General features: G+C 47.9%; 1 protein-coding gene across 1 annotated transcript; it reads right to left on the bottom strand.

The window, feature by feature from the left end:
* Window positions 1-49478: 49478 nt before the first annotated feature.
* On the bottom strand, window positions 49479-120180 carry LOC146869164 (uncharacterized). Its single transcript, XM_085653424.1, has 4 exons — window positions 120021-120180; window positions 112115-112417; window positions 93461-93511; window positions 49479-50181 (listed from the first exon to the last, which is right to left on the bottom strand). Exons 1-4 carry the CDS (start codon window positions 120097-120099, stop codon window positions 49949-49951), a joined length of 666 nt encoding a protein of 221 aa, XP_085509550.1. The 5' UTR covers window positions 120100-120180; the 3' UTR covers window positions 49479-49948.
* Window positions 120181-144179: the final 23999 nt, after the last annotated feature.

The raw sequence follows: 144179 nt of genomic DNA, 5'->3' as shown, positions 1-144179 counted from the left end.
AACCACTAGAAAACACTGCAGTTGGGCAATCATTTTGTACAAAACTGTGGACTCTTATTGGATAAATGGGTAGGTAATGTTCCTTTCTGGCCCAGCCACTCATACAGTTACTGACAAACCCACACAGCAACTCACTCACCCGTTGAACCACTCTCACATCCACTTACCCACAGAGCCACTCACATACCCACTCACACACTCACAAAACCACTCTCATACCCACTCACATACCCATACAGCCACTCACACACCCACACAACCACACACACACCCACTCTGAGAACCATACAGTCATTCACACCCCTACATAACCACTCACACACCCACTCGCCAACCCATACAGCCACTCACACACCTACTTACAGACCCATACAGCCCCTCAAACACCCACTCACAGACCCATACAGCCACTTTCACACCCACTCATAGACCCATACAGCCACTCACACACTCACACAGCTACTCACACAGCAATTCACAGACCCATACAGCCACTCAAACACTCACTGAACCACAAAACCACTCACACATCCACTCATACACCCATACAGACTCACACACCTACTCCTAGAGGCATAAAGCCACTCAGACATGCACTCACACACCTACTCACACACCCATACAGCTATTCACACACCCACTTACAGACCCATACAGCCACTCACACACCCACCCACAAACCCATACAGCCACTCACACACCCACTCACAGACCCATATAGTCCCTCATACACCCAGTCACAGACCTCAACAGCCACTCACACACCCACTCACTGACCCATACAGCCACTCACATACCCATCCACAAAAAATCACTCACACACCCACTCACTGACCTATAGAGCCAGTCACACACTCACTCTCAATGGTTACAGGTTACAGTTAGGAAATACAATTTTTTTAAAAACCTTAAAAAACAAAGGGTACGGGGACGTTAAGGTTAATAAATACCATTAAAAAACACATGTTTTAAAAATGGGGGGTAGGTGGGTTGGGGTTCCCCCAATTAAAAAAAAAGTAACATATATATATATTACCTACTGGCGGTCGCCAGTAGGTAGTTATAGTTTCCATAGGAAGAGTATTTTTTGGCGTCGTTGATGAATCTTCATGAAATTTTCCAAACTAATTCTTTGTTCATATCAGCTCCTATGTTAAAAGTTTGGCGGTGATTCGTCAAGGGGGGGCGAGAAAAAAAGGGGGTCCCAAAACGTGTTTTCTCCATGTTAATTTCCATAGGAAACTTTAGACAAGGCTACAGGTCGAACGGGTGAACAGAATTACCCAAAATTTGGCAGGGAGAAGGGTCTTGGTCTAGAAAGCACACTTTTGTTCATTTGGTGTAAATCCGTTCAGATGTTTTTGAGAAATATTGAAATTTACAGATATCGATACTTGGGGATTCTGCCATCTGATTGGCTGAGGCGTTACGAGCACAAGCTTGCTGCTTATTGGCTGCGAGCGGTTGCAACTAGGAAGTGTTGGCCGCCATTTTGTGATTCTGTTGAAGCGAGTAAGGGAAAAATGGGCAAAAAAAGTAGGAAAGAGGAGGATAGGAGCACTGTAACCTCTGTGGGGTGTTTAGGGTGTGCTATAGAGGGGGTGCGAAGCGAACTACTCATACCTACCGGTCTGAAAGTGCTAGGTACAGAAATTAAGTGAGGTATTGCCTAGAGCCTGATTCTGCTAAGGTGAGCTGCTGCGGGAGTCGGGGATGAAAGCGTGAGCCTAAACTGTTTGTCTTATGGTGTGAAGTCATGTGCCCTGGCTGCTGCAGCACACCTGTGGAAGTAGTGTCAGAATGTGTTTATACCTACTAGGACACACTACTGACTCCTATTGGTTTGAAAGTCCTGGGGTACGGAAAATATGTGAGGGATTGTCTAGAGTCTCATGGTGCTATACTGAGGTGCTGCCGGAGTTGGGGATGAAAGCGTGAGTCCAAACTGTGTGTCATATGCGTTGAAGTTATCTGCTCTGGCTGCTGTGCCACATCTGTCAAGTAGTGTCAGCATGTAGTTATACCTACTCGGAGGAACTTTTGTTTCGAACATTGTAACTTGTGTATGGTGCTTAGGGGGTGTTATACAGGGAGTGTGAAGGTAAATTTTCACGTATCAAATCAATACGGTATTTGTACAGCGCCAACTACTCACCCCTATGGGTCTGAAGGCCCTCAAAGCCAGCGTAGAAATTATGTGAGCTATTAAGTGAGCTATTGCCCAGAGTCACATGGTGCTGAGCTGAGGTGTCCAAAGGTGTCCTTCATAAGCATTTCCAAACCTACCCCAGTCAATGTGCCTAGGTTATTTCCACCACAATGCATAATCATGAGGTCAGGGTGTAGAAGATGCAAAGAGGTTTTAACCAAAGGTAGCAATTGGGGCCACTTCAATCTCCTCTGTGTAAACCATTTAATGTCCACATTTTGTAAACCTAGGTCTAAGTCAATACGTCTGTGTTCTGCATACCTCTTGCACCTGAAAATATAGCTATGTCCTACGATCCACACTAGCATTTTGAAGGTATGGCTGGAAGGTATGGAAAGATGTCTGTAGCTCATGCAGTTCCTTGGTAGAATAAGAGATATGTTTAAAGATGGGGGAAGTACTTTTTTTTGCCATACAAAACGATACGTGATTGGGATATGAAAATCATTCTTTTTTAAAAGTAGGGTGCACATTCGTTTTGTGGAAAAGCATCTTTGTGATTGGTTAAGAAAAAGCAGTTTCAACGGGGAGTACATATCATAGGATAAAATTTGCTCAACTGAACCACAGCTGCTACTTGCATTTGGAAGGCACTGTTCGAACTTAAAACAATCGTGAACTTTTAACCTGCACGTGCCGTTAGATGTTCGAGAAAATGTTGCAAAAAAATATCGTTAAGTTTAAAAAAATTGATGAATTGTTAACCTGCACGTGTTACAGAATGTTCTAGAAAGTGTTGATAGAATACGTTGCACTTCTGACTTCTATGTGTTGTTGAATATTAAAAAAACGGTGTATATGGAAAATTAAAAAGAAACCAATAGAGAGAAGTTTTGAAACCTAAAAGAATCAAGGAACTATTCTAATTGGTTCGTTATATGTGTTTATGTGTGCAGCAACAAAATTATAGACAGAACAGCACCAGGAAGAGGAAGAAGCAGGGAGTGGGGGGACGGAGGAGATGGGCAGAATGGCACACATGCACAATTAAGTACAGCACAACTACAGACAAACCATGGCCAAAATGAAACACACCAACAAGGAGCACAAGTCACACAACCCGCCAACATCACACCACTGAACGAGCATAGAAGTGAAAACCAAGCTGCATTAATACAGCACGTGGCACATGGGCGAGTTCACTGTGTGTTACGTTGCCAAACAACTGCTCCTCCCTGCTCCTCCCTCCTACAAGCCCCCACACTTTTCTACAGTGCGCTGTTGTATCTCATGCACTCGTACGGCACACCATTGTAATGCCTATTTGCACATGTCCTGCTACATTCCAACTACACCATCACAGTGCCATTTGGAGGTGGTGCATGCCACTTTACAACATCGACTGCTGCGGCCCTTGTGGCAGGCCACACCAGAACACAGAGACACGCTTACCGCACTTCCTCTACACGGACATGTCCGAGACACCCCGTTCCCCTTGCCGGATAGGCACACCTCTGCGCTGACCTGTGTACTTCGGACAAGCACACGCCGGTTGTGCATGCAGGAGGATGCGTGCAAAGCTACATGTCCAGGCTCACTGCCAACGCTGAGGTGACAGCACACTGTGATGTTGCAGGGCTTGTGCCTATCATGCTAAGACAATGACCACAGGGACACACTTGCTCAGATGCGGGTTTGGGGGGCGTTGGCGGTCCTGGAGTTGTTGCATGAGTCTTGTGGCCCTCATGGGTATCCCTGTATCATGCTCATTGACTCTATGGCACCTGTGGTCGTTCTGGTGTGGCTCTTGGCTGTGTTCCCTTTCATGCTGCAGGGAGTCGTCCTGCTTAACAGCAGCAGAAAGTAGGTGTAAAATCCCTAGTGCTAACGTGGCTTCTCGCCGGAATTTGTTTCACATTGCAGTTGGTGTGAAAGTTGTGATGTGATTTTTTTCGTGTGCAGAACAATATACGAACTGAGCAGTGTATCTCGTCAAGATCCAGCACCTGACACAGTATTCCCAATCAACATAAATACAATGAGAGTTCTTAATTGATTTTGTGTGTACACTGTAAGTGCAGCCACTACCTCAGTGCAATTCAATACAGGATTTTAGTATTTAGAATACATCACAAAAGTGCATCTCGTGTCTTTTTGTACGGGAACGGCTAATCTGCATTTCATTATCTGAACTTTAATGGAAGTAAAGTTGAGATAAATCTAACACACTATTCAGAAGTTGGTGCAAACTGCAGACATCACCAGTATTCCCACGATAAGTGCCCCAAAATATAGCACCATGGTGGACACCATCAAATAACAGTAATAAGAACAAGAAAGAGTCACACAGCAGTGAAGAGAGCAACCAAAAACGTTATACATTTTTTTTTTCAAACTTTATTTTTTTATAAATATATGTGTAAACGATAAAAGCAAAACTATTTTCAAACTTTATTTTTTCTTAACATATATATATGAATGATAAACTAATAAACAAAATTTAACAAAAATAATAGAAAACAACAAGGCGGAACACTCCTGTGGGGACCATGGATGTCGACGACAGAGCCTGGAAAACAAAACACAAATTAAGGACGTGTGTAATGGGCATATCAAAGGAGAGAGACACACAGAAACAGATAAGGGAAAAAAAACAGAGAGAGAAGGAAAGAAAGGGAGTGAGAAAGGGAGAAGGAAGAGAGAGAGTTAGAGAGATAGAAGGAAAAGAAGGAAGCGAGAGAGAGAGAGAGAGAGAGAGAGAGAGAGAGAGAGAGAGAGAGAGAGGGAGAGAGAGAGAGAGAGAGACACAGACACTGCCGTCTCTGCGCATCCATGAGCAAATAATTACCTGGTGCCACCGGAGTGTGCAGCAGTGGACACTCCACGTGCCCGTCAAAACTCCACGCATCCCAGATATTTCGCTGAGTCCTGAGTAATAAATAGCAGAGACCACATCAGCTTCTCCACGGATCTCACAGATGTTGCTGAGTCCTGAGTCATGAATGGCAGAGACCACATCATCTTCTCCACGTCCCGGCAGATCTCACACATGTCGCTGAGTCCTGAGTCATCAATGGTGGAGACCACATAAGCTTCTCCGCGGCCCGGCAGATCTCACACATGTCGCTGAGTCCTGAGTCATCATTGGCGGAGACCACATCAGCTTTTGGGATCGCTAAGCCTGTGGAACTCAAGTGCGTGCCACGTGGTGGTAGGCCCCTGATGGCCATATGAGCTTCGGGTGGTACTAAGCCTGTGCATCTGAAGTCCGCACCAAGGGGGTGGTAGGCCCCTGACGGCTATACAGATCAGGGTGCGACTAACCTTCTGCGCAACTTTTCAAAGACTCTTTATGGCTGAGACACGTGGAGCATCCGCCATCTAGTCAGCACCGGCAATAAAGGATGTGACGTTGTCGATCTATTATATTTGCGTGGTCACATGGCCAGTGATGCATGTGCCGGATGGGTGTGGTGTGTGTGCAAACCTGCCCTGAGGGAGTGTCCGTGAGATGTTGAGAACTAGACCACTGACCTGCACACCAACAGCGAGTACGCCTGCGACAGGTAGCTATGTGGGGCCAACGTCGGAACGTAATCGCAGTGGCGTGGCGTACGACAGAACAGGGCAGGGATAGCTAGAATGACGCGGATGGCTCATAGAACTGCGTCTGTGAGTCGAGCGGACGGGCCGCAGCTGGCCCTCTGCGAGCCTGGGTGCAAACAGTTTATAACTCACACTACATAAGCATTGAAAAACTATTTTGTGATTCAGTCCGTCAGCTGGCATTTGTCCGAGGCATTTGTAAAAACATATCGGAGTTCTTTCTGTGATAGATACCCCTTTGACGCTGCCTCTCCCAACATCAGCAGGTAACGCACCCTCTTCCCACATTACCATCATACCCCCAACAACCTTCTTGGGCCTTGAAGTGTCCCTGTGCGGTTAGACAAAGAAGAATCTTAGTCATGTATAGATTTACATATAAAAAAATTATTTTGTGTTAAAAAGGGTTAGTGGGACTACATGTCGCTGGCCTTGCATATCGAAATATGCCTCATTGATCGAAGTGAGTGTGGTGCTGTGGTCGCTGCCACGGACTTGGGGTGACTGCCATTCAGGACTCAGGACACAGTTACACATGTGGGATCGGTTTGTGTTGGACAGAGCTATTGGCACCACGTGTCGCTGCCGTTGCATATGGAAATATGCCTCACTGATCAAAGGGAGTCTGGTGTTGTGGTTGTCACACGGAGTTGGGGTCACTGCCATTCAGGACTCAGGACACAGTTCCACATGTGGGATTGTTCGGCTGGTGTTGAACAGGGTTAGTGGCACCACGTGTCGCCTCCGTTGCATATGGAAATATGCCTCACTGATCGAAGGGAGTCTGGTGCTGTGGTTGTCTCACGGAGTTGGGGTCACTACCATTCAGGACTTAGGACACAGTTCCACATGTGCGATCGGCTTGTGTTGAAGACGGTTAGTGGCACTATTTGTCGCTGGTCTTCCACAGTGTAGGCCAGAGGTAGCGGTGAGCAAGGGCCCACAGCCACATGCATAAGTTGGTGGCCCCACCGGCCTGCGTAGTGCAGGTTGAGTGGCACCACGTGTCGCCGGCCTTCCATATGGAAATACCCTTCACTGATCGAAGGGAGTCTGGTGCTGTGGTCGCTGCCATTCAGGACTCAGGACACAGTTACACATGTGGGATCGGCTTGTGTTGAACAGGGTTAGTTGGCACCACGTGTCGCCGGTCTTCCACAGGGTAGGTCGGGGGCAGCGGTCAGCAAAGGCCCACAGGCAGGTGACGTTGACTTGAGCTGCACAGATTGGGAGCATTTGGTCTTCTTAACCCATTATAGTCTCTTACACAATTTGCGTTGCTACTAATCTTGAATTGTGAACCGTGTAATCCCAGTGTAGGGCGGAAGCAGCGGTCAGGATGGGCGCACAGCTACGTGGCGATGATTTATGGTGCAATGAGTTAGTAGCACCTGAAGCACACAGCGTGTGTGCACCGTGCGATGATGCGTGGTCTGGGCGGGCCACACTGGGAGCAACGTGTCTTGCGAACTGGACTGCAACATCTGCAATCGCCACTGCATCTGAATTGTGAGCGCTGCTGTCCGCAGTGTAGATCGAAGGCAGTAGTCAGTACAGACATAAGTCTGCTGTGCTGTGCCGCTGGGTTCGCAGGGGGCATGTGTCGAGGAGGCCTGCAGTTATGGCGGCAGCCACGTGCCAGGGTGAGGGCTGCCGCTGTGACCGACTCGTTGGTCTTCCCTCATGTGAACCATGCCTAGGGCCTGGCCTATTTATTCATACTCCTACGCTGGAGTGGCGTACGTTGGAGCAGCCCACTCTGCTTCCGCTTCCAGGGGTAGATAACACTGTTACATGACCGAGATCTTCCCCACTGCCTGAGGGAACATGGTTGCATCCACTGTGCACTACACTACAAGTATCAATAGTATATCCCCACATGGAGAGGTTTGTGCTTTGTATAGTGAGGTCTGTGCAGCACATCAGCGTTACACTTGGCATTGTGTGCTTTATTGTTGATGGGTGACTTGCCTCCTTCATATATAGTTGGTTAGCACATATCCCAACATTCAGCTATTGTGTGGCTGAGGGGCATGGCATTTTGGGAAGGTTCGTTGTCCTGTTTTGCGCTGTCTCGGTGGTAGTAGGGGGTGTGTGCGGGGGTAGATTCTGGTGGTGGTGCTGGATGTTGTGGTCTTGTTGCGTGTCGGACCTGCATGATCAGTAGCTCTATCACGTGTTGGTCTTTAGATGTGGCTGTGAGTTGGGTCCAATTCACGGAGTAGATAGTCGACCTCCTTACACCAGTTAAAGGTTGATGTTAATTTGTTACTGCTAACTTGGCTTATCGCCTGCTTTTTAGATCACATTGCAGATTTGGCTGGTCGTTGAAAATATGGGGAAGTGGTGTTTTCGTGTTTTTTTGCACGGGAACGCCTACTTTGCATTTCATTAGCGTTAGTTGTGGCTCTCGTTTGTGGCAATTTTGTTGGCGTAAAATATCGATAGAAGAGTGGTGAGATTTGCAGTTTTCACCAAGTTGAGAATGGGTTGATAATTAAAAAACACAGAAAAAAGATAGGTTTAATGAACATTATAATTAGAAATTAGCATTTAAAAAACCTTAGAAATTCACTGAAATAACCATAGGTTCAGGTACGTTATAGTGAGAAATTAGCATTTAAAAAACCTTTGAAATTCACTGAAAAAACCATAGGTTTCAGGGATATTATAGTTAGTTAGACATTTCACTCATAGAAAACCATAGAAATTCCCCTGTTATAGTTAGTTGAGCTAACTATAACTCGCGCCCCCGCAATGCACTGCTGATGACGTCACATATTACTTCATTCATGACATGGTCAGTGACATCACTGATGACATCTCAAATGACATCTCAAAATAGTTTGCTTTGGGGGTTCAGAGCAAAATGTTTGAAGACCTCTGTTGTAATGACTAATTGGCCAATGCCGTAGTGTGTGATAGTGACTGTAGTTTCCAGCTTTTGCTTAATTGTGGATCTACAATTATGGAGCCTGAATCGTAAAGCTGATGTGACTGGCTTGTGTGAGGAGTCTCAAGATGTTTAATTATAATAGGAGTGTTGCTGTTATCTGTGCCTGTTTTGAGTGGAACTGATGTTTGGACTTAGTCAATAAAATAGTTTGTATTCTCTATTGATTGGGGTTGTCTAGAGAAGTGCGAGTTGAGTGAGTAAAGGAGGCTGGGGATATCGGGGTACTGTAACGTGCAAGTGAGTGGACAACATCAGCCTTGGAGAGACTAGGTAGGAATCTCTTAGGAAAAGGCATATGATTGCTCCTTGGTACTGAGCGCCAGGGATTATGTGATCTCAGCTGGAGAAGTGAAGAGTCTAAGCAGAGCCATATTATCAAGAAGGGCGATAACATTATCACCACTTTAGCGGCAGGAAATTGCTACTAAAGCGGCGATAAGTGGCTTGATAATATGCCCTTGAGAATTCCAATAGAAGCTCAGGTTCTGGTGTGAAGGACATCAAACCTGGGCTTCTACTGGAACTCTCAAGGGCATATTATCAAGCCCCTTATCGCCACTTTTACAGCAGTTTCCTGCCGCTAAAGCGGCGATAATGTTATTGCCGTTCTTGATAATATGGCCCAAAGAGAGAAGAAAGGCTAAAGTTTAGGTGGGATATAGTAGCATTTAGCTCTGAGAAGTGTGAGTTGAGGAGATCAAGTGTGGGTTCTATGAGATTTGGAGTTCTAGAGTAAAACTTGCTATGGTATTCACCTCAAGCTTTTATCATTGAAGATGGTTGATAGGTGCTGGACCTGCGTCCTCAGCTAGGGATTGGATTAACTCATTAGTATATTGGGAATGGTTATGGTGTTTATTGGTGACGTGGTGCTGTGTTTGTGACATCAAGTGGGATTAGTCATTGATGTGTGTATGGATTGATACATTATAGGTGAGCCTTTAGTATGCTTGTGGAGATCTCCGTGCATGTCTCGTAGGGGTAAGGAGGAGCGCAAGCTCAATCAATCAGTCAACCAATCAGGGGTTCGTGAAGCACGGCTACTCAACCACGAGGGTCTCAAAGTGCAGAGAGGGGATACAGATCCATCTGAGCACTGGGTTCATTCGAAGAGACAGGTCTTGAGGTCCAGCCTGAAATGGGACAGCAATGGGGATTGCCTGAAGTGGGGGGGGGGGGATGGTGTTCCTGGTCTTGGTGGCGAGGTAGAAGAAGGATCTTCCATCGGGTCTGGTCTTGCAGATCCGTGAGACAGTGGCCAGTGACAGTTGGGCAGAGCGAAGGGGTCTGTTTGGTGCGTGAAATGAGAGGCAGCGGTTCAGGTATTCTGGTCCAGTGTTGTGGAGGGCCTTGTATGCGTGGGTAAGGAGCTTGAAGGTTATTCTTCTGCTGACTGGGAGCCAGTGGAGTTCACACAGGTGTTCTGTGATGTGACTCTGGCTGGGAATGTTTAGAACCAGTCTGGCTGCTAAATTTAGGACGTTTTGGAGCTTCTGGAGGAGTTTCTAGGTGATGCTGGTGTAGAGTGCGTTGCCGTAGTCGAGTCTGCTGGTGATGAGGGTGTGGGTGACCATCTTCCTGGATTCGGTGGAGATCCATCTGAAGTTCTTTTGGAGCAGGTGGAGAGTGTTGAAGCATGATGAGGCAGCGTTGATCTGGGGGTTCATTGTGAGCAAGGAGTCCAGTATGATGCCGAGGTTTCGTGCATAGTCCAGGGAAGTGGGGTGTGATTCCAGTGCAGCGGGCCACCAAGAGTCGTTCCAAGCGGAGGGGGTGTTATATGGCCCTTAGGGACATTGTTGACATTGCTAAGTTAGCATGAGCTTTGCTGCCATACAGCTGCTTTTGCGCATGTTACTACATGACTTTGTTTTGGCAAGACTCTGTTTGTGCCTTTCACATGAGAACGGGCTGCTTTTCGCGTTCTCTACTTTTCCTAGAGTTTAGTCTAAACACGGTGTGCAAGGTTGATAAATAATGCCCCTTCTTATTCAGTTCTGGTCAGTCCCTAGCACCTAGACATAACATGCTAAACAGAGGTGCAATGCTGAAGACCCGTGCTTTGATTTTGCGGGGTCGCATGTTGTTTTAACACACTTGGAGAAAGCCGTCCCATGGAGAAGAGCTCTGCTGCTCCTATGATGTAAACCTTACATCCAGGCTTTAAGGTATGGGGTCTGCTGTCAAAGGCCAGAGATCTTCCTTTATATAAATAAACTTTTTCCAGTCCAGGGGAGGGTGGTTAGGCCTTAAAGTCCTTTTTCCACTGTCTTTATATAATGACTTCCCCCTTTGTCCTCTATGTTATGTTATGTTATGTTATGTTATGTTATTTTAATTTGTAAAGCGCGCAGCTATTCGAAAGTGTCCCGGCGCTGTATAGCGCTGGGGAACCCATCCTGGCTTTCCCTGTGAGACGGTCCCTACTGGGTATCTCCAAGGTGAAGACGGGCATCCCCGGCGCTGATGGGGCCGTCGGTGGAGATTAAGCAAGCTATTGCCCAGAGTTGCTGAGTGGGATCAATGGTTAGAGTGGGCACCGAGGCGAGAATTATCGAGTCCGCTGACCTTGTCCCAAGACCCTATCTATGGAATTGTAACAATGCTAACTGTGTTCAGTTTATGCATTTTGCTGCTGGTAGTGGCTCGTATACTGTATTGTAGAGCGCAATAGTTAAAATAAACATTTTGAACTACTTCAATGACTCTGCCAATTCTTATAGTGGACAAGTACAAGTGAGTATGTCTTGCGTCCGCGATTCCTGAGAGAGTCGGGAGTGTTGAGTTCTGGGTTGTCTGATCATTTGTAGCTTCGTGATATTTGGAGGAGAACGAATGAGACACTGTAGCTAGTCGGTTTTGGGATTTTGGGTACTGATATGGTAGGTTGGTACACCCCTATACACTGAGGTCCTGTTTTCCTGCGCATAGTTCTGTGTATGTGCAGAATCCGTGCAACAGGGGTGGATCCCAGGATGAGGACTTCTGTCTTAACTGAGTTGAGCTTGATGCATCTGTCTCTCAATCAGGTGGCGACGGCTTTCATTCCTCCATGGAAGTTGTTCTTGGCAACTGTGGGTTCATTGGTAAAGGAGAGGATAAGCTGGGTGTCGTCGGCGTAGGAGATGATGTTGAGTTTGTGGTTCCTGACAATGGCTGCGAGTCGGACCATGTAGATGTTGAAGAGGGTGGGGCTCAGAGAGGAGCCCTGGGGCTCTCGGCAGCTGATCTCTGTAGGCTCTGAGAGGTACGATGGTAGTCTGACCTGCTTTGTTCGGCCGATGAGGAAGGAGAGGATCGACTCAAGGGCTTTGTCGCAGATGCCGGCACCGTGGAGTCTTGCGCTTAGGGTATAGTGTGAGATGGTGTTGAAGACCGCCAAGACGTCCAGGAGGATGAGGGCCGGGGTTTTGCCCTGGTCGAGTAGGGAGCGGATATTGGCGGTGGCAGCGAGGAGGGCAGTCTCTGTGCTGTGGTTGCTTCGGAACTCAGATTGGGAGATGTCCAGGATGTGGTTGGCTTCAATGAAATCAGCAAGCTGGGCGTTGATGGCTTTTTCGATGACTGGGAAGGGGAGCAGAGAGAGGGGCAATTGTGTCCGTGGAAGGCTTCTTCAGCATCTCGGCATGTTTCCAGTCATCGAGGAAGGTGGTGGTCTCGATTAACCCTGGGCAGGAACTCTGCTCCACTAGCGGAGCTTGCGGATTTTCTCATACTACGCGTTCTGCGGAAAACACGAAGTTCATGCCTCTACAGCGGAGCGGAGTTCAGCCTACGACCCTCCCGCCTCCAGTCCTACACAACATACGTCTGAAGTAGGGGATTCTGCAGGAACATGGCGAGGAGAAGGAGGGCAGCCCGCGATAAAGGTAAGTGAATTTTATTAACCTTAATTTTCATTTTTATTTTATAAAATATTTATTTAGGGGGGTGGAGGAGCGGAGTTTTTGCCCAACTCTGGAGCTCCGCATAGAGCACCTCCGCCTGCTCCGCCCGGGGTTAGTCTTGATGGAGCAGTTGATGGTGCAGCTTAGCTTGGGTGCAATGGCTGAGGTAGTTCTGAGGAAGATGTGATGCAGTCAGGGATCTGATGGGGCTCTGGAGTGGATGCTCTTCATGGTCTTTAGGGTGTTGTCTGTGGTGAGCGGGGTCCAGTTGAGCAGAATCTGCTGGGGGGCAGTAGTGTTTGGTTGCGGTGACGTGGGGGTAGTGGGGTGGTCTTGGGCGTTACGGCTGTCGTAGATGTAGGAAAGTGGGTTTCTGTTGCAGTAACCCACCCACCCACTTTTTGCCAGACTACTGATGCACTTTGACTTTATGTGCCCTGGGTCCCAGCCAATCAGGTTCCCAGGGCCTGTGATCTTTCCCCAAAACTAACACAATTGGCATCTCTAGCCACAGGTCAGCCCCTGGTAAATGGTACCACAGGTACCCAGGGCACTGTGACCAGGGAAGGCCTCTAAGGGCTGCAGCACTTATTGTGCCACCCTTAGAGGCCCTGTGCCCTGACACACACACACTGCCTTTGCAGGCTGCGTGTTTTGGTGCAGAACAAAGTGCAGAGTCGACATGGCACACATCCCTGTGTGCCATGCCTACAACCCACTGCCCTGGCCTAGATCAGCCACCCCTCCAGCTGGGTGCACTATACCAGTTGTGAGGGTACAGATGCATGAGGCCTGTACCCCTACAGTGTCTAAGTCCATTCTTAGACATTGTAAGTGCAGCGCTGCCATTAGGAGTATACGGTACTGGGAGCTTGTCATTACGAACTCCACTGCACCATAATGGTTACACTGAAAACTGAGAAGTTTGGTATCAAACGTCTCAGCACATTAAACCCACACTGATGCCAGTGTGGGATTTAATGTAAAATGCACACAGAGGGCATCTTAGAGATGCCCCCTGAAAAACGACCAGCCTCTGGTGGGTTCCCTGACAGGTACACACCAGCCTGCCGCCACGAAACAAGTTTTTGGACCCCTAGGGTGGGAGCCTTTGCTCCCTGAGCCCAGAAACAAAGCCTTTCCTGGGCAGAGGTGTTCACACCTCCCCCAGGTCAGGAAGAGCCATTTGTGGCAGGGGAGATTCAAAGGCCCTGGCAGCCTTTGTAATGTGACCCCCAGCCTCTCCTGCTATCAGGAGCAGGCCTCCTTCCTGTCTCCCCTCGTTTTCGGCGGAAGACAGGCAGGAAAATCTATCCAGCCCGGAAGGTGTCCCCACCTCTGCCAACTCCACCCCTCAGGTGGGGGAGGCAAGGTGGAGCCCACTCTTCAGTGCCCGCCATCTCGCAGATGGCAGGGACTCCCCAATCAGGATTAGGGCTTGTGCTCACTCCCCCACATGGGGTGAGCACACCCAGGGTGTAGTCACCCTAAGGTCAGTAGCTACTGACTTCAAGACCCCTAAATACAGTATTTAGGGGCAGTCCTGAACCAAGAAGGGAGATTCCCGCAACCTACGAAGAAAAAGGACGAAAGAAGACGCCCAGCAGAGGAGACTGCAGAGAACAACTGACTTGGCACCAGCCCTACCGCCCGTCTGCAGTTTTCAGAGATCCTGCACCAAAAATTGTCTTGTCCTGCAGCCAGCGACCTCCAGAACCCCTGGGAGGACTGACTGCCTTCAACAATGACTTCTGTGAACAGCAGCCCTGTTCAAAAGAAACTCAGAAAACAGACTTTAAGCCTGCTGAGGACAAAGAAACCCGACGCCTGGAACTACCACTGCACCTCTCGCCTACTGCCCGAGTTTGAGTGGCCCACCGGTCCCAGCGAGGTCCCCCAGCGCTCCAGAGTCCGAGTCCACCGTGGGTTGACCCCTGCAGGACTCCCCGACGTCGACTGCAGCCTCTGCACGGAGACACCCCAACCGCGAGTGGCCCAGTAAGGTGAAATCCGACTCAAAAGACACCCCTGCATCCAGCTGCCCTGCGCCTTGAAGAAAAGAACCTGAGGTGCACCTACGTTCCTGTGCCCTCAAACTTACCTGCCCAGCTGTTGGTTCCTCCTGGAAGTCTTCCTGAACCAAGCCTGCAGCTAAAAACCAAAACCGAAAATCCCCATTGAAAACAACGGGCACCTGACGCCAAAACAACCCCCTGCACCCAGCTGCCCCTGCGCCGCTGCGGGTGCACTTTGTGTGCTAAACCGGATCCCTCTTTGCCCTGAGCCTAACACCAGGAGCTTGGCTCCCACAAACAAGTGGCCTGCTTGTCAGCAGCCACCAACCGGGCCTCAGCACTCTGCACCTGGCCGCGCTAGTGCCGCTGAGGGTGTAACGAGAGTGCATCTTTGACCCTGGGGAACCCCTGAGTCTATCCCCAGAACCTCAACTCCCCCTACCAAATACTTACCTCAAAACTGATAACCACAGTTTTCTCCATAGGATAACATTGACTGTTTTTCTTGGAAAAGTTTCTGTGTGGAGTTTGAAAACCCAAAGAAATTCTTTAAAATTGTACCAATTAACAAAAACTAATATACTTACCAGTTTGCAGGAGATATCCCAGTGTAGTATCCAGGTATACTACACTGTGTAAGAAAAGTAATCTCAAAAGTAACTTACCTGTAAACGCTATTTTCCTCCATAGGATAACATTGACAGTTTTTCTTGGAAGTTTCTAAGTATGGAGTTTGAAAACCTAAAGAAATTCTTTAAAATTGCACGATTTAACCAAAACGATTTTACTTACCTGTTTACAGGAAATGTCCCAGTGTAGTATCCAGGTATACTACACTGTGTAAGAAAAGTAATCCAAAAAGTAACTTACCTGGTATTTTACTGAAAACCCCATTCAAGTCTATGTTCTGTATTTACAAAGCATTGCATTTCTCTGAAACAATACTGTAAGTCAAATCAAAGTACATTTACATTTGCAATCCAAACTGTGTTACAATCTGTACCTCTACTGCAAAGAACGTATAGCTTACCTGTGCCAGACTTGCTTGGTTCTAGGAAATAAAATAACTAAAAGAATATTTTTATACAAAAACAATTGGTCTAGAGTTCAGTTCTTGAGTGTGTGAATTCATTTGCTGATTGAGTGTGTACAACAAATGCTTAACACTGTCCTCTGATACTGCCTTACTGCTCGACCACACCACCACAAATAGAGAGTGAGGTGCTGTCTAACGTTACCTCTGCCTAACTTTGGGGTTCCCCTGGACTCTGTGCACACTATACCTCACGTTGGTATAGTATATACAGAGCCAGCTTACTACAGTAGATCTGCTGGATCTTGTGTTGGCAGAAGGTGCCGAATTTGTTGCAGAGTTCTTGGGAGGGTGGGACATCTGTGGTCTCGCTGTTGGGCTTGGCGAACTCCTTGACGATGACGATTAGTTCTTTGCTGTTGTGTGCGCTGGAGTTGATTCTGTCTTGGAGGGCCCCTTTCTTTGTAGTTTTGATGAGGTGGTGGTGTGCGGTGGTGGCTGCTTTGACGGCGGCATGGGCTTCTGGGGTTCTGTTGATCCTCCATCCCTTCTCGAGCCATCTACAAGTGCTTCTGGACTCTTGGAGGGAGGGAGTGAACCACCTTGCTTTCTTGAGGTGTTGTTTCCGGGGGATGGGAGCCAGGGTGTTGGAGCAGTTTTCAATCCATTGGTGGAGGTTGCATGCTGCAGTGTTCGTATCTGTGGATCTCGGTGGCAGGGTTCTGCTGAGGAAGGTGGTGAAATGTTCCAGCTTCTGCGGGGAAGCGGTGGGCATGGTGGTGTACAGTTGGTTTTGTGAAGGAGAAGTGAATGCAGTGGTGGTTGGTCCAGAGGAGTTTGCTGGTGTGGCTGACGGTGATGCTGTCGCTGGCGGTAAAGATGGGGTCAAGCATGTGATCTGCTGTGTGCGAGGTAACTAGCTGCTTGAGTCCTACGCTGGCAAGGTTCTGTAGGAGGGATGAGGTGTTCTGGTCATTGCGGTTGTCCAGGTGGAAGTTGAGGTCGCGAAGTAGGGTGTAGTCGGTGGATGCAAGGGCCTGGGGTGTGATGAAGTCAATGATGGCGTCGGTGAAGGAAGCCTGGGGGATGTGTGGTCTGTAGACGAGGGTGTCACGGAGGGTGGTGTTCGGGTTGGTCTGGATCTGGAAGTCAATGTGCTCCATGTAGGTCGTTGGGTTGTCTGAGTGGGTGTTCTGGCGAAGGGTGTTTTTGTCAATGATGGCGATGTCCCCCCTGGTCAGATGCACGGTCCTTGCAGATGATCTTGTAGCCATCGGGGATGGTGGTGGCGATGTCTGGCGATGAACTGGGGTTGGTCCCGGTTTCCGTCAGAAAGGCGATGTCGGGTGAGGCAGAGTCGAGGAGGTCCCAGATCTCTGTGGCATGTCTGTGGAGGGAGAGAATGTTGAGGAGGATGCAGCTGAGGTGGTTGGGTGTGGTGGGTGTCAGTCAGGTCAGTGGAGGAGCTCGAGTGCTAAGGTGGGTGAGAGTGCAGCGGCAGTGGTGGCAGGAAAAGGGGCAGTGGGTGTCGTGGAGAGTGCTGGAGTCATAGCGGTGGTGGGTCCGAAGACCAGGGTCTGTGGCGCTGGGTGGGGTCCAGGTGTGGATGGGCGTTGATGGGCTTGCCTTTAATGTGCCTTTGGGATGCCTGCTGCGTGGCCGCACTGCGGCTGCCATTAAGTAGTGTGAGGGGGAGGGCTGGACAGCTGGGAGGCGGGGAACGGGAAACGCTGCACCGGAAGTGAGCGGGCCATGGAGGGTCCACAGCAGTATGAAAAGGGGGACGAGAAGTGAAAGCAAAAAAGAAAGAGAGAAAAAGTGGCAAAACCAAAATAGCAGTCAAAAAGGTGGAAAGTATGGAGAAGGGAAGAAGTGGCTGAAAACTCAGGGACAAAGGGCAGAAACAGCAGCAGAGCAGAGAACCTCTACCACTGGACCACCAGGGATGACACACAGGCGGGAGCCTGCGGGTGAAGGAGGACCTCGAACTCACTACCCAGCAAGGGTCAGTGGGTCTGCAGTGCAGCAACTACTTGGTGGAGCTGTGTGGGAGGGGAGCTGCATGGGAGGGGAGCAGTTCACTGACCAGGTCATGTTGAAAGGCATCATATGGTAGGATGTTGTTTCATCAGTGGCGTTGCAAGAGGTATACTCTAAGGGGATCCTCAAACAAGATGGGGAGGGGTGCTAGTTGGTATAAGTAGGTGTCGTATCATGAAACGGTGAGTCTAATGTTAGAACAGAGGAATTGCAGTGGGAGTCACTGAATGGTTGGTCCAGGTGAGTTCCGTGGCATGGTTGTATTTGACTCTGTTGCTGGTTATGAAAGTCAAATCCAGTGTGTGTCCTGCTCTGTGTGTGTGCTCAGCGACCAGCTGGGTTGGGTCGATGTTGCCCATGCGTTCCAGGAGGTTGGGGGAGTTTGTGTCTGTGGGGTCGTCCAGGTAAAAATTGAGGTCTCTGAGGAAGATGTAGTGCTCGGACTTAATAGCTAGTGGGTTTATGAAGTTGGTGATGGCGTCACAGAAGCTGGTGCACGGTCCTAGGGATCTGTAGGCGAGGGTGCCTCTGATGGTCGTCCTGTCATCCGAGTGAAGTTCGAAACTGAGATGTTTCATGATTGTGTATGGTCATCTTCGGTGGTGGCACAGCGGTAGTTTCTTTGTGGATGATGGTGATGCCTCCACTATGTTTGTTGGTGCGGGCTCTGTGTGTCATCTTGTAGCCATTAGGTGTTGTGGTGGTGATGTCAGGTGCATAGGATGGGTTGAGCCAGGTATCTGTGATGAAAATAGCATCAGGGCGAGGGTGGAGATGGTGTTCCAGATTTTGGTGGCGTGTTTGCAGAGGGATCGGACGTTGAGCAGGAGGCAGAGGATTGGGAGTTGCGGTTGGCGAAGTGGGAGTGGCGTGGGTTTCGGTGAAGGTGGGTGTTTCTGAATTGCAGAAGAGGCAGCTTGGCAGGTGAACGGTCCTACTGTTCATCGAGGAGATGCGAGGCAGCAGTTGGTGCGGCATTCAGTGTAACGGGCTCGGAGCTCAGCAGAGGAGTATCTGTGGGTGCCCAAAGGGTCAGAGTTCCTGTCACAGGGTGTGGTCCAGGCGAGGGCGGACACAAACGGGCTTGCCTTTGGTGCTGCGGCCTCCATTAGGTAGGTGTGACGACTTGTCAGGGACAGGCGGGACTCGGGTGTTTTGTAACTGAGGTTTTATTGTTATATAACTCTTTCTTAAACATTTGGCCAGTCTTTCTCTTTCCTTGGGCGCCGTTTCCGTTGTTCTGCTCCTGATGTGGTCCCCCTCCGGACTGTTTCTCTGTCCTCTTGGGCTTTTGGGTCTCTGAAGGTATGCGGAAGGATTCTCCCCGGGAAGGTTCGGCCCCAGAAGAAAGGAAACAAACAAAGGGTTGTGTCAGGTTACCGTTCAGAGCTATGTCTCCCTAAGACCAGGACCGGTTGTGAGGAAACCCCTAAGGGGTGGAGAATGGCGTTTAACTCGTGCAAGCAACAATTGTGTGAACTGTAAAATCAAAAATAAGGTATGAAACATACCAGATCAGTGGAGCCCTCTATATACCAGCACCTAAGCTGCTATCCCTTCTGTATACAGGTCCCTATGTACTTGCTAGGGTTAAGTGTGCACACTGAATCGCACCCACTGATACAATGCCAGTCCAAGCGGACCTTACAATTTTAGACCAAAAGCACAGGTGCACCACACTTTGAGAAAATGGGGAAGATAATAATATAATTCATTCCCAACGTCAATATTATTTGGAAAAAGTCATTTTTTATTCACAACATTCATAATTGTTCTCTTTTTTTTATATTAAAACAACGGAGTATAAATACAGTCTGTTCTTGACAATACAGCCGACGCGTTTCGTCCTTGAAACGGACTTCTTCAGGGCATATAATGAGGTGCACTAGACCTTAAATCTTAATCTGCAATAGAAGGAGCAGTGACAGTCCCAGGGTGACCGTGGTTGGAATCCCCGAATTCTTATTTGTATCGAAACTGTATATGGGAATAAAATTCTTATGCGGTCGCCATAGAGTTTAAAAGGAGGATGATCATATTACATCCTTCCAAATTCCTTCAAGTATATTCTTGGTTTGTGCGAAAAAGTACAGTCTTCACAGTCCAAATACGGCTGTGACGGGCTCCCGACGGTCTCGATAATAACGGCTGACGGGGAACAGGAACCCACTACTCGATCCCATACCTGTCCTAGCCACGCTCCTCCCCAGGGAACGTGGCGGGGCGCTTCGCGGGATCCTGGGCCTCCTGGCCGTCTGGTGTCTGGTTCTCCTCGTCCTCGTCCGTTCTCCTCGCGATCTCTTCTCTCCGCTCCTCCTCTGCCTCCACTCGCCTCTCCTCTCGTCACCGCTGCTCCTCCCGTAATCGCTGTCCATCCACTGTTGATTCTCGTTTCCTTTTGACTTCCCCTGCGCCGTGACGTCACTCAGGGGTGTTTCCGAGGTCTCGTCGGGAATCCAGTTAAAGGGCTCCACTCCTTCCGGGTATATTCGCCTCGTATGTTCTGGTGATGGGAGCCACTCTCCCTACTGTGGGGGGACAAGAGGGGGTGAAAAGGGTACGTGTATCCACCATTCCTTAACGTCTTTGAGCTCCGCTGATCCCGCTCTGTCACAGTAGGTCCTGCGAGGAGGGCGGGAAATGAGAGGGCGAACGGGGCAGGAAAGAACAGGCAGGGAGAAACGATGTGGCTCGTAACCGCGGAGAGTTGATTAGCACAAACTGCTAAAACAGGCAGAGTAACAGCAGCAAGGAAACTGTAGGCCAAATAAACTAAGGTGAATGGAACTAATGGCAACAAAAGTTAATAAAGTAAACAAAAGTAAAAAGTGACAGTGACAGGAGCTAGCGGCAAGCGGCAGCTTCTGCGCTGATTCTACTTCGAGCACCTTTGAAACAAGCATTGGCAATTCCACATGTCTGGCTGTAATGTGTAAGACTTATAGTCACAAGAATTCATAAATGCGCGGGACGTGGCTAGCAGCCGCGGAAGATGGCCACAGTCTGAGAGAGCTGTGCTAGCCTAGAGTGAAATAGCCCCATACATCCGTCATAATCCTGGTTTAATGCGCCCGTTCTGAGCGGTGAGTGGCTGGGGAGGCGCCGGAGCCCGAATTTCACCGAGATCCGGGTGCAGATCGGTAGAGGTGGAGCCGTGAACCGAGCGACTGAGGGAAGCGAGTGCAGGCAAGATGGCGGCCCTCCGGAGTTCGTAGGGGGCATCGTCGCTGTGACTCCAGCATTGCGCAGCAGGAGAGGCGACCGACTGCACCCCGGCAGTGTGGAGGTGCCGAAGCGGCTGCATCCGGGGGCGAAGACACCGGTGTCGGCAGAGTGAGAGCGGCAGACCTTGGAGTGGGTGCGGCGGATCGTGAGGCATCCAAGCGGCTCCCCAGGGTCAGCGTGGAAGTGGCTGAACGGAGTAGTAGTTCCTAGGCTCGTACCGGCAGTCGGAGCCGCCCGCCGGGCGAAGTGAGGGCCTACACCACGAGCCTGCAGCAGCTAAGTGATTTGGAGGCACAAAGGAAGAGTGACCCCCCCACAGATTGGTGTTTGGAGCGCGGCCCCTGGGGCAGCAAGAACCTGGTCCCCGGGGGTGCGTTGAGACTGGTGGGGTGTTGGCTGGACAGTGAAGCGAGCGGAACGTTGGGTCGACGACCGTCCGAAGGCGAAGGAGAGCCTCCGCTTACACCGCTGGAGAAGCTGGTACTTTTCATTCACTCCTCCCCGTGCAGACTGGTGAGCAGAGTGTTACCCTGGGGGCTGTGAGTCCTGGGCCCCAGAGGGTGTGAGCAGGCTGTAAGGGCCGGCCTGCGTAGAGAGTGGAGAGTGGGGACAATCACTACCTGACGGCAGTGGTGGGTTTCGGCTTGGTGCAGTGGCATTGAAAGAGACCTCCTGGAGAACGGGCCGCACCTAGATTGACCCCTGCCCACACCAGCGGAGAGACACAGGCGTGACACGCCCTCTCCCTTTATGGACCCGGATATAGAGGACCTGGCAGTTGCCGGTAGACAGTGGCCACATTCTTCTACAGACCCAGTTATGGGTCGCACCAAGGGACCGGGGCCCGGCCAGGCTAACCACATTAATAAAAACACGGTTGCCATGGGGTGGGACGATGGAGCGATCGGAAGGGACTCCCATGATGAAGGGGGTGAACATGGCCCGGACCCGACCCTGAAAGACATTATGAGGGCGATCTGCGAGTTGAAAGGCACGCTAGAGCCGACACTGGACTCCGTTACTGAAGAGGTAAACCTCTTGCGGGAGGATTTCCGCAAGATGTCCGATAAGGTAGCCTCAGCGGACATTGGGGGATTCCAAGCCAAAACGAAACGCCTGGAGGAACAGGTGTTGACCCTCACAAACAATCAGGCAGGCATATACACCCGACTCGAAGATCAGGAAGGTAGGGCCCAGCACAACAACATCCGAGTGGTGGGGGTGCGGGAAGGGATGGAGGGGCCAGCGGTTGACCTCTTTCTGGAAGACTTAATTTTGAACCACCTCAAGCCAAACGTCTGCCGCAATTTTTCTCCATAGAGCGGGCTCATAGAGCGGTGGGGGATAAGCCCAGACCGGGTTCCCCTCCGCGCACCATTATCGCCTGCATCCTAAACTTCAGGGATCGCGACGCCATTTTGCAGGTAGTGCGGATGCATGGAGACCTCAGGCAAGAGAATGCTACGATCCGGTTTTTCCGAGACTTCACGCTATATGTGCAACGCCAGCAGTGCTCCTTCGACGGGGTGAAAGGAGCCCTTCGGGAGCAGGGCGTGAAATACATGATGCTCTTTCCGGCCCAACTCAAAATCCTCGTCAATGGAAAGGCATATTTCTTTGAAAGGCCGGAGGAAGCGAGCGACTGACTGGAGGACTGGCGCACCGTGAGCCGCAAAGGAGGATATAGGCGACTGGCGACGGACCGAGACGGAGAGGAGCCGGGCCCGGAGGCTGGCAGCTCCTCCAGCGGATAGCTACGACAACAATGGACAGAGGAGTAATCATTGAGACACTCGTCAGCGGGTTTCGACTGATGTGTGGCTCTATGTAGGGAGGGTGGCGGTTACATATGGAAGGGGCGACTTTAACCATGTAACCCGAACACTGGGGATCGCGCCTTGAACTCTTACTGATAGGACACCAACTTTGTGTATATATGTCATTTGTTTGACTTGGTGGGGTGGAGGCATCGCGGAGAGAGGCCTAGATCCGTAGGGTTAATGGGACGCAGTTATGGGGCTGAAAATTCCAGTCAGCAATCAGATATCTCTTCACGTTGGAGGCTAGACAACGATACCTTACGAATGGGTTTCTGGGTTTTTCATGGGCGACAGGTACTCTGCAAGTTAGGGAGGTGGGAGGTTGGCGACTTACCTAGCAGCGATGCAGAGAGGGGGAGTTGGGATTGTTGTTTGTTTTTGTTTGCAGGGGAAGTTACACTCAAGACCTATACATTCAGCAGAAAATGTGGGTTGTCACGGAGATTGATGTGGGGGAAGAAGGTTGCCCCATAGTCAATAGTCAGATTCAACGCTAATAGGTGACCCAGCTACTATAAAGGTTTGGTCTTAGAATGTGAACGGACTGGGCAATAAGATTAAGCGCATGATAGTGATGCAGTATCTAAAGGGGCATTCCCCAGATGTTGTTCTCATTCAGGAATCGCACCTGAGGGGAAGCAGATGTAAAGCCGTAGATCGGTTTGGATATACCTGCGGAGTACATTCCAGGTTCACATCCGGGGCCAGGGGGGTGGGCATCCTCATACTCAAGGCACTGCCCTTGGTGATCACGGACACATGGACAGACCCAGTGGGGTGTTTTGCAGCAGCAGCTGGCAAGTGGGAGGGCTGCCTGTTGGTGTTCGGCTCATGCTATATACCGCCGGTGCTTCACTCGGCGATCCTCCCGCAGCTGAGTGCGCTCATAGCGGGCCTACCTGCAGGAATTCTGCTCATTGGGGGAGATACAAATGCAGTAATGAACCCGGAAATGGACAGGTCTGGCCCCCGAAGGGGCACACAGGGAGAACTTTATGAGGGCACTGGGTATGGTTGATCTGTGGCGGGCGCACAACCCTTCATTAAGGCACTACACTTTCTACTTGGCTAGGCATGGGTCCTTCTCTAGACTTGACTATTTATTCACGCACACTGATAGAGTGGGGGACCTCTCAAATGTCTACAACATGGCGAGGGGAATCTCTGATCATGCACCGGTGTGTGCCACGCTCAACGGCCCGGTCATTGATAGGGCAGCCTTCCTGAGTATAGATCCGTGGTGACTGAGAGATCCGCTATTGACTGACAAGATCCGGGAGGGCTCTGAGCACTATTTTAAAGACAATAAGGGGACGGTACAATCACATATCACACTCTTGAGGCATACAAGACGGTGTTGAGGGGGCAGGCGCAGGCGCTAATTGGGGCACAGAAAAAGGAAGAGACCCTGCAATGTAGACAACTCGAACAAGAGATTAGACAAATGGAGGGCGAGGCTGAGACGTCATTCGCGGATGCGCGACATAGGTCAATGTTGAAACAGCGGGACCTTCAGGTCCTAGCATAAGGAGAGGCGCAGGCATATGCGCTAGCCACCCAGCATCGTCTGTACGATGTGGGTGATAAGGCCCTCAAACTCCTAGCGTGGCTGGAAAGGCGAGACAGAGATAGGTCCTGGGTAGTAGGTATCCGAGACGCGGGGGGAGTACTATATTCCAGCAGCTCTAACATCGCAGAGGCCTTCGCCGTGCACTTTGAGCACGTTTACGCCCCGGTGAGTACGAGGTCGAGAGCGGACTGTGAGGAATTCCTTGGGGCTTTCAACATGCCAACGGTGCCCCCGGAAGCTTATGACACTCTGGAGGCGGACCTCACGGTAGAAGAGTTGGGCAAAGCATTGAATTCGCTTAAGCCGGGGAAGGCGTCAGGGCCTAATGGGCTTCTGGTCGAAATTTTTAAAAGCAGGCAACAATCATACTCCCCCCGCTCTTAGAGATGCTGCGGGAGGCGCGAGAGGGGGGTCATCTCCCGGCGGACCTAATGGCATCTACGATAGTGGTGATTTACAAAGAGGGTAAACCGACAGATCAGTGCAGCTCCTATAGGCCTATCTCCCTCATCAACGTGGAGGCTAAGGTCCTGGCAAAGGCATTGGCAGACAGGGTGCTATCGGTAATTAAAGACATGGTGCACGTGGATTAGTCAGGGTTCATGCCCGGTTGAAGCACTAGACACAGCCTGTGACTGCTTTATGGGGTGTTGCACATGACCGAGGGTAATGTATCTCAGCAGACGGCCCTAATGTCACTGGACGCGTCAATGGCCGTTGACAGTATTGAATGGCCATACTTGTTTATGGTCCTTCGGTGGCTGGGCTTTGGCCCTTCCTTTTGTAATTGGGTCAGACTCCTATACGAGGGGCAGACGGCACGTGTGAGAGTGAATGGCGCCTTGTCGAGGTCCTTTCGGCTTCGGAGGGGCACGAGGCAGGGGTGTCCTCTCTCCCCGCTCCTGTTTGCCCTGGCATTGGAGCCCCTGGCTCATTGGGTCAGGAGTGATCCTGAGATTTGGGGACTGCGGGCGCCAGAAGACTGGAAAGAGCATATTTACTTATACGCTGACGACATAGTGCTGTATCTGGCACGGCCGTATTACTCCATAGCGCGAGTCCTTCATATTTTTGAGTTGTTTGGTAGCTATTCGGGGTATAATATCAATTGGTCTAAGACGGTGATCTTTCCTCTTTCGGGAACCCCACCCCCAGGGTTACGCGGTGTTGCGCAGCCCCAGTGGTGGTGGATGGTTCAAATATTTGGGGATATACATCACCATAGATCAGAAAGAATTTCTGGCGAGGAATCTGGGGCCACAGATGAGTCGTCTGGCTGCTGATGTTAGCCATTGACGATCGCTTCCACTCTCAGTTATGGGACGGGCGGCCCTGTATAAGATGTTGATGCTACCTAGGCTTCTATATGTATTGCAGAGCACTCCCTTCCGGATACCACCGATGATTTTCAAGTGGATAACACAGGAGGTGCGGTCTCTGCTATGGGCGGGGGGGTCGCCGAGAACTGCTCTACAGAAGCTCCATAGAGGCGTCTTTGATGGAGGGATTGCAGTTCCGGATGTCAGGCTATACTATTGGGCTTCCCAAATGCAGGTGATTAACGATTGGGTCTAGGTGGGGATGGAAGAGCCGGCCTACAGAGTGGATAGGGCATCAATGCCACAGGGTAATTATGAATCCCTCTTGTATTCCTGGCGGATGTGCCTGGACTGGCCGGAACTAGGGGTGGGCGGAATTCGCGATATTATCTATCGCAAATTATCGCGAGAATGTTCAAAATTATCGCCAACACGCAAAAAATATCGCGAGGATGCGGAAGTTTTTTTCCCGCATGTTCGCGGTATTTTTTGCGTGATCGCGGGCGCCAACTTACCCATGCGGTTGCTTGTGGGCGCGGCCATCTTGTTTTCACTTGTCCCGCCCTCTCGCGATGCTTACTTCCTGTTCCGGGTCGCGGAATGCATGTTCGCGCTCGTTCGCGTTTGATATTTCTTGTTCGCGACCGCTTTTACTTGATCGCGTTGGTTTTTGCTTGTTCGGGGACGCGAACTTGCACACGTGGTCGCAATGGGCGCGGCCATCTTGTTTTTCACTCTATTGCATGGTTGTGGGACCTGATTTTCAATCCTCCCCAAATCTTTTCAATCCTTTGTTTATTGCCACTTTTTTGGAATCTTTCTTACTTATTATTTCTCTAACTATTTTTCTGCCTCTATATTTTTGGTTTTTGTCTACTTATTTTGTTGTTTTTTAGCTAATTTTTCTCTTCCTATTGCCTGCTTTTTATTTCCTTTACTCCTTTATTTATTTTACCTTTTCTTTCCCGCCTTTCCCCAGAACCATGTCCAAGAGTAGGGCTGCTCGGCGGCGCAGCCAGAGCCGCGACCGCCTTCCTTGCGGGAGGCGGCGCCCACTAGGGGTGCAGGCACGGGCCTTATTTGGGGAGGTGGAGTTGGCTGCACTCATTTTCTTTGTGCAGCGCCACCTCCCCTTAACCCTGGCAGCAGGTGGCAGCCCTGGGTCTGGATACGGCCTCTGGGAGCGTCGGCAGCGATGGGGGAAGGTGCGCCGGGCTGTGTCGCGCATCTCTGGGGTCCGGCGCACCCAGGCGTAGCTGACGCACCGGTGGTCCGACATCTTGGACCGTGAGCAGGACCTGCTGGACCTGCTAGGAGTGGAGGTCCCGGGGCTTGGTGAGTACCTATTTAATTATTACAACTTTGTGTCTGTTCTTCTGCTCTGTGTTATATATTGCAAATATCTTTTTTTTTTCTTCCAACCAGCTAGAATGTTGCTGCTTACATTCCAGGTTATGACGTTTAAAAGTCTTCTGTGATTATGATTATGACATAGGTGCTGTTCTGCGCTACTCCTAATCTTACTTGTTTGCAACTTTGCGTTTGCTTAGCGTGATTCTTTACGAGTTTTAGACAAATTAAGTTACGTAATGCTACAGTGACTATACTCCACTCCTTACTTTGTGCTGTCACTAATAGATAGGGGCGGATTACTTAGGTTTAGGTACTTTGTATGAGCTTCTAATTTGTTAGTGGTATGCGTGATGCCCCCTCAGTTAGGGGACGTGCTGCTAGTACGGCAGTCTTTATTAGAAGTTTAGAACCTTTTCTAGTTTGTTAAATGAGTGGTGGTAATTGGCTTAGCAGCACTAGAAGAACATCAGCATCAATCAATCAACCCAAAATTTGGTGTATACAAAAAATGTAGTCATGTGTCCTCCATGATTTGGGCCATATGCATTGTTGAGGAATAAAGTGGAAATGCATACTTAATGTACAATTGGCATGCCTGTAATAGGTGGGCTAGGTTCGTCGTACTTAGGCTTAGTTGTAAGTAACTTAGTATTCTGGAATCAGAATGGAAGACTGGATTAGTGACACTGTTGATAAATAAATAGTAACTTAAGTAGTCGATCTGCGAATCCCCCGATATTACTTGTTGACCAGAAGAGATTGGTCAATTTAGTTATTGCAATTGTTGTTTACAAAAGTGTTTTTTGAATGTTGTTGATAAATATTGCATTTGTTTGACAGTTGATTGACACCACCCATCAATGTTTGTCTCTTTCTTATATCTTTCCTGTTCATCAGCACCCAGGGGCAGGCAGGCAGGGAGTGGGGATTCGTCGGCACAACAACACCATCAGGAGGAGGACACCACCACTGAGGGCTCCTCTGCTGGCCCCAGTAAGTCTTCTTGTTTTTAATAATATTTCTTATTCCATAGCTTTTACTGGCCCTTATTTTTCACAAACTATTGTTTGTTTCCAAATGCTATTTTTTACCAACAATTAGCCTTCGATCTGTACGGTTTCAAAAATCTTATCCCTGCCTCAGCTATGATGGCTCTCTCAGTACTATCACTACTAATACTATCAGTCTGTCTGCTCTGTACTGCAGTAGCTAGTCTTGCCCAGTTTGCCAGTGCCACTCTTTATGTGAAAGGTTGTTGTAAATGTAATCTAAAACTCATATTCACCAGTAGCTAGAGCCATTGACTCCAATCCTTTGGGTCGTCGTCCTGTACTACTTCTACTCCTATTGAGCTTCAGTCTTTGTTAATCTTCATACTTTAAAAATTCACAGCAACCAAAGCCCAACCAGATTTATTACTATTTGGATATGATAGCCTATAGGACATACTACTACTGTTGTAGGAATCTTGCACAAACACAGACATTTGCACCACAAAATAGGATGTCAGTGATGGTAGGTTGGACCTTCCTCACACACCTCAATCAGAAATTCAGCACCCACCACAATTCCACAGCTCGACTACAGTACTGTCTTGTAATAACTATTAGGTCTCCGAACCCTCCCCCAAAGATACCCAAGAAGTAGACATTCAAACCCAGAACATAACACACCCAACCTCTCAGTCGTGGAAGCAATGCACATTGCACAACCTTACTTTAATTTGCTCACTCGTGTAAGTTAGTCCACTCCACACCAAATACCACCAAGTCTATGTAACTTCAAAATGTTTATTTCAAATTGAGAACAAAGCTCTGTACATTGTTTTATTATAAAATGCAGCACCAACCGGAATATCATTAACATTAAAACAATCTAAATTGTTACACTTATACAGTTGCAAATTAAATCATAACTGAACAGTGGTGGAAGTCGAAGGCAGCACCACCATCCCCTAGGAATGTTGTTTATATAAATTTATAAATTAAGATGTGAGTGAAGGGACCCCTCACCTTAGAATAACCTACTGGTAGTTGTTGCATCAATCAGAAGCTCTGGTTCGTAGAAGGGAATCTTCCGTCTGTAATGCGAAAAATGAAACGGTGTGCGTTAGTATATTGGAACTTTCAAGCATTTCTCAGCCGTGCCAAAAAGTGTAGCATTTATGGATAATCAATATGGACTAACAGTACACCAGTACTTCCTAAAAAAGTGGTTGGTTAAAAATTTAGTTGACCGCTTGTACGCAGCGCGTAGACTAGACAGTAGCAGTGTGTGAGGCAGGTCATGTGGGCTCAAAGGTGTCTCTCTTATACAAGAAGCTGCAAGGTAACGTCACATGTGCAAAAATAAAAGACACAAAGGTTAAATGGTAGCATGGCTAGGGCTAATTAAGCAAAGGCTACAAAGCTCGTATACAATTATTAGTGTCTACTCTACTACTACCTGATCAGTGATTTGTACTAGTGATGTATGTTAGTATTAATTAACTCATTTTTCAACCTTGCTACTGATCAATAGGGGGAGGTGGATACGATGCCTAATAAATGTGTAATGTTTTCTAGGCGCAATACCGACCACCATTGCCGGGGCCAGCTCAGGCGACGCGGAGGGCGAAGATGCGGCAGTTGCTGCGGAAAGCGACGGAGGGGGAGTGGCAGCACCAGTGGCGGGCGGTGGTAAGTTTGATTCATAATCCTTAACTATTGTTGAACTGGACAGTATACTCACTGCAAGGGTGTACTGTATGTATACTGTACAGTTGCGACTTAAGGCCCCATTAGGAGGATGGCGGGTGTATTCACTGCCCCCGCCCGGCCGGCGGTATTCATTGCCGACACTGCAGGGGCAAACCTCCCGCCATCCCTGTAGAAAATATTCAGACCCCCCACATGTCGACCAGGCCGAACAGGGTTCAATATGGCGGTAGTGTCTCTGAACACACCGCCAGCCATATATATGCATTTTGGAATGCCTTTGCGTGGCGGCATTGCCGTCCGCCACGGAAAGGCATGCAGACATTGCAGAGTATGCTTGGGAGCCCCCATGGAGGGTACTACCTACCTATGCTATGGTACCCCCCTGCCTTTCAAAGCAAAACGTGACAGGCTCCGTGAGTGGCCCGTCATGTTGTGCTTGGAAAAGCAGCACAACATGTATTGTTAGCATTGCTTTCGGCAACGCCAACCAGAATGTAAAAAAAACAGGATGCGCCCGCAACTGTGCCGGGCGCATCATCCTAATTAATTGTCCCCACGGGACCACCACCCTTGTTAGCAATTAGCATGGCCGGCGGAAAAAGTCCGCCCGCCACCCGATGTCGTAAGTAAGTATGAGTTGTTGGGGATGTTTGAAGAGTGAACTAGAAGACTAGAATCCCTTTAATTAATTAATTTGCATAGGAGCGGGAGTACTATTGAGTAACCAATGGCCTCATCTATCTGATTTCAACTCCGCTTTGAAAGTTTCATGGAGAAGAGCACCAGGTGCACTTTTCAACTAAAAAGTTAAAGATTTAAAATGTTATGTACTACTGTGCTTTATAGTGCTACTCTAACATGCCGCTATGTGTATAAATAATGTACTTCTCTTACTGTTTCATTAAGAGTATATTTTACAATAGTCTTGTTTTTTTCTTTTTCATACACAGCTACTCCCAAAAAAATAGACCGCAAGGAGTTGGCTGCCAAGGCACGGCGCCGTAAGCTGGAGGCAGTCCAGCGGGAGTACCAGCGGCTGGTGGTCTTGGTCGAGGAGGAGGAAGAGACTGCAGCTGCTATTGAGGCCTCCTCCAGTGGCCTGGGCCCCAGCCACCGCCCTCCAGCGGTACGGCGCCACCGTCTGGCGGCTGCCCGCCGCCACCGTCCCCTTTCCGTCGCCCCCCCCACTGCGGCTGCAACTGCCGCGCACTCCGCCGCCGCGTTGCCCGTTTAGAGGGCCAGGTGCGTGTCCTCATGGAGTCCCGCCCCACACATTAGTCCCTGCCTTGCTCTGCCCCTTTTTTAATTGTTTGGGTGGGTGGGTGGGAAGTTAAAAATTGTTTGGGCGTTGGACTTTTTCTCAAATGGACATTGGTTGGGGTTAGGGAGGGGGGTGGGTCAGCTTGTGGGTTTAGTTTATTTTTGTTAGGGGAAATTAAAGATATATTTTTCGATGTTACATGTAATGTTGTTAATGTTTTGTAGGTGGGGTAACTGTTTTACATCGCATTGTTTCCTTGCTGGTGCTTGGCCGCCCATAGCCTGGGTTTGATTTAAATAATTGGCAGATTGTAATAAGACAGAAACAGATAGATGCGACACACCTCACTCATTGACTTCTGCTTCTAGTACTTTCGGTCTGTCCTCTAGTCTATGCATTCTTTATCTGGACTGGTGTGTAAAAATGAAATCATTGACAACATGCACATTATTAATTCTGCCTCCCCCAAACTTGTCTCTTACTGGTGCTTGATGTTTATGTCCAACTGTGGCACAGCACTGGCTGCATGGTGAAGATGGTTTCCTTTTTCATACATGCCATGATTAGGGGGGTGGTGGTGGTAGCAGCATAGTAGTAGTAGTAGTAGACACTGGCAGGGTGGCAGCATTTGCAAAAAAAGAAGGAGACAGTCAATCGCCTTTGAGAGATTGTTAGTAGTAGTTGAAGGAAGTACAGTACAGAACTTACCGAGCAACAATAATATGCTAAAATATTTGACAAAAAAACAGAATGTTGGTTAGGAGGATAGATTACTAGACAGAGTTACAAACTATAGTTGTGTCGAGTCACTTGACTAGGCCTACAGCCTAACAGTTAGTGCTGTATATGAGGAATGAAAAGAAACAAATCCAATCAATGCCGGCAATTCATGCTGAGGTATATGTTCCTTTGTTTAAAAAAATAACCTCTGAAATATCCTACTCATGGCCATGGGTGGCCAAGCAGAAGAAGATCATCGCTCTGCCTTGAAGTTGAAGTAGTGTTGCTTTCACCACATCCGCCCCAGCAAGTGTGTGATTAAGTATTGGTGTACCTTTAATTTAGTTACACCTCGACAATAAGTCACACAGCCCGGGGGAAGAGGGTTAGGGTTTGTTGAATGGATGGGAAGGGGGTTTTTGGGAAAGGTTTGACATAGAAAAACAGTATGCATACACATAGACAAACAAACGACAATCATTGAAGACTACCATATCCATATGTTAAGGGAGAAAAAGGCAATGCATGCATGATGAGACCCGTATTACATACACTTCTAGTTCTTGTTCTGTTGTTCCGGCCGTAATACTTTAACAGATAGCAAATAGAAATTTTTAATATTGGTAGGGAAGAATCGTAAACACAGAGCAAACCTAATGATGATTGATAATAACAACTCCAAGAACACACTGTTGTAAAGATTGTATACAAGATAATAATCAAATTATTTAAAAGAAGATAAGTGGATACTGTTACTGTCTTATCCTGGTCAAAAATGTGGACTGGATTTTTGCATCTCGGCATTACTCTTGCTCCTCTCGTCCATCAATCTTGGGTGTGTCGCCTCGCCACTGCCCGGCTGGAAAAAGAAGGTGATTGATTGGTAAGGTAATTAATATGCATTGTAATGTTTTACAAAGTTTCTGCCAAGGCCTGGCCTGTAATTGTAGATTGAAAACCAAAGTGGATATTGAGAAAGAAAGTTAAAACAAATGCACAAGTGATGGTGTAGTGCAACAAGAACACTTTCCGAGTTGGCATCTATGCATCATCTGTACTCTAGTCTGTTTCCAGCATTGACCTTCAAAAGTAACAGGAGAGAGCAGGCCCACAGTGCTTAGCATTTAGCACATCCTACGTTAACACTTAAAATTCATTTTTGTTCTCTCAAAGAGTGGGACAAATGCAAAGCACATTATCCATTCCAAACATAGCATTTTACAGTTTCAGTTAGTAAAATCAATGCACTGCAGTCATCACACCGCTACACTCTATTCAACTTCTACACAGACATTTGGGTCTGCTGTGGTTGTTGTTGTCGACGTGTTTACCTTTTGGCTTTTCCGTGTTATGCCACTCATGAAACGTCCTCCTGACTTAATCATCACCATCTCTGATACTTTTACTGACTGACTGTGAAGATCGGCCTGCAGTATAAGTAAAAAATTTATGACACAAGAGTAGAAATTTAAATATTACTGACTTGAGTTACTCTTTATTGTGTACAGAAAGATAGATTTTACTAGTACAACGCAAACACAAAGACCAATAGCTTAGAGTCAGATGTCCAATGCATGCCATTAATTGTCATCTTTACCTGTTCCTTCTCATCTGAAGATAACGGGCCGTCTATTTCGCCATCATCATGGACGGTGCTGTTGTGTCAATCATACTCATTGCGCAGATTGAGTGAGTCCCCTTCCTGTATTGAATTAAAAGCAATGGGTCACCAAGCTGCAGGAGAAGTACCAATTTCTTATTAAAGTTGATTAGTGGCAGTGCACAATTACCTAAATTCATTCCCAACAAACACAACAAAATCTAAATCATTAAGTGTGCGACTCTGCGTCCAATGCATGGCATCAATCATTACCTGTTCCATCTTATTTTCAGTTACTGGCCAGTCTCTCTCGGCTCTGAAAGGAGGATAGCTATAGTAGTCATCTGATTCATGGTCCACTTCTTTTGGAAGGACTAGGAAACTTTGAATTGGTTGTGTTACCATCATCCAATCATCATTCATGAGGGAAATGGAATTGAGCAGGAGATTCAGTATGATGGAGCGGAGGAGCTGTATTCGGAGGACTGTACTGTCAAATAGCAGACACCTGAAACTTGTATATTAAATTAGAAAAGTAGAAGACGTTGGTAATGGATTTGTGGTGATTCACAAGTTTATAACCGGAACGACAGACACATAAACAAAGGGGGAAAAAAGGGAGGAACACAGTAAGTGCGAGCCTAATTGTCAGGGAAGTATAGCTCGTCCTCAAACTCTGGGGGTTCAGCCAGTAGTAGGTAATCATCTGACACAATACTTCCGTCACCTGAGCCGCTGTCCTCATCTTCCTCCGTTGATTCCTGTATTGTGTAATTCGGTGGTATGAAGTACTGATTCATTTTGATCATTGTTAACCTCTCCACGTTTTTTGGAGATAGACTGGTCCTTCTCAATGTTACAATGGAACCAGCAGCACTGAAAACACGTTCGGAAGAGACACTTGCGACAGGGCAAGCCAGATAGCTTATCGCCAGCCTGCTGAGCTGTGGCCATTCAGACCTTTTCCTATACCAATACTGCAATGGGTTTTGATCAGCGTACACCTCTGTTGGGTCGTCCAGATAGGCCTGGACCATCTGCTCAATGTTCACGGTTGCTGCTGGTAAGCTTTTGTGCTGTTTTTTCTGTGCATCAGCACTGTGCTTACAAAGGCCCATCTTTACATACCAATCCTGTAATGATAATGATTGTACTCGGCCTAATGATCCAGTTATTGTTTCTGTAGTCGATAGTGATGGTGAGTGTTGTGATTGTGAGCCAACCGCACTGCCCTCAGCCGACGAAGTTGCACTTGATTCTGCATGGCCTGCTTCTGTATCAGTACTTGTAGTGGGTTGATCTTGCGGGCTTTTAATTAGCAGCCATTCGTTTTCCAACTTACTGGCTGCTTCAGCTATACAACTTTTGTAGCGGGCAACATCATGGTCGGAAAAAGCAAGGAATGCCTTCAGTAGTCCCAATTTTGCACGTGGATCCAGAATTGTGGCACAAATGTAATGTTCTTGTGACAAAATTTTATTTTGTAACCTTACATTTTCAGTTAAGCGCCGGGATAAGCTCTCCACCAAGTCATGGGCTTGCCTTCTGTCCTCTACACCTTTGTATGATTCAGACACATTATTCAGCTCATACTCTAGCATTTGCAATAATGGGATAGCTTGGCCCATTGTACAGTCCTCCTTGCTGACTTCACGTGTGAAGACCTCAAAAGGAGAAAGCATCTCAGTCAGGCATTTAATTAGGCTCCATTGCTCCATGTCAAGGTTCATGCCTTTAACAGTAGCACTAGCATCCCCTCTTCTTTTCCATACATATTCATGGAGTGACATGTGCTGTTCGTTCAGACGATCAAGCATGTAATACGTTGAGTTCCAATGTGTTGCCACCTCCTGGATGAGTGCCTTGACTGGCATCCTTTTTTCACGTTGGATGATCCTCAGCTGCTTCCGAGCTTTAAAAGAATGGCTGAAATGAGTGCATATTCTTCGGCAGATGGCCAGTAAATTGCTGACTATGGGTTCTTTTTTCAGAAAGTCTTGAACTATAATGTTTATGCAGTGCGCCAAACACGGAACCCTGAAATAGGAACCAAGTTCCATGGCCTTAAGTACATTACTGCCATTGTCTGTGGCAACAAAACCAATACGAAGCCCTCTGGGCCGCAGCCATTCCAAAACCTTAGTGCGAAACTCGTGTAAAATGTTTTCAGCCGTATGAGATTTCTCCATGGCGAACATGGCTACAGTTGCATGTTTCCGAGTACCTTCAAAAATCGCAGCTGTGTCAACAACACCTCGTGCAGATAGTTTATCTTTAACCCCCTCAAAAGAGATCCAGTGTGCAGTGATGCACATGTAATCTGTGGCTTGGCAACTGGTCCACATGTCTGTTGTCAGGTGGATATTGTGCACAGCACTCTTCTGCAAAGCTTGTCCAACCAATTCCAGCACATCATGATGTAGTGCCGGAACAGCAATTCTTGCGAAATAGGACCGAATGGGAACTTTCCATTTAGGGCAGATGGCAGACACAAATTCAAGGAAACCCACCCCTTCCACAAATGAAAAAGGAAGAAGGTCCAGCGCTAACATTTTAGCCAGCTTCGCGTTGTACAATCGTGCCGTTGGGTGGTTGCGTTGGAACTGCCCCTCCAACCTAAACATGCTCTCAATGGTAGGCTGACTTACTTTCCTTAGTGGTGCTGTTAGTGTTGTCATTAACCCACTATGGCTCAACAACACAGATTGTCTCATTGAGGTACTCGCCAGTCGCCTTGGTGTCTCACCCAGACTCTGAGTATGGCTCTTACTGCGGTGCCACTCTGATGTTACTGAGGAGGATGTGGGCGTTACCACTGCACTACTGGGGACAGGGCTACAAATACCTCCCTCTTCTTCACCTGCCACCGCAATAATATCGCTCTCTGATTCATCCCGAACAACTTCAATGGGTTGAGTTTTTCTACTTTCTTTTAACTTAAGTAGGTGGTCCTCCCACACGATAGTGTGGTGTATTCTGAGATGACTTGATTGTCCTGCGGTACCATAGTTTGTACCAAGCTTACCACGCCGAACACCTTGCCGACAAATTGAGCATATAGCAACGTTCTCCTCCTTGGTGCTAACAGAAAAGAAGTCCCAAACTGGGGAGGAAAACTTTCTGGCACTGCTGTATGTGCTACTTTCAATACCAGATGAACTGGAGACTGTGCTTGAAATGAGACCCTGTGCACCTAGACTGTGACTTTTACTACCACTACCTACTGAGATGGTTGAGCTGGATGAAGGTCCCTGCCGGGCCTTGGAAAATATGTCAGCTGGAGGTAGTGGTGGTGTAACCTGTGTTGGTGATATCCGTGCTACATCACGCTCAGTAGCAGCCTTTCTGGATAGGGTGAGAATGTTGGTCTCCAATCCCTTTGGGGCGGGAGTAATGTGCGTGATGACTGGCTCGTCTTCATCAACATCATCATCACCCCCCTCTTCTACATCTACCTCCATAACTCTAAGTTTTTCTGGGACCTTCCTTTTCAGAAGCATTGTCTTGTGGCGTATATCACTCTCAGACCGAGCTGGTGGGACCCAAGTGTCATCACGATCATCAGAAGCGGGACTTGAAGAAGAAGATGATGGACTAAGCCTCCTTTTCCTTGCTGGTGGTCTGGAAGACAATAGATCTTCTGAAACAGTGGTTGGACTTTGCTCCACTTTGTCTGCAGGAAGCTCGATTTCCTGAAATGCCCCTACGTCAGGAGCAACAACTACTATGGTGGGCTGTTGCGGCGGCTGCTGCTGTTCTTGTTGCGGCGGCTGCTGCTGTTCTTGTTGCGGCGGCTGCTGCTGTTCTTGTTGCGGCGGCTGCTGCTGTTCTTGTTGCGGCGGCTGCACACTGATCTGCTGAGTTTGCCCCTGCGTTGAACTGGATTGTGTACTACTTTGCGGTAATGACATTTCTTCAACATCGCTGCTCGTTAGTAGACTGGCTACCTCTGCGACACTAAAGCCCTTGGGCCTAGGTTGGTGGGGTTGGACCGCTGTGCTGCTCCCAGCTTGGTTCCCGGACAACGCTTTGGTGCCAAAAAAAACATTTGCCGGCACACCACCAGTCGTGGTTAATGGCACTTCCTTTTTCTGTTCCTTCTTCTCACCGGCAACTTTCTTGGTACTGGACCTGGTACCTTTCTTTGGGGCCATCTTCTTCGGATGTCAGGCAGGATGCAGATGCACAACAAGTTCTGGTCACACGTGGACGACGTGATGCGCAGCAGGACTTCTGTCTGGCTGGCAGTACAACAGGTAGCCGGATGATGCTGATGACACCTCCTACTCTGTCTTTTGTGCACCTAAAAGCAAATAAGACAGGAGAAGAACATCAGTGAAATGTTGCATTTGTTGTTGTGGTGGTTCAGTTACTTAGTACTGTACTAGTGCAAACAAAAGATAGTCTAGCCATTTGTGACTTTTTTTTTTAACTAGAGCTATGTTATACTACTGTGTACAGCCACACACTACACTCTCAGGAAGGATAGGAAAGTTAATAATAACCACCAAAATAAAAATGTAATGAAAGTGGGGTGGACCATTAAATTATTTGAGCATCTCAGCATCCATGGAGCTGCTGCTGGCAAAAGGGGAGGATGGATGGAAGCAGTAAGCCAAATAGCCAATAGGAAAACCATGCAGGCCTATGGCAAAAGCAGGACACTAATAACTCACAGTCCAAACACCAAAAAAGGCCACCACCCACATGGACACTCAAAAAACACAAACAAGCCGGGGGCCTCGGAAACACCAGGAGCTGACAAAAGGCCTATAAAAGCCAGGTAAAGGATGCATGCTAAAGCACACTGCTCTGCCTTTTTAATGCAACAAAATGGAAATACGAACATTCACAGGCCCCAAAAAGGTCTGCAGGGTTCATGCATTGCACACCAAACACATACAACAAAAGCATGTCTTTAAGACAACCAACATCACAAAGGCCAACCCCAAAAAACACACTTGCCCAACTCAATCCAATGCCATCCATGCCCTAAATGATGTCTAATTCAACAGATCACACAGAAAACACTTGATTAATAAAGCTGTGGCTACCTGCTCTGATCCTAGTGGATGAAAAAGCAGGCCTGTTGGCAGACAAGGCCAGGCAAGCTTGCAGGCCTAGGCCTCAAAATGGCCACCAGCCACATGGCCAGGCCCAACAACATCACAAAGGCCACCCCCAAAAAACACACTTGCCCAACTGAATCCAATGCCATCCATGCCCTAAATGATGTCTAAATTCAACAGATCAGACAGAAAACACTTGATTAACAAAGCTGTGGCTACCTGCTCTGATCCTAGGGGATGAAAAAGCAGGCCTGTTGGCAGACAAGGCCAGGCAAGCTTGCAGGCCTAGGCCTCAAAATGGCCACCAGCCACATGGCCAGGCCCAACAACATCACAAAGGCCACCCCCAAAAAACACACTTGCCCAACTGAATCCAATGCCATCCATGCCCTAAATGATGTCTAAATTCAACAGATCACACAGAAAACACTTGATTAATAAAGCTGTGGCTACCTGCTCTGATCCTAGGTGATGAAAAAGCAGGCCTGTTGGCAGACAAGGCCAGGCAAGCCTAAGAACACACATTTTGGGCAAGTGGAGAAGCCGGGATTTATCTCATGTTTTCTGGTTTCACTCGGTGCTATTCAGCCACTAGATGTGCATGCCTCGCTACCCCTACAGCCAACCACCACCCTACTGGCATCAATGCCGCCCTCTGTCACATCAAGGACCAAACGTTTTGGCCCCTGGGAAAAGGTTTGTGAGTGCCCACGGTTTAAGCCGAAGAAACTAAGCTACTCCCAGAGAAGCAAGGTGTTTGTCACTGAAACTCTGCGTCTTTTTTTAAAGGGGACATTGGGAGTAACTCACCACCAAGCTTTCGCCATCCTATTTGCGGGGTTGGACTGGGACAGGAAATGGGCAACAAAAGAAAAGTGTCCCCCACTAGTAAATCAGTTCCATAAAGAAAGAGGCCGGTATTTTTGAATGGGAGCACTGGTGAACTTGTAAAGGCACACTGTATCTGTGTTTGCAAGGTACGGGAGCCTGTATGCATTTCTGCTGCAGACAATGTTTGTGGTAATATAAGGGGAATCGACTGTAAAAACTGTGCCACCAGACCAAAAAACAGGCCCACAAACTGCTAAAAAGAACCAGGCCATACACTTGTTAATATGCAAAAAGTTGATGCTAATATGGAAAACGATACATTCATTTATGAGAACAAAATTGCGTCTTTATTAATGGCATCGCCAGTTGTGAACTGCACATCAATCCAGACTCGCAAATACGTAGCCAGGGAAGCGCTGATACCTAGGCCTGAGGTCACTGATTGACAGGTCACAGCTGCGGTAGCACGCAGCCGGCAGACAAACGCTTGAACAGAAAACCTTAGATCAATCCCACAGATAGGCTCAGTGACATTACAATGGTCAAGGGAGATTGGCCCAAAAAAGCGCACATGGCCAGAGCGGGTACCCACGCTCATAAAACACCATAAAGTCAGATGTCACGAGTTAGGAACACATAGCCAATCAGGACACAGCACATGCAGTGATCACGCGCTCCCCAAGCTGGACATCTGGACACGTTACCCACTGATCACCTTGCGTCCAGGAAAGGTCGAGACACTCCTGTATATTCCCTTCGAAAATTGATTTATGACTCCAAAGGCAGCAACTTGCATTCCTCACCATATATGGATCATCGGAAACCTTTCTCATCTACGATGAACTGTATAAAAGAAGGCCACAGACCGGCTGTAAGTTGAGACTGTCCTCAGACCCTCTCCGGGCTGCTACGTTTAATTAAACTGTTCCTGTTTTGCCAAATGCCTCTCGTCTCTTCTTTATTCAAGGTATTTCATGTTCAAGTAACACACTGAAGTGTTAGACCAGTCCTTCTGACGCTGCCAGATTGGCATGTATGCCAGTCCTAAATCACAAGGGAGGGACAGAGGGCAGTTCAAAGTCCAGCACACACGCCCCCTAAAGTATAGCTATACACAACGGGTGTGCAGTATCTGTAAAAGGAAGGTTGGGCGTGCCTGAGGATCAAGATGGGGCAGTATCTGATTCTTCAGGAGCAAGAGTCCTCACACTGCTTCATCATAGGGCAGCGATTCGTTGGGCCGGCGCTGAAATACCCATCGGGCCCCGCAGGGGGGCTCTTTGCCGGAGTTCTTTTAAACTGCTGTAGTGAAGTATGAGGGTGGCGGTGAGGGTGCAGTGAATCAGCAGAGTGGTGAAATTAACAATAACTCGCAGGGAATTGAAGTCAAGCTTTAATGTGTGAGACACCGGGTTATGTTTAAAAACAACTACAAGCTAAGGTGGAGAGATTGGACCACACATGAGCTTTAGGCACAAGTATTGGTCAAGTGTTTGGTCAACATGTTCCTTGCCGCTGAAGTAAAAAATGATCAGGGCAATTCGTCAGGACCGTGAAGTGTGAAGCAACTAACCAACTAAACTACTCAGTGGGTGGGCAGTCAGATTGCAAAAGGTTCTGTTTCAGTGCTAGACAAGGGGCGAAGGTACTACCCCTGGATGTCCCTGTGTCTGATGGTACAATTGTTCTTTGGATTGCAAAAGGTTCTGTTTCAGTGCTAGACACGGGGCGAAGGTGCTACCCCTGGATGTCCCTGTGTCTGATGGTACAATTGTTCTTTGTATTGGAAAAGGTTCTGTTTCAATTCTAGACTTGCACATTCTAGAATTGAGCTGATAGGGGTCGGTAATGTCCATGTTTCAGATTTCAAGATCCGCTCTTCCACCTCCTAGTGTGGCGTCTTGAGGTATGTTGGTATAAAGGACTTCTACATCGAATGTGACAAGTAGATCTATCCTGGCCCCTGTCTCATTGATCTCATTAATCAGTTTTAGGGCATCCTTCGTATCTTTTAGAAAGGATGGAGTCTTCTGGACAAGGGGTAGTAAAAAGTGATCACAAAAGATTGATGGTGGCTCAAGTAGGGACCCTATTCCTGATACAATGGGTCTCCCCGGTAGTGGGGTAGTACCTTTGTGTATCTTCGGGAGGGTGTAGAAGTAAGGGATCTTGGGGTTGGTATTGATCAAGATGTCCGCCTCGTTTTTGGTCAGCCATCCTTGTGCTGTGGCAGAGTGGACCATGGATTTAATGGTGGTAGTTAGTCTAGGGGAAGGGTCCTGTGTTATGGGTGTGTAGTAACATCAGTCAGACAGTTGTCTCTGACATTCAGTGTAATAGTCCACAGTATCCATAATGACGATAGCCCCTCCCTTGAGATCCTGATGTTCGAATAGGCAGTTCTCCGAGAAGTCAATGCACTTCCAACAGACTGATATTTTCACAATATGTCACGACTGGAAGAGCAGGCAACACGTGCACTAGCCAATGACATCACCAGAACTATAAAATCAGCACACCAGGGAGGGGCCTACTGCACAAGCACAGACGTAGGCGCTAGTCTAGAAACTATCCCACACCCTGACTGTCAGAGCAGCCCCTCTAGCGCTGCCCTGGAGGCCGACTGTTGAGATTACGCAAACATGGTAAAAAAAGAAAAATGGAAGCAAAACCAAAGGAAATGATGGACGGAGTGTTGAACATTGCAAGCACTCACCCCCAGTCAACTGATCTGGGTTTAATCCATCACCGTTCTTTAGCCCACTCTGCCACCCCAGTTCAGACATGGCCATATGCAAATCAGTCTGACCTTGTGCCTCATGGGAACAGTCCAGCCCGAACTGCCAAGCCATGCCTTCCCTGGACCGGAAACAAGCTTCTTAGGACCGGTTTCTGGCATTTCAACCGTCTTCAGCCAGGCTTGCTTGAATCCAGTGGCAAAGTGAGCAAGGGACTCACGTCTGAGCATACCCTGCCAACTTATGGCGACCAAAGCAAAACCAAAGGAAATGATGGACGGAGTGTTGAACATTGCAAGCACTCACCCCCAGTCAACTGATCTGGGTTTAATCCACCACCGTTCTTTAGCCCACTCTGCCACCCCAGTTCAGACATGGCCATATGCAAATCAGTCTGACCCTGTGCCTCATGGGAACAGTCCAGCCCGAACTGCCAAGCCATGTCTTCCCTGGACCGGAAACAAGCTTCCTAGGACCGGTTTCTGGCATTTCAGCCGTCTTCAGCCAGGTCAGAAAAATGTCAAGTTAGAAAGGATGAGGTGACTTATCCGGGACATACAATAAGTGCTAAAGGTATAACTCAGAAGAAAAGCACTGTGACTGCAATCAAAAAGGCGATTAGACCACATACCAAGGATGAATTAAAATCGTTCTTGGATCTAGCAGAATATTGTGCTAAATTTGTAAAGGGATTCACGGAAATTGTGGAGCCATTAAGGAAATTGTTAAAAAAAAAAGGAGTTGAATTTGCGTGGAGTCCCGCATGTGAAGATGCGTTGTTGCTTATAAAAATGTGTATTATTCACGCTCCAACACTAGGACATTTTGATGTGATGGCAAAGACATATATCACAACGGATGCTAGCAAAGTGGGAATTGGTGCGGTGCTCACACAAGTTAAAGATGGCGTTGAAAGTTGGTTTTGCCTCTAGGAGACTGCAAGGAGCGGAATCTACATATTCTGTAATTGAAAGAGAAGCTTTGGCGCGTTGTTGGGGAATCAATAGGTTCAGGTTTTACGTGTGGGGAATTCCTTTCAAATTAAGAAGGGATCACAAACCATTGACATTCATTTTTAAAGGTGGTAGAGGATTGGAGGAAATGTTGCACCGCGCATCTCTAGGTGGTTGCGATCAGTAATGGATTATAACTTTGAGGTAGAGTTTGTGAGAGGTAGTAAACATGTGGTTGCTGATTTTTTATCAAGATGACCTGAAAATGATGAGGATGGAATTGCAGAAGATGCCAGAATTGGAATGTTTACTAGTGGAGAGATGGCTATAAGCGCTGAGGAGTTGATGGCTGCGAGGGAAGCTATCGGAATGGATGAAGAAGAAGAGAAGGTTGTACATGGTTGGAGTGAAAGTTGTGAAGTGAATGATGAATTACGTGAGTATTTTAAAGTCAAGGAAGAGTTAAGTATAATTGATGGAAAGTTAATGAGAAGAAATCCGCTTGTGCCTCCTAAAGGTATTTGCTCTAGAATTCTCAATATTGTCCATGAGGGTCATTTGGGACGTGGTATCGTGAAAAGGAAAGTCAGGCAATCATACTGATGGCCTGACATAGATCGGGATGTTGAGGAAAAGGTGAAGATTTGCTCGATATGTACCAATAGTGATAAAACCAAAGTAGTTCGGGAGCCTCCTTTGGATATCATGACTTTTCCAGAGAGGCTCTGGGAAAAGTTAGCCATCGATTTTTTAGGACCTGTATCTAAGTTAGGATCGAACAGCAGATTAATTTTAATCTTAGTAGATTATCATACGAAGTGGTTTGTGTTAAAGATGTTGGTGAAGTGAAGATTGAGTTCTTGAAAGAAGCTTTTATGGAAGAAGGAATACCCAAGAAAATTGTATCGGATAATGGAGTACATTTTGTATCTAGAGAAATGAAAGATTATCTCTCTGGAATGGGGATAGTGCATGATAAGGTGGCTCTTTTCCGACCTCAAGCCAACAGGTTGGTAGAAAGAGTAAACATATAACTATCCCTTGCTAATCATCGTCCGTGGAAGAGAGAGTTGAGAAGGATGATGTGGACGCATAGAACAACTCCCCATTCAGTGATGGGAGTTTCTCCTTTTGTTTCCTTAAAAGAAGAAATCCTGGAGTGAAAGAGTGTCCGGTGTGGCTGAAAGGAGTTGTAACTAATGTTAAGGTTGATCGAGAAGAGATTCAGAAGAATGTTTTAAGGTCTCAAATCAAAAATATGATGTATTACAATGAAAAGAAGGCTGTGAAGCGATGTTGTCTTAAACCTGGAGATTGGGTGGTTGTGAAGTTCAGAGGATTTGTTTGTAAAGGTCAGAGTAAATATTCTGCTCCTCACAAAGTGAAAGAAGTCAAGCGCAGTGTGGTGGTTTTAGAGAATGGTACCACAAGAAGTATGGGTGATGTCTGCAAGATCCAGGGTTAATATATTGTGCTATTATTCTTAGTCTTGTTACTCACTGTCATTAGTGTAAATGTATTTTATTTAATCCTTATTTTGTTCCATATGTTATTTCTGATTTTGTTAATATTTTAAAAGATTTGTAAGGACTTGATGATGAGCATAGAATGTATGAGGTCATTGATGACATTGGATAGAACCTGGGAGTTTGAAGAACAACAGCAAGTGAGCACTGCTCAGCTGGGGATGCTGTGATTGTAAGCTGTTGATTAATAAACCTCACCTGAACTACAAGAATAAAGAGTTCGTAAATCTTTACACCCTGTCAGAGCAGCCCCTCTAGTGCTGCCCTGTAGGCCGACCCTAGTGCCTACTGCACAAGCATAGATCTAGGCGCTAGGCTGAAATCACTGGAGCCCATACAAACTCTCTCGAGCTTACAGGCCGAGCCTCTCTAGAACACCTGAGCCCAGAGCAGCCCCTTGGGCACTGATATGCAGACGCTCTCCCTCTTGACACGCTTGCACAGTCCTACCTACACAGCCGCTTCACGCTCGAGTGAGGTGATAATGAATAAACAAAACCAACCTGGGCTATACTAAAGCGGTGTCACCCATGTAAGTTTCTATTTTATGTATAGGATTTCGGGGCATATTATCAAGAAACGGCGTTAAAATTATCGCCGCTTTAGCGGCAGAAAACTGCCACTAAAGTGGCGATAATGAGCTTGATAATATGCCCTGGAGAATTCCCATAGAAGCCCATGTTCTGGTGTCAACATGGCTTCTATTGGAATTCTCTGCAGCATATTATCAAGCCCATTATCGCCTCTTTAGCGGCCGTTTTCGGCCGCTAAAGCGGCGTTAATTTTAACGCCGTGCTTGATAATATGCCCCCTGGTGTCTCTACACAAGTGCTGGAGTGGATCTCTGGTGGGTGTGAGTTTGTCATATGGGTCACTGGCTGCAATTACGAAGGGGCAGTAATAGGATCTTGACATGGCGTGACTGCTCACATGGATGTGAACTCTGGATGGGCCCAGCCACACACGTGTGGTACCCCTTTGGAGAAGTGTGGAAGTGCTCTGAGGTAGGAATTTGGTCAATGTCTGCAGATTCCAGAACTAAAAGTTTACATTTGCAGGCCCTTTGGGTAAGAAAAGGTAGTGGGATTAAGGTGAGTCAGACCTCCCTGGACTTCCCTGGGAGTCTAGTATTCATAAATGTCTGGATGCGGTAGGTTTGCCTGGGTAGCGGCCGAGCCTGGGTCCAAATATCACAGCTACAGAGATCACCAAAAGGGGCCCATTTTCAAGGGGACACTGGACGTCTCCATTACTCGTTTTGGGACCTTTTCCTGTCACGGGTGAGTGTTCGAGCCACACAAGTGGGTAACGGTTTTATAGGGGTAAAATGTAGGAACACAAACAGTAGAAGATTTATTATCAATTGGAATTCTCTACATTTGTGACTTCCAAATATAATTCAATGTGTAAGAAAGAAAACATTTTCAAAATCCCTCAGAATCACACGTTTAGCCTGGATTTCAGAGTTCTACAAATAACCACTAGTCCTAAACTCAGCATCTTGCGCATAGTTATAAAAACAATCGGCTTCCTTCACACAACAGATTGTTCCATATGAAGTGACGTATTGTTGGTACACAATGAAAAATCACTAAGCTGCAGCTCACCTGGTGTACTGCATCTGTGCATATATCTGCCTCATAATTCATGCAAGTATTATATTAACACTCACAATGTACAGCTATTAGTGTGGGAAGCCTTTCCCCCGATGGCTTCTACGAAAACAACGCAACTCACAGGTTCATATTTCACTTCCCCTCCAAGGATGTGCTTTACGTTGCAAACACCCTACAGCCGGGTGTGGTGAGAAGGCCTCCCCTGAAGCCCCCTATATGTACATTATGTATTTGGCCGGGTGTAAGAAGGACAAAGTGCAGACCAGACTGGTGCAAAATGTGTCTTTCTTCTCAGTAACTCTTCGCCCCATAGGAATTCACGCATTTCATAAAATAGGTTAATACCAAACCATTGGCACCGGGCAGCCTGGGTTCGAGAACATGGGCATCCCTCAGCCCAGGACCCCCAGGGTGCCCACTCTCACCCGTTGCTTCCCCGTCACTGAGACCAATGGAAGGAGCCTTGTGAAGAGGTTTTCCAACCTTAAACCATCATCTGATGCATCAAGGCGCTGTATGGGAGTTTGTGTAAAGGAACAGTGGGTGGAGGTCGGTCTGAGAGGTGGGGTGCAGGTTGTTGAAGGAGTGGGGTTGGTAAACAAATAGTTACAGGTGTATTTCTTTTATTAACTCGTGTTAAAATGAAATAAAACCGTGCTTGAACCTATAATGCGGATTTCCGACAAGGGAGGGATGTTCAGGGGTCCACCTGCTCCTGCCGAGAGCTGGGCTCACATCCGGACCCCACACAATGTCACAGAAAGAAAACTTTATTCACAGTCTCTTAAAGTGCATGGAACATTGTGCACAGAGTGCAGATCACATCCCGAAATTGAGACATTCACATGTGCGGTTACAGGTAGAGCACCTTGTAGAGCAGAGCAAGATGCAGTTTAAAAAATCCTTCAAAGAGAATTACATATATACAATAATTGACTTTAGAGACCATCTCTCTTTTAAAAGCACAGTTGTAATATGCTGTGTTTGAAAACAGAGAAATACAATACATCTTAAAGTCATCATTTTATATACAACAGCATGAAAATGTACCCAACACTCAGTGCATGTCTTCAGCCATTTTATAAAGTGCTTTTCACACTAAGATTAAAGCACAGACGGGGTCAGTCTCGGGTGCGAGAAGGAAGTGCCTGGGACCGGTACATCTCTGGAGACCCTGACACGGGTCACTTTATGTGCAGCTGCTCACTGGACAAACGCCCATATGGACTATTCCCTGGTGACTCCACGGGGGTTCGGACACTGGTGCAGGACACACTGTACTGATGGGCCGTCCCCCACACTTCTGCTTATTGCGCCCTGACCAGCCCCTCACCTGATTATAGAGCCCGGACCCCCTAAGATGTCCCCCGCCCCCAACCTCATGAAATCCCACGATCAAAACTTGCTAAGCCAAGAGTGTGGGTAAAAAACGGCCATGTTTTATAACAATCAACATACATAAACACGACAAAATGCAGTTATAAAATTCACATTTACAAATTCAATATTTACACTTTTAATATCTACAATCTTAATCACAGATCATAAACACCGGTTATGCAATATTTACTTGCTCCAGCACCAAGGGGCCCTCTGGCTCGCATCTCCTAAAGTGAGAAGCACGCAAGGCGCAACCCACCTGCGCCCTTGAGCAGTGAGCCCCTTCCCTCTGGTCCTTGTCCGCCATTTATGGGGTCCACCCTTCTACCACCAGGCTGCCAAGGAGGCTCGTAGGGAATTACCAGGGGCCGCTGCCCCATGACCTAGAACGTGACCTTGAGCTGTTGCCTCCCCGCCGGTGTCCCCATTCTCCCTGATGAGAGCTTACCGTCTCTCCCCTCAGTGCTGGCCTAGGGAGTATGTAAGAAGGCCTCCCGTTAACCCTGCAAATCAATGTTCTGTGGCCACTTTTCCGCCACTCTCCCCTCCTATCCTTCCCCAAACCACTAATCTCAGGGACGGGTGGGTGGGAGATTGATAAAACCCCGTAAGATCCTGGGGCCTGGCGTGGGAGAAAGAGGATGTTCCAGGTGGACCCCAGGCCTAAATAGCCCCCCCCCCGGCTCCACCCCTCCATGCGCCTGCTCCGGCCGGAAACACGTCACGGTCCACCCAGAAGTAATTAATATGGCCGGTAGCCAATCGGGCTACCCGACCGGACTATGGGGGTGTGGCGTGGGTCCCGGGGGCCGGGCCCTAAGGGCACGCTTGTTGAATCTCACGCTTTATAAATAAAGTCCTTAGTGTCCATCTTTTGACTTTCCTGCTGTGTATTTCTGGTTCCTCACATGCACATACGCACACTCACTCCCACACGCCCTCAGGTACTTGTGCACATAGATTTTAACAAGCGTCTGATTTTCAAAACCTATATGATTTTAGTGAGCTGATGCTTACATGGCAAACTGTTCCAGCACTACAGGTTATTGGGGGAGGGGTTATTAAATACCCACCAGTAGTCGCCCATCTTTCAAACGTGGGACCTGCCCTGGCCTCCTGGACTGTAAACAGCGGACGTTTAATACGAAAGCTCAACCACAGATATTTCCAAACCATTCACGGAGTGTCCCTTGGCCTGGGCCCCTCCCTTTGTGTTGAAAATGGCCAGGGTTTCACTTTCATTACTTAATCAACTTCATAACGCTCGATTGAGGTCACTAGAGTTGTTCAGTGCTCTGTGCACCTTTTTACTCCATCATCCATCAAAAGGACACGCCCCGGTGAGTAGGATCACAGCATGTTCATGGTCTGTGAACAAGAAGCAACCATGCTCTCGTCCGGCCAAGGTCTTCTGGGAACAGATCCTGGCACTTTAGGAGTCACTGAAATAGACGAGAGTTCAGAAATGCGATCACTGGTTCAATTCAGGGTCAGAGGCATCTCTCAGACACAGTCAAGGGTCAGTCAATGAATCTGTTCTAAGCCTGAGAAGGGCCTCGCTTCTAAAGGATGAAGTCTATACTAGAGTGACATCCTATGGAGACCCCCTCATACAGAGGCCTCTTGAAAAGAACAAACAACCCTGGAGTTCACACTGACAAAAGGCAGTGACATGGGTTCACGAGGCGAGGACTGGTCCAGAGTGTGGGCTTGGCCACTTGCATACCAGAGGCATCTTTACAGAGGATACCAGATCCACACAAGCCAGCTACAGGCAACACCAAGAGTTTGTGCTTCTCTTTTGGGAAAGGTTTACAACCATCACCCACAACTCCAAATCCAGCAAAGGCCAGAATCTGCACCCCACCACTCACCTCACCCACACCCCACCACTCACCTGACCCACACCCCACCACTCACCTGACCCGCACCCCACCACTCACCTGACCCTGCACCCCCACCACTCACCTCACCCACACCCCACCACTCACCTCACCCACACCCCACCACTCACCTCACCCACACCCCACCACTCACCTCACCCACACCCCACCACTCACCTCACCCACACCCCACCACTCACCTCACCCACACCCCACCACTCACCTGACACCCTTTACACCGAGGGAAAGTCATTAGCATTGTAAAGGAAGACATGCTTTTAGTGTGTTACACTGAGAAGTCCTGAGTAGGTCAAAACCAGTCTGGAGTTCCTTCTGGAGGGGGTGATGCCTGGCAGTGTGGGACGGACTAGTCCTATAAGGAGTAAGGTCGGTACTGATTTGCACAAGGAAGGCCTTTATCTAGAGAGGCATGGTGTGTGAAAAACAATGGAGTGGAATGTGATAAAGTGACTGCCAGTGGCTGAGATGAATTCGGGCAGCAGAATCTTTGCAAATAGCGGCCATCCGTATCAGAGAAAAAAAAATACTCCGAGAAGAGATGCAGGGATGAAAGGCCTTCGCTTCCTACACATCTGGGGAGCAGCCAAGGCCATGTCACACCGTGAACCGCAGACATGGGCAAACTGTGAGTTAGCCCGATGTACAGCTCGGCCCAGCACAATCCGTCGAGTCTTAACTTCAATGTAACCCTGAGGTTTGAATCACACCGACGCCTCCATTCATCATCTTTGCTCCTTCCTGGGACCCCTGGCTCGTGCTGCTCTCGACCGACTCGACGTCACTTCCGGTGCTGGACACTGGGGAGAAAAAGCGCTTTAAAGGTTCCCGTTTCCATATCACTGCCACCGCCAGCAGCACCGACCCCAGCACCGGCAGAACCAACCAACCAGGCCGGAGCCTCCGATGAGCATCTGAAACAGAAACACAAAGTATAAATATATTGAGCACAAAGGATCCTGAAGCCATTCATGGGCAGAGAGCTGGGGGAGGGGAGGGGCTTCAGTCACTCCTCAGCACAGCCAGAGGTGGCACCCTTCGGGGTCAAGTGCTCCCCACAAACAGAGCTTCTAGGCACTTCATGAACCCTGCGTCTCAGCAGTCACAGGTCATATTTTACAGCCTCAGTGGGCAGGAGCTCTGGTTAGATAGGACACCCCCCACCCCCATACACAAGTTTACAGGTTTTCATACACTAACAAAGCACACACTAGCTACAGTAATGAGACAGTAGAAAACAAGCATTGAAAATGCAATAGGTCTCGCCTTTCATTAAGTTAAAGCCATTTGCTTTGCTATACAATACCATTAGCAAAGCAAATGGCTTTAACTTAATCGAAGGCGAGACCTATTGCATTTTCAATGCTTGTTTGTTGGGCCAATTAACTGAAGCATTTGCCTAGAAAACCAACATATTCTTGAAGAAGTGCGGAGGGCTAGCGGGACAGTTAGTATCAAATCCCTTCATTTGGAAGCAGTGATGGATGTGTTCACTGCTGACGCACGAACCCCTGGCATCGAAGGTGGGCACTCTGAGTCTTGTCTGACTCAGGGCCTAGATTTACTAACAGTTTGTTCCAGCGCTAGCAAGACTCAAAGGGATTGAACTTTAGAGTGTTTTGTGCAGAAATGGTGGACTTCTCACAGTGCCAAATACACTTTGTGTCATGCAAGTGTTTCTGAGGGAGGGTCACAGCAAACACCTATAGGTTTTGAGGCAAAGTCTGACCTGCGAAAGTAGCCAGACAGAACTAGCGTATAATGGAGGAATCCAAAAACAAACTGATGGGTAAAATGCTTGAATTAGAGGAAGCAGACACAAGCCACGGGAAAGCATTGAATTTCCCAGAAACAGATAAATTGCTTGTCTGACCCTTCTGCAGCTGTCCATGGATTGGGGTTTTTATAGGACACCCCAAACAGAACCAATCAATATTCCAATAGCTTCTGGTTTACACAGTGAACAGGACCAATGCTTCTTCAAAGCACCAAACCGCGTCTGCATCCATGTGAAAGTTATGTGCATCAGGTAAGCATCTGTGCCACAGGAGGACAAGTGCACAGTATGCCTTGCTGGACATTTGTCCCGCAGGCTCCAGGTAAGACAGCAAGTCCAGCGTTGCTGTTTGTTGCTTTAATTTTAGTGACATCAAACCCACGTGGCTCAGAGAGGCCGGCCCTGATCTGAGATCACAATTGTCTTTTTAAGGATCATAATCCGCACTACGCTTGCGGCAACTAAATAAACAAAGTATGACCGTCTCTCAGTTGATTGTGTGACCAAAACTAAATGCAGCAGCATGGTCGCCAGTGTGCTGCCAGTGCCAGCATGTGCCCTGCTGTTTCTATCACGCGAACGACAGACTGGCACTACCCAATACCTGCTTAGTTCACCTAGGCTCAGCGCGAGCAGGTGCTCAAGGTGCCAAAAATGTGTGATAAGGCATTTTTATTGCGGACCACCACACCCTATCCCCGACCTTCAAAGGGGAACTCACCATTTCCATCTACAGAACGGGAACCATTGTCATACAGGCCACCGACCCGCACCTCACCACTTTTGACCGCCACTTCCCCACACTTCTCTCCTCGTTAACTCAACTGAGCCATCAAACCCTATCTTTCCTATCCCCCTCCACCCTCACTAATAACGTGGAACTGATCCAATCTCCCTGCCCTGAAGAACCGCTCCTCAACTCATGGACATCCACCATCACTCACTACAATCACACTACCCCTATCATTACTCTCCGCCACCAAACTCCCACCATTTTGAAATCAACTGATCACACCAGGAACAACAAACTCACAATTAACAAACACCTCAAGGCCGATCTTGACAGCTTGATCTCTAACCTTAGCCCTCCTGTGACTGAAATCCCCACAGGCACTCGCCTCTCTACCCCTGATAATCTGAACCCTCCCTCACAATCTACACCTTCATCCGACACAGACCCTGTTACCCCGACCCTTACTTCCCCCTTGTCCAACGTCATCTCCAATCCAGTGGTCACTCTCTCCCCTACTACCACTGCACACTCCCCCTCCGATGTCCCACATTCCCCGGAACTCTTACTTCCTTCCTCAAATTTCTCTCCCTCCTCACTTGGACACTAGTCCCACTTCTCCTCTGGACTCCTTGATTGGGAACATTACTAATCCGGCTCCCTGCGTCCAACCTCTCCCCTCTCCTAATCCCACGGATTCCATCCAATCACCGACCCCTGTTCACTCTCCCTCCATAGACCCAAGTCATTCTCGGCCCCTGCCTAAAACCTTAAACTATTTCAGCTCAATAGCACAGCAACTGAACAGAATGGAGCGGAAAATTAACTCCCTTGCTACCGATTTCCTATACTTACAACAAGACCTTCTCAACAGGACCAAACCACCGTGCTCCCTCTCCCCGGGTAGATTTGCTCCTACCCCACTCAATACCTCACCCATGGCCCCACAGAGCACCCCTCGACCCTCCAGTCCATCAGCGAGTCAGGCACTTCGACCCAACCGGGATCGCCAACCCTTTTCGATACCGAAACCTGATTAGATCAACGACTCTTACCTCGCTTTGAGCCAGAAGTCAGCCCCTTTCCCCATCCCTGTTATTATTGGCACTAACAGAATCCCTAAAAATGTCCACTCGCCTAGACCTCCTGCTCAATACTCCTCTATCCACCTAACTCCCCCAATCACCGAGGCTCTCCACCCTCTCTTGCATGCTCCTAAATTGCAGATCAGCAGTACAACACGCCACAGACATTGCTGAAGCTCTAGTTGCTGAAGAAATTGACATCGCTTTCCTCACAGAATCCTGGCTAAATGTCCACTCTACCCTAATTCTTGACATTCTCACCCCTCCAGGGTACAACATCATCAGACAAGACAGGCCGTTCAAAACTGGGGGGGGGGGGGGGGGACTAGCCATCATCCACAAGGCTGGAATACAGATTACCAAACTTAAACCTGCAGAATACCTATCGTTTGAATACCTGGGTGTCAAACTCACTGCCAAGAGCACCTCACCCATCAAATTCCACACCATCTACCATCCTCCTGGAGAGCGTACCCTTTTCCCTGGAGAACTAACAGACCTAATAACACGGTTTCCATGACAGACTCTAAAGACGTGTTCCTGGGTGACCTCAATATCCACTGGAACGACCCAGAAGACTCCACTGCCCAGAACCTATCCAACCTACTTGAAATATATAACCTCAAACAACTCTGCAATAAACCAACTCACATCAAAGGTGCAACACTGGATGCGATCATTACCAACAATGATCTGGTCTCTCTGAGAGCGATTTCTCCCATTGACTGGTCCGACCACCACCTCATTCTGTTCAAGATTGACGCACTTGTCAGCCACCAACCAATATGTGATGACAAACCTAAACACTGGACCAGAAATATCAAAGAAGTCCCTTTATCCGAACTTGAATCCAGGATTCATACCCATCTTCAACTCCAACCCTCATCATTGACGGCCTATGACCTCACTACACACTTTAACTCAAAAATGACAGAGGTTCTAGACCAAGTAGCTCCACTCAAACTCAAACAATTGAGGCGCACACAATCTAAACCCTGGTTCAACGTGGATCTGAATGATGAAAGATGTCAACTCAGACAAACGGAAAGGTCTTGGAGACTAAACTCCTCGACCTTGCACCCAGTGCAACTTAGATCTGCTCGGCAAGCATACAAAAAACACATTTTCAGTGAAAAGGCGTCTTTCTTCCGCAGCCAACTAGATCTGGCGAAAACAGACCGAGAGAACTCTTCAACATTGTCAAAAGCCAAACAAACTGCACTCCCTTTCAAGAAATCAAAGCCACCAATGAGCGATGTGAAGAAATTGCCACCTTCTTCACTAATAAAGTCTCAAAAATTGATCAATCTTTCATCCAAACCGCAAACCCTCCTTCCCTCTTAACCTGCCCCCCTCTAACCACCCTTGACCAATCAGAAAGAGTTCTTACCAAGGACAATCAGGTCTGCCTCCAGCTAAAAAACAATGCGCACTGGTCCGACTTTGAGCCAATGTCGGAAAACGAGGTCTTCAGTATAATCTCTAACCTAAAACCTTCCTCCCACACTATGGACCCCATCCCATCCACAATTATAAAAGAACTTAACCACACCATTTCCCCTTTCTGGACAAAAATCATTAATGCCTCTCTCACCTCAGGCTGTGTCCCAGACTCCCTTCAACTAGGACAAATCACACCCATTCTCAAGAAACCAGGGGCCGACCCTAATGATCTTAACAACCTCAGACCTATCTCCAACCTCCCGTTCCTTGCAAAAACATTGGAGAAATGCGTTCTCCACCAACTCAACAAACACCTTCAACCTCCTTGACACCTTGCAATCAGGATTCAGGAAAGGCTGTAGCACAGAAACAGCTATGCTCAACGTCTCGGATGATATTCACAAGGCTTTAGATGAAGGTGATGCCTGCCTACTCATCCTTATCGACCTATCTGCGGCATTCAACACAGCAAATCATCCAGCTCTTCTGGAGACCTTGTCAAAGCGCTCCGGCATTAATGGCACAGTACTAAAATGGTTCACCTCCTTCCTTCAACACCGCTCGCAACAAATTAAAATCAACTCATGTCTCTCAAAGCCAACAAAAGTCACACTTGGGGTCCCGCAAGGCTCGATCCTCTCCCCGCCCCTCACAATCATCTTGAAAAAAGCTGGAGTGAATTACCACCTTTACGCTGATGACACCCAAATCTATTTCAAAATCAAGTCTCCCAGCGACATCCAACACCTCAATGTCACTCTAACCGAGATCCAAATTTGGTTCAACGCTAACGACTTAAGCCTCAACCCAGATAAAATAGAACTAATCCTTTTCTCTCCAAAAAGTAACCACCGTCCAATCCAAGAGTGGCTCAAGAATCTGGTTGCCCTAAACTGCCCCCTCGTCCTATCCGACTCAGTTAAGTCTCTAGGCATCATCCTTGACAAGAACTTATCAATGGAGGCCCACATCAAAAACTCTGCAAAAAGTGCTCTTTTCTCTCTAAAACACCTCAATAAATTGAAACCTTTTCTTCCCCATGATGACCTCAAGACAGTAGTCCAATCCAAGTTCTCTCTAAACTCGACTACGGGAACGCCATCCTAACAGAGACTCCAAAAGCTCACCTAGCCCCACTTAGGGCAGTGCTGAACATGGCCGCTCGACTCATATCTGGAGTAGAAAGATTTGAACACGTCACTCCAGCTCTCAACTCCCTCAACTGGCTTCCCATGGAAGGGAGATGTATTTACAAGCTGGCCTGAATCCCACACAAAACCCTTCACTCTCCGGCCCCTAACTACCTGGTAAGAGCAGGTCAATCCAGAACACTGAGAAGCTCCAACTCACTCCTTCTTATTCCTCCGAAACTGAAAAAGAAAACCACCCAATACCGATAGTTTTCTGGCAACGCTAAAAGGATGTGGAACGCTCTCCCTAGAGTCCTCAGATGCAACCCCTCCTTCTCCTGTTTCAAAAGGGACCTGAAACTCCATCTCCTCAACAAATACTTTCCTGACCAACGTCAACAAACCTAGACTTCAATACCAGAGTTGACTCCTCTCTCTCTTGACATTCAAGGATAGTTGGTGACCGGACTGTGTAAACCACCTTTTTTTTTGTTCTCTCCCCCTCCGATGCACTGTTTACTTATTTCTCATGCTGTATTTTTGCCTGCCTACTATGTAATGCAATTTCCTTCTGTTTTTTACAGTATGTATGTAAAGCGCTCTGATACCTACGGGTCAAGCTAGCGCTATATAAAACTTTTAAAATAAAATAAATACATAAAATACGTTAGTCTCACGCTTGATGCGTGGTACTTGGCAGGGATGCACATCCTAAGTAGAAAATCTTCATTTAGCAGATCTCTGCCAGAACAGAGCAGCACAAGGGTGTGTTAAACACCCACCATTAACCTTTTAAATGCTACAATCAAATTTTAATTTGGTACAAACATGCTACCATGAATTCGCATTCTTGACAATGGAACGGACTGGAGGGCTTGGAAAGAGATTTGAGTGCTAGGAAATTAGACAGGGAGGCGCAAGAAATAATGAAAAGTTACTTGATAGAAAAAAATAAAGGAACAGGTTTGGCAAATTAAGTTAGGTGCTGAAAAGATGGGAGGAATTCACAAGGCAGGAAATAAAAGCATATTTCTTCATAAGAATTGGAAAAACGCCAACCCAGTGATTTTGTAAGGAGCTAAAAAGAATAAATACCAATAACCACTTATTTTTCCCCCCGTTGTTTAAAACAATGGAATAAAAAAAAAAAACACCCGAATTCATGAGAAGCAAACTGAAAGCAGGGAAGCCTAATTATAATGCATGTGATTCTATTCCTTTCTCAGCTCAAGAGAACATGCCATGCAGCTACCGGTGTCTGCTTGAAGTAGAAGAAATGTAAGGGCACATGTTTCAGAGCCAAAACGTAAGCGGTGACACACTTTATTCGCACTGTACGATGCCCACTCGCCATGAAAGATGCAATCTCTCAGAAACCATTACACTGAAAGCCTAGTTTGCCGAAGCACCGTTCAGGCCTCGCAGCATCAGCAGCAGGGGACTGAGCTCCCCAGCGCTCTGTCAGTGAACGGTCTTCCCTTGCACCCGAAGCAGCAAGGACACCGATTACGAGCATCACTAGCTGGGCTGGTTATATTTTGCTCCACCTTCCTTCCTCCTCATCCCAGATCCAGAGCTGCCTACTGCAAGATGCTCTTATCCGGAGGAAGCAGGCTGTAACAGGCACTGTATTTGCCTTCAGATGGAATGCACCTAATCAGCTTCTCGGGCTCATCTTGTAATGCCTTGACAAAGAGCAGTAAGGTACGACAGCAGTGCCGATTCAGGGCGTGAATTGTTCTTGTTTCTGCTGGGGGAGGGGATGATTTGAGTGAGTAACTAGTAGGTAAGGCAGTGTCTGTGCATGTGTCACTGTGTGTGTGCGTGTCTCCGTGCAGATCTACTGTGTCTAAGTGATAGTCACTACGTCATTGTGTGGGTGAGTAACTAAATGTGCGTGTCTGGTGTAGGTTGGTTTGTGTGTGAGGGTGTGTGTGTGTATATGTAGTTTGTGTGCGTGTTTAAGTGAGTAACCATTGAAGTGTAGAATTAATCGCTTGGTTTACAGTAAACGACGTGCCACTGAGACAATGAAAGTGAATTGAAAAACTCTGTCACAATATATCCACAGTTCCCCATTTTCCCCAGACATGGTGATGCGAGTAGTTTTCTGTAACCAGCCGGCACTGAGGACAAGGGAGGTTGGCGGGGCTGGCGCGCAGTGCACTCGCATGGCGGCGTGCTTTCACTTTAAACTGCATTTAAAGTGAAAGCAAGCCTGTCTAAACAAGATGGCGGTGGACTGTCCACTGTCCTTACATGCACGCGCATGCTGTTAGGTTTGGACGAATGGCGAGAGCAGCCATCTTTGTCCGTCCCTATGTGTACATGTAAGGCTTTGGCAGAATCAATTGCAAAAGGTCCTCTCCATGGCGAGGGCGGCGCATGCGCTGCTTTCGCCAGGCGAGACCTTAAAAGGCAACAACAAATATGAGTAAATCAATAAAAGTAGGGAAAAGCCCCCCAAAATGTAATAAAGGTTTTTTAAAAATTTAAAAAGCCAAAACCATTAATAGGTGATTCTACATGAAAAGATTTGTTGAATCCGGTCCTCAAAAGGAGGGGATCGCTGCCCCGAATCCTGGCTCAGCTTGAGCTCCTGTAACAACCTTCAGCCCATAACAATCCGGGGTTTCATGTGGCTTCTGCCGGGCTTCCTCCCTTGCAATTGGCATTAGAGCCAGAGCTGCAGACTTTGAAGCTGGGGAACCAAGTTTGAATCTCGGCGTCTGCTCAACATCCTGTGATACTGGGCAAATCACTTCATCTCCCAATCTCTATATATAATGAATTTGGTCTTCTGTAATGTAACTGGTGCACATCCAAAGAGCTCAGAAACCTCTGGGGCAAGTCCCTGCTATATGGAAACTGCAGAGTAATGCACCAAGAGCTTAAAAAAGCATTGGAATGAAAAACAGAAGCAAACAGCCATTAAGTACCTGATGTGTACAACGTGAAACCAGAAAATCGTGATCAATTTCAGCTTCTTTGCTTAAATTGGGTGATCTTAGGCAAATATTTTATTTGACCAAAACTCCCTCTAAGGTCGAAACCTACCAGACTGCGCAGCTGCATGGTTTGCTAAAGACACCTTGAGGACAGTCAGAAAGCTTCCCTGGGAATACATTCCGCCGGCTGCTTACCATTGGTTTGGTGGTTTCTAACTCACATTTTCTGATTTTCTATTTGTTGTCTTAATCTGTTTTATTTTATTTGTTTTAGGTAGTTCATTTTAGTGCACTGTACAGAGAGCCTGCCTCCTTCAGTAGCCTGGTCATAGTGTCACTAGTCTAGGGAGACACATTGAGTTTATTAGTTTGTTTCCCCCGTCCTGGCCCTAAAAGGCGGGTCACAGTTTCCTAGATTTGGCCCTGGTGTTAGCCAGGCGACTAATTGCTGTGTCCTGGAAGTCGCCTGTGCTGGTGAGGTGGGAAACAGCTGTTTGAGACAGGGCCAGAGCGAAGGGTTTGGCACTCTGTAGGGAGCAGGCGCGAGGGGTCCATAGACATCCAACAGCCCTGTTATAGGCGGAAGTGCTAGACGCTTTGATAGTCCTGGGGACCAGGTTTCTACATCCCCAGAGCGTATGGGGTCAGAGGTTGAGAGCCTCGTGAGGGAGCCTGAGACTGTATGAAGGGATGGCTGTGACCCTGGGGGTGGGGCTGAGGCGGATGGTGCTAGTATTACCCCCCCCCTCCTTGAGGCCCTGGCCCATGGTGGACCTTGGATGATATTTTACTCTGGGCTCTGCGTGGCTGGTTGTGTGATTGGACCGGGTGTGTGTGATCCTCTCCCAGCCCCCCCTCCCCACTGACTAGTTCTTCTTTGTTTGGGGCAATACCCCCACCTGGGACCCACTGTTTGTTTATTGGTTGCATTTTCAATTTGTATTGATCATGTATATAATGCTGATTTCACCACACATGATTGTCCCCCTCCCTGGGCAGGCCTGAAAAACTGTGGCCAGTAAAAAGGGCAGGTGTGTGCGTAGTAATCTTATATATGTTTGAATCAAAGGCCATGTTAAGTGATTACCCCAAGAGAGGCACGATGGCAAAAGGTTCAATGATAGGTTTAATTACTTATTTGTATGCGATGTCTTTAAGAATGCGAATCAACACATTTAAAAAAACAAGCATTTTGCAAATGGAAAAGAAATGCAGCGTCCACCTGCCTTTGTTTTTCTATTTATTGACTTTTGTGGCAATTGCGACACACTGCACTTTAGCTTTCGATGTTTAAAGCTAAAGCACGGTGTGCTGCCACTGCTGCAAAAGTCAATATATAGAAAAAAAGTTGTGCGGGCGCTGGATTTTAAAATATTTGTTACTATTGTAGCAATCGCCGCATGCTGCGCTTAAGCTTAATATGTTTAAAAGTAAAGAGCGGCGTAGCACGATTGCTATAAAAGTAAAGAAATGGAAAAGAAATGTGGCATCGCCCTCCTTTGTCTTTCTATTTATTAGATGTTTAAAGCTAAAGCGCGGCGTGCCGACATTGCCACAAAAGTCAATCATTAGAAAAATAAGTTTTGCGGCCGCCGTCTTTTTTTCTATTAATTTACTATTGTAGCAATCACACCAAGCTGCGCTTTAGCTTTAACTGTTTAAAAGTAAAGAATGATCTGTCACGATTGCTACAAAATTAAATGAGTGATCAGAAATACAGCATTCACCCGCTTTAGTTTTTTTATTTATTTTTTGTAGCAATGACGGCATGTCACGTTTTAGCTTTAGATGTTAAACACTAAAGGGTGTCGCGCCGTCAGTAGCAGCCCCTGCCCCCCCACCCCAGCACCATGAGACCCTCGCGGGTATGTAGTGCGCTTTACAAATGATTGATTGAAAAGTCAATAAATAAATAGTTGTGCGCGCGCCATATCTTTTTTAATTGATGTACTTTTGTAGCAATCGCAACACACCGCATTTTAGCTTAAGATGCTTAAAACTAAAGCGCAGCATACAGTGATTGCTACAAAAGTAAGTAAGCACTGCAAAGAAAAAAACAGGAAGAACAGCAACAATAATGGTTAGGAAGGATAGAAAATAAGTGAAAATCCCATAGTTTTAATTTTGAGCACACCTATGAGGGTTATATTGTGGTAGAAAGGGGCCATCGTATTTCCTAGTTGTCGTGTGATTGCGGGGGTGTTGGGGGAATGGATACAAACCTGGGCTAAAATTCGAATCCTCTGGTAAAGCTATACTTGGAATGTGGTTTTTAGGTCAAGCCTAGCGTTGCAACGCATGCGTTGCCCGCTTTGCGAGGCATGCAGTATCCAATAAAGAGTGGAAGCTCCTCCCACTTCCCGCAAATCATTTTCATTGGCTTGTGTCTTAAATGCTGCCTTCAGATTTGTTGTAGGCTTGTTAGTCCCTCCTTATGACAGCCATGTCGTCATTTGTGTCCTTCCATGGTTACTGGCCCCTTTACGGCACAGACTACTTTCTTCCTGTCCCCCCCACCCCGCAGTCCGATGCCTTCTCACCCGCCCCCCTTCGTGCCTTGTCGCCCGCCCGCACTCTCTTGTTTGTAATGCAATAGGTCTCGCATAAATGCGAGTCCTATTGCATTGCAAATTCTTGTTGTTTTTAATCATAAGGTTGCCCTTTGCATGATGGCCGCAGCAGCTTCAAACGTTTGCCTATATCGTGCAATACTCACATTGCAAACAGTCAATATCATGATTGACTCCCCTTCTCGGTTTTCAAAAAGCTCTTTGATTATCCCCATTCGAAGATGGCCCCTATATTTACATGCTTCTGTAACGCCCTGAACGTCTCAGGATCGTTTAACAGACACGATAATGAGGACGCAACCACTTGTGAAGGGTTAGTTATTTTAATGAAGGCAAAAATACTACAAAGAATAAACAAAAGTTATAGTCACTGGAATCCTCCAGGCTAAGTACATTACCAGCCCACAGCACGGATGGTCCTAACCGTCCTCTGCATACACGCCGATCCCGGCGTATGCCAACAGAGGGCAGAAATGAAATGGCCGACAATGCCAATCGGTAGGCTGTGAGGGGCACTAAGAGTGTTGGGGAGAATCGAGGAGTCAGGGAAACACCCAGCCGGGGTCTCTACCTGAAGGGAGCAGCCGCTCAACCTCTTCCTCAGACTGCACCGGGACGCGGAGTCACCTCCTGGTGATGCGTCACCGATACCCCAATCTACAGCAAGAAGACTGAACCGAGAGCAGCCGCTCGATCGATCCTGTGGACTTCCGAGTCTGTAACGCGGCAAACACCTCCTGGTGTGCGTTACAGCTGGCAGTCCCTGTATCTCTGGTCGGGCTGGGAGTTACGACTCCAACCAGCAAAAGCGCCACTGCGCTTTGACTCAGCCGAGTCAAAAAAGCGAAGCTCAATGGTAGACCGGTAGAGCTTCCGGGTCCTTCACAGGTGACGATGGAACAAGACACGGCCCAGGGAGTAACGACTCGACCTACCTCCGTTCTTGCCTACTGGAGCACCACTCCGGAACACTGCTCTTCACGAAGCAGGTACGTCGGTGTAAACACAATATCCGACAGCGTTGTACCTCCCGGTTCCTCCCTTTATAGGGCGTGTTTTCCTTGAGTTATGTAACAGCTCTCCTGTTTACATAAGGGCGTGTTTTCCTTGAGTTATGTAACAGCTCTCCTGTTTACATAAGGGCGTGTTTTCCTTGTGTTATGTAACAGCTCTCCAGTTTACATAACCTCTCAACCGCTAAGCATCCTGGGAGATGTAGTCCATTTTCGCTGGTTACCGTTTTCCTCCCCTCGCATGACAGGAATTCTTGACAGTACATCCTCCCTCTCCGCGGCTCCCCACGGGTCCAGCGCTGGCAGGAAAACGCCGATGGAACAAGGAGACCAAGCGCGGGGAATGAACCCCTTCAGCCGGTTCCCATGATTGCTCCTCCGGGCCATAGCCTTTCCACGCAACCAGGTACCACAGCTTCCCCCTGCGCCATTTGGACGCCCGTATGCCCGACACTTCATACTCCACCTCCGACTCCACGCATACTGGCCTAGGTGTCCCAGACGGCTTGGAGGGTGCTGGTTTGAGCAATGATACATGAAAGACAGGGTGTATCCGCAATGACTGGGGCAAGCACACCTTCACGTTCACGGGACCCATACACTTGGTAATTCGATAGGGGCCCATGTACTTGGGATGGAACACACTGTTCTTTCGAAACCTCATGTTTCTTGTGGATATCCAGACGTAGTCTCCAGTGCGGTACAGTGGCCCGGGCCTTCTCTTCCTGTCTGCCGCAGCCTTGTATCTTCTCTTGGCCTCTATTAGGACAGCCCTTGAGCGCACCAACGTGTCTTTTATGTGTGCCACCCTGTCCGCTGTGGCGGGAATCCGGTCCTCTCTGAACGGATGTAGAAATGGCAAGAACCTGGGATGTTGGCCATAGTTGCTATAGAACGGAGATGACTGTGTGGAGCTGTGAGTGGCGTTGTTATAGGCTATCTCTGCAACCCATAGCAAGTCGACCCATTCTTCCCTGCCCTGGTCCACAAAACATCGCAGATACTGTTTGAGCGTTTGGTTCAGGCGCTCGGTTTGGCCGTCCGTTTGAGGGTGATAGCTGGTGGACAGGGCGGTCTTAACATGCAGCGCAGTGCACCAAGTCTTCCAGAATTGCGCAGTAAACTGCGACCCCCGGTCCGACACGATCACCCCAGGTAATCCATGCAGTCGTACCACATTCTTTAGGAGTATTGACGCCAATTCCCCGGCCGTAGGGACTCTCTTGCAGGGGATGAAGTGCCCCATTTTCGTCAAGTAATCCACCACCACCAGTATTGCCGTCATCCCCTGGTCTACCGGTAGGCCCACCACGAAGTCCAGTGATATGCTATCCCATGGTCTATCCGGGGTCGGAAGTGGATGTAAGAGCCCTTGGGTTCGGCCATGGTCGGTCTTCATGGTAGCACACGTAGGACACTCCTGTCCCCACCTCCTGACATCCACTCTCATGGTTGGCCACCAGAAATGCCGTCCCATGCTAGCCACCGTTTTTTCAAAGCCCAAATGACCTGCGCATGGAGAGTCATGGCACCAGATGAAAGCTTGTTTCCTTAGCCTAGGCGTGGGTATCAAAAGGCACCTGCCCTTCAGGGGTATCCCGTCCTTCAGCTGCCATTCTCTGTGACTGCGGAGCCACCTCCGCCATGCGAATGACCTGATCCCTCTCTTTATCCCCCTCAGGAAAGTATCCGGTTGGATAACCCCCAATACCATCCTCGGGGAAATGATGGAATGCTCGGTCGCAGGTAATGGTTCCTTAACTGCAGATTGACGGGACAGGGCGTCCGCCTTCCGGTTTTCCGTCCCCGGCCGATACGTGATGCGGAAGTTGAACCCCGCAAAGAAGATCATCCACCGCAGCTGCCTGGGAGAAAGGTGTCTTGTGGCCGTCATGAACTGTAGGTTCCGATGGTCCGTGTACACCGATACCACATGTCTTGCCCCCCATCAACCAATGCCTCCATTCGGTGAAGGCGTCCTTGATTGCGAGAAGCTCCTTCTCCGCAATATGGTAGTTGCGTTCGGCGTCGTTGAGTTTGCGGGACATGTACGCAACGGGGATGAAGCACCCCTGTGTCGTGGTTGCGTTGGGACAAGATAGCCCCCAGCGCCACATCCGATGCGTCCGCTTCCACCACGTAGGGAAGATCCGGATCGGGGTGAGCCAACACCGGCGCCTTACCAAAGGCGCTTTTCAGGGCCTCAAAGGCTTTGTTCGCTTCAGGGGACCAGACAAACTCCTTGGACTTCCTCAGTAGCTGTGTGATTGGGGCCACCAATCCTGAAAATCCATCTATAAACCTCCTGTAAAAGTTGGCGAAGCCAATGAAACTTTGGACGTCCTTCACGCTTTGGGGCACCGGCCATTCTTTCACCGCCTTGATCTTTCGTTCTGCCATCTCCTGTCCCTCTGGACTCAGCATCACTCCGAGGAATTCCACGGATGTGACGTGGAAGTCACACTTGCTGAGTTTACAAAACAGCATGTTTTCCCTCAGCTTTTGGAGCACAGCTTTGACGTGGTGAACGTGCTCCTCCACACTGGACGAATAGATGAGGATGTCGTCGATATATACGACCACGTAGATATCCAACTCCTCTCTGAATACCTCATTCAAAAAGTACTGAAAGGCTGCCGGGGCGTTGCACAGACCGAACGGCATGACGAGGTACTCAAAAAGGCCGAACCTGGTCTTAAAGGCGGTCTTCCACTCGTCTCCGTCCCTCATGCGCACCAGATGGTATGCCCCTTTCAAATCCAACTTGGTGTAGATACGAGCTTTCTTGACCTGTTCCAGAAGTACACTGATGAGAGGCAAGGGGTACCGATTCTTTATGGTTATCGCATTCAATGCCCTAAAGTCCACACAGGCTCTCAGCTCCCCATTAGCCTTCGGGATGAAGAAGAGTGGCGAGGCGGCCGGAGACTTGGACGGGCGGATGAATCCTAGCTTGAGGAGTTTATCCAGGTACCCCCGGAGATGCACGTTTTCAGGCTCCGTCAGGGCATACAGCCTGCCGCTGGGAACGCTGGCCCCTGGCACCAGGTCGATCTGGCAGTCAAACTGTCTATGTGGTGGTAGCACTTCCGCCTTCACCTCATCAAATACATCCTCAAAACTGTGATAAGCCTGGGGGAGAGCCACATCTTTTTCTGCCGCTGTAGCCACCGTCTGACTCCCGCTCTCATCTGCGTCAAGGGATTCCGTTCTTATTCCACAATGCAGGATGCAATACGGTGACGTCATTTCGATGTGATGTGTTGGCCAATCCACAGAGGGGTTGTGTTTCTGTAGCCACGGCAATCCCAATATGACGCCATATTGGGGCGCTCGGATGATGTTAAAATCGATTTGTTCCAAATGGTTCCTCCCATATCTCATCGGAAGGACCCCCGTGTGCTGCCCAATGGGCCCCGTCACCAATCGCCTTCCGTCTACAGCATAGACGTCTTCGGGTACAGCTTTGGGAAGAAGCACTAGCCCTAGCCTGCATGCCTCGTTGTGGTCCATAAACATGCCAGTGGCCCCTGAATCCACCATGGCCACAACGGGTATCCACTGGTCATGCACTCCCACGTGCACCGTGATAAACAGGTGTCGTTGTCCCTTAGTGACCGAGTTGGCAAGTGAAGGGATGGATGAGTGACTCCGAGATGCCCCTTCTTTGGTCTGGGAGTCCTCTAGTTTTCCGCCGGTATGTCCACCACGGCTGTTACCGACCGGTTGGCCCGATAACGTGACGTCTTCGGTTTGGCAGGGCATTCACGTACGTAGTGGCCTTTTTTGCCACAATATAGGCACAATCCTTGTTTACGGCGTGACTCTTTCTCCGTGGCTGTGAGGCTCGCTCGTATTGCGCCGATGTCCATGGGTTCTCCCTTGGATGCGGTGGAAGTTTCAGGACTTCCCACCGTCACATAGGATGGAAGGGATTTTCCTTTTCTCCCATGATCCCCCTTTCTTTCACTTAGCCTATGTTCCAGCCGTAATACCAGGTTGATAAGGCCCTCACATGTCTGGGGTTGAGGGTCAATATAAGCCACAGCGTCCTTGAGCTCATCGCACAGCCCTTGATGGAAGAGCGCCGTCTGTTTAGCAACAGGCCACTTGGTTTCCACAACCAGCCTTCGGAACGCGTTGAGATACTGCACCAGGTCGTTGGATCCCTGTCTCAACTCAAGCATTTCACGGTCCGCCGTGTACGAGTCCGCCCTTCTGTCGAATACCTTCAGGAATTCCTCGCGAAAAGCACCCCAATCACATAAGATGGGGTCGTCCCTGCTCACCAGAGGTACGGCCCATTGTGCCGCGTTTCCAGCCAAATAGGAAAGAAGGAAAGCCACACGAGCCTGACTCGTGGGGAACGCCTTTGGTTTGCACGATAAATGTAGCGCCACTTGTGTGAGGAATACCTGCACTGTGTTAGGATCCCCACTGTACCTCTCTGGTGTTGCCAAGGGGATGGCTACCGGCATTTCCACTACTACCGCAGGGGTCTGGTTCGTGAGGGAGGCGCTGGGGGTGAGCGGGTCCAATTGGATAGCATCCAGTCTGGCTTTTACATCGGCTGTTTCTTGCCTAGAGGCAGCCACTTCAACTTGCACGGTCGCTAAAGCAGCCAGCACATCATCCAGTGTTGCCATGTCTGTTATCGACCGGGAGACAGTTAGTGTTATTAAGGTCGGATATTTTGTAACGCCCTGAACGTCTCAGGATCGTTTAACAGACACGATAATGAGGACGCAACCACTTGTGAAGGGTTAGTTATTTTAATGAAGGCAAAAATACTACAAAGAATAAACAAAAGTTATAGTCACTGGAATCCTCCAGGCTAAGTACATTACCAGCCCACAGCACGGATGGTCCTAACCGTCCTCTGCATACACGCCGATCCCGGCGTATGCCAACAGAGGGCAGAAATGAAATGGCCGACAATGCCAATCGGTAGGCTGTGAGGGGCACGAAGAGTGTTGGGGAGAATCGAGGAGTCAGGGAAACACCCAGCCGGGGTCTCTACCTGAAGGGAGCAGCCGTTCAACCTCTTCCTCAGACTGCACCGGGACGCGGAGTCACCTCCTGGTGATGCGTCACCGATACCCCAATCTACAGCAAGAAGACTGAACCGAGAGCAGCCGCTCGATCGATCCTGTGGACTTCCGAGTCTGTAACGCGGCAAACACCTCCTGGTGTGCGTTACAGCTGGCAGTCCCTGTATCTCTGGTCGGGCTGGGAGTTACGACTCCAACCAGCAAAAGCGCCACTGCGCTTTGACTCAGCCGAGTCAAAAAAGCGAAGCTCAATGGTAGACCGGTAGAGCTTCCGGGTCCTTCACAGGTGACGATGGAACAAGACACGGCCCAGGGAGTAACGACTCGACCTACCTCCGTTCTTGCCTACTGGAGCACCACTCCGGAACACTGCTCTTCACGAAGCAGGTACGTCGGTGTAAACACAATATCCGACAGCGTTGTACCTCCCGGTTCCTCCCTTTATAGGGCGTGTTTTCCTTGAGTTATGTAACAGCTCTCCTGTTTACATAAGGGCGTGTTTTCCTTGAGTTATGTAACAGCTCTCCTGTTTACATAAGGGCGTGTTTTCCTTGAGTTATGTAACAGCTCTCCTGTTTACATAACCTCTCAACCGCTAAGCATCCTGGGAGATGTAGTCCATTTTCGCTGGTTACCGTTTTCCTCCCCTCGCATGACAGGAATTCTTGACAGCTTCCAGGCATGGTCAGGATAGTCCTACTTTTGTTTTGTTAACCAGGAAGTACACAGTTTCGTAGGCACACCTCCCACTGTCACTCAGTGGGGAGGATTCCACAGTGCGCGCTGCGTCTTTTTAATCTAAGTTTATTTGGGGACAGTTTCCTTATATGCCCCATGATGTATGGGTTAAGGGGTGGAGGGCACTGCCAGCAAAGTCCTAGGGTCCCCTTGTACTGACCTGGACCATGCCTTTGCCACCATCTACCCTGAGGCACGGGGGGGGGGGGGGGGAGGAGGCTGAATCTGGACTGTCAGGATTGCAGCGATCCGGGAAGGAGTCTGACCGGATTCTCGCTGACCTCCAGCACAGTAAGAGCCTGCATCAGGAACTTACAAGCAGCTAGCAGACCTGGAGCCAGACCCAGGCGCTCTCATAGTGCTGCAGTCTAAAGCGCCTTGAAGCATCGCCCAGAAAGTACCATAGCGCTTCCTGATGGTGGAGCAGGACTCCCCGCACCTGCTGCTGGGCAGGATCCACTTCCTCCTGGACTGCATCGCCTGCTTCTGAGGGGGGCGCCCCTGCCCGAGGCTCTGTGCGATGTGCCCTCCGAGGTCCAGTACAAGATCTGCAAGGATTCCTCCCCTAGCTATTGCGTTTACGCAATCGCTATGCGAGACTCTAGTAAGAGGGGCATTTCAAAGTGCTCCCAAAAGTGGATTGCATGGCGAGCACGCGCACAATCACGTGCATCGTGCCGCCATGCAATCCGTTTGGGGACGCGCTTCAGGCCACTGGCACGTGCACGTGTAGCCACAGCCTCGGCATCATACTTCAAAGGGTCCGCTCCCCCGCCTGGAATGCGCTCCCCCGCCACAACATGCCGAGAGATTGTTTCCTGAGCGCGAAGGGGAGCGGAACACAATAAACACTGCGCGCACCCCTCTCCGGGGATGCAGCCGATATCCCCAAGCCCGTGAACTGATATTTTTAACGTATATGTTCTTAATTAGCCATCCCCCGCATAAGGCACGTTTCTTGGGCCACAGCGATGGAAACCTCCGCGACCCCCTATTCAAACCAAATTGTCAATTTTCAACCGTTTTATATTGCGTTTTAACTAAAGGCGGTCTTGCTATACCGCCATGGAACCCCCAACGTAACCTCTTTAGGTTTGGCAGCTTAATGGAACACCTATTAAAAACTTTGTTTTACAAATAAATGGATTTCAAATAAGCTGCAGAAACCTAGATGCTTGTTTAACATCGTATCTGTTTGCCGCGCGAACGCTGAAACGCACACCCTGGCCAGGACCGGCCAACGCTCAACACTGCAAACGCCTGGCAGCAGACCGCAATTAACAACTGATCGCCTCAAAACATCGCATCTTTGGAGAAGCGCGACCCCGGACCAGGCCGAATTCGAAACCCTGACCATACCGCCACGCCCCCTACACCCGGGCACGCTCTCCACCCAACAGGACAGCAACATAAACTAAAATAATGGCCTCATATATCCTGATACAACGAGCACAATCAGCGGCCCTGAAAAGAGGTATTCGTACATTTAAGCATTACGTATTGTAAAACGAACTTCCTTATGACTGCATTGCCAACATGTTCTTCTCTATCTGGGACGAGCTTTAATTGTTTTCATCATTGAATACGCTAAAAGTCATGATGGAGCCAATAACCTTAATGACAACTTCTTGACTTTATCCCCCAGAGCTTTCCGGATTTCAATGCGCAGTATCTCGAATCCCCCCTTTCTGAAATGCTGAGCTTTGTTTGCTGTATAATTGCACCTGATTAATCATGATTGATATACGCAGCATTGCCTCGCTTTCCAGTCGCAGCAACCTAAAAATTCCCTGAAAGCCATAGCACACTCCAGTTAGAGAGTCTTAAGGGCTCTCGGGAATGCAGAGTCGTTTTCCTTCCATTTGGCTGAACTCCTGATGCTCCTCAAAACTCCCAAGCCCAGAACCATGCATTTCTCATTGTAGCACGCTGCCACAGCCCCCAACAATGCATTTCTCATTGTAGAAAAACTTGCCCCCACCAGCTACCACCGCCAGTCTCGAAGCAATTAAAGTAGCATTTCTTCGAACATAACGCTAGCCTTTGGGAGTACGTGACTCATGTCTCCTTTCTTGTATAGGCATTGCATCAAAACACAAAGAAAAAGTATGGCACATGAACTTTCAGTAATTTATTTTAGCCGATCTTTGGCGAAGTCTCTTTTCTCCAGCCCTCTGTCTGCATCACAGTGAACCAGTTTTCCGGCTCCCAGAACCTCAAACACAAACGGCCGCGCCATTCACCATCATCTACCGCAATGCACCGCCCATTCATCACCTCGTCCTCTGCCCATTGCCGCGCCGCAAACAATACCTATATGACATGAAATATAATATCCAAATACAACACATTAACCAACACTACGCCACGGGCCCCCCACCCCAGCCCGTCACACTCTGCCCGCCGACAGAAAACCTCTTTCCACGTCGACGACGCTCCTGTAGCCCTGCTGTGGTCCGAGGGTACAAAGAGAACAAAACTCCCCAGCCACAGCCTTAAATATCTTCTAAGTTTCGTTTCTCTGCGCCGCCCCCTAGGAATCACCCTGTGTGCTCCAGACCCTCACCTACTGTATTATGGAATCGTCTCCCTCTCACCAGTCCTGGCATTTCTGACACGAATCGTTAGATCGCTCACGCTGGTACTTAGTAGTCAGCAGGTGTGTTAGTTAATTAATTAAATGGCAGCAGCTAAGACTACAATTCCCAGAACACACTGGTTTGGCTGATGAGAGATCTGTACGCTACAAAAAATAGCTGTGCAGCAGTAAAATGTCTACGCTCTGGCGTTACCAACGACCAGAGCCTAATTCTGGCTTCAACCTTTGACTAAACGGGCATTTGCAATGCAATAGGTCTCGCATTTGCAAGAGTTTAAGCTGTTGGCATTGCAAATGACCATGCCTTTTATTTATAGGTTTTAAAAACCAACACAAATAAAAAGGACATTGTCATTTTTGCCAATAGCTGAAACCCTTGCAAATGCGAGACCTATTGCTTTGCAAATGCTTGTTAGAATTGGATCAATTGATGGGAGCCAGAAGTACAACTTGTAGAATAAAGTAAGTTATGCATTCAAAATCCAAGCCGAGAGGTGGGGTTTTGGGCCTGCCAGTTTAATTTTAGAATTTTGGAAGAGATGCATTTTATAGTATTTCAATGTATTTATTAACCATTTGATTAATTGAAATAATTATAGTAAAAGATATACAACTATTCGCCCGCCCTCCACTCTCCAACCTCATAGATAAAAAAGATGCGGTGCCCAACCTCGGGCAAATTGCAAACCCGTATGAGTTGCAGTTGTAAAATATGAGTGGGGATGCCAATATCAATAAAGGCCCTTGCTATGCACTCCTTCTTGATGTAGATGGACCGTACTGTGCTATAACATTAAAAAGGGTAAGCTGCATAGAGCGGTCCAATTAAATACCCATTGTTTAATTAGTCACACGTGGATTCAAGAGTAAAATCCCTCTGGCTTACCGATAACACTCAAGACAAGCATTTGCAATGCAATAGGTCTCGCATTTACTCGAGTTTGAGCTACTGACATTGCAAATGATAATGCCTTTTATTTTTTTGTTTGTTTTTAAAATCTAAACAGAAGGCATTGTCATTTACAACGCCAATAGCTTAAACTCGCGTAAATGCGAGACCTAATGCATCGCAAATGCTTGTTTTATGTGTATAAAGTGTCCTTCTCACTTTGAATTAGAGGACATTGGCATGCGGGGAAGGTGCTGGTGGAATAGCTGCTAGCATGACTGGTTTCCAGGGTAACTTTTCTCAGGGAGGTGTGGGGGGGAGGGAGCGTGGAGGCAGAGGCCTCGGCTGAGCCAGAGCTGCGCTGTTTAGGCCGGTGGCCGGGCGGGTGCCCTGCTGTCACGCTGGTCTCTGGGGGGTAGACTAGCACTGGCCGTGTCAGCCGCCTGCTCGCTCCCCTCCCCCTTGTCTGGTCTGTGTTTGTGTGTCTCGCATTAACACGGCACATCTGACATGTCCGCCCTCTCTCATTCCTCCTTACCAGCTGGGAACACATCGCCTCAACCCGACGAAAGCTGCAGACTCCCGCGGAGCACCGGCAACTCTGGATCATAAAATATTAATTTTGTGTGCGGTTTGAAAAATAAAGGACACGCTCTGCTGGGTTTCTCAATGAGGTTTCGGTATTTCCGCCGCATGCCTCTCACCCGGGCTTTGCCAATGAGGCCTCTCCCTGCTGGATCGACCCCACTGGTGATTTTGACATGAAGTAATGGCAACACGTTGGACGGCCCCGGCGGCGCCCGATGGAGATGGCGACAGGAGGACGCAGCGCCACCTGGGGTCTGAGGTGGAGGTAAGAGAGCCTACGCGAGGCGCATATTAAACAAGCTGTCGCCATTGTGAAAAAAATATAGTGCTTACCGACTAATGAAGGAGATCGTGTAATGCTGCAAGTAAAAGATCCAGTCTGGAATGGCGGATCTAAAAGGAGACAGGGCGGTAACAAGGCAGGACTAAAAAGCCTCATTAATCAATCGGAAGCCAGCATTTACCATGGACGATGATGCCGACCAATGAAAAATATGGGTGGAGCTTCCACGGCACTTCCACATCTGTCCCTACTACAATATGCCTCGCAAAGCGAGCAGCGCATGCGCTGCAATGCTAGGCTTGACCTAAAAATAGTACCCCTAGTCAAAGTATTGTGTCCACATGCTGCTATCTGGGTCTATGGACATTAGGTTTAGTCAATGGAGCTGAGCGCGGGGGTGTCTGCTAACAATGCGCGAGCAGCTCTGCCTTCAGTAGCTCATGATGATTCACTGATCAGAAGTAGCTCTCATTGCAGAAACTATCGGAGATCCCAATGTTAGATCATGGCAAACAGTATAGAAATACTACAAATGTACTTGGCTGTTTGGGTCTACAAAGACCATCCTTTTAAGATGTTCTCGTTGCAGCAGCTTTCAACGGAGGCTTGGGAGCCACATTTTAACTATACTATTAACGGGATAACGCTATAGGTCAACATACTCCCTTCTCTCCAGCCAACCGAAATTGTTGTTCTAAGCTGCAAAGCAGGCCCTTGTCAAGTGACCCCTTCAGGCAGCCAATGCCCTGGGATCCCCTTCAGGCAGCCAATGCCCTGGGATCCCCTTCAGGCAGCCAATGCCCTGGGATCCCCTTCAGGCAGCCAATGCCCTGGGATCCCCTTCAGGCAGCCAATGCCATGTAACCCCCCCTTCAGGCAGCCAATGCCAAGTGATCCCTTCAGGCAGCAAATTCCATGTGACCCCCCCTTCAGGCAGCCAATGCCATGTGATCCCTTCAAGCAGCCAGTGCCGTGTGATCCCTTCAGGCAGCCAATGCCATGTGACCCCCTTCAGGCAGCCAATGCCCTGGGATCCCTTCAGGCAGCCAATGCCCTGGGATCCCCTTCAGGCAGCCAATGCCATGGGACCCCCTTCAGGCAGCCAATGCCATGGGACCCCCTTCAGGCAGCCAATGCCATGGGACCCCCTTCAGGCAGCCAATGCCATGGGACCCCCTTCAGGCAGCCAATGCCATGGGACCCCCTTCAGGCAGCCAATGCCATGGGACCCCCTTCAGGCAGCCAATGCCATGGGACCCCTTAAGGCTTCCGGACATTGCTATCTCACATTTAACATTGCATTTATTGATTTATGTAAGCAAAGCTTCAAGGGGCTATGAGAATATATAGCGAGCTACGACAAATGGCAAAAAATGACAAATGGATGAGAGACGGGAGGACTAGATTTTAAAAGAAATATTTAGTAGCTTCCTGAACCTAGGAGGATTTGATTCGCCGCAGAGAGTCTAAGGTGGCAGCTTCTCAGTGGCCATCGAAAATGACCCATTGCGATACAAGACGCTCTTATTGTGGAACTGCCAAACAATACAAAAAAGAAACATTGAATGAGCAGCGAGAGAAGGAGAGAGTTCACCCAGTAAGGCACGGTTTTTGTGTTTATCCTCTTGTGGACAGCAGTCCGTGCTTTGGAGATGATTAGAACAATAGAGGGACTGCAAGACCAGCGATGTGGACCAGTCTGGAGATGGCGAAGACCACCCAAGCCGCTACTTTCCGAAGTTTAATTTCTCCTTAGCAGCCAGATAAATCGAGTATGTACAGAATAACGATGACTGAATGAAAGTGTTTACAGAATCAATGTGTAGATTCTGCCAAGTTTTTAGTTCAGGATGTCAGTCCGGTAAATCAGAGTTAGGAACTCTTGCAGCCCGGGGACAGGTCAGCTCAGTGTCAAGGTAGCAGAGAATTTTAGGAGAGACAGGCTGTTAGAAATTGGATTACTGGTTGACTGAGATGTGAGCAGTGGTCAAGCAGCAACCACACTCCTAGTCATTGTAGGACTTGGCCTTTTTGGCTACAGTTCCCTAAACCTTTTGCTTTCCCCCTGGACCGTTTTCCTGCCATAGATTTGCCAATTTAGATGCTTTGTGTACTTTGCCACTGCTGATCAGTGTCAAAGTACAAGGGTTTCCTGTGTAAAGTATAATGGTAATTGGTTGGCCATGATTGGTATGTTTGCCTTACTAGTTAAGTCCCTAGTAATGTGCACTGTGTGTGCAAGGGCTAGTAATGCAAAGTTGAGCAGAGAAGGGAACTCAGGCCTGCAGTGCAGGGCCTGAGCGCAGTTTGCTAAGTTAGCATGTTGTCCTGACAAGTGCAACCAGTTGTCAGGCCTTACTTTCCCTTTTGCGTACACAGTGGGCACCCCTGTGGTAGGACCCGGGTAACCCCTGGGCAGGGTGCAGTGTAAGTAAAAGGCAGGACAGATACTGAGGTGTGTGCTATGTCCTGACAGTGAAAAACACTCCATTTCGTTTTTCACTGGACAGAATGGGGGAGGCTGGGTATTGTGTTTGTTAGCCTAGTTTCCTATAAGTTTAAAATGGAGAGGTGAAGTTTGGTATGTATGAACTCACGGTGTCATAACACATCTTTCTATGAAAGTGGTTTTGTCACTGTGTGTTCAGAAAACACTCTTTTAGCAAGTGGCTGAGTTTCGTGCTTTAAGCATTTCTGTGTGTCTCTGCTGAAAGTGGATTGACTGTCTGGATCTGAGAGGAGCTGGGGGGGAGGAGGGGGAGAGTTCTTGACCCAAGGGAGGGGTTGAGATGGCACCAGGCTGACCGGCATCTGGAGAGTATGAGAGGAGGAACCCCAGGAGGTGAAGAGGCCTGGGCCGCTGCTATAAACCAATTGACCCATCTCTGGCTGAGTGATTAAGGATCCAGACCCCCAGTATCAAAGGGAGAAAGGTGACACTGGGAGGGAGACACCCAGAACTGATTTAGGCAGGGGTCAGGGACCCCTGAGCACAAACAACTTGAAAGACATTTAGGGGTATAACTATGAGAGCTGAGACCCCTGAACGTTGGAATAGAAATGGATTGAGACTGAAAAGGCTTGGACCCATTTCGTGGTCAAGAGGAACCTCTGCTATGGAAGGAACAACTGAAGAGACTGCTGGGAAGGACCGACCCTTGCTTTTGCGCAGTACATGATTGTAGCTCCCCGCATTGCATTATTTCTTCCTTGAAAGTACATGATTGCAATGAAGAAATAATGCAATGCATAGCGCTACAATCATGTACTTTCAAGGAAGAAATAATGCAATGCGTCACACCCCAATCACGTACTTTGTAATGAAGAAAAAATGCAATGCGTAGCGCTACAAAGTACAGGATTATAGCGCTAGGCATTGCATTATTCCTTCATTGCGCAGTACAGGATTGTGGCCCTATGCATTGCATTATTTCTTCATTGCAAAGTACAGGGGTGTATCGTTCCGCATTGCATTATTTCTCCTTTGCCCAGCACAGGATTTTATCGTTACGCAGTGCACTACTGTTTGTCCATTGCAGCGTGTGTGATTCTAGCATTGCGACCTACATAGCATTTTGAAAGCGGTGGTTGGGATTTGAACCTACCAGCCAGCCGGAAAGAATATTAACCTTTATTATATGTTGGCTTTTGTATCATGTGGTCTGATCGTATATCTTTTTATATAAAGTTTATATTCATTTTATCAAACTCGTGTGGAGTCCATTTGTGGTGTCACCAGGGAGTTGCTGTGAGTGAGGCTGCACATACTGTACACTCGTGCCTTGGAGATAGCCCTGCTCACCCCCTTAGTAGCTTGGCACGAGCAGCCAGGCCTATCTCAAACGGTGTCCTTACTTGGCCTAACGTTGAGTGAGGAGTCCTGGGCCTCGCATTTGGGGACAGTAGAGCGGGACTGGGGCGCCGGCTTTCAACAGTCATGGTAAGGTACAAGCAAACCGCAAATTGGCCTGTGCTCACCCTTCTGGTAGCTTGGCACAGAGCAGTCAGGCATAACTTTGAAGTGTTGCACAAATACTTTACACATTACCTCTAACAGTGAGAACACCACACACAAAAAAAAGATGCCACACCATGGTATAAAAATAGAACATAATTTAATGAACAAACCAAGACTAAAATAGCTAAGATCAAATCAGCATAACCAGAGTTATGATTTTGTAAAGAATAAACTGCAAAATAGTGCTTAAAAGCATAAAGCCCCACCCAGGGATAACTGGTCGCTGAACTGGGTCAAATCCAAACGTTCAAGCCAACCGCGAGGGAGTATGGGTCAGATACAGTCCCAGATTAGTCCTGCCGAAGGTTTACCTTCTCAATGTTTCTGCCAAGAGTCCCGTTCACATTGAAGAAGGTCGCTGGGAACAAGGAGAGTGTCACTGGTTTGGCGCGAGACCAGGCCACGTGTCATGGACAGGCCTGATGGAGCCTCGTGGTGGCGGTCCATGCAAGTGCATGGTGCTTGCTGTGTGAAGAGATGAACTTGCGGCAGCTTCCACCGATTCTTTGTGCGAGCTGCAAAGTTCCTGTGCGAACAGACCCATTTACAGTCGCAAAGAGCCCAAAAATTTGATTCAAAGGGCTCGAGAGTCACACCAAGAGCCCAGGACCTGAGAGGTGACTCTTGGGGATCAGGAGCTTGTTCAAGATGGGTCCACGAGCCCGTTATGTCCCTGAGGCTCAGATGAGGAGGCCAGCCGACTAGCCCTTTAAGGCACTCTGGGGTCTTGGGTTCAAGATGGAGGTTGCAGGCCCAGTTATTCTCCAGGCAAGAGGGCAGCATGTCAGCACAGAAGGTCAACAGTTCCTTGTAGACAGCAGCTTAATTGAGTGGCAGTCCTCGTAGCAGCACAGCAGTCCTTCCCGGCAGAGTGCTAACAGATCCAGAGGTGAACTGACGAATTGGTGTCTGAGGTCCTTCTTTTATACACTAGTGCCATGGTTCTGGCAGGTGGGAGAAGCTTCTAGACAGTGTCTTTGAGGTGCAAGAAATTCCCTGCCTTCCCTGTCCAGGCTCCAGGATGGCTGAAGTAACAATGCAGGGTTGTTAAGCCTATTGTGTGGGGACAGGACACAGCCTATTCAGGAGTAAGTGAGGCTGACCCCAGCTCCTCCCTCCCATCCTGCCCAGGATGGCCCTGCAATTCATACCTAAGCTCCCATCATGTGTGGCTGTCTAGAAGGTATTCACAAAGTCAATCTGCACCCACTCATGTGACCAGAGAAAGGGTGCAGGCATCAAATGACAGACAAGAAAGGAATATGCTACTTACCAGTATGCATCTGTTCTTGGCATGTAGAGCTGCAGAGCCACACACTTTAGGATAAGATCGCCATCTGGTGTTGGGCTCGGATGTTTGCAGGTTGTTGTTGTCTTCGGAAGAAGCCTTTGGTCACGAGATAGGTGACTCCTCCTCTGGACAACAGTGCGCATGGGCATCCACTCCATCCTCAGATTGTTTTTCGCCATGATGGGAAATGATGGAGTGTATAAGAAAAAAAGAGAAAGGATGTCCATGTGTAGTGTCTAATTAAGACAATGCTGGAACAGATACAGGTCCCGGGGAGGCGGGTGGGCGTGTGTGGCTCTGCAGCTCTACATGCCAAGAACAGATGCATACTGGTAAGTAGCATATTCCGTTCGAGGCATATGAGCTGCAGATTACACACTGTAGGATAGACTATATAGCAGTGTCTCCCCTAGCGGTGGTCACCTGTATCTGTTGCAGCAGTTTGGAATAGAGTTTTTAGGACAGCCTGGCCCACTGAAGCTTGTTGTTTTGCTTGCACATCAACACAGTAATGCTTAGTGAAGGTGTGTGTAGTAGACCATGTGGCTGCTTTGCAAATATCTTCTAAGGGGATGTTCCCTAAGAATGCCATAGAAGCCCCTATTTTACACCCTAGGGGGAACTGTAAGAATACGTTTAGCTTTTTGGTAACATATTTGGATACATTTAACTATCCACCTGGCTATACCTGATTTGGAAATAGGGTTGCCTTTATGTGGTGGAGCGAAAGCAACAAACAGTTGCTTTGTTTTTCGAAAAGGTTTGGTTCTATCGATGTAATAAAGCAAGGCTCTTTTTACATCTAAGGTATGAAGTTCCCTCTCAGCTACTGAGTCTGGATTAGGGAAGAAGACTGGCAGTTCGACTGACTGGTTGAGATGGAAAGGGGAGATGACTTTAGGGTTTGTCCTAAGAACCACTTTGTTACGATGTAGTTGTAGGAAGCGTTCTTCAAGAGTTAAGGCTTGTATTTCACTTACCCTTCGTAGGGATGTGATTGCGACAAGGAAAGCCACTTTCCATGTTAGAAACTGCAGTTCGCATTTGTGCATTGGTTCAAATGGGGGACCCATGAGCCTTGTTAGGACAATATTAAGGTTCCACACTGGGGAAGGTGGCAACCTTGGAGGAATAATTCTTTTAAGACCTTCCATAAATGCTTTAATGGCTGGTACCTTAAAGAGGGACAGGTGTTGTCTATTTTGCAAGTAGGCTGCTAATGCCGGTAGGTGTAGACGTATAGAGGAATACGCTAGATTGCATCTTTGCAAGTGTAGTAAATAGCAAATGATGTTTTGGATGGAAGCATCCAGTGGACGTATGTAATTGTTAGTGCAGTAAATGGCAAATCTTTTCCATTTTGCCGCATAACACGCCCTAGTAGTAGGTCTTCTGGCTTCTTTTATGATATTCATACAGTCTGGAGGTAGGTTGAGGTAACCAAACTCTAAGACTTCAGGAGCCAGATCGCCAAGTTCAGTGTTTGAGGATCTGGGTGTCTGATTTCTCCATGGTTCTGGGTTAATAGAGCCGGAGAGAGGCGCAATTTTTGATGTGGAACTAGAGATAGTTCGAGAAGTGTGGTGAACCAGGGTTGACGTGCCCAAGTGGGAGCTGCTAGGATGAGTGTTAGCGACTGCTGTTTCAGTTTGCGTACCACAAATGGAATGAGTGGGAGAGGCGGAAAAGCGTACGCAAATCTGCCTGACCAGTTCATCCATATTGCATTGCCCTTTGACTGTGGATGTGGAAACCTGGCGGTGAAGGTTGGGCATTTCGCGTTTTCTTGTGTGGCGAACAGGTCTATGTCTGGTTGTCCCCACTTTTGGAAGAATGGGAGTAGGACTTTGGGGTGTAATTCCCATTCGTGTATTTGCTGTGTGTGGCGACTGAGGAGATCGGCCACCTGGTTCTGAACCCCTGGGAGGTGTTCTGCAAGCAGGTAGATGTTTTGGGGAATTGCCCATCTCCAGATTTGTTGTGCAAGTTGGTACAGTTGGAGAGAATGTGTCCCCCCCCCTGCTTCTGTATGTAATACATTGTGGTCATGTTGTCCGTACGGATGAGGACAGTTTTGTTTTTTAGATGCATTTGGAAGGATTTGAGTGCTAGGAACACCGCCAGAAGTTCTAGGTGATTGATGTGGAGCTGTTTTTGTTGAGTGGTCCACCTGCCCTGAGTGGTGTGTTGAAGGAGGTGGGCTCCCCAGCCCGTGAGAGATGCGTCGGTGGTCAGCACAATTTGTGGAAGAGGCTCTAAGAACGGCCGCCCTTTGGACAGGTTGATGGTGTTCCACCATTTCAGTGAACGAAGTGAGCGACTGTCCACCAACACCAGATCGGTAAGTTGTCCGTGCGTGCGTGCGTGGGGTACTATGGAGATGCATGAGGCCATCATGTCTAAGAGTTGCATAAACACTCTTGCTGGAAGAGAGTGTTGGGTTTGAGATTTTGTATGTTGGCTATCCTGGCTGTGTTGGGATAAGCTATGGCTTTGGATGTATCTATGGTGGCTCCCAGGTATTGATGTACATGGGAGGGTTGCAGTTGAGATTTGGGATAGTTGATGGTAAATCCCAAGTTGTGTAGGGTTTGAATAGTGCGGTGAGTGTGGAGAACGCATTTGTCGAGAGTATTGGCTTTGATGAGCCAGTCGTCCAGATAGGGGAAGACATGTATTTGTTGTCTCCTGAGATATGCTGCCACAACTGCCAAGCATTTGGTGAATACTCTGGGTGCGGTTGTTACTCCGAATGGGAGAACTGTAAACTGATCGTGCTGACCGTCTACCACAAATCGTAGATACTTCCTGTGCGCGGGATGCATAGGGATGTGAAAATATGCGTCCTTGAGGTCTAAGGTGGCCAGGAAGTCGCCTTGTTGAAGTAATGGAAGGACTTGCTGGAGAGTGATCATGTGGAAGTGATCTGATTGGATATACTGGTTTAGTAGTCTGAGGTCTAGTATGGGTCTTAAGGTCTTGTCCTTTTTGGGAATGAGGAAGTATAGAGAATATACTCCCGTGCCCTGATGTTGGAGTGGAACTGGTTCTATTGCGTGTTTTTGAAGCAAAGACCGAATTTCCTGTTTGAGGAGAGTGAGGTTGTGAGACGACATGGGACGGTGTTTGGGTGGTATGTTTGGGGGGGTGTTTATGAGTTCGAGGCAGTAGCCAGACTGGATAATTTGTGTTACCCACCTGTCTGTTGTGATGGAATTCCTGACAGGTAGGAACTGTTGGAGTCTTCCCCCGACCGGAGTGGAATGGTCTGGGGGGAGTGGGGGCAAGTCACTGTTTAGTGGTTGGAGAGGTGCGGGTGTTGGTGTTGGTGTTGGTGTTGGTGTTGGTGTTGCCCCGCCCTCGGCCTTTACTATTGTTTCCCCTGTAACCTCCTCTAAAATATCCTCTGTTAGGGGATGTTTGTCCTGATGTTTTGAAGGTGGAAGAGGTGTCTGTTCCCACATTTTTGGAGGCTCCCCTATAAAAGGAGCGTCGAAAGGAGCCTCTGGGTTGAGGAGACTGTAAAGCTCCCATTGATTTGGCAGTCTCATTATCCTTTTTCATCTTTTCTAATGCAGTGTCTACGGTGGGTCCAAATAGTTGCTCCTGATTAAAAGGTTGAGCAAGAATGGTTGTTTGTACTTCCGGCTTAAAGCCGGAAATACGGAACCACGCGTGGCGTCTAAGTAATACGCTTGTGTTGACTGCCCTAGAGGCGGTGTCCGCTGCGTCTAATGCACATTTGATTGAGGCATTTGATAGGAGTTTGCCTTCTTGGATGAGGTCATTGGCCTGGGATTTGTATTGATCAGGCAGGTGTTGCAACAGGTCCTCTAGCTGATCATAATGAGCCCTATCATATAGAGCCAATAGGGCTTGCGTATTGGCAATACGCCAGTGGTTAGCAGCTTGTGCGGCAACCCTTTTGCCAGAGGCCTCTAAGAGCTTAGACTCTTCGTCTGGGGGCTGTGTGTCTCCAGTTGTTTGGGAGTTCGCCCGCTTTCTGGCATTTGACACGACTAAAGAGTCTAAGGGGAGTTGCGCTTTGATGTACACGGGGTCCTGTGGGGCCGGTCTATATATTTTTTTTCTATCCGGGGGTTAAGAACCCTGGCCCTAACAGGGTCTTTAAAAACCTCAGTGGCATGCTTTATCACTCCTTTAATCAAGCAGAATGTGAACTTTTTTTGCGACTGCTCAAAGGTGTCGAGGAGAAAGTCTTCCTCTGGTGTGTCTGTGTGCATGGTGACGCCATGGAACAGTGCCGCCTTGTTTATGAGCTGGACAAACCCTAAATGGTCATCCGGAGGGGAGGGTTTGGAGGGGTATTGAGTGGGATCAGGCATGTCAGGCAGAGGGTAAGCCCAGTCATCTATCGGTGCTGTGTCCGGGAGTGTAAAGGGATCATTAGGATCAGTAGGATCATTAAGGAAATCCGGGTCTCCCCCTTCCCCTAAATCATCATCATCCTGTGGAGGTGGTGTATGAGAAGGAGATGGTAGAGGTGAAGGAGGTGGGGGTGGGGGGGATGGGATGGAAGGTAATATAGGAGAGGAAGGACGTATGGGTGAAGTGGCACAGTCCTTGTTTAGAGGAGCTGCAGGAGGCGTTGTGTCCAGCTTCCTTTTCTTGTATGGCACAGCTGTGACATGTCCGGTTTTACGATTGATGTAAATTCGTTTTTGCGTAGGATCCGGGCGAAAAAGTTCCTCAGAGTCCGAAGGTGGCGTTGGCGCCGATTTTTTGGGGTCCGATCTTGATTTTGGGAGATCGGCAAAGTCTTTGTGGACTTTTTTCGGCACCGGGGATGGTTTTGGTGCCGAAGAACCTTTAGGTGCCGATAGACCTTTCGGTGCCGGTGGAGACTTCGGCCTCTGAGCCTGTTTCGGTGCCGAAGGTGTTGTAGGCACAATAATATGAGGTTTGCTCGAGCCCGAGCTACCTACAGGCTTTTTTTTCTGCGGAGCCGGGCCCTAGCTTCTGAAGATGATTTTCGGTTGCGACTGGTCCCAGCTGGCAGAGTGTTGACCAATGTCTTTTTTGGTGGGGTTGGGGTAGGGGAGATGGTACTCACAGGCTGCCCCGGAGTGAGGAGGTCATCAGAATCGTCGTCTGCCTCGGACATGATCTGGAAGTCTTCGGAATCGTCGTCAGGGACATCCTGGGCAAAGATGTCGTCTGGTTCTGGAGCCGGTTTGGCCATGATATGGCGTCGAGCTCTTCGGTCCCGGATGGTTTTCTTCGAACGGAATGCGGCGCAGGCTGGACAGCTGGATTCGTTGTGGTCAGGCGAGAGGCACGGGTTACAGACCTCGTGGTGATCACTGTGGGGGAACTTTGCTCCACATTGGGGGCATTTTTTAAAGGGTGTCCTTTCCATCAGCCGCGTCCGGAGCCGGTCCGATGGGATTTCGACGTCGAATTGTAAATTTTGGAGAGTTGTAGTGATTGCTAGAAGTTTTCTGCTGGAGCGGAAAAAAGTTCATCCGAACCCAATGGCGAAAAAAACTATCTGAGGATGGAGTGGATGCCCATGCGCACTGTTGTCCAGAGGAGGAGTCACCTATCTCATGACCAAAGGCTTCTTCCGAAGACAACAACCTGCAAACATCCGAGCCCAACACCAGATGGCGATCTTATCCTAAAGTGTGTGATCTGCAGCTCATATGCCTCACTGTTTTTTTTCTCTATTAAACCTACTTCTAACCCTTTTAATACTGCACCTAACACCACTTCAACTCAGACCCGCACACACCCATACGGCTAAATCATTCAAAAGATCTAAGAAAAAAAAGTGACCCTTGGGGTACCCGTAGGGCATTGCAGCGCGGGCCCGACGAGGAGCACCGCCCAATGATTGCTCAATCAATCAATATACTCATAAAGCCCACTACTCACCCGTTAGTGTCTCAAGGCGCTGGGGAGAGGGGATGTTACTGGTCGAAAAGCCATGTTTTGAGGAGTTTCCTGAAAGTTAGGAGGTCCTGGCTCTGGCGTAGCTGGAGTGGTAGAGAGTTCCAGGTTTTGGCGGCGAGGTGTGAGAAGGATCTTCCTCCGGCGGTGGAGCGGCGGATGGTGGTGAGAGCATGGCTGGCGGAGCAGAGATGGCGTGTGGGAGCGTGGAAGGAAAGTCTGTCATTGAGGTAGGCTGGACCGGTGTTGTAGAGAGCCTTGTGTGCGTGGGTCAGGAGCTTGAAGGTGATCCTTGTCGGTACGGGTAGCCAGTGTAGGTCTCTGAGGTGGGGGGAGATGTGGTTGCGGCGTGGGACGTCAAGGATGAGGCGGGCGGATGCGTTCTGGATACGTTGTAGCTTGGCCGTTGTTCCTGCATATAGGGCGTTGCCGTAATCCAATCTGCTGCTGACCAGGGCGTGGGTGACGGTTTTCCTGGTCTCGACGGGGATCCCCTTGAAGATCTTGCGGAGCATGCGGAGAATGTTGTAGCAGGAGGAGGAGATTGCGTTGACCTGCTGAGTCATGCTGAGAGTGGAGTCCAAGATGAAGCCCAGGTTGCGAGCGTGGGTGGTGGGTGATGGTGCGGTGCCTAGGGAGTTGGGCCACCAGGAGTCGTTCCATGCTGAGGGGTTGGAGCCGAAGATGACGTTCTCTGTTTTATTGGTATTTAGCTTGAGGCGGCTTGATTCCATCCAGTTGGAGATGGCGTGTAGTCCGTGGTGTAGGTTGTTTTTGGCAGTAGTGGGGTCTTTCGTGAGGGAGAGGATCAGCTGTGTGTCGTCTGCATATGATACTATGTTGATGTGGTGTGTCCGAGCGATGTTGGCGAGAGGAGCCATGTAGACATTTAAGAGCGTTGGGCTGAGGGAGGATCCTTGAGGGACGCCACAGATGATCTTGGAGGCCTCAGGCAGGAATGGCGGAAGGCGGACTCTCTGGGTTCTGCCGGTGAGAAATTATGAGATCCAGTTGAGAGCCTTGTCGCGGATTCCAGCGTTGTGGAGTCTTGTGCGGAGGGTGTGATGGTATACCATGTCGAATGCGGCAGAGAGGTCCAGCAGGATGAGTGCTGCGGTTTCTCCTTTGTCGAGCATGATCCTTATGTCGCCTGTGACAGCGATGAGTGCGGTCTCGGTGCTGATTTTTTTCGGGATCCGGATTGGGAGGTGTTGAGCGCCTTGCTATCTTCTAGGAAGCGGGAGAGCTGGGTGTTGACTTTTTCGATGACCACTGGGTCCCTTGGGATGTGTGAGGGCACCAAGATAAGGACATACTGTCCCCTGTTACTATCTGAAAAGAACGGCACCTATCTCTCTCTTCCTTACTCCTCCATAGGAACTGTGACTCCCCTCAGCCACGACACTAAGTACACAAACAACTACTTGCAATTATAAATGAGCTGTTTACTGTCATGCCTGGGGTCTTATGAAGGACTCTGATAAGGGATGTAGGGAGAGACTCCAAGAAGAGCAGGATGTCTCTTGTATACATACGGAAGCAGGTCCCTGCTTAAAGTGGGGATGCAGCAAACACAAATAGAAACTTAAGAAAGAGGGAAAAAATAAATCACAGTTGAACACCACAACTCAAACTTGTGTTTTTTGTGAAAAGTGTGAAGATACTACAGACTCAGATATATCTGACCCACCAATTTCCTCCAGTTAAGGACCATCTTGGAAAGGCCAAGGTTTGTAAGAGTTGAGCAGAACCTCATACGATGGTGTTGAAGGCTGCGGCACCCCCACAGAACCGGAGGCCAAAAACTGTTCTGCACAAGTCTCCTGAGATCTTTAAGAGCTGAGAGAACCACCAGCTCTGTGCTATGCCTTTTGAGAACCTGCCTCAAATGAGCTTTACTTACACACAATAAAAAAGGCTGTTTTCTGCTGCAAAGCTTTGTAGCTATGACTTGCAGACAACCAGTTTATTCGATAACTTACCCAGGAAGCGCAGTAGGGCTGATGGGACGGACATTATTCAGATCTGGATTTAAGTTGGCCTGCTTGAAAAGTGTCTTCACCATTGCCAAAGTCCATGCTGTGCTTTTTTATGAACCTGATTGGACATATATCTTTAGGAAAGCCGGAAGGCGAGGAGACATATGGGAGCAGTCAAGGGCTCATCTGATGTAGACTTCTTGATGAGTGTCCAGTATGCTGGGTGCACCAGTAAGGTCGGCTTGTATAGTAATGTTCAAGGTCAAAACCAGTGCACAGACTGGTGAGGTTAACAGCAATGAAAGGTGAAATGCCTACGCAGAGTTGTTGTGAAGGCTGCACCTTTGTACGCGCTGATAAAAAGCCACCATGCAAAAGGCAGGCCTGGCTTAAATGAGGCAGCTTGGTAGCTGTGGCTCTGCTGCCTCACAAAGGTCGTTTTCGGACCCTTACTACAGGAAGTGACAGGCAAGTGACGGAGGGGCATGCGGGCTATGGGTGGGACATGGGTACACACTGGTTCCTTCTGTATTGTGGTGTCAAGGTCCCATTGCCTCTTCTGCCTAACACTTACCTCAGCTCCTGGCAGGCTGTGGGTGGTACATGGTACACAAGGGTTCCTTCTGTGTTGTGGGGTCAAGGTCCCATTGCCTCTTCTGCCCAGCACTTACTGCAGCTCCCGGCAGGCTATCAAAGAGGCGCCCCATTATTGGGCGAGCTACTCACCAGCTCTTTCACTCTTTGCAGGTTTGCAAGTATACCATTTGAATGTTGGCAAAAGGGCATGCAAGGGACTTAGTTGGGGAGATGGCGCTGCAGGGACCGAGCAGCTGGTGACAAACACACCAAGGAGAGAGAGAGAGTAATATGGCAGAGGTCAGAATGAGCGATCTCAGAGAGCTTCATTGCAAAATTCATAAAATCTGCCTGAGGAAGAAATTGTGCGCTTTAAGTGGATTTGCAAGTTTTTAAAAACATTTCCAAAAATGGTGGAATTTCATATAATCTCGCCTTCCTAAACAACATTATCCCTCACTCACGCGAACTGGCATCTGCCATGAACCATTTAAATGTCTGATTTATCACACAAGTGGTAAAATGCTGACACAGTTAGTTTGATGCATTATTTCATCAAAATATATCAAGCTGAAGCCTACAAAGAGCTTCAGAGTAGCAAGAAGAGTCTTATAAGGGAGCATTGTAGACTACTCTAGACACAATAAGTTTACTATATTATTTCATCAAAATATACTAATACATAGAGGAGTTAGGAGTAGTAAAAAGTCTTCGAGGAGCCTTAATCCAGCACTGGAGGCTGGTGGGAGTATTATAAGGGAGTATTTTAGACCACTCTAGACACAGGCAAGATAACTGATTTACTAGCATTTTAACTAGTACACGTATGATCTCGTACACAAGAGGAATTTGACCAGAGAATCCTTTTCTTGGGTTTGCGCTGAGATAGGGCTGGAGTTTCTCACCTGCCACAGGTGGATAGGGCTTCCGTTTGCACTCCTCAAAGAAAAACCAGAATTATGGGCACCCATCCTAGCAAAATTATACTTAGAAGTTGCTCGGACAGGAACGGTACCTAAGTCATGGCGCGGCTCTTTAATAAGGCCCATGTTTAAAAAAGGTGACTGGGCTCGGCCTGAAAATTACAGACTGATCACATTACAAGATACTGACGCTAAGCTTTTTGCCAGAATAATACTTACGAAATTAACAGAATGGCAGATGAAAGAAAAAATAATGCCCGTAAACCAAACAGGCTTTATTCAAGGATTAGGTACTACTACCAACATAATGATTCTTGCACTTTTAATTGACAAGTCTCTTCGGTCAAAACAACCTTTGTATCTTTGTTTTATAGATTTTAAATCGGCGTTTGACTGTGTCAACCGAAATCTCCTTTGGAAAAAATTAGAAAAAATGGGAATCCCAATTCCACTCCTTAAGTTAATAATGTCTTTTATACTCAGAGACATGGGCGAGTGTGAGGATGGGGGATGGTCGTACTTTATCAAGGGAGATCCCAGCGAATGAAGGCCTGAAGCAAGGCTGTGTGCTAGCTCCCCTTCTTTTTAATCTGTTTCTTGCTGACCTACCTCTAATCTTAGATAAAGAAAATGCACATCCTCCGAAACTGGCTGAAATGAGGCTCACGAATCTGATGTATGCTGATGATGTCATTTTGATGAGCCACACAAAAGTGGGCTTACAGCGATTAATTAGAAGGACTTACATATATTCAAATGAGAATGGGATGGTTATAAACGAGACCAAAACCAAAATTATGGTAGTTGCCAAAAATAGTAGGCTTAAATACAAAAGCCGCTGGTATATGGAAAACATAGAACTGGAACAAGTCGAGGTCTATAGATACCTCGGCGTACTATTTGATGGAAAGGGCACCTACCATCAACACATCAAAGAGTCGCAAAGAAAAGCCAACACTTTAATTTCAGCTTTTAGAACTATCCAGAAGTCCTTACCCACCCTAACTTATGGCCCCCTTCTAAGTATAGTTGGTGCAAAACTATTACCCGCGATCACATATGGCAGCGAAGTGGTGATGGGTAATGACAGCGTCAATTTGAACAAAGCCATAACCAGAGTCTACAGAGCGCTTTTTCATCTCCCAACGAATGCGTCTCCTTCGCAAATAAGGTTGGAGTTTGGCCTTACCAATCAAGAATTTGCAAGGCAAGGACATTTTATAAAAATTTGGAATCGAATAAAAACTGATCAACATAACAAGATTTCCCAGCTCTTATGGTCAGAAATTCTAAGGGACACTAACTCCGCGGGTGCTGGCTATCTTAGTGAGGCAATTAAAGTATTTGGAATTACATCAATATGGGAGATGAACACAACTAAGTTATCATTTAAGAAAATTATTAATAAAACTGCATCTATGCCTGGGTTATGTCATCTTCCACCATGGGAATTTCAAGAAACCAAAACAAAATGTAGACATTTCTCATTTACTATGTATTTGTCCCGAACTATTACAAGAAAGAAAAAGACTGCTTAAGGCCCATTTTAATTCACGCAGCATACGGTCCTGCAGGCAGGCGGTGATCAAATGTATGGCTCCAGACGATATTATTTTAAATGTTTCCTTTGTAAAGTTCCTAATTTTAGTTGAAAAGAAACTCGGTGAGGCATCCATTGCAAATATTTAATTGATTAAGTTAGCTCATGTAATGCAATTTTATGTGACTTTATACTAAGAATATAATTTTTTTTTTGATTCCTTATATATATATATATATATATATATAATTTTTTTTTTACTGTTGTAAGATTTTAAATAATCAATACAATAAATTACTTTGACCTGCCACAGTCGTGATGGTATATGGGGGGGGGTCGGTCACAGCAGAAGAGGGCTCTAGAGAGGAAGCAAAGAAGAAGGTTCATTATGAGAATCAGCAGCGGCTGAAACACATTCACAATTCTCTTTGTGCCTTAATATCTGCTAATTCATATCACTGGATCAACACAGTCTCCTGCGAGGCCTCGGTTGGAATGGGTCTTTGCCTGTAATCCAAGTTCTCCTCCGGGGAAATCTATATCATGGCCATAATCGGGCAACGTGGGATCCCAAATCACCTCATTGTAGAACCTGCTTTTAATTTTGAGAAAGTGCTACTAAAAACACATTGTGGGCAGTCGATAATAGGCGAATTTGGACTATTTTTCCATATTTTCTTGAAGCCACTTTAAAAGGCAGAAAAAGGTCCCTGTTCTCGGGAAAGGGACAAGAATCATCACAAACTATCTGCAGAGCTCTCTGGAATACATTTTGATTGATTTTGATTCTACCAGTTAAAGGATGGACACTCTGAGGGTTTTCATCCTTATTGAGTTCGAAGATTCATCTCCCTCAGAACCAGCTGGACCTTCACTAGTGTCTGTTGTATTGAGTTCTAAGTCTCATCCCTCAGAACCAGCTGGACCTTCACTAGTGTCCGTTGTATTGAGTTCCAAGTCTCATCCCTCAGAACCAGCTGGACCTTCACTAGTGTCCGTTGTATTGAGTTCTAAGTCTCATCTCAGAACCAGCTGGACCTTCACTAGTGTCCGTTGTATTGAGTTCTAAGTCTCATCCCTCAGAACCAGCTGGACCTTCACTAGTGTCCGTTGTATTGAGTTCTAAGTCTCATCCCTCAGAACCAGATGGACCTTCACTAGAGTCCGTTGTATTGAGTTCTATGTCTCATCTCCCTCAGAACCAGCTGGACCTTCACTAGTGTCCATTGTATTGAGTTCTACGTCTCATCTCCCTCAGAACCAGCTGGACCTTCACTAGTGTCCGTTGTATTGAGTTCTAAGTCTCATCTCAGAACCAGCTGGACCTTCACTAGTGTCCGTTGTATTGAGTTCTAGGTCTTGTGAGAAAGTGCCATCTTTCTTGCATGGTATGCCCCAACTTTTTGCTGAATGTACTTTGACTGAGTGTACCCTGGACTCCTGCTAATCAGGTGCCCAGGGCCTATGTTCCTTCCCTAAAAACACAAACCCCAAATTGGCAAACCCTGGCCACATGTCAGCCCCTGGTAAATGGTACCCTAGGTACACAGGGCCTTGTGACCAGGGAAGGCCTTTAAGGGCTGCAGCACTCATTGTGCCACCCTTAGACGCCCTGTACCCTAACACACACACCCTGCCCTTGCAGACTGAGTGTCTGGGTGCAAGACAAACCAAAGAGTCGACATGGCACACATCCCTGTGTGCCATGCCCATCACTTACACTGCCATGGCATACCTCAGCCACCCCTCTAGCTGGGTGCCCTATGCCAATCGTGTGGACACAGGAGCAAGAGCCCAGTGCCTCTACAGTACCCAGGTCCATTCCTGGGCACTGTAAGTGCAGTGCTGACCTTTAAGAGTACATGGTTCTGAGAGCTCGTCAAACACGAACTCCACAGAAGACTGAGAAGTTTGGTATCAAACTTCTCAGCACATTAAACCCACACTGATGCCAGTGTGGGATTTAATGTACCAAGCAGCCCAGAGGGCATCTTAGAGATGCCCCCTAAAACCTAACCTACAATCCACGTCTGTTCTGAGGCTGCCCAGGCTGCCACACAGCAGACATGTTGCTGGACCCTGGGTAGGAGAGCCCCTGCTCGCCTGGGCCTGCAACAATGCACATCCTGGGTGAGGTGCTAAATCTCCTCCCCCAGGATGGGCAGGGGGAAGCTTCAAAGGCATGCCGCCTCTGAGTTTCCCCAGGCCACTGCAACCCCCCACTCTGGCGGGAAGCTTGGCCGGAAACCCCAAATAAGGACAGGGGATGTGCCAGCCTGCCAACCCCACCCCTCAGGTGAGGCGAGGTGAAGCACATCCGCGGGCTCTCGCCATCTTGAAGATGGGAGGCCCTAGCCAATCAGGATTAGGCTACTGCCCCCCTCCCACAGGAGAGAAGCAGGATAGGGGGTGTACCCACCCCAGGACAGGGACCCATTGGTCCCTGCCCTTCACCTACCTGTAACGCCCCTAAATCTAGTATTTAGGGGCACCCTTAACCTTCCTTCCCCAGATTCCAAACTACAAAGAGGAGCAAGAAGACAGAAGACCTGCCCTGCAGCTGCTGAAAAGAGGAAGACACCAACTGCTTTGGCCCCAGCCCTACCCGCCTGTCGACCCTCGAACCTGCTCCTGCTCCAACGCGCCATCTCTTGTGGCCAGCAACCTCACAAACCCCGGAGGACCTGGCTACCCTTCAACTCTAAGCCCCTGGGAGTCCCATGAGTAGAGGCTCTACTCAAGAACTCACTTCTAATCCCTGGCAGCAGCCCGGAACCGCAAACCCAGCACACTGGACCAGCCAAGCCTGGCCGGTGCCGGAGTGAACAAAGACCCAGAGGACGAACCCACGGCGACTGTGACCCAGAGTCTGACACCCAAGGACCTCCCTCGACCCTCCTGAAGAAGCTTGCAGCCTCAGAACAAGGTGCCCCCCCTACCGCGATCAACAGAGGGTAAGATTTTCCGACACCAAAAGGCACCCCTGCACGCGGCACCCCGCGGCCCCCTGTGCCCACTCCCGGGGTACCTACCTATCCTCCAACTACCCAACTTACCTCTCGAAGTGGTGGTGGCACCTGAAGAATCCTTGTCCCCGAGCTTGCAGCCTTTTTCCAAACCGGAAATTTCCCATTGAAATCAATCGAGCGCCCGAAGGCTCAAAAGCACCCTGCACCCAGCCCTGGCAGTGCAACCTCTACACCTATCTACTTCCCCACTTGCCCTGAGTAAGTGACCAGGAGCCCAGCTCCCACAGCCGCGTGGCTTGCTAGTCAGCAGCCACCAACCAAGGCCCCCCCTATCCCTCATAGGATAACATTGGGTCTAACTCGCTCTGCACCCGGCCGCCCTAGTGTCGCTGAGGGTGAACTAACTGTACCTACCTGACCCTGGGGGACACCTGAGTCTATGCCCAGAACCTCAACTCTGCCAGTCGAGTACTTACCTTTAAACCCATAACTCTATTTTCTTCATAGGATAACATATTAGAAATTTCAGGAAAAAGCTAGTCAAAGTGTGGACTTTTCAAATCTTAAAATATTCACCAAAAATCAGCTGTGAGAAAGTGGCTCTGTATATGCAGCAACCACAAATAGAAACTTAAGAAAGGGGGGAAAAAATAAATCAGTTGGATACCACAACTCAAAATTGTGTTTTTTGTGAAAAGTGTGAAGATACTATAGACTCAGATATATCTGACCCACCAATTTCCTCCAGTTAAGGACCATCTTGGAAAGGCCAAGGTTTGTAAGAGTTTCGAGCAGAACCTCATACGATGGTGTTGAAGGCTGCGGCACCCCACAGAACCGGAGGCCGAAAACTGTTCTGCACAAGTCTCCTGAGATCTTTAAGAGCTGAGAGAACCACCAGCTCTGTGCTATGCCTTTTCTTTTCTGCCTCTTCTACCCAGCACTTACCCCAGCTCCTGGCAGGCTGTGGGTGGTACATGGTACACAAGGGTTCCTTCTCTATTGTGGGGTCAAGGTCCCATTGCCTCTTCTGTCCAGCACTTACCCCAGCTCCTGGCAGGCTGTGGGTGGTACATGGGCACACATGGGTTCCTTCTGTATTGTGGTGTCAAGGTCCCATTGCCTCTTCTGTCCAGCACTTACCCCAGCTCCTGGCAGGCTGTGGGTGGTACATGGGCACACATGGGTTCCTTCTGTATTGTGGTGTCAAGGTCCCATTGCCTCTTCTGTCCAGCACTTACCTCAGCTCCTGGCAGGCTGTGGGTGGTACATGGTACACAAGGGTTCCTTCTGTATTGTGGGGTCAAGGTCCCATTGCCTTTTCTGTCCAGCACTTACCCCAGCTCCCAGCAGGCTATGAATGAGGCACCCCATTATTGGGCGAGCTACTCACCAGCTCTTTCACTCTTTGCAGGTTTGCAAGTATACCATTTGAATGTTGGCAAAGGGCATGCAAGGGACTTGGTTGGGGAGATGGCGCTGCAGGGACCGAGCAGCTGGTGACAAAGACACCAAGGAGAGAGAGTAATATGGCAGAGGTCAGTGTGAGCGATCTCAGAGAGCTTAATTGCAAAATTCATAAAGTCTGCCTGAGGAAGAAATTGTGCGCTTTAAGTGGATTTGCAAGTTTTTAAAAACATTTCCAAAAATGGCGGAATTTCATATAATCTCGCATTCCTAAACAACATTATCCCTCATTCACGCAAACTGGCAGCTGCCATGAACCATTTAAATGTCTGATTTATCACAAAAGTGGGAAAATGCTGACAGTTAGTTTGATGCATTATTTCATCAAAATATATCAAGCTGAAGCCTACAAAGAGCTTCAGAGTAGCAAGAAGAGTCTTATAAGGGTGCATCGTGGACTACTCTAGACACAATAAGTTTACTATATTATTTCATCAAAATATACTAATACATAGAGGAATTAGGAGTAGTAAAGAGTCTTCGAGGAGCCTTAATCCAGCACTGGAGGCTGGTGGGAGTATTATAAGGGAGTATTTAGACCACTCTAGACACAGGCAAGATAACTGATTTACTAGCATTTTAACTAGTACACGTATGATCTCGTACACAAGAGGAATTTGACCAGAGAATCTTTTTCTTGGGTTTGCGCTGAGATAGGGCTGGAGTTTCTCACCTGCCACAGTCGTGATGGTATATGGGGGGTTGGTCACAGCAGGAGAGGGCTCTAGAGAGGAAGCAAAGAAGAAGGTTCATTATGAGAATCAGCAGCGGCTGAAACACATTCACAATTCTCTTTGTGCCTTAATATCTGCTAATTCATATCACTGGATCAACACAGTCTCCTGCGAGGCCTCAGATGGAATGGGTCTTTGCCTGTAATCCAAGTTCTCCTCCGGGAAAATCTATATCATGGCCATAATCGGGCAACGTGGGATCCCAAATCACCTCATTGTAGAACCTGCTTTTAATTTTGAGAAAGTGTTACTAAAAACACATTTTGGGCAGTCGATAATAGGCGAATTTGGACTATTTTTCCATATTTTCTTGAAGCCACTTTAAAAGGGCAGAAAAAGGTCACTGTTCTCTGGAAAGGGACAAGAATCATCGCAAACTATCTGCAGAGGTCTCTGGAATACAAGAAGATGACAGTCTTTTTTTATTGATTTTGATTCTACCAGTTAAAGGACGGACATCCTTATTAAGTTCTAAGTCTCATCCCTCAGATCCAGCTGGACCTTCACTAGTGTCCATTGTATTGAGTTCCAAGTCTCATCCCTCAGAACCAGCTGGACCTTCACTAGTGTCCGTTGTATTGAGTTCTAAGTCTCATCCCTCAGAACCAGCTGGACGTTCACGAGTGTCCGTTGTATTGAGTTCTAAGTCTCATCCCTCAGAACCAGCTGGACCTTCACTAGTGTCCGTTGTATTGAGTTCTAAGTCTCATCCCTCAGAACCAGCTGGACCTTCACTAGTGTCCGTTGGATTGAGTTCTAGGTCTCATCTCCCTCAGGACCAGCTGGACATTCACGAGTGTCCGTTGTATTGAGTTCCAAGTCTCATCTCAGAACCAGCTGGACCTTCACTAGTGTCCGTTGTATGGAGTTCTAAGTCTCAACTTCCTCAATACAACGGACACTAGTGAAGGTCCAGCTGGTTCTGACTTCTATGTCTCATCTCCCTCAGAACCAGCTGGACAGTGAAGCTGATAAACATGCACACTTCCTGTGTGTGTGTGACCCTGACTTACCTGTACATACCCTGTGTGTAAGCTACTCTGGCATACCTGTACATGCCTTATGTGTAAGTGAAGCTGACATATCTGTACATGTCCAGTGTGTAAGTTGAGCCGACATACCTCTACACGCCCTGTGTGTAAGTGAAGCTGGCATACCTGTACCTGCCCTGTGTGTGACCCTGACATAGCTGTAAATGCCCTGTCTGCAAGTTACTCTGGCATACCTGTACATGCCCTGTGTGTGACTCTGACTTACCTGTCCATGCCCTGTTTGTAAGTGACGCTGACATACATGTACATGCCCTGTACGCAAGTGAAGCTGACATATGTATACATGCCCTGTGTGCAAGTGACCCTGCCATACCTGTACATGCCCTGTGTGTAAGTGACCCTGCCATACCTGTACATGCCCTGTGTGTAAGTGAAGCTGACATACCTGTACATGGCCTGTGTGTAAGTGACCCTCACATACCTGTACATGCCGTGTGTGCAAGTGACCCTGCCATACCTGTACATGCCCTGTGTGTAAGTGACCCTGCCATACCTGTACATGCCCTGTGTGTAAGTGACGCTGACATACCTGTACATGCCGTGTGTGTAAGTGACACAGACATACCTGTACATGCCGTGTGTGTAAGTGACACAGACATACCTGTACATGCCCTGTATGTGACACTGACATACCTGTACATGACCTGTGTGTAAGTGAAGCTGACATACCTGTACATGGCCTGTGTGTAAGTGAAGCTGACATACCTGTACATGGCCTGTGTGTAAGTGACCCTGACATACTGGTACATGCCCTCTGTGTAAGTGACCCTGGCATACCTGTACATGCCCATGGTGGTTGCTGCTTGTAAACAAGGGACTTGGCGTTGTCCCTACTAATACAATGGATAGTTTCAGGGTACGACAAGAGCTCTCAGATTTCTTCAGATCAGTAAGACTAAAGGTTTTCTTCCATGATCAGGAGGATAGAGAGGAGCAAGGGAGACACGGACTTCCGACCTAAATCTACTTTTACCCCCATGAATTCCATCATGCCACAAGAAGTCATAACTTTTGAAAAAGCAGTGGTACATGATATTGAGGCACTGGGAAGAAACCAGAATAATCCCTTTAGAAATATTACAAGAGAAGAAAGGGAAGCCCTAGAGGAATTGAAAAATAACCAAGATCTGGTCATAAAGCCCGCTGATAAGGAAGGTGCAATTGTTGTCCTCACCAAAGAGGTATACGATCAAGAATGCCAGAGATTGTTGAATGATGAGAGGAATGATAAAATCCTTCTAACTGACCCAACGCCAGGATTAAGAAGGGATATTGCAATGGCGGTAGAGGAAGCTCTCGTCCATGATTGGATAACGGAACATGAAGCTAATTTTCTACAAAAGAAAGATCCTATCACACCTGCATTTTATATTTTACCGAAAGTGCATAAGGTTGCTAGACCACCTCCAGGGAGACCAATTGTGGCTGCCATTGGTTCCATACTGGAGCCAGTGGCACAATTTTGCGACTTTCTTCTTAAACCATTGGTTCAGAGCAGGAGGACGTATCTAAAAGATACCACTGAGGTCCTCAATCTCCTTACTAATATGGAATTTGATACGGAGGAGGAATATTTGGTGGGGTTAGACATAGAATCCCTGTACACCAATATTACCCAAATGGAAACTTTGAGGGTGATTAAGGAACTCTTATTTAAACAAGATGGGCAATATCAGACCCCTAGACCATTTATTTTACATCTGGCCAAATTGGCACTCACAAAAAACTTTTTTGAATATAAAAAGGTACATTTTATTTAAGGACCCATGGAACATCTATGGGGAGTGCATTCGCGCCGAGTCTGGCAGGGCTGTATGTTTCCTTCTTTGAGGAGAGACACATTTTCAACACAGATAATCCTTGGACACATAATATCCGTGTCTGGACACCGTTTATAGAGGATGTCCTCCTAATTTGGAGAGGCAACGAAGCATCTATAAAAGATTATCTGGAATGGTTGAATAGACAAAATCCGTTCCTCCATTTTATTATGAACATTACCAGGGAAGACCTCCCATTTTTGGATTTAGTCATATCCCCATCTGAAGGAAAATTATCTACCAGAGTTTATCATAAAGCCACGGACAAAAATGGGCTACTCCATTTTGGGAGCTTTCATCCCAAATCGCTCAGGGAGATTCTTCCTGTCAGGCAGTTTCTGCGACTTCGCAGAAACTGTTCAGAAATTGGTAGATTTAAGGAAGAGGCTACTGTATTCACACAAAAACAGAGAGGTTATCCTAGCCAAGTGGTGAGTAGGGCGCAAAAGAGAGATTTCAACTGTCCTAGAGATGCACTCTTGGAAAAATCAAAAAGATCAGCTAAAAAGAACACGATATGTGTCACTACATTCAATACGTCTTCAACGGCGATTAAATGCATTATTTTAAAACACTGGTGCCTACTGAATTAGAGCGGCTTGGGACTTGAGAAACCCTTATTTTCATTCAGACGAGACCAGAACATAAGGGATCAATTAGTGCATTCCCGGACTTATAACAATGCTCGAGGGGCCCCTCGAGCTATTGGTAATCTCATACCAGCGACGGGCCACACACGCTGTGGGGCATGGGATGTTTGTAAACTAACGAAAAACACGAAAGAAGTGGAGGTTGGTTTACATCACCCTTGGCACCAGAGAGTACACACGAATTGTAACTCTTCCCACGTTATTTACACCATTAAGTGCCCTTGCAATTTAATCTATGTGGGAATGACGTGTAGAAAGGTGAAAGTGAGGCTAATGGAGTACAGGAGTAACATCCGCTGTGCCAGGACCAATACACGCCTCACTTCACATTATGTAGAAAAAAGACACACAGTGGAAGAGATCTATTGGACGGTGTTGGATAAACCTCTTTTCACACCATCCACGAGGGAGGTAGCACATGCCCTTTTCATATGCGAACAGAAATGGATATACCGCATTGGAAGTCATATCACAGGGCTGAATGACGATATACCCTGGTCAGCCTTGGGAAACAAGTAAGAATTCAGATTCCATCCCCCACACACTATCTGGCATACATTGTGTTGATGGACCAGTAGACGTGCGGTATATTGAGGATGCGTATGCTTATTTTGTTTGTTTGTTTGCCCCATACCAATAGGGATAGGTCCTTGGTTTTCTTCTAAAATGCTCCTAATTAGCATCCATTATAATACTCTCGAGGATGCTGTATATATGATGACTCGGATATCTTGATAATATTGATCAGATATATACACCATGCAGATTAGGAAGTATTTTAAATGAATCCCACATGATATGGAACATTAATATCTTCCGCTGGGGCATTTGTATGGATATATGGAGGAGTGATAAGCCCTCCATTGGCTCGATTCTGTTATGGGAGCGTTTGGATCCATTATGCTGGAATGTAGGTTAGCGCTCTAGTGTTCCCTGGTATGAAACACGTAGCGCGGAGATGCAGGCAGCACGTGATCGGAAATTAGGAGATGTAAGGAGCGGGATAAAGACGTTTCTACGCGGCACTGTGAGAGACGAATTGTATGGGCAGCGAACCACCCTTGACGAAGTAAGGTGCAGGGGGGTGCCATTGGGGTGTGTGGGCGATTAACACGCTTACGGTATACATACCACGAGAATTATACGCAGGATGTTTTGAATATTTATCGGGGATGGCTCACTTTACACAGTTCGGGGTTACCTGTATACCTATACATCTATATATCTGTATGACGATGAAGATTTAGGTATAAGGGATATGACTCTGCCCTTGAATTAACACAATGTAAAAGTTGGGCAGGACGCCGCCATTTTGAATAAGGAGGTATAGTGTACTTCGGAGCATATAACTTTACTCTAGTGGATATGTGCATAATAACAAGTAGGGACTACGTATTTACTGTAGGACTCTTGTTCTGATTGGGATTAAAATTGCTGTGTTTGATATTATTTGAAATACCTTTCTCAACAGTGTGTGACTACAGGGGGGAGGGGGAGGGTCGCCCTCTTCTACACTGCCAGTTTTAGCATCTGACTCAAACTCGGTAAGAGGCGATTTGGAGTGAACCAAGTAAGACGCTTTTAAACCAGAATAATTGTTATAACAGGAATTATGTATTTGAGGGGGGATAGGAATCCCCTATAATATTTTAATTGGCCTGATTGAATGCGGACATTTGCACGTTTTTCCTGCACGCTTTTACTTGTTTTGCACAATATGCAACTGGCATTTGATGTGTGGTTCGCATAAATTATGTGATACACATCATGAGGTGAGCCATTGTTGCTCTGTTCTTGTGTGGGTGTAGTGCCACTCATGCTTTATGGAACACCGTAGTCGCACCTAATGGGTTGTTTCGGGACGCAGTTCTTATGGGGAGAGCACACGAATTACATTTGTGATTGTGGATATATGTGATGTTGGTAAAGTTTGACAGTGGGTTTTTATTTCTCTCTTCTTTTTTCCCCCACAGTTCAAAATTGAAGAGTAAAGTTACCAACAACTCCAAATCTCCAGGTGGAGTAATAACCCAAGTTGTGGGTAGATCAGAGGGGTTTAGTTAGAAAAAGAGCATAGGGATCCTTCTTGTCCTGATGAAGGCCGGATAAAGATTCTATAACCGGCTGAAACATGTCGACCTCTATGCAGACAGGGGGGGTGGCGAGTACTTAACTCACACCACCATCATCCGTAATTCTTTTTAGCTCTGACTAGGGAATCAACTAATAAAATGATTATACTGATATCTCTAAGTCAGTTTTAAATCACTAGTTTCTGCACCTTTATAGGATCCTTTCTTTTTCCTTTGTGTCTTTATCACTGTTGTATTGTCTACCCCTCCCTATTGCTCAGTCTCTATCGTTGGTCTTCGCAGAGATGTTAGTAGCAGCCCTATGATGAAGCATGCCACAAATTGTTGTGGGTGAGGGCAGTTTTAACAAATGAGGTGTGCTCCCCCATTTGACGGCGTCCAGATAAACAAAACTTAGACGACAGTTGAATTGCCCTACCTCTTTGTATGTGTTTTGGTATGATGCTTGAGGAGGACGAGGTAGGGTGTATCCTTCTCCCCCTCTTTGTTTTATTGTGTGGATCATGCCTGTACATGCCCTGCAAGTGAAGCTGACATACCTGTACATGCTCTGTGGCTCTCACGTCTGCGGGGAGTGAGATGAAGGGGGGGGGGGGGGGACCTAGATTCAGCATCAGAAGCATTGCAGGGATATTGGAGAGAACTTGAGATGGTGCCTGGGTGAACCTGGTTTAGAGCCGGGAACCTAAGATGATGGTTCAAGAAAGGTATGTGGGGTGTGTGCCACGGACCACTGTGGACACAACCGACAGGAGTTTAACCAGGGCCTACTTTCGGCCAATTAGCAGCTGCTTCTTATGAAATGGGAGAGGGTTGGGCGGAACAGTTCATGACTGTGTCCAGTGAGGGGGAGAGTGACACGGAGGCCCGGCCTCCTGGAGCAATCACAAAGAGAAGGATTCATTGGCCAATATGTTGGCTTGCACACCGCAAGAGCAGTGGATCACTGCTAGCCCAACTTTGCCATTTAGAAAAATGGCAAAGCTGTGTGTAAGGGACACTAACATTCCTGTACATGTCCTGTGTGTAAGTGACCCTGACATACATGTACACGCCCTGTGTGTAAAAGAAGCTGACATACCTGTACATGCCCTGTGTTTCTACGTGCCACTGATATACCTGTACGTGCCCTGTGTGTAAGTGACCCTGACATATGTGTACATGCCCTGGGTGTAAGAGACCCTGATATACCAGTACATGCCTTCTGTGCAAGTGACCCTAACATACCTGTACATGCCCTGTGTGTAAGTGAAGCTCGCATACCTGTACATGCCCTATGTGTAAGTGAAGCTGACATACCTGTTTATGTCCTGTGTGTGACCCTGACATAACTGTACACGCCCTGTGTGTAAGTGACCCTGACATACCGGTACATGCCCTCTGTGTAAGTTGTGGTAAATAAAATTCCTTTACCTGGACTTAATTTGATACAGAAACATAATAAAATAGCTCAGTAAAATGAGAGGCAGAATCCGTGATATTAGAGGTTCGGAATGGGCTTTATTCCAATGATCGATTATAATCGGTTGCTCCAAGTTCCATCACCACGGAGGTTCAGGAAGTGAAGTACATACTTTATTGACAAGAAGTAACTTTTATAGTACATACATTACAATGAAGCGAATGCAGTAGGCGTAACAATTGATAAGGAAATGACGATTTATCTGCGTAACCGAAAAATGGGTGTAATAAGGAGTAAAAAGGAACATAATTGGCTATGATGTCACATATAGGTGGATCTATAAGATAATACTTGGCATAGATGCGCGCGCAGCAGCATGACGTGTAATTGACGTGTAACTAGGGGGCGAAGGGGACTTGACATTTAGCTCTACATGTGGAGACAAAAAGTCTGGGGGGTCAAGTCAACCTAATCCCAAATCATATCTAACATCCTATGTTTAAAGAACTATGTTATCCACAAAAGAAGGACTCTCGGACAGAATCTATTCTATACTGACTGTGCGTGCGTGTACAAGCGTCTAAGTGTCTACACTGAATGCGAGGGGGTAGGAATATTCCATGGTAACAGGGCTATGAATTACTTGCATGAGGACAGAGAAGCCGATCCTTTGCTCAGTAGCTGGAAGAATGTTTACTTAAGCTGCTAGACAGGAATGCATCGGCTAAGGAGTGAAACAGATAATTCGAAGGTGAAATACAGTTCTTGGCAGGCAGCAAGCTGATGTCGGGCATCGTGAGCCGCGCAGAGGATGAGACAAAGTTCATGGTCACAGATGCAGGCTCGGACTGGAGCTTTCAGAGGCAGAAGGCAAGAAGAGTTTGATGACAGAATCAGGGCCTACTTGCCTGGACTGTAAAATGGCATAAGTGAACCATATAAAGCCGGTGGCCTTTCATACTTAGGAATGGAATATCCGGCCTATTCATGGCGGATCTGACAGAGGACATGTTGACGGTGGACGCACATGTATTTGCGTCTTCATAACTGGAACTGGAGGGAACATACATGTACTTGTGACATGCACATAGAACCGTTGGGGTCCAAGATAGGGGACATAACTGACCAGAAAAATCCATATTTCCACATTCCCTCCTTGTCCCCTACTTGCCCGTTAAGAGATATCAATCTTCATCAATCCATCGATCTGTTCATATAGCATCATTTGTTCTTCTTTCTTCTTCCGTGACGAATGAAATCTTGGTGGTGGAATACACGATGTGGCACACAGACCACAGATCGCTGGTCCACATTGTAGACATAGACAGCAACTGAATAGTACGAGGAGGCCAATACCTAGGAAGGATAAAACTCTCCATCCCCAGGCTGATATCACACTCCAAAACCAACTGGACCAAGTCCAAGTGCCTGGGTTCTGGTGTATCTGGTTTACAATCTTATGAAGGCGAGTGATGGCTTTATATACCGATGGCGAATTTTCTGGTATGAATACGCAGCAGCTTGATCCGATGACCCGACAAGCTCCGCCCCTATCAGCCAGGATGACGTCAAGGACAAGACGATTTTGAAGCACAACAATCCGCATAGCAGACTGCTCTTCTGTTAAATTGCCTAAGGCGGAAATAGTCTCATTCACTACTGCTTCAAGGGTTCTAGTTAATCTACGTATCAGCTTGCTATTAGTAACAGTACCTATATAGGGAAAGATGCCTTTATTAAAATCTACATACTTGTCCCATGCCGTCTCAGTGTAATCGACAATGGGGAGATCTCTCCGCTCTCTGTTGTGTACTAAATGAATATTTCTATAATAATCAGGAGGAGCTAGGAAAACAGGTGGCAAAAGGAATGCAATGTAGCAGGTACCATCCCAATCTAGAGGTAGACGCATATATGCAGTCTGACCACATATAAAGTAGGAGTGGCGATAAGCTCTAAATGAAGATTTGCCTTGATCACTGAATTCTACTATAGTAGTGCATTTACTATGGCCCATATGTATGGAACCAACCTTTCTTACACACAATTCACCCTTCGCTGGGAATACTGACATGGTGGGTAAGACTAGTTCAACTTCGGATACGACATTTAGAATCATGAGATTAGGTGTAAAATTACCTAATCCATATACTTCATTTTCTAGATCAGTTCCTGTTCTTTTGGGGCGACCCTCCTTGTCAGGGTAGCAGACCTTGAGTAAAACTAGGTTCAGGTTTCCCCATACCCAATGATCTTGGTAAACTGCTGTGTCTGAGTCTATGGAATTGATTAAACTAAACCATGCTCCACAGGAGCCATTATGTGTAAATGGATGTGGAAAGAATGGCAGGACTCCTTCATAATTCTGATAGGGAGGGAGTCGGCCACACACCCAACAATTGGTGGCATTACTAGTCTGATGGGAATGATGTAACATACTAATGAAAGTGTTATTGCGCAGCGCAAGTCTATAAGACAATTCATGCGGAGGTAAGTCACTAAAAGAATGTTCAGCAGTAACATTATAAACATGTCTAGAAATAGGGTAATATATGTGCAACAATATACTTGCAGTAATTATTAAAAGACTCAAGAAAAACAAAATTAATAATGTCACTATGCAGTGGCTACGCAGTGATTTACAATACGCCTGTCGTTTCAACATTTTCCGGGTATTTTCTCTACTCAGGTCCAAGGGATACATGTCAGACAATTCAACCGCTTCACCTTGGAGAGGACTTAAACAATCAAATTGCTCGACTTGTTGGGCCTAAGCTTTAGTTTATAGAGTTCGGTTTCAGTCTTTTCAACCAAAGGAAGTTTTGAATCAGTCTGTGAGGGAGTGCAGGGCACAATGTCTATATCCGAGGATAGTCCATGAAATTTCTTGATATGACTTGAATGAATCCAGCCCTTGCGGCCCTCGATCTTCACGGCTGTCCTTGTAGTGAGCAGAACCAACTTGGGTGTCTTCCACCTGGGCTCCAGCTGAGTCTTTCGGTCGAAATTCCTCACAAATACGAAATCACCCGGAACTACGTCATGGGGTTTCACCTCAGTGTTGTCGGGAAAGGCTGCAGCTACCTGTGAACGACAAGATTGTAGTGCAGACATCAAGGAAGCCAAGTAATCTGTCAGCATATTACAGTCAATATCAGTTATTTTGCGTGGTATAGGCGTCCCCCACATATTTGGTGGTCTACCGAAGATCACCTCATACGGGGATAGCCCTGTTCGAGAGTGTGCTACCATTCTCATGTAAAAGAGTGCAACTGGTAACGCTACTACCCAGTCGACACCTTTCTCTCTGCATATTTTGGACAATCTGATTTTCAGTATCTGATTATGTCTTTCTACGAGACCTGCTGCCTCGGGGTGTCGAACACAGTGGAATTTCCACTGATATCCTAACAGAAGTGAAACGTGTTTCATTAATTCGGATGAGAACGGCTGGCCGTTATCTGAGTGAACAACACGTGGTAAACCGTATCGTGGGAAGAATTCTCGAACTAACTGTTTGGCAGTAGTCGGGGCAGTGTAATCTGAAACCGGGTATGCCTCCGTCCAACGGGACAGAGCGCAAACAACTACGAGAACATATTTGAATCCTCGACATCGTTCCATCTGGATATAGTCCATCTGCAGTACTTCAAAAGGGTTATTAGGAGGATGAAATCCACCCTGTTCTACGGGAACGCTTTTTCCTGGGTTAAACTGACAACAGATCATACAGGTACGGACCTTTTGCTTGGCTGCTGCTCGCAAATGTTTATTGAACCAAATGTGTTGAATGCTGTCTAGCATAGCTTTTTCTCCTAGGTGTGCTGGACTATGTATAGTGTTAATTATAACTTGGACCATTGAATCAGGAAGGAACCATACAGACTTTTCCTTCATCATCCATCCTTGATCCGTTTGGATCCCTCCTAATTCAGTCCATTTCTTTATTTCGTCTGGTGTAGCATGTGTCTGTATGTCAATTACGTCAAGAGTAGGATCTTTAACTGTCATACAATGTGTCGGTGTCGGGACTATTGTCTTTGTCATGTCGGGGGTTTGAGTTTGAGCAGTCTGTTTAGCTGTTCTGTCGGCTAGATCATTGCCTTGGGAAATGATATCAGTAACCTTCGTATGAGCCTTACATTTCATAATTGATATTGCAGTGGGTAGATGTATTGCATCTAATAAGGCATGAATGAGGGGTCCGTGCTGAATGTGGGCACCGTGGGAAGTTAAATAACCTCTCTCTCGCCACAGCACGCCGAAGTCATGTACAACTCCGAATGCGTAACGTGAATCAGTGTATATGTTGACTTTTTTATTCGTGGCTTGAATACAGGCTTGTGTCAGAGCGATGAGCTCTGCGGCTTGAGCTGACAAAGTATTTATACGATTAGTTTCAATGACTTCAGTATCTGTTGTGACTGCGTAAGCGGCCACTAACTCTCCTGTACTTGTTCTCATACATGAACCATCTACATACAATGTCAGGTCTGGATCTGACAATGGGACATCGGTTAAGTCTTGTCTGGGTTTTGTCGTTATTGTAATAACTTCTATACAGTCATGAGCTAGTGGGTCTGTTCCGATTACTGGCAAAAGTGTGGCAGGATTCAATGTGTTACAGCGTCTGATTTCTATATGTGGCTGAAACAATGTAAGTTCGTATCCTGTAAGTCGCGCTATAGTCAAGTGTTGTGTTTGCGTTCTATTTACAAGAACCTCCACTGCGTGTGGTACTTGAACTGTCAATGGATGTCCTAACACTATGGCATCGCTTTGTCTGATTGCTAAAGCTGTCGCTGCTACTGATTTTAGGCATGCAGGCAAAGCCTGGGCTACTGGATCTAATGTACTAGAAAAATAAGCACATGGTTTGTGTGCTCCTGCTTGTTCCTGTGTGAGTACTGACAAGGCAGTACCTTCGCGTTCTGTAACAAAGAGTGTAAACTGTTTTCTGTAACATGGCGTTGCTAAAACAGGTGCTTGACATAAAGCTTTCTTTAGGTTTTCAAAAGCTTGTGCATGTTCCTGAGTCCAAGGGAGAACAGTCGATGTGGCTGCCTCCTGTGTTGTCAACTGAATGAGTGGTTTTGCTAGAAATGCATACTGAGGGATCCACTGCCTGCAATATGACGTGAGGCCTATGAAAGCCCGCACCTCCTTTTGTGTCTTGGGTATTGGCATGTTAGCTATTAACTGAATGCGGTCCGGTGTAAGCTGCCTTCCCTCCTTGGACAGCGAGTGTCCAAGATAAATAACTCGCTGGACACAGAATTGCAGCTTAGAAGGGGACACCTTGTGCCCCTTTTCGGCTAGAAATTGTAAAACTGTCAGTGATGCTTTTTCACATTCCGGTTCGCTTCTCGCGGTGATCAGCAGATCATCGACATATTGAAGCAGGGCAGTGTTAACTGGCATGTGGATACTGTCGAGTTCTCGTTTCAGTGCTTGGCTATAGATGCTGGGGCTTTCTGTAAATCCTTGAGGTGCGCGTGAGAATTTAAAGCTACGCCCATTTAAACTAAATCCGAACAAATATTGGCTTTCCGGATCTATTGGGACGCTGAAAAAGGCATTTTTGAGATCAATTACAGTAAAGAATGTCGCTTCGGAATCAATAGCTGTCAGTAATGACGAGATATCTGGGACCACAGAAAATTGTGGCACAATGCATTTGTTCAACTCGCGCAGATCAATAACCAATCGATATACTGGCGGGGCCGTAGGATCTGTTCGTTTAAGAATCGGAATTATCGGTGAATTACATACATTGGAGTCTGTTTCCACAACTACTCCTTGGGCAATGAGCTCGTCAATGATTTGTAGTAAAGCCACTACAGCATCTGGTGGTAACTTGTATTGTCGCATTCGTGGTAGCACCACTCCTGCCTTTAATGTGACTCGATATGGTGTAATATTCATGCAACCAACATCAGTAGGGCCTTGTGCCCATAGATGTGTAGGTAAAGTCTGCAGTCGGGGATCCATGTCTCTAGACACATAGTGACCTTTAAAATCACGTAAAAACAACCTTACTCCTTCCGGAGAACAACATATTATGGCTCCTAGGGCTTTCAGCGTTCTTATTCCTAGCAAGTTTTCTGGACATGATTTAGTAAGCAATAAATCTGTAGTTCGGGTCAGAGGTCCTATCGTAAGTGGAAGAGGCTGCGATACTTCATTAACAATAGGTTTTCCTGAAAAACCAAGGGAAATATTCTGAGAGCCTGAGAGGGGTGCCCCTGGAACTTCACTACGTTTTATAGTTGTTCGACTTGCCCCTGTATCGAGTAAAAATTTTCTATCTTGGCCTAATAATTCACTATGTATATAAGGTCCTTCTTGATCTACAGGAATCTCGATAAGGGGTAAGTCAACTTCCCTCTCTAGGCTAGTTCATGCGTAACGCTGATACTCAGGATATTCATACTGTGCGGTCTGATACATTTGTCGTGTTGTTGTCTGTGTGGCAGCAACAGGCAACGGTGGTGCAGCTGGCACAAACTGTATTGGCTGTTGTGCGGCTGGCATGGCCTGGGCATGCTGCAGAGCTCCTTGTTCATTCTGATCTTGTCTGAGTGGCCGTGATCTTTCTTGTGTTTTACCTATGGCGATATTATGTTTTAAAACTGGACAGTCGTGTACGTAATGACCTGGCTTTTTACAATAATTGCATGTCCCTTTTACAGGTCCTGCTGAATCGGAATGTGTCATACCCTTTTTATGTCCTTCAGCTGGAACTGTCTGGGAAACTAACATTTTCATTTTCGTGTCTTTCATGCGTCTGTGTTCATGTTCTTGTTCCTCTCTAATTCTATTGTGATGGTACTGTAACATCTGTAACATTTGTGATGGAGTGTTACCTTGCCAGGTACTCTCGAATTTTAATACTCTATTCTTTACTGGGGGCAGGGCATTTTCTACTAATTTTGTTACAAACAGATGCGGATATGATTCGCTACTTGCTTTTATGCCACTATTTATACCAAAACATTTCTCGAATCGGGCATAGTAATCACTAGTGTCTTCATCTTGCTTCTGTTTACAGGCTGAAATTGTACCCCAATCTTCCTTTTTCGTAGTTAATAAACGTGGCAGTACCTGTACTAATAAACCTGGTAATGCTTTAGTTTTATCCCCAAGTCCTGCTCCTGCAGTTCGGGCCTTTTCTTCCGCTTCTAACACTGACCATTCTATCTTTTGGTCTCCTACCTCCCACTCTTTTTCCTTGAGTTTCTCATAAATGCCAGCAGGCATCAATACCTTTAATATTGTCATAATGTCGGGATAGGTATACTCTCCCATGAGTAACATGTCTTTAATTTCTCGGTGAAAACCCGCTGGATCTTTGTCATGACTGGGTACCACTTTCTTCATTTGTAACAATTCTATTTTTGATATGGGCGTATATACAAATACGCGCCTAAACTCGTTGTCCTCGCCTTTTATTGGGTGCACTTCTCGTAAGGGATTCTGTCTATCCATGTGATACGTGGTTCTTTCCTTGACGGGCAATGAGACATGCTCTGAGCATACAAAAAGAATATACTGCTTTCTTGATTCTAGAATTTCTTTAATTAATTTAGTACCTGCACCTCTCCATTTATTCGTAAGCAATTCAGTCAATATGTCAGGCAAGGGACCAGGGTCCGAATGCTGACTCCGATATAATATAATGAGTTGTTGAATCATATAAATCCCAGCTAACCTCTGTTCATCTGGGGTGAGATTCAAAAATGTGCGTACTACTGTATCATCACTATATTTTCCGGGACTGTCCACCCAATGGACAGCTGCCCTGGCTAAATCTTGTTCATCCATAGAATCGAGAAAATGATAACCCCTTCGTTCTCGGAGTAGTTTGTCGGCGGTTTGGAACGAATGCTCGTTAGACCTTATATTAATTATAGGTATTTGGAAATTCCTGTTATTATCTGAACATATCGGACGTATCGAGTCAGTATGACATCTATTACTATTACAAGATCTTCCTCTACCTACATAGGCTATGGTGTCCGACTGTCCCGCGGGCAGTCCTGACCCTTCTTCCTCGCTTTGCTCGAACTCGTCTGCCTCTAATCTTTCTTCGTGTAGGCGTTCTATTTCTTTACGGATCTTTCGGCACATGGCTATTATACAATTATGCTTATCATGTCTCCCTTCTGATATATTCTGGCTCCATCTTGTAAGAATTTGCATTGCTTCCGGGTCTACCCCCGGTCGGTCTTGATTTCTGATCACACAATTTATGAGGAAACGTAACAGTTCCCCCTGTATCTCTACTTTCTGGTATTCCATAGCTCTGTTAATACATTCTGGATCTCGCCCTGTTTGGACAAAATAATATATTTTATCTAGATGCGCAGTAATTCCTGGTAACTTCCCTAAATACACTGCGGCTCGTCTGATACGCAATGATGCCAGGGTCATTTCGTCCTCTTTACCAGGCACAGGGTCATATCTGCAATCTATAAGAAGTTCCTTAAGCGTACGGGCACTTATGAGTTTGGGTGTACGTGAATGTGCTGACTCTTGAAAAGTAAGTTTATTTATTCTGGGTGGCGTAGAAAAAATATTGGTAGCACCTCCCGTGGCCCCATCTGGGGTGTCGGGTGTGAAAGGATTCGTCGAACGTGACACAGCAACTATAGGTGTGGACACAGCTATAGAAGTAGCTGTAGGAACGGATGCAGAAACAGATGTGCTTGCCGGAACTTGTGACTCGATTTGTTGCTGTAGGGATACGGATACCGGATCTTGGCGTTGGACCTCCCTGGTATGCGGTCTATGTGGGGCGGAATTAGCATACTCGGGAGCTGCGTCATCTAAATATGAGGAAAGAAAAACATCTTCTGCGGTTCTAGGATGCCCCTTAGGATGTACCTTGATTGGGAATAATGGAGGTGGCAAGTCTTTCGGTATCTCTGGAGTAGCCTTAGGTAATCCTTCGGCTAGAAGGGGGTACATACCATTCATAAGGGCATTTCTTTGCCTATCTACTTGTTCTGATTTCACTCGGATACCTTCCTCAATTAATAGATTTTCTCGAACTTTGTTTGAACTCTCTTTACTCTTCTCTTCCTGTTTACGTGCTTTTTCTGTACGTCTATGAGATTCTTTACGCCATAACTCAACGGCGTCTTTCTGTGACTGTCTAACTTTCCTTTTCCATAACTCTTCCTCGACTTTCATGATGCACTCTGCATCCCAGGTCCCCGCTGCGGGCCACCTCTGACTTTCTGGTAATCCTTGGTGTAGTTCACCCATAAATCAAGAAATAATACGGCATCTAGGCCATGTTTGTGATACATGAAGTGCCCTGGAGTATCCCTAGGAGGAATAGGGACGGCTTCTTCGAGTACCCCTTTTCTAGTAGTGATCTGTCTTAATTTCGAAAAGAGCGGCATATTGACAACTGATCCGATACTTAATCTTGAACACACTTAATACAAAAGCACAATAATGAACAACCATTCATACCACAATATGCAGGACGTTTAACACATTAAACATTAAACATATTTTTTTAACCTTTAAAATAAACAACAATGATGATCGTCTGCATAACTAATCACCAAGTATAATTCTTGACAATAACTAGATACTTCGGAATACTTGATATACTGCTAAACAGTACAGATACACTGCTAAAACAGTGCAGACCGGATTTGTGTACCCAAACCCGTCTTGACCGGCACAACCTATGTGCACATCAGAAATGCCTCCCCAGTAATGGTACTCACCGGGTAGCTTCAGAAACGGAAGGCCTCGGTAACTTGAACTTGAACCGGACTGGACTCGACTCGACTCGTCGGAAACTGGACTTGACTTCGAACTGGTGGGTCTCTGTATACCTCGGATCTTGCTCTCTCAGCTAGGCTCTGGTCGGGATACTTCGCACTTCTCACCGCCTCGTCTGGGTGTTGATCGCAGCCTCAGTCGCCCCCGCTTGACCGGAGGGAGATACAGGAAATCCTGCTGGTACGCGTTATTGTCCGTCCAGCTGTGGCAGGAGACCGGGCCTGCAACTCACCGCCGGCGCGTGAGATGAGAAAGTGTCCCTATTCGGGCGCCATCATGTGGTAAATAAAATTCCTTTACCTGGACTTAATTTGATACAGAAACATAATAAAATAGCTCAGTAAAATGAGAGGCAGAATCCGTGATATTAGAGGTTCGGAATGGGCTTTATTCCAATGATCGATTATAATCGGTTGCTCCAAGTTCCATCACCACGGAGGTTCAGGAAGTGAAGTACATACTTTATTGACAAGAAGTAACTTTTATAGTACATACATTACAATGAAGCGAATGCAGTAGGCGTAACAATTGATAAGGAAATGACGATTTATCTGCGTAACCGAAAAATGGGTGTAATAAGGAGTAAAAAGGAACATAATTGGCTATGATGTCACATATAGGTGGATCTATAAGATAATACTTGGCATAGATGCGCGCGCAGCAGCATGACGTGTAATTGACGTGTAACTAGGGGGCGAAGGGGACTTGACATTTAGCTCTACATGTGGAGACAAAAAGTCTGGGGGGTCAAGTCAACCTAATCCCAAATCATATCTAACATCCTATGTTTAAAGAACTATGTTATCCACAAAAGAAGGACTCTCGGACAGAATCTATTCTATACTGACTGTGCGTGCACAAGCGTCTAAGTGTCTACACTGAATGCGAGGGGGTAGGAATATTCCATGGTAACAGGGCTATGAATTACTTGCATGAGGACAGAGAAGCCGATCCTTTGCTCAGTAGCTGGAAGAATGTTTACTTAAGCTGCTAGACAGGAATGCATCGGCTAAGGAGTGAAACAGATAATTCGAAGGTGAAATACAGTTCTTGGCAGGCAGCAAGCTGATGTCGGGCATCGTGAGCCGCGCAGAGGATGAGACAAAGTTCATGGTCACAGATGCAGGCTCGGACTGGAGCTTTCAGAGGCAGAAGGCAAGAAGAGTTTGATGACAGAATCAGGGCCTACTTGCCTGGACTGTAAAATGGCATAAGTGAACCATATAAAGCCGGTGGCCTTTCATACTTAGGAATGGAATATCCGGCCTATTCATGGCGGATCTGACAGAGGACATGTTGACGGTGGACGCACATGTATTTGCGTCTTCATAACTGGAACTGGAGGGAACATACATGTACTTGTGACATGCACATAGAACCGTTGGGGTCCAAGATAGGGGACATAACTGACCAGAAAAATCCATATTTCCACAAAGTGACCCTGACATACCGGTACATGCCCCCTGTGTAAGTGACCCTGACATACCGGTACATGTCCTCTGTGTAAGGGACGCTGACATACCTGTGCGTAAGTGAAGCCGACATACCTGTACATGCCCTCTGTGCGAGTGACCCTGACATACATGTACATGCCCTGTGAGTGACTGACCAGGAGATACCTGTACATGTCCTGTGTGTAAGTGACCCTGACATACCTGTACACGCCCTGTGTGTAAGTGATCCTTACATACATGTACATGCCCTGTGTGTAAGTGACCCTTACATACCTGGACTCTCTCATGCACAATCCTGACTCTCAGACGTGAACTCACCAGTGAGCACCAGTTCGATCACCAGCAGAGGCTGAGAGGAGCTGGTGCAGAGGGTGTAAAACCCTTCATCCTGCCTCGATACGTCATCGATGACGATGCTGCCACCAGACAGGCCCTTCCGGACACGGTCCCCAAGTGCAGGTTTAAACGACCAGGGCTCTTCATACATCACGGTAATGATGGGGGCCCCTCTGCAGTCGGGGGCGTGGGTCCCACTCCACATCACCAGGGAAGACGTCAGGTTCATGGTCGGGATGAAGAAGGGGGACCCCTCAGGGAAGCGGACACGGCGGGGTTCAGCGCCTTTACAAGGAAGAAAAACAAAGTATGTGTTTATTAAATGAAGAGCAGTCGATGTACGTGTAAAGTGTATTAAAGGTAGAACCAGGCTTCAAAGCGCTGTAGGGGGCGGGGTGACATTAGGGGCAGGTAAGTCTCACAGTTCGGTGGCATTGGGGGGGTACAGAAGGATGCACTCTATAGTTAAGAGAGATTCAGAGAGCCCTGAGTTGGTGCAGTAGTATCAGTCTGGCACTGTGGGGGTGGGGTGGGAGGGGGTCTCTTTAGGTCTATCCAGCTTGGTCTTGTTTCCCAGGGTATACTGCAGTGGCGGCTGGTGACATTTGATAGTGGTGGGGCGTGAAAGTTTTGGAGTGGTACTCCCCCCCCCCCCCCCACCCCAAGGATAGATAGATGGCAAATGGTGCATTTTAAAGCAAATATGAGAAAGCATGGCGGTTCATAAAGCAATTTTGAAAGGGCAGACTTGAAGTATTGACCAGGGAGCATAAAGTGCACACTCGGAGTATGCAAGTGTGCGGCCAGGTTTTAATTGCGGGTTCTGCCCTTCCTAAGGCGCATTCAACTATGAAAAACTGTACCAAGGCAAAGCATGAAAGAAATAAAATCACTGATACCAGCACAATGGCAAAAAACACAACACCGCCCCTTTAAGAAACTGTTTTCATTTAGGATTCTAGTTTGAGAGACAGAGACCAGTAGCTGGACTAGGGGGGGTGCGGACTTGTGTGCCTCAAGGGCATGGCTGGGGTAGGCTTTCCTTTCCCACTGTTTGCAGTAAATGTGTCGTTCCATCTGTCAGAGGCCCCTGTATATTATGTCACGACAGTGGTTTGTATTAAGAGGGGGGGGGGAGGGGGTCAGCTACCAGCAGTTTTAATTAGGTTATAACACAGTTGTTCTGTGTGTTTATGTCCACATAAACACAGGGCGGTGAACTGCTTCGGTCTAGGAATTCCCATTTTCCTGGCCTCAAAAGGACCAGGGTACCAACATCCAAGCAGGACAGGAGATGCACGTCCTCTCTTCTTGGCATTTAACAAAAGCAACCGTCTTTCGAGGAGTCCGTGTCAGTCTCACTGAAAAATGAGGGGATCGAAGTACAAGAACCCGCACCAGTCTAAACGTCTCAATAAGTTTAAGCAGCAACCAAGGTGCAAAAGAGCCTGGGACACAATCCCCTATGTCCCAAAACTAGGTAAACCAGGAGGAGATCAACTGGATACACTAGAAACATGCAACAAGAGGTGGCCCTGCACACTTGTAAGTATTTGATTCTCAACAACCCACAAATAAATACAGTTATCATATAATTGTATGCTTATACAAAGAAATAACGTTATTCAGTTGGAGTTGGTTTTTCATCTTTATTCATTATGCAACCGCCAACGCGTTTCGTCCAAACATGGACTTCTTCAGGGCTACAAAAATATATGAGAAAAAAATACTATTTACAAATGATATGTACATACATTAAAACAATTTATACAACAATATATACAATGTCGTTGTAGTCTCACTGGTCCCCTTGGTAGGGTGACCAACCGTCCGTACATTTCACGGACAGTCCGTAATTTCAGCCGTCTGTCCGTTGTCCGTGAAGGTTTCTTTAACGGACGCCATTTGTCCCTAATTTTACCAGCTGTTGGGTGACGGCCAATCATGTGCCTTTCTAATGCCAACCGTTTGATGTGGAGACCAAACAAAGCAATTTAGCATTGGCTTGAAAGCCATCCGCCAATCCTAGAGCTCGCCGGTACACTGCAGGAGGGCTCTCATTGGCCCTGAATCTGGGCCAATGAGAGCCCTCCTGCAGTGTACCGGCGAGCTCTAGGATTGGCGGATGGCTTTAGGGTACCCAGCCACGGTACTTCTGGACGTGCACAGCACGTTTTGAGCCTTTCCCTTTTTAGGTCTCGCCTAGCTATTGCGTTTACGCAATCGCTATGCGCGACTCTAGTAAGAGGGGCATTTCAAAGTGCTCCCAAAAGGGGATTGCATGGCGAGCACGCGCACAATCACGTGCATTGTGCCGCCATGCAATCCCCTTTTGGGAGCACTTCAGCCCACTGGCGCCCTCGGCATCATACTTCAAAGGGTCCGCTCCCCGCCTGGAATGCGCTCCCCCGCCCCTGCCACAGCATGCCGAGAGATTGGGCAAGTTGAATTACAGCGTGAAAATAAAAAGCTCTGAAATGCGCCTACATGTTACAGAAATACATTCTTTTAACTTTAAAGACATTTGATCATGTATTAAATCCGAGCTTAATCACGGCGTCTCAGCTTCGGCACTGTGTGATTTTTGCCAAATTCTTTTTCACGAAGCCGCTTTTGTGCACATCACAAATGACCGCACCTTCAAATGCGCGTGTTCGGAAAGCTCTGAAATGCGCCTACATGTTACAGAAATGCATTCTTTTAACTTTAAAGACATTTGATCATGTATTTGTTTGTGTCACAGCTCGCCAACCTTCACCCCTTCGCTTGCTCTCGCCCTATTCCCCACCTCCCCTTTGCTTTCTCCCTTCCCTCACTTCCCCTTCCCTCATCTCCTCCACAATCCGAGCTTAATCACGGCGCATCTGCTTCTGCACTGTGTGATTTTGGGCAAGTTGAACTGCACAATTCAAGAGTTCGGAAAGCTCTGAAATGCGCCTACATGTTACAGAAATGCATTCTTTGAACTTTAAAGACATTTGATTATGTATTAAATCCGAGCTTAATCACGGCGTCTCAGCTTCGGCACTGTGTGATTTTTGCCAAATTCTTTTTCACGAAGCCGCTTTTGTGCACATCACAAATGACCGCACCTTCAAATGCGCCAGTTCGGAAAGCGCTGAAATGCGCCTACATGTTACAGAAATGCATTCTTTTAACTTGAAAGACATTTGATAATGTATTTGTGTCACAGCTCGCCAACCTTCACCCCTTCCCTCGCTCGCTATCTCCCTATTCCCCACCTCACCTTTGCTTTCTCGCTTCCCTCAGTTCCCCTTCCCTCCTCTCCTCCACAATCCGAGCTTGCAATGCAATAGGTCTCGCATTTACGCGAGTTTGAGCTATTGACATTGCAAATAACAATGTCTTTTATTTTCGTTTTTAAATACAATGCTAATAGCTTAAACTTGCATAAATGCGAGACCTATTGCATTGCAAATGCTTGTTAAATTTTTCGGGACCCTTACTCGACCCCTGACCTGTAGACTCAGTAAAACGCGTTCTAAAGGGACCAGGCCTCAAGGCGCCATTGGCTGAATTGGAGGCTGAATCCGAGCCGAATGCATTTTTGGAGGTTTCCTGTAGTTCTGGGCATTCTTCAGGAGATCTTCACCGCACGACGCATTAAACAGATTACATGACAGATCAAATATGGTCTCTGTGCGGTGGTGTAACACGAGAGCACTGGGCCCCAGTGCAAGCAATGATAATGGCACAGTAAAAGGCAACAGTAACTGGTGTGCAATGGACCCGGTGTCGCTGCTCCTGCTCCACCGATTATAGCTACTGCCCTGTATCATTCTCATCTTCATGGTTTTCGTGGCCCTGTGCATGACATGTTTAGGGGCCCCCTGTTCGGAACATTTGTGAATTTTATTACCATTTTCTGAAAACTGAAGCTTACATAATGCACAAAAATACTAAACTGTTAAAGTTTTAGAAACTGAATCATGTAGAAACAGCCGATATATGTCTTCCCTTGGGGCCCAACAAGCCTTAAAACTACACAGGAGAGGGGGGTACGTTGAGGTAAATAGGCATAAATAATATAGAAATAGATCATCTTCCTAGGGGAGGGAGGGGGCTTTATAGCTTTGGGTCCTTGGAAGTTGCAAACTTTGCCCTTGTCTTAAAACGTCTCTGCTCTGTATTTGTTTGCAAATGGCAAACTTATTTTAAACAATGAGGCGTAGCTTTCGTGTAACTGTGTACCACAAACACAGGACAAAAAGGTTATAGGTTCGTTGCTGCAAAGGCTCTAAACTATGTGCATTAGTGGCACACAGGGCGACAATCTTTGTTGGTGCCCCTTCCATGACCTTCTTTATGCATTCCCTGACTACCACCCACCATGGGGCCCCTCATCTCTCCTTAGCCCCCTCTCACATGTATTTAATTTATAGCTTGTATAGCTACTCCTGTATATACACTGTGCAACAAATGGCCAACAGAAGGTCGAGCCGCGCTTAGGCTCGAGGGCTTGGTGTCACTTTTTAGAACATTTCCCTGCTTTAGTAAATGGTGGATGCGTTGCTACTTCCCCTGGCTGAAGACGGCTGAAATGCCAGAAACCGGTCCTAGGAAGCTTGTTTCCAGTCCAGGGAAGACATGGCTTGGCAGTTTGGGCTGGACTGTTCCCATGAGGCACAGGGTCAGACTGGTTTGCATATGGCCGTGTCTGAACTGGGGTGGCGGAGTGAGCTAAAGAATGATGATTGATTAAACCCAGATCAGTTGACTGGGGGTGAGTGCTTGCAATGTTCAACCCTCCGTCCATCATCCCCTTTGGTTTTGCTTTGTTCACCCTAAGTTGGCAGGGTATGCCCAAACGTGGGTCCCTTGCTCCCTTTGCCACTGGATTCAAGCTAGCCTGGCTGATGATGGCTGAATAGTCAGAAACCGATCCCAGGATGCTTGTTTCCGGTCCAGGGAAGATATGGCTTGGTAGTTCGGGCTGGACTGTTCCCATGAGGCACAGGGTCAGACTGATTTGCATATGGCCATGTCTGAACTGGGGTGGCAGAGTGGGCTAAAGAATGATGATGGATTAAACCCAGATCAGTTGACTGGGGGTGAGTGCTTGCAATGTTCAACACTCCGTCCATCATCCCCTTTGGTTTTACTTCCCCACCGCATACATAGAGAAGTCTGTCTTGCAACTGGCTTCCCATACCTTTGCCCCGGGACTCCTTATGGCGCTCCACCTCGACTTTCACCGGTCAAGAATGAGGTAAGCATCTGAGGCGGACCTCGGCGTGTACTGAAGGCAGCCAGCAGCCTGTGCCTGGTTGCAACTTTAGGAGTCCCTCAGTCCCTAATGACCGATTAAGGGGTCGTGTTTATTGCCCGCAAATTACTGAACTCAACCTGCCTGCTCAATTTCTGCGTTCATCGATACCCGGAGAAGAAGCTCGCCATTTTAGATGGAGGGTGAGGGGTATGTCCGTCCCATGGCCTATCCTAGAACTTGCCTTAGGAACTACAGCAAGGTCGACATTCTTGATGGGCCTCTTCTGTCTGCAACTCTGCAGATAAAGGCTCAGCTCAGAATTAATTTGAAAAGGTGGGTGAGTGAAGGGATGGGTGGATGACTGGATGGATTAGTGAAAGGGTGAATGGATGAATGAAAGGGTGAATGGATGTATAATGAGTGAAAGGGTGGAAGGATGAGTGAAAGGGTGGATGGATGAGTGAAAGGGTGGATGGATGAGTGAAAGGGTGGATGATGGGCGAGTGAATGGGTGGACAGTTGAGTAAAAGGATGGATGAGTGATAGGGTCAATGGATGGATTCATGAGTGGATGAGTAGAAGGATGGGTGGATGGAAGGAAGGATGACTAACTTAAAGGGTCAATGGAGAAAGAAAGGGAGGATGGATGGATGACTGAAAAGGTGAACAGGTGGAAGGCTGAGTGACTGGGTGGATGGATGAATAAGTGAAAGGATGGCTGGATGGGTGAAAGGGTAAATGGCTGGATGAATGTGCGGATGGATAGGGTGAAAGGATGGATGTATGTACGAGTGAAAGTGTGGATGGATGGAGGGATGGAAGGAAGGATACATGATGGATAGGTTTGCAAATGGATGAATATACATGGGATTACTTATATACTATAGTGTGACCTCCTCTGATGTGTCTGTAAAACGTACCTTTTGTCCTGATGTTTTGCCCTGAATTTTGACCCTTTGTCCTGAATTTTTACACTCACCGTCCTGAATTTGCACCCATACCAGTTGGTCACCCTACCCCTTGGTGAGGCCGCAGCGCTGCCATGTTGTAAGTCACGTGATCCCCGACAGGCGCTATGCTGATGTGTGCAGGAAGTGAAAGGCGCTATGCTGATGTGCGCAGGAAGTGACAGGCGCTATAGTGTGGATTTGTCACTCAAATAAGAAGCAACACAGTTCAGCGCATGCGCAGGCCTAATAGTGCCTACCGCAATTAAAAAGGCACAAATGTGATATTGCTGTAATCCCTACAATAGCATTCATTCTTTCTTTCTTTCCACTTGCCAGGCATGCGCAGTTAGGGTTCCCAACTGACCGGTTTTCAACCGGCAGCATCGGGATTCTACTGTCCGGGCCGGTTCAAAATAAGCAAAATTCCCTAAAGCGGTTATTTTTTAGCCCTCATCTTTAGACACTTCAAACAACAAATGTAAATAAAAAAGCACTTTTAAATGTGTTCTACAGCTGTGTAATGATCCCGGACCAGTATTTAAAGTATACATTTCCACCAGAAAAGGAGCCATTATGTATGTGAATTCCTCCCAGGGCCATAATGTAGCGCCTCAAGACATTGAAAGTCGCACTGATGTCTTGGCGCTGCTACCATTGTCCTTGCGGTCTCCATCCCTCCCAGGGTCGGGTCCCCCGACACTCACCCTGGGGCCATCGTAGCCACTACCCCCACAGGAGCCCGAGGAGCAGCTGGAGGCAGCGCAGGAGGCTCATGTCGGCGGGGCCGGGGCAGTGTCACTGCTCCCCTAGTGCTGGAGGTCTCCATCCCTCGAGGGTGCGTCACACTCACCCTGTGGCCCCCGGAGCCCCTCCCCCCGCAGGAGCCCGAGGAGCAGCGGGAGGCACCGCAGGAGGCTAATGTCAGCGGGGCTGGGCCGGTGTCAGTGCTGAGGTCTCCATCCCTCCCAGGGTCGGGTCCCCGTGACACTCACCCGAGGTCTCTCTCACCAAGGATCTCTGACACTCATCTGGGGTTCTCCCTCCCATCGAGGGTCCATCCAGGGTGCACCTATAGTTACCCAGGGGTCTCCCTCTCTCTCAGAGTCGCCCTGACAACCAGTCTGGGGCCCCCCGGGGCTCCCCCTGCAGAAGCCCAAGGAAGCAGAGCGCGGGAGGCGGCGCAGGGGGCTCATGTCGGCGGAGCCGGGGTGGTGTCAGTGCTCCCCCAGTGCTGGAGGTCTCCATCCCTCCCAGGGTCCCTGACACTCACCCTGGGGCCCACGGGGCTCTCCCCGCAGGAGCCCGAGGCAGCAGAGCAGCAGGAGGCTGCAGTGCAGGGGGCTCATGTCGGCGGGGTTGGGGCAGTGTCAGTGCTCTCCCAGTGTTGGAGGAGTCCATCCCTCCCAGGGTCCCTGAGACTCACCCTGGGGCCCCCGGGGCTAGCCCGAGGCAGCAGGGCAGCGCTGGAGACTCAGGTCAGCGGGGCTGGGGCAGTGTCAGTGCTCCCCCAGTGCTGGAGGTCTCCATCCCTCCCAGGGTCCCCGACACTCACCCTGGGGCCCCCGGGGCTCTGCTCCCTGCAAGAGCCCGAGGCAGCAGAGCAGCAGGAGGCTGCAGCGCAGGAGGCTCATGTCAGCGGGGCTGGGGCGGTGTCAGTGCTCCCCCAGTGCTGGAGGTCTCCATCCCTCCCAGGGTCCCCGACACTCACCCTGGGGCCCCCGGGGCTCTGCTCCCCGCAAGAGCCCGAGGCAGCAGAGCAGCAGGAGGCTGTAGCGCTGGGGGCTCATGTCGGCCGGGGCGGGGTCAGTGCACCGTCGGGGGTCCTGTATCCTCCGCTCGGACCCTCTGTTGATGCAGCTTCCACGGGATGCAGAGCACCTTGTTAACACCTAAGAGTTCAACTTCAGAGCTATATTTGGCGCCGAAGCCAATGGGAGCCCTGAGCGCTGAGCGTGTGCTGCCAATGCCCTGCCAGAGTGGCGGTCGGGCCCCCTTGCACCTCCCTCCGCTGCTGAACTATCAATCTGAGTGGCTGCCCAGACTTCCGGATTAGCAAAGGCCGCCCCCGAAGGGGGCTCGAGGGCCGGCGCCATAATGGCCGCCAGAGCCCGACAAGGAACAGCACTGGTTCTCGCCAGCGGGCAGGGTGAACCGCCCTGAGCCCCCACCCCCCTTCCAGGAACAACAAGGAAAGAGGAAGGGGAGATATAAGACGACGCTCCCCAACCACATTGACCGCAAACCGCTCGCTGACCTTGTGATTCTATGTCAATCCACGGAGGCTCAGATTATGCTTCTCTTTGCTTTACTGCAAACAAACAGCAGCCAATAAAACAACTTTAAACATCAGCATACCCCGGAAGTACAACCCCCTCCAGTAGTATGCCCCAATCACTGTCCACACTATCATATATAAGGTCCGAATTCCGCCATCACTTCCTCTTTCTTTGCTGCTGCAGCAGCAGATAAGTGCTTGTTAGAAAAGGTAGACGGACCGGGAGGGTCGGCCGGGGTCAGGAGGAGAGGTCTCCGGGGAGAGCCGTCTCCAGCGATCGTACAGACAAGTAACTTCCCCCCCACAGACAGATACCACACACGGATAAGGTTCAGTGTTCTTTATAGGCACTTATTTAAGGTACGGTTGAACGGTACAAGGAGGTCTGGACTCAGGGGTCCCCTCGATTAGAGTCTCGCAAGGTAGGGAAGGGGGTAGCGGGACAGTCTATTTACCAATCAGGTAGTTCGGATGAGATGATGATGAGCTCACAATCCTCGAGCTTGGTGGTTAGGTGGTACGGACCGCGGCAGCGCCAGCAGGTCCCGGTGTGGATGGTCGATACAACGGGCCGCGGCAGCGCCAGCAGGTCCCCGGAAGAGGTACGGTCCGCGGCAGCGCCAGCAGGTCCCGGTGAGGATGGTCGTTACAACGGGCCGCGGCAGCGCCAGCAGGTCCCAGGAAGATGACTGTTGCAGAAGGCCGCGGCAGCGCCAGCAGGTCCCGGTGAGGATGGTCGTTACAACGGGCCGCGGCAGCGCCAGCAGGTCCCAGGAAGATGAAGGTTGCAGAAGGCCGCGGCAGCGCCAGCAGGCAGGACGATGGTTCACAAGAGCGGGCTACGGCAGCGCCAGTAGACCGTCAAGGTTGAGTTCACTCGGTGTCTCTCGACTCCAGGATACAACTGCCTTCCTGCTCCGGAGCTGCCTCAGTTATAGGGCTGGTGCCCTTTGATGTCCGGACCCTCGCACTTGGAGGTCGGAGGGTCCGGGATGAAGGTGTCCAGACACCCAGCAGGGGGTGGAGCCAGTGCCTGGGGGAGCTGGGGGCGATCGGCACCTGGCGGGGGAGAGCCCTTGACACTTCGTTCTCCCATTGACCTGCCAAGTGGTCCGCTCACCTCCTGGGTGGATGGTGGTGCCGGGATGTCGGGGCCGGTCAGGCCCGGGGTTAGGGTCGAGGGGAGGCCATGCGGCCGCGTGGTGCAGGGCCCAAGATGGCGGCTTGACCCGGCCGGGGAGGCCGGTGGGGCTGGACCCCGTGATGAGTAGGGGTCCGAGGGCAGAGGGTCCGTCGGGAGACGGAGTACAGGTGCTTGTCGCGGGGATATGCCAGGTGGGCCGGAGTTCGGGCCCTGTCGAGCGGGGAGGGAGCAAGCCGTCTGTGAGGCCTGTCCAACAGTGCTTTTCCCTTACTTTTATCAGTTTTGGTAGAGTGTGGGGATATTGTGTGTTGGTTAATATTATCGTTCTTACCTGTGTTCATGGTTGTTAAAATTTGGTTATTGACGGCGACGCGGCTCCGGAACGTCTGTTCTCGGCTCCGTTTTCGCTGAAGTTGTGGCGCCTCGCAGCGCGCGCGCGTCGATAGCCTGCTGCGGGCGTTAGGGGGCGGTGGAGAAGGAGGAGGCAGACGCGACTCACTCGTGCACAGAGAGCGGTCGCGTCGTTAGCAGGACGCTCTGGCTGAGCGCGCGAACTCGTTCTTCATTCAATTTGAACGAACGGCTCCTCGCGCTCAGATCCGCATGACTGCACACATCTCTGGCCTCAATTACTGAACGCTTACCGGAGCGTGTGACCGGAATAGAGCGCTGCTCTAGGGGAGTGTATTGGGGTTGCTCCTTCCACCTTGATCATAGCGCAGAACCTTTAGTTTAGGTTGTTCTTTGGTGCTCCTTTTTTTGAGAAGCAGGTTCTGCCAGACCCCTGGGCTGCTCCCCCTGTGGTAAATAATTTAATTACCGGAACTGAATTTGATACGGAATCTAGGAAACATAGCTCAGTAAAATAAGAGGCAGAATCCGTGGTATAAGAGGTTTCAGAATGGGCTTTATTCCAAATGGACGACTCGAGTCGTGGCCTCCATGTTCCGTCACCACGGGGGTTCAGGAAGTGAAGTACAATACTTTATTGACAAGAAATTGCTTTTATAGAACATACATTACAATGAAACAAATGCGGGAGGCGTAACAATTGATAAGGAAGATAACAATTCACATGCGTAGCCGAAAATGGGCGTAATGAGGAGTAAAAAGAAACGTTATTGGTTATGATGTCACATATAGGTGGATCTATAAGATAATACTTGGCAGAGATGCGCGCGCAGCAGCATGACGTGTAATTGACGTGCAACTAGGGGGTGAAGGGGACTTGACATTTAGCTCTACATGTGGAGACAAGAAGTCTGGGGGGTCAAGTCAACCTAATCCCAAATCATATCTAACATCCTATGTTTAAAGAACTATGTTATCCACAAAGGAAGGACTCTTGGACAAAATCTATTCTATACTGACTGTGTGTGCGTGCACAAGCGTCTAAGTGTCTATATGAGATGCAAGGGGCAGAAACCTTTCCATGGTAACAGGGCTATGAATTACTTGCATGAGGACAGAGAGGCTAGGCCCTTTGCTCAGTAGCTGAAGGAAATGTTTACCTAAACTACTAGACAGGAATGCATGGCTGAGGAGCGAAGCAGATAACTCGAAGGTGAAATACAGTTTTTGGCAGGCAGGCAAACCGGCCGAGGCAGGCACCGTTAGCTGCACAGGGAGTAGGACAAAGTTCATGGATACAGATGCGAGCTCAAGCTGAAGCTGTCAGAGGCAGAGAGCAGGGAAAGGCTTGATGGCAGAATCAGGGCCTACTCGCCTGAACTGAAAAATGGAGTAACTGAGCCATATAAAGTCGGTGGCCTTTCGTACTTAGGAATCGAATATCCAGCCCATTCATGGCGGATCTGACAGAGGACATGTTGACGGTGGACGCACATGTGTTTGCGTCTTCAGAACTGGAACTGGAGGGAACATACATGTACTTGTAACATGCACATAGAACCGTTGGGGTCCAAGATAGGGGACATAACTTATCATAAAAATCCATATTTCCACATTCCCTCCTTGTCCCCTACTTGCCCATCAAGAAATATCAATCTTCATTAATCCATCGATCTGTTCATTGAGCATCATTTGTTCTTCTTTCTTCTTCCGGGATCTTGAATGAAAACCTTGATGTGGAATACACGATGTGGCACACAGGCCGAAAATCGCTGGTCCACATTGCAGGCATAAGCAGCAACTGAATAGTATAAGAAGGCCAATACCTAGGAAGGATAGAACTCTCCATCCCCAGGCTGATATCACGCTCCAAAACCACCCGGACCAAGTCCAAGTGCCTGGATTCTGGTGTATCTGGCTCACAATCTTATGAAGGCGAGTTATAGCTTTATATACAGATGGCGAATTTTCTGGTATGAATACGCAGCAGCTTGATCCGATGACCCTACAAGCTCCGCCCCTATCGGCCAGGATGACGTCAAGGACAAGACGATTTTGAAGAACAACAATCCTCATCGCAGACTGCTCCTCTGTCAAGTTGCCCAGGGCGGCAATAGTTTCATTCACTACAGCTTCAAGAGTCCTAGTTAATCTACGGATTAGCTTACTATTTGTAACTGTACCTATATAGGGAAAGAGGCCTTTATTAAAATCTACATACTTTTCCCATGCCGTCTCAGTATAATCGACAATTGGGAGATCTCTCCTTTCTCTATTGTGTACTAAATGAATATTTCTGTGGTAGTCTGGAGGTGCTAGAAAAACAGGTGGCAAAAGGAATGCAATGTAACAGGTACCATCCCAATCTAGAGGCAGACGCATATATGCAGTCTGACCACATATGAAGTAGGAATGGCGAGAAGCTCTAAATGAAGATTTGCCTTGATTACTGAATTCTACTATAGTAGTGCATTTACTATGGCCCATATGTATGGAACCATTCTTTCTTACACACAATTCACCCTTAGCTGGGAATACTGACATGGCGGGCAAAACTAGTTCAACTTCGGATTCGACATTCAGAATCATGAGATTAAGTGTAAAATTACCTAATCCATATACTTCATTTTCTAGATCAGTTCCTGTTCTTTTGGGGCGACCCTCCTTGTCAGGGTAGCAGACTTTGAGTAAAACTAGGTTCAGGTTTCCCCATACCCAATGGTCTTGATAAACTGCTGTGTTTGAGTCTATGGAATTGATTAAACTAAACCATGCTCCACAGGAGCCATTATGTGTAAACGGATATGGAAAGAAAGGCAGAACTCCCTTATAATTCTGATAGGGAGGGAGTCGGCCACACACCCAACAATTAGTAGCATTACTAGTCTGATGGGAATGATGTAACATACTAATGAAAGTGTTATTGCGCACCGCAAGTCTATAGGACAATTCATGCGGGGGTAGGTCACTAAAAGAATGTTCATCAGTTACATTGAAAACATGTTTAGAAATAGGATAATATATATGCAACAATATACTTGCAGTTATTATTATAAGACTCAAGAAAAACAAAATTAATAACGTTACTATACAATGGCTACGCAGTGATTTACAATACGCATGTCGTTTCAACATTTTTCGCGTTTTTCCTCGATTCAGGTCCAAAGGATACATGTCGGAGACAAATTCAACCGCTTCACCTTGGAGAGGACTTAAACAATCAAATCGTCCGACTGCTTAGATCTAAGTTTCGACTTGTATAGTTCCTGGCTACTGGCCTCAGCCAAAGGTACACCTCGTGTGAAGACACACGAGGTGTACTATTTACATCCGAAGGAAGTCCATGAAATTTCTTGATATGACTTGAATGCACCCATCCTTTTCTGCCTTCGATCTTCACGGCTGTCCTTGTAGTGAGCAGAACGAGTTGAGGCGTCTTCCACCTAGGCTCCAGCTGAGTCTTTCGGTCAAAGTTCCTCACTAGAACAAGATCCCCCGGAACTACGTCATGGGGTTTCACCTCAGTGTTGTCAGGAAAGGCTGCAGCTACCTGTGAACGACAAGATTGTAGTGCAGACATCAAGGAAGCCAGGTAATCTGTCAGCATATTACAGTCAACATCAGTTATTTTACGGGGTATAGGCGTCCCCCACATATTCGGTGGTCTTCCAAAGATCACCTCATAAGGGGATAGCCCTGTTCGAGAGTGTGCTACCATTCTCATGTAAAAGAGTGCAACTGGTAAGGCTACTACCCAATCAACACCTTTCTCCCTACATATTTTGGACAATCTGATTTTCAAAGTTTGATTATGTCGTTCCACGAGACCTGCTGCCTCGGGGTGTCGGACACAATGAAACTTCAACTGATATCCTAACAAGAGTGAAACATGTTTCATTAGTTCAGATGAGAACGGCTGGCCGTTATCTGAATAGACAACACGTGGTAAACCGTACCGTGGGAAGAATTCTCGAACTAGCTGCTTGGCAGTAGTCGGGGCAGTGTAATCTGATACTGGGTATGCTTCGGTCCAACGGGAAAGAGCACAAACAACTACGAGAACATATTTGAATCCTCGACATCGTTCCATCTGGATATAATCCATCTGGAGGACTTCAAAAGGGTGATCAGGAGGCTGAAATCCACCCTGCTCTACGGGGATGCTTTTACCTGGGTTAAACTGACAACATATCATACAGGTACGGACTTTTTGCTTAGCTGCTGCTCGTAAATGTTTGTTGAACCAAATGTGTTGAATGCTGTCTAGCATAGCTTTCTCTCCTAGATGCGCCGGACTGTGAATTGTAGTTATGATAGCTTGGACCATAGAGTCAGGAAGAAACCATACAGATTTCTCCTTCGTCATCCATCCCTGGTCTGTTTGGATCCCTCCTAATTCAGTCCATTTCTTTATTTCGTCTGCTGTAGCATGTGTCTGTATGTCAATTATGTCAAGTGCGGGATCCTTAATCGTCATACAATGTGTTGGTATCGGAACTATTGTCTTTGTCATGTCGGATGTGCGAGTTTGAGCAGTCTGTTTAGCTGTTCTGTCAGCTAAATCATTGCCTTGAGAAATGATATCAGTAACTTTTGTATGCGCTTTGCATTTCATAATCGATATAGCAGTGGGCAGATGGATTGCGTCTAACAGAGCATGAATGAGGGACCCGTGCTGAATGTGGGTACCGTGAGAAGTTAAATAACCTCTCTCTCGCCACAGCACACCGAAGTCATGTACAACTCCGAATGCATAACGTGAATCAGTGTATATGTTAACTTTCTTATTTGTGGCTTGGATACAGGCTTGTGTCAGAGCAGTAAGCTCTGCTGCTTGGGCTGACAAGGTATTTATACAGTTTGTTTCAATGACTTCCGTATCTGTTGTGACTGCATACGCGGCCACTAAATCTCCTGTACTTGTTCTCATACATGATCCATCTACATACAACGTCAGGTCTGGATCTAACAATGGAACGTCTGTCAAATCTTGTCTGGGTTTCGTCGTTATTGTAATAACTTCAACACAATCATGAGCTAGTGGGTCTGTTCCGATTACAGGTAAAAGTGTAGCAGGATTCAATGTATTACAGCGTCTGATTTCTATATGTGGCTGAAACAATGTTAATTCGTACCCTGTAAGTCTTGCTATGGTTAAGTGTTGTGTTTGCGTTCGATTCACAAGAACCTCTACTGCATGCGGTACTTGTACTGTCAACGGATGTCCTAACACTATGGCATCGCTTTGTCTGATTGCTAAAGCTGTTGCTGCCACTGATTTCAGGCACGTAGGCAAAGCCTGGGCTACGGGATCTAATGTACTAGAAAAATAAGCACATGGCTTGCGTGATCCTGCTTGTTCCTGAGTGAGTACTGACAAAGCAGTACCTTCACGTTCTGTAACAAAGAGTGTAAAATGTTTATGGTAACATGGTGTCGCTAAAACAGGTGCTTGACATAGAGCTTTCTTTAAGCTTTCAAAAGCTAGTGTGTGTTCCTGAGTCCAAGGGAGGACAGTCGATGTGGCCGCCTCCTGTGTTGTCAACTGAATGAGTGGTTTTGCTAAAAATGCATATTGAGGGATCCACTGCCTACAGTATGAAGTGAGGCCTATAAAAGCCCGCACCTCCTTTTGTGTCTTGGGTATTGGCATGTTAGCAATTAACTGAATGCGGTCGGGTGTAAGCTGCCTTCCCTCCTTGGACAGCGAGTGTCCAAGATAAACAACTCGCTGGACACAGAATTGCAGCTTAGAAGGGGACACCTTGTGCCCCTTTTCGGCTAGAAACTGTAAAACCGTCAGTGATGCTTTTTCACATTCAGGCTCGCTTCGGGCGGTGATCAGCAGATCATCGACGTATTGAAGCAGTGCAGTGCTAACTGGCATATGTATACTGTCAAGTTCTCGCTTCAGTGCTTGACTATAGATGCTGGGGCTTTCTGTAAATCCTTGAGGTGCGCGTGTGAATTTAAAACTTCGTCCATTTAAACTAAATCCGAACAGGTATTGGCTTTCCGGATCTATTGGGATGCTGAAAAAGGCATTCTTGAGATCAATTACTGTAAAGAACGTTGCTTGTGAATCAATGGCTGTCAGTAATGATGAGATATCGGGGACCACAGGAAATTGTGGCACAATGCATTTGTTTAATTCGCGCAGATCAATAACCAATCGATATACTGGCGGAGCCTTCGGATCAGTTCGTTTAAGAATCGGAATTATCGGGGAATTACATACATTGGAGTCAGTTTCTACAACCACTCCTTGGGCAATAAGCTCGTCAATGATTTTCAGTAAGGCCACTACAGCATCTGGTGGTAACTTGTATTGGCGCATTCGTGGTAGTACCACTCCTGCCTTTAGTGTGACTCGATATGGTGTAATGTTCATGCAACCAACATCAGTAGGGCCTTGTGCCCATAAATGTGCGGGTAAAGTCTGCAATCGGTGATCCATGTCTCTGGACACATAGTGACCTTTGAAATCACGTAAAAACAATCTTACTCCTTCCGGAGAACAACATATAATAGCCCCTAGAGCTTTCAATGTCTTTATACCTAACAAGTTTTCTGGACATGATTTGGTAAGCAATAAATCTGTAGTTCGTGTCAAGGGACCAATCGTAAGTGGAAGGGGCTGTGATACTTCATTAACAATAGGTTTTCCTGAAAAACCAAGGGAAACATTTTGTGAGCCTGAGAGGGGTGCCCCTGGAACTTCACTACGTTTTATTGTTGTTCGACTTGCCCCTGTATCAAGTAAAAATTTTCTGTCTTGACCTAATAATTCACTGTGCACATAAGGTCCTTCTTGATCTACAGGGATCTCAATAAGGGGTAAGTCAACTTCCCTCTCTAGGCTTGTTCATGCGTAACGTTGATACTCAGGATATTCATACTGTGCGGTCTGATACATTTGTCGTGTCGTGGTTTGTGTGGCAGCAACAGGCAGCGCTGGTGCAGCTGGCACAAACTGTATGGACTGTTGTGAGGCTGGCATGGACTGCTGCGGAGCTGGCATGGACTGTGCATGCTGCGGAGCTCCTTGTTCATTCTGATCCTGTCTGAGTGGTCGTGGTCTTTCCTTTGCAATACCTACAGCTATATTACGTTTCAGAACTGGACAATCGTGTACATAATGACCTAGTTGTTTACAGTAATTGCATGTCCCTTTTACAGGAACTGCTGAATCTCCAGAATGTGTCACACCCTTTTTGTGACCGTCAGTTGGAACTGTCTGGGAAACTAGCATTTTCATTTTAGTGTCCTTCATACGTCTTTGTTCGTGTTCTTGTTCATCTCTAATTCTATTGTGATGATACTGTAACATTTGTAACATTTGTGACGGAGTGTTACCTTGCCATGTACTCTCGAATTTCAATACTCTATTCTTCACTTGAGGCAAGGAATTTTCCACTAATTTTGTCACAAACAAATGTGGATATGACTCACTATTTGCTTTTATGCCACTATTTATACCAAAACATTTTTCAAATCGGGCATAGAAATCACTGGTGTCTTCATCTTGTTTTTGTTTACAGGCTGAGATTGCACCCCAATCTTCCTTTTTCGTAGTTAATAAACGTGGCAGTACCTGTACTAGTAAACTTGGTAGCGCTTTAACTTTATCCCCAAGCCCTGCTCCTGCAGTTCGGCCCCTTTCTTCGGCTTCTAATGCTGTCCAGTCTATCTTTTGGTCTCCCACTTCCCACTCTTTTTCCTTAAGTTTTTCATAAATGCCAGCAGGCATTAGCACCTTTAATATCGTCATAATGTCAGGATAGGTATACTCTCCCATCAGTAACATGTCTTTAATTTCTCGGTGAAAACCCGCTGGGTCCTTGTCATGACTGGGTACCACCTTTTTCATTTCTAACAATTCCATTTTAGATATGGGCGTATATACAAATACACGTTTAAACTGATTGTCCTCGCCTTTTATTGGGTGCACTTCTCGCAAGGGATTCTGTCTATCCATGTAATACGGCGTTCTTTCCTTGTTGGGCAGTGAGAAAGGGTCTGGGCTTACAAAAAGAATGTACTGCTTTCTGGATACTAGTATTTCTTTAATTAACTTATTACCTGAACCTCTCCATCTATTCGTGAGTAGTTCAGTCAATATATCAGGTAAGGGACCAGGATCTGAATGTTGGTGCTTATATAAGATTAGAAGTTGTTGAATCATATAAATCCCAGCCAAACGCTGTTCATCTGGGCTGAGGTTCAAAAACGTGTGTGCTACTGTGTCATCACCATATTTTCCGGGACTGTCAATCCAGTGGACGGCTGACCTAGCTAATTCTTGTTCATCCATAGAATCGAGTAGGTGGTAACCTCTTCGTTCTCGGAGTATTTTGTCAGCAGCTTGGAACGAATGTTCGGGAGACCTCATATTTATTATAGGTGTCGGATAAGTTCTGTTATTATCTGGACATATCGGATGTATCGGATCAGTAAAACATCTAGTATCATTACAGGATCTTCCTCTACCTACATAGGCTATGGTGTCCGGCTGTCTTGCGGGAAATTCTGATTCTCCCCCCTCGGTTTGCTCAAACTCGTCTACCTCCAATCTCTCTTCATGTATTCGTTCTATTTCTTTCCTGATTTTTCGGCACATTGCTACTATACATCCTTGCTTATCATGTCTCCCGTCTGATATATTCTGGCTCCATCTCGTAAGGGTTTGCATTATTTCCGGGGTTACCCCCGGTCGGTCTTGATTTCTGATCACACAATTTACGAGAAAACGTAACAATTCCCCCTGTATCTCCACTTTCTGATATTCCATAGCTCTGTTAATGCATTCAGGATCTCTCCCTGTTTGGACAAAATGATATATGTTATCCAGATGCATAGTCATTCCTGGTAGCTTCCCTAAAAACCCTGCAGCTCTTCTGATACGTAATGATGCTAGGACCATTTCGTCCTCTTTGCCGGGCACCGGGTCATATCTACAATCTACTAGAAGGTCCTTAAGCGTGCGGGGATTTATAAGTTTGGGCGTACGTGGATGTGCTGGTTCTTGAAAAGTAAGTTTACTTATTCGGGGTGGTGTAGAATAAACGCTGGTAGCACCTCCGGTAGCCCCATCTGGGGTACTGGGCGCGAAAGGATTCGTTGAGCGTGCTACAGCAACTACAGGTGTGGACACAGCTGTAGAATCGACTGTGGGAATAGATGCGGAAACAGATGTGCTTGCCGAAGCTTATGTCGGAGTTTGTTGTTGCACAGATACAGACACCTGATCTTGACGTTGAACCCCCCCAGCAGACGGTCTATGTGGTGCGGGGTTAGCATACTCGGGAGCTGCGTCATCTAAATATGAAGAAAGAAAAACATCTTCCGCGGTTCTGGGATGCCCTTTAGGATGTACCTTTATTGGAAACAATGGGGGTGGCAAGTCTTTTGGTATCTCCGTAGTAGCCTTAGGTAATCCTTCGGCCAGAAGGGGATACATACCTTTCATAAGGGCATTTCTTTGTCTATCGGCTTGTTCTGCTTTTACTCGTGTACCCTCTTCAATCAACAGGTTTTCTCGGACTTTATTTGCACTTTCTTTACTTCTCTCTTCCTGTCTTAGTGCTTTTTCGGTACGTCTATGCGATTCTTTACGCCATAACTCAACAGCGTCTTTCTGTGACTGTCTAGCTTTCCTTTTCCATAACTCTTCTTCTACTTTCATAATGCACTCTGCATCCCAGGTCCCCTCTGCGGGCCACCTCTGACTTTCTGGTAATTCTTTGGTGTAGTCCACCCATAAATCAAGAAATAATATGGCGTCTAAGCCATGTTTGTGATACATGAAGTGCCCTGGAGTGTCCCTAGGAGGAATAGGAACAGCTTCTTCGAGTACCCCTTTCCTAGTTGTGATCTGTCTTAGTTTCGAAAAGAGCGGCATATTGACAACTGATCTGATACTTAATCTTGAACACACTTAATACAAAAAGCACAATAATGAACAATCATTCATACCACAATATGCAGGACGTTTTAACACATTACGTTTTAACACATTAAACATCTAACCTTTGAAATGAACAACAATGATGATCGTCTGCACAACTAATCACCAAGCATAATTCTCGACAATAACTAGATACTTCGGAATACTTGATATACTGCTAAACAGTACATATACACTGCTGAAACAGTGCAGACCGGATTTGTGTACCCAAATCCGTCTTGACCGGCACAACCTATGTGCACGTCAGAACGCCTCCCCAGCAATGGTACTCACCGGGTAGCTCGGAGCGGAAGGCCTCGGAACGGAACTGAACTGGACTCGACTCGACAACTTCGGAAACTGCGGACATCGGACCCTCTGGACATCGGGACTTCGAAATCTGGTGGGCCTCTGTATACCTCGGATCTTGCTCTCTCAGCTAGGCTCTGGTCGGGATACTTCGCACTTCTCACCGCCTCGTCTGGGTTGATCGCAGCCTCAGTCGCCCCCGCTTGACCGGAGGGAGATACAGGAAATCCTGCTGGTACGCGTTATTGTCCGTCCAGCTGTGGCAGGAGACCGGGCCTGCAACGCACCACCGGCGCGTGAGATGAGAAAGTGTCCCTGTTCGGGCGCCAATCATGTGGTAAATAATTTAATTACCGGAACTGAATTTGATACGGAATCTAGGAAACATAGCTCAGTAAAATAAGAGGCAGAATCCGTGGTATAAGATGTTTCAGAATGGGCTTTATTCCAAATGGACGACTCGAGTCGTGGCCTCCATGTTCCGTCACCACGGGGGTTCAGGAAGTGAAGTACAATACTTTATTGACAAGAAATTGCTTTTATAGAACATACATTACAATGAAACAAATGCGGGAGGCGTAACAATTGATAAGGAAGATAACAATTCACATGCGTAGCCGAAAATGGGCGTAATGAGGAGTAAAAAGAAACGTTATTGGTTATGATGTCACATATAGGTGGATCTATAAGATAATACTTGGCAGAGATGCGCGCGCAGCAGCATGACGTGTAATTGACGTGCAACTAGGGGGTGAAGGGGACTTGACATTTAGCTCTACATGTGGAGACAAGAAGTCTGGGGGGTCAAGTCAACCTAATCCCAAATCATATCTAACATCCTATGTTTAAAGAACTATGTTATCCACAAAGGAAGGACTCTTGGACAAAATCTATTCTATACTGACTGTGTGTGCGTGCACAAGCGTCTAAGTGTCTATATGAGATGCAAGGGGCAGAAACCTTTCCATGGTAACAGGGCTATGAATTACTTGCATGAGGACAGAGAGGCTAGGCCCTTTGCTCAGTAGCTGAAGGAAATGTTTACCTAAACTACTAGACAGGAATGCATGGCTGAGGAGCGAAGCAGATAACTCGAAGGTGAAATACAGTTTTTGGCAGGCAGGCAAACCGGCCGAGGCAGGCACCGTTAGCTGCACAGGGAGTAGGACAAAGTTCATGGATACAGATGCGAGCTCAAGCTGAAGCTGTCAGAGGCAGAGAGCAGGGAAAGGCTTGATGGCAGAATCAGGGCCTACTCGCCTGAACTGAAAAATGGAGTAACTGAGCCATATAAAGTCGGTGGCCTTTCGTACTTAGGAATCGAATATCCAGCCCATTCATGGCGGATCTGACAGAGGACATGTTGACGGTGGACGCACATGTGTTTGCGTCTTCAGAACTGGAACTGGAGGGAACATACATGTACTTGTAACATGCACATAGAACCGTTGGGGTCCAAGATAGGGGACATAACTTATCATAAAAATCCATATTTCCACACCCCCCGTGAATCTCTTCCAACTCCTCTGAGCTTGTAGCAATGGCGTACTACGCCGAAGAGGAGGGCCAGTGGGTAGAATGTGACAATTATGAGGACTATGAGGAACCGGAACACTTGGAGGAGAATTTGGTGGAAGCCCTGGATACCCACGTCCAGGGTTCAGTTAATGTGGCCTTAATCAAAGCCCTCAAGCCTTTTACTAAGCCCCTCCTTAAATATGGCAAGAGGAAAATGAAGTCCAAGCACGGTGATGCAGGCACTTCGCGGTCCTCGGCCAAAGTTTTGGCACGAATGGCAAAGAATGTAATGAGGGACCATGGTTCCATGGCTGCGTATGACACGGATGATTCGTTGCCAGCTACTACTACCACTTCCGACTCAGATGACGAGTCAGTGAGACCCAAAAAGAAATCTCATAAGGTGAAGCATACTGCTTACAAGGCTGATGACAGCCAGGCTCCTAAAAATCTGCTGTTTGACCCGCAGAGCCTTATTCATCCACGGTCTTCGGAATGGGTTCCCTGTCCTGAGGTGGCACATTATGTGGGGGTGAACTTGCGGCAGGGTTTCAAGAAGGAAGTGCGGGCCACATTGCGCTCAGAATGCCCGAGGCCATCCCTGACTGGCAAGGTGGCGGACACGCCGGAATTGGATCCCAATATGGCTACATTCATGCGAAAGTTCGCTAAAGACCCGAAAAAGGGCTTAGATAGAGCCTGGCGGGGATGCCAGGATAAGTTGTTGGATGTTTCGGGTCCCCTCACTAAAATTCTAGACGCGGCGGTCAACGCAAAAAACCAGAATGTTTCTTTGGACACCTCTGAGATTATGGAGTGGGCCCAGCGGGCCCTGTGCTTTCTAGGAAATGCAAATGTGGCGCTATCTACCGAAAGGAGGCGCTCGTTCTTGATGAGAATAGATTCTCAATTGGCAGAGATGGCCACGACCGAACCGGGTTCGTTGGCCAATGGCATGTTGTTTGGCGACAAATTCGTCAAGGAGATGGGCAAGTACGTGGCCACTTTTTCAGCTTTAGACAAGGCGCAGGCTAACATCAAGAAAGTGTTCCACACTGGTGTTTTTGATAGGGCCGGACGCGCTAGAGGTCGAGGGTCCGGCCGTGGTTACAACCAGACCTCCCGAGGGGCGGAACAAAGAGGCAGAGGAGGTCAGAGGTCGCAGTTTTACCCCTCCCGCAATAGAGGTGGCCGAGGTCGAGGCCACAGAGGATCCTATCGAGGACAGCAGAACTCCGGAGATAACTCCTATTCAGGTAACGATGTTGAATGCCACAGAATGCATGGTGGGAGGTCGTATTGCGTTGTTCCTTCACAGGTGGCAGGAGATGGCGGCCGATCCCTGGGTGTTACAAACTGTCCAGGGTTTCCACATAGAATTCTACAACACTCCGACTCAGAGTCGGGTGCCTGGCGCCCTACATTTTTCCCTACAAGAACAGAGTTTCATCGACAGGGAGGTGGAGGCACTACTCCAGAAGGGTGCAATAGTGAGGGCTATTCCCCATCCTCGGGGTTTTGTAAGCACGATTTTCCTAGTCCCGAAGAAGGACAAAGGGTTCCGTTTGGTGCTGAATCTAAGAGAATTCAACGCTTGGGTGGTGTACCGACATTTCAAGATGGAGGGCATCCATTTGTTGAGGGACATCCTCTTAGAGGAGGACTGGCTCGTTCGTTTAGACCTAAAAGACGCCTACTTGGCGGTCCCTATTTTCCCACCACACAGGAGGTTTCTCCAGTTTCTCTGGCGCGACCAATGGTTCGAGTTTTCCGCGATGCCCTTTGGTCTGTCTTCCGCCCCTTGGTGTTTCACCAAACTCATGAGACCGGTGGTCCAATGGTTGAGAGAACGAGGGGTCCGCCTGATCATTTACCTCGACGACATTCTAATTATGGCACAGTCACAGGAACTCTTGTTGAGGCATCTTACGTGGACTCTCCAACTGCTACAGGAGTTGGGTTTCCTTGTGAATCTGGAGAAGTCAGTCCTGATTCCATCGCAATCGATGGAATTCTTGGGTTTTCAGATCAACTCCCTCACGTGCCAATTGCTCCTTCCTTTGAAGAAGAGAGTAGTGATCAGGAAGGAATTGAGGAAAGCGCTTGCCTCTCCGACAATTTCGTTACGGACGTTGGCTCGCCTAGTAGGGTTGCTGGCGGCGTCCATTCAGGCGATTTTTCCGGGGCCCTTGCATTACAGGGCCCTGCAGAGACTGAAAATTTTGCATCTACGCAAGGGTCTCTCGTATGCACAACAGATAGCCCTCTCACCGGAGGCTCGTACGGAGATCAATTGGTGGTTAGACCATATGGAGGCCTGGAACGGCAGGGCCATTTTCTCCTCCAGCCCGGATGTCGTGATAGAGTCAGATGCGAGCTGCTGGGGCTGGGGAGCGCGGTGCGGGACCATGGAGACAGGGGGTCGTTGGTCTCAGGAGGAACTAAAGTTGCATATCAACTGCTTGGAACTTCTGGCGGGAGCGTTCGCGATTCGAACTCTGGCCCCGCAGAAGGTGTCTTGTTGCATCCTTCTACGTATGGACAATGTGTCCGCAGTGAGGTACATCAATCGCCTCAGAGGGACCCGCTCTCGCCTCTTGGCGGAGATAGCCAAGGACTTTTGGCATTATTGCCTGGACCATCGTCTAGTGGTGACGGCGGAATATATTCCCGGGTCGTCCAACGTGATTGCCGATTGGAATTCACGGCATTTGCGGGACAGCAGCGACTGGAAGCTGCATCCCAACTGTTTCAAAGCGCTGAATCTCAAGTGGGGACCCTGTGTGCTGGACCTGTTTGCGTCCAGACTCAACACTCAACTTCCGCGGTTCTACAGTTGGCGGCCGGACCCTCTAGCGGTCGGATCGGACGCCTTTCTTCACTCGTGGACGACGGGCATTCTATATGCCTTTCCACCATTTGTCATGATTCCGAGAGTGTTGGCGCATGTTCGCAGACAGAGAGCGGAGTTAGTCCTGGTTACTCCTTGTTGGAAGGCGCAGGCATGGTTTCCAACCGCCTTGAGCTTGACTTGTGCGCCTCCGGTGCGGCTTCGGTCGTTTCCGGACATCCTCACGGATCCTCAGGGACTGCGCCACCCGTTGGTGTTGCAGAACCAACTGGGCCTCATGGCCTGGAGACTTTCAGGCGTCGCTGGCAGGTGCCGGGAGTTTCGCAAGACACTCTCTTTTTCTTGTCCCAGGCTTGGGCTCCATCCACACACAAGCGATACGAATCAGCTTGGAGACGGTGGGTTAGTTGGTGTGGTGAGCGACAGTGTGATCCCGTGGGATCCGATATTCATTTAATAGTGAACTTCTTGTCGGAATTAGCCAAGTCCGGTTTGGCGTACCGGACGGTAAATAATTTTCGATCGGCTATTTCAGCGGGTCACCCGCATGTGGAGGGCAGGCCAGTGGGGGAACATCCCTTGGTCTGCAAGGTAGTGCGAGGGATTCGTTTGGTGAATCCTCCTCAACCTCGGTACACCGCACTTTGGGATGTGTCGGTGGTTTTGCGTTTTTTGAGGAATTGGCCAAATAATGAGGCACTTTCTAGGAAACAATTATCGGCAAAATTAACAGTCCTACTGTGCTTAATTTCATGTAGACGGGTATCGGATGTGCGAGCACTGGATTTGGCAGGTAGAGTATTTACTCCTTCGGGAGTTTCCTTTACGATTTCCAGACGTACTAAGACGCATTCTCAGTGTATTACGTATCCTGCTTTTCCTCATCATAGCAAGTTGTGTGTTGTAAAGTGTTTGAAGGTTTATGAAGATTGTACTAGGGAATTTCGATCTGATGTTTCAGGACAATTGTTAATTGCTCTTCAGCGACCTTTTCGCCCGGTCTCATCTGCAACCCTGGCCAGGTGGGTCACTTGGTTACTGGGCCTTGCGGGGGTGGATGTTTCCATATTTGGAGCTCACTCTGTTAGGGGAGCTATGGCCTCTAAGTCTTTGGGGGCGGGTTCCCGGTTGCAAGACATCATGACTGTGGCGGACTGGTCGACTGATTCCACATTTAAAACGTTTTATCATAAACCTATTGTGGATGTAGCTTCGGTGGTGGTAAATCAACTTTAAACTAGCATAATCTGAGTCTCCGTGGACTGACATAGAATGAAAAATTGTCTAGCAAGCGCGACAAAGAATTTTCAATTCTATTAAGGACACGGAGGCGAGGATTATCCCACCCAAGCAGTTGGCATGTTGGCATACTGATGTAATTATTATGATGTTGTACCCACCCGATAATCCTGTACATTGAATTCATAGTTGTTTTGTACGGGTGTCACGATGTCAGTTTCCATTTCAGGAGAACAGACCAAACAGTCTTGAGGTTCAGGACGTCTGGCATCGGCAGGGATGATTCGATTCATCGGGGTGACAATTCATCTGGACAGAGGACAGTTGTCGTCTTTTCCGGAGAGGATATTCAAGGTTCAAGTTTGGACGCACGTCGATGGAGCAATCGGTGGTCCAGTGTTCGACGGTCAAGTTGGTGGACTGTGTTGAAAAGTTTTTTTCATGCAAAGAAAGAGGAAGTGATGGCGGAATTCGGACCTTATATATGATAGTGTGGACAGTGATTGGGGCATACTACTGGAGGGGGTTGTACTTCCGGGGTATGCTGATGTTTAAAGTTGTTTTATTGGCTGCTGTTTGTTTGCAGTAAAGCAAAGAGAAGCATAATCCTCGCCTCCGTGTCCTTAATAGAATTGAAAATTCTTTGTCGCGCTTGCTAGACAATTTTTCATCCAACCTCAACTGTGACCAAGTGTCACAAACAAGACAACCTTAACGACTAAAAAAAACTCAAAATGAATGTGGAGTAATGCCCCGATTACTTACCGGTAATCTTCATTACTCCGAGTCCTAGTCTTCCTCGCCACAGTATTCACAAATGAGCCTCCGGCTCCACACAGAACTCCAAGTAAAATAAAAAGAGCAGCGCTCTAGTCTCCCCTCCCTCCTCCAATATGGCCCCCAGTGGCTTCAGCCAATCCCATAAAAGGATACAAACCAGCCAGTCCGATCTGATAATCAAAGCCGCAGACATGAAGCCACCACCAGGGCCGGGAGGGAAGGGAAACTATACTGTGGCGAGGAAGACTAGGACTCGGAGTAATGAAGATTACCGGTAAGTAATCGGGGCATTACCTCCTCGTCCAGTCTTCCTCGCCACAGTATTCACAAATGAGCCGATACCAAAGCAATCAGCTTCATGTAAGGAAAAGACCACATCAAAGTGCAGTGAAACTATATTTAATATACAGAGGTACAGCAATCAAAGACAACCTCTCAAGGCATCCCCGCAGTCAACACAGAAGATGCAAATGAAACAGAACCCCCACCCCCAACCTGGAGGCGGTAATGGGACATGAATGTATGAGGTGAAGACCAAGTAGCAGCCCGGCAAACATCCTCCATGGACACCCCTTTGAAGGAGGCCCAAGACACAGCAACAGAGCGGGTGGAACGCCCCTGAACAGGAAGGGAGGGAACTTCAGCAACCGAAGCATACGCCAACAAAATGGCCTCCTTAATCCAGCGACTGATCGTCGAGAGGGAGGGTTTCAGACCCTGACGTGACAAACCAAAATTGACAAACAAGTTGTCCACTTTGCAAAATGAAGACGTGCGCGATAAATATATCAATAAAGCACGCCGAACATCCAAGAGGTGCAACAGGGATTCCTCATCCGAGGAAGGATCAGGACAAAGACACGGAAGCACCACCTCAGAAGACCTATGAAAATAAGAACCCACTTTCGGCATGAACGTAGGATGAGGGCGCAACACCACCCTGTCCGGCAAAACCAACAAAAAGGGAGCAGAACGAAGGAATGCACCCAGCTCCCCCATACGTCTGGCAGAAGCAATCGCCACAAGAAACACCACCTTGAGTGTCAAAAACTTCAACTCCACCGACTCCAAAGGCTCGAACGGAGCCAACTGCAAGGAGCGCAAAACCAAAGGCAGGTCCCAAGGTGGAGGACACATAATAGGACGGGGGCGTTGGAAAGAGAGAGACTTAAAAAGTCTAGCAACCAATGGTGAAACAGAAATCAAAGGAAGGACATGGAACGCCTGAATCGCAGCCCACTGAGCCCGAAGAGTCGAAATGGCCAAGCCTAGCACAAAACCATCATTCAAAAAATCCAAAATGCGAGCCGGATCCAAAGAAGCCACCGACAGATCGCGACCCAGACACCAAGAAACAAAATTATCCCAGTGTTTAGCATAGGATTTAAGGGTAGAAGGTCTCCTGGATTGCTGAATGACCCCAGCTACAGCCAATGAACAGCCAGTTCGCATCAACGAATCCCTCTCAAGAGCCAGGCCCGCAGACCCAAGGACCGGAACACAGGCAGAGGAAGAGGAGGGCCCAACAGAGGGTAAGGACTGAATTGCAAGGCCCACCCCGGAGACACAGCTAATTCCAACATCAGGGGATACCAAGGGCGACGCATCCAACCCGGAGCAACGAGAAGCACAAAGGATCCCTCCCTCTTGATCTTCTGCAAGACCGCCGGAATCAGGGGAACAGGAGGAAAGGCATACAAGAGACCCTTCGGCCAAGGGAACGACAGGGCATCCACCCTCCAAGCATCCCGGCAAGGCATAATTGTGCAATAGCAACGGATCTTGAAATTGTCCTGGGAAGCAAAGAGGTCGACAATCGGACAACCAAACATCCGTCGCAACCTCCTGAAAATCACAGGCGTCAGGGACAAAGAGCCCATGGAGGGAAACACCCGGCTCAGACAAACCGCCACAGTGTTCTCCGCGCCAGGAAGATAAATGGCAGACAGGGACTCCAGATGCAACTCCGCCCAACAACAAATCCGACGGCTGAGGCAACTGAGGGACTGAACTCTGCACCCTCCCTGATGGTTTATATATGACATCACAACCTGATTGTCCGTTCGAACCTGCACATGGTGACCCTGAACCAGATTCGAGAAATCCAACAAACCCAGAAGGACGGCTTTCAGCTCTTTGTAGTTGGAGGAACATGACAACACCGACTGAGGCCAAACCCCCTGAGTCGTGGAATCCCCCAGAGTAGCACCCCACCCCAGCAGGCTGGCATCGGTAGTGACCACGCGGGTGGGAACAATCAGAAATGGGCGGCCCCTGGACAGATGACCTTCGTCCAACCACCAACTCAGGACCACCCGAACCTCTTCCGACATAGGAATCAAAACAGTCATATCTAGGGAACAGGGGTCCCAATGCGACAAAATGTGCGATACCACCGGGTACATGTGTAGTCGAGCCCACGGCACCGTCAACAATGACGCCGACATTAGACCCTGAACCCTCAGCCATAGGCTCACAGGATGAGAATGTCCCACCAACAGGGCACGAACAGCAGACATCAGGGACAGAATCCTGGGAGGAGGAAGGAACACCATACCCAACTGAGTCCTGAACAGAGCCCCAATGAAAGTCAATTCCTGTGCAGGAACCAGGGAGGACTTCGGTACATTCACTAGGAACCCATGACGTTCCAGGACATGGCACACCCTCTTGACATGCAACTCCGCCTTGGGAAGAGAAGAAGCAGAAATTAAAATGTCGTCCAGATAGGGAAACACACTAATGCCCTCCCCATGCAAAAGGCCAATAAGCGGAGCCAGAACTTTAGTAAAGACCCTGGGAGCGGAGCAGAGTCCAAACGGCATTACCTGGAATTGGTAATGCTGACCCATCACGCAAAACCGGAGAAACTTCTGAGAATCCGGATGAACCGGGACATGTAGATAAGCATCTCTCAAGTCTATCGAGGCAAGGAAGTCGCCCCGAGATATCAGAGGAAGGATCAACTGAAGGTAAACCATCTTGAACTTTTTGTGAGGTATGTAAGTATTCACCCACTTCAGGTCCATCACAGGGCGAAGATCTCCAGTGCGCTTCGACACCAGGAATAGGATGGAATACACACCCAACCCCAACTGATCGACGGGAACAGGAACCACCGCACCCTTTACCACCAGGGATTCGATGCCGTCCATAAGCGCCAATCTCCTTACAGGATCTCTGGGACAAGGAGTAGCCCTGAAATAGTCTGGGGGAGTTAGGATAAATCCAATCCGCAAACCCTCTGAAACCACCTGCAGCACCCATTTGTCCGAAACCGACAGTCTCCAAGACTCCAGGAAGAAACTGAGGCGACCCCCAACCGGACCCATACCAGGAGCGATCCAGTCACGACTTCGGTGCAGGAGTGGAGGAGGAAGAGGAACCGGAGAACCGGGTTTTTCCAAAGGAAGGAGCACCCCGGCCACGCCCCCTCCCACGAAAGGGCTGACCAGCACGACCCCTCCGAGAAGGGCCAAAAGCCCGCTGAGAACCAAAGGAACGGAAGTGACCCGCCCTCTCAGGAGCCAGTAGCTTACGGTCCTCCGCCGTTTTCTTAACCATGTCATCCATCAGTGACCCAAAAAGTTTAACCCCAGAAAAAGGAATTTTCATCAGGAGATTCTTCTGCGCAGCATCAGCCTTCCACGAACGAAGCCACAACTGTCTCCTCGCAGCCACCGAAGACCCAGCTGCGGAAGCCGCAGCACCTAAAGAGTCAAAGGAGACATCCGAAAGCAACCGAACTTGTTGCTCCATCATCGCCAGGGTAGAAGAAACATCCTCCCCCTGGTCCATCAATTCAGACAGAGACTGAAAATCCTTAAGCAAGGATTGTATAGTGTAAGACGCATAGGCAGCCGCCCTGATAGAGAAATTAGCAGCCGCAAAAGTGCGTTTCACCGCACCATCCACTTTACGGTCCACCTGGTCAGCAGGAGAAGAATCCTCAGACACTACAGTTCCATGAGACACCATGCTGGCCAACAATGAATCAACCTTCACCGAAGAAGGGAATTTCACATCAAAGTCCTGTAGCGGGTACCTTTTACACAAAAAGCGTGGAAAGGAACCTTTGTCCACATCTTTCCATTCATTCTCCAGGACCTTCAAGACCGAAGAGTGTAAAGGCAAAGAATCAGGCTCAGGACGCTGGTATTGTGCAAAGAGATCGTCTTCCAGAGGAACAACAGAAGCAGGAAACACCAAGTTCGCTCTAATGTGACCCAGCACCTCCTTCAGGTCGGTACCCTGCACAAAACGACCTCTGACATCAACATCCTCCTCAATGTCAGAATCAGCAGCCGCAGCTTCATCCACCTTAGCCTGCTTCGCAGGAGGAACAGGCGTCTGATTTTGCATAGCAGCAGCTACAGCAGAATTGATCATCTGCTGCAACACTTCCATAGACGGTATCTGGATACCAGAACCAGAAGCCCCAGGAGCAGAACCAGGAACAGAACCACTCTCCATAATAACAACACACCAGTGAACGCATGAAGAGAACACAGGCATAGGAGAAGACAACACGCCTGGCATAAAAGGCCCCGGGGTTGCTAGGCAACCAAACCAGCCAGAACCTGTAATTCAGACCATCCAGCATAAATGCCGGAAGAAAAACAGCCGCGCGCCTGCTCAAAGACATTCAAGTGAGGACCGGTACCGAGTGGAACCTCACGGAACGCGCAATGACCCAGCAATCAACGAAACGCGGACGGGATACACCCGCCCCCACAGCACGCACACGCGGCATCATCAGGAGGTAAAAATGAGAGCGGGAGCCTCCGGCCCCCATATCTAACGCATCCGGCCGTGCTATGCCCGCTTAGCAGGACGCGCGGCCGGGAAACTAACCAAACCACGAGTCAGTCCCTGTTAGAGCGTTTATAGTACCTCGCTAGTCAAACATGTGTAGAAATACATCCTACGACACATGAATTAAAACCAAAACGAACGCCACTGAAAGTCCGCTAAAGCAGGACCAGAGGCGCAAAGGCAGAAGCAGGAGGTAAAAACAATACATACAAGTTATCGTGAAAACACAACTCACTACTACCCCCATACTAGATACCCCAGGGCATAACGGGTCTGCTCAAGCAGGAACCCAGCCCCACTCACCTGATCAACAGGCAACACAGCACTCGGAGAAGTGCAGAAAAAAAGAACAGATCGAGCTGGCTGGTTTGTATCCTTTTATGGGATTGGCTGAAGCCACTGGGGGCCATATTGGAGGAGGGAGGGGAGACTAGAGCGCTGCTCTTTTTATTTTACTTGGAGTTCTGTGTGGAGCCGGAGGCTCATTTGTGAATACTGTGGCGAGGAAGACTGGACGAGGAGGTAATGAGGCTTTCGCCTCGGTATCCAAAATCTCACCACTGTCAGATGACAGACGAAAACAAGACACACGGACGGACGGCAGCCCACTTACACGATCACCCCCACTGCCCTCAGCTC

Source organism: Triturus cristatus, chromosome 1_1 (assembly GCF_964204655.1).
Source record: "Triturus cristatus chromosome 1_1, aTriCri1.1, whole genome shotgun sequence".
Lineage (NCBI taxonomy): Eukaryota > Metazoa > Chordata > Amphibia > Caudata > Salamandridae > Triturus > Triturus cristatus.
The sequence above is the reverse complement of the archived record's forward strand: the minus strand, read 5'-3'. Positions and strand labels throughout refer to the sequence as shown.

Coding starts and splice junctions, on each gene's coding strand:
- LOC146869164 (XM_085653424.1), bottom strand. CDS start 120,099: ATGAGCCCCCAGCGCTACAGCCTCCTGCTGCTCTGCTGCCTCGGGCTC. Junction 112,418..120,020: donor AGAGCCCCGGGGGCCCCAGG/GTGAGTGTCGGG, acceptor TTCCTTGTAAAG/GCGCTGAACCCCGCCGTGTC. Junction 50,182..93,460: donor TACCATCACGACTGTGGCAG/GTGAGAAACTCC, acceptor TTTCTGTTTCAG/ATGCTCATCGGAGGCTCCGG.